This window comes from Trichoplusia ni, chromosome 24 (assembly GCF_003590095.1).
Source record: "Trichoplusia ni isolate ovarian cell line Hi5 chromosome 24, tn1, whole genome shotgun sequence".
Classification (NCBI taxonomy): domain Eukaryota; kingdom Metazoa; phylum Arthropoda; class Insecta; order Lepidoptera; family Noctuidae; genus Trichoplusia; species Trichoplusia ni.
The window spans coordinates 355,534-479,867 of NC_039501.1; the positions used below are offsets into that span (position 1 = coordinate 355,534).

Below are 124,334 nucleotides of genomic sequence, written 5' to 3' on the forward strand. Positions count from 1 at the left end.
CGTGCGAAGGCGCGCCATTTGCATACGGAGTAGCTTTTGTTAGATTTTTGATGAATGAAAGAAATATGACTGTCGTGAAATATGATAGTGTGGGTTGTGGATTAAAAATAAATATTTTGATTTAGTGGACTAGTTGAAAATGTGGAAAGTGAAGACATTTGCCCGTGTCAAACACCAATAAGATACTAAAGTAAGCAAGTATGTGTAATTATTTCTAATAAATCAACTAAACCTAGTCAACTGCTAATCCGAATCGCTACTATGAGGGATAGAAATATGCTGAAACGGCTAAAGGAAAAAAAAAATCAACAAGAATTAGTCAATCTCGACTTAACAGCAACAGATATGCTTCATGTGTCAAAATCATTCATCGTAACTTTAGAAATACTGACCCTTAAAGAATATATGTATATTGAATCGCCGTATCTCAACTGAACTGTTAACAAATTAAAATCCAAAGAAAGAGTGCTTAAAGCGTTATATCTTCACAAAAACAGAGATTTTTTTGTATGAAATGTTGCTATGTATGTTTTAATTTTGTACTAAATACATATATTTAATACAAAATTAGGGGTATATTATAACTTATAACTAAGGCTCCATTGTCTATGTTTGTTATGTTGTTGCTATACCTACTTGTTGCTACCTTAAAATTAAGCAAACAAAGCCAAGTTACATCACCTAAGTACACAGGCCGTACAGATCTATTAGTTCATAGGTATGTACTATGTAGCACCAGTTACCCACTTCTCACAGCATCGCGTGACGAGATAAAGTACATCTTGAGATTTCTTGCCATTCTTTCAAGTTGCAATAAAATTTAAATATTTGCAGTTAAATATTATTACGTGTGGTATATGTGTTTAGGTCATGGTGTTTTATGGCGTGGAATTTAATGACCGTGTAGTGACGACAATCAAATTATGCAATTTTAGGGCAAAATAGATGGATATTTAAATTTTTTGTTGAAGTGACTCCTGCTATAGGAATTTAATCCTTATGTCGTGGGGGTTTCACAATTATTTAAGTCACCAGTGCCTCAAAAGAGTTGCAAAAATCCAACTGGAATGACAAACAAGAAAAAAAAGTGTATAGGGAAAATGCTTGTCCTACTCGGGGATCGAACCCGCAACGCATCACATACATTTGGTTTTTCGTCGTGACCTATAACAGTTAATCGTGCAGTCAAATTATAACTGGTATTTCAAAATTGGGATGTTATATCATAAAATTTAAGTCACAAAATTTTTATTTGCAATCTTTGAAGTATTATATAACTGTGTTTTAAATTGATAGTTTTAAATTTAAGTGCTTTTGCAAGCTTGTATCTAACTTTGAATTTGTTTGTTTAAATTTTGCGAAATGAAATTTGAAAGGCGTATTGTAATTTGATTGAGATTCAATTTTTTATTCTTATGTAAGTAAAGTTTATTGACTATACTGGATTATATAAGATAAAACTTTTCACCGAGTTAATTTTAGAAGTTTCACTCTTACCAAAAATGACTTCAATTTTTTTCTGAAGTACCTAGGTATTTTAAATTGAAACCTAGATACCTAATCCCAAGATAATTAACACAAACTAACAATAACAAACATTACTTAACCGCTAATTTTCACATACTTAACTAACATTGTATTAACTTCTTGCAGTTAGTGAATGGGTTAAATATTACCAATAAAGGTAATTTAAACGTGTGAAGTCAGGTTACGAAACAAGTTTGTTGTTAAACTAACTGCGCTCGGAACTTTTGATCCGTCAAAGTTTAACCGAAAATGTACGGGTTAAAAGGTACTCGCAGACAGCTGTATTATGATACTGCAACATAAAAACGTGAAACGTGGGTTTAATGTGTAGAAGATTTAGGTAGTGAAAAACTGGTTAAGTGCGAGTCGAGCTGGCGATAGTAAGAGGTTCCGAATAACTTAGTTAAGAAAAAAATACTAAATTTCAGAAGCCTCCACCAGTTAAATTTTACACTCTACCTACCAACACTGCCAACCGTTACTTTACGTTTTGATTTTTAACTGACTTCAAAAAAGGAGTTCTCAATTCGTCTGTATTTTGTCTTTTCTTATATTCATAACCTCAGAATTCCAGTTCATCCAAAACCGATTTGTTTCGACTGTTATTTGGTTCCTAAGATTTCATCAAATTTGGTTCAGTAGTTTTATTCGGTATTACAAGTTTGCTACTCCCGTACACTAAAGGATCACGTAAGTCTAAGAGTAATTTAACTAACCTTTTTTTTTCTTTACTTCCAGATAAATTCAGACCAGTTCTCCACCATGTTTGTCCTTCTACTTCTGCTTCTGCCAGAAGTAAGGGCTGATGTACCGACACCGTCCAGTCTTCTGAATCCCAGGAACTTCAATCATCATCCTTTTGAAGCCGTGAAGTTTGTCAAATCAAGACCTAGCAAGTAAGTAAATTATACTAAGTTTTCAAGAACAGCACTACCTGTCACTCAAATACTATGCTTGTAAATGTTTTGTAGAATTACAGGAAACAGGGCCACAATTCATCAGAAATGTCATTTAAATTTTTGACAGCTCATTTAGTGAGGAAGGCGTAGCAAAAATCTTATATCCTCACGCTATAATTAACAGGGACACATCAGCAATGACATATATTACGAAACCATTTCCGATTAAAAAACTCAAGTTACATGTTCATAATAACACGAATAAAGTCGCATGTAACAGCTAGTATTAGTACAAATTCTTAAACCATGTCAAAATAAGATCTCTAAACTACTCCAGTTAATGTATTGATAGGTAACAAAGTTTCATTGTTCTATCGGTGTAATATCGCCGGGAGTTAATCAAGTGAATACACGCAGGAATTGAACTCTGGTAACAGTTAACGGGAATATATGGGTTCTGGTTACTGCCTTGAGGTATAGGCGGTTTGATTGGGCTGTAGTTGGTGACATACAATACCAGATAAAATTTAAAATTAAAAAATAACCGACTGTTGCCACATGACAATCATCTTTAGCAGAATAAGGATGACGATATACCATTTCCCCATTAATTTAGGAGCTACGATGCCACAGACATACAGGCAGGTATGTCAAATTAATAACATCCCTCTTTTTGCGTCGAGGTTTAAAAAGGTAGATTTAGAAAGGTACAAATGTGCTAAATCAAATCTTGTTTATGCTAATACATAATTTAACGACAGAATAGCAGAATTGTCTCGCCAAACCCGCTATGCGCGAAGCGTCGCAGTCAATCCCCATGTATGACAAAACTTTTGAATGATTCACGAATGCTAGTTCTGAGTGTAGGTGACTTTGTGCATGTGACTTAAATCTTTTTAAAATCGCCTCCGTAATAAAAAAAAATCCATGTCACTTATCATTTTTGCTACAAACATAAAATTCCTCAGATCAGCCATCATTTTTGAAATTCATTTACTAACTTGTAATATTATATGGTTAGTTCAAAGCTTGCATGCTAAATCAGAATGACCTCAGGAGAACAAGGCTATTGCGTAACTTGCAAAACAAACGCTACAACAATATCGATGACAAAAACGATTATTTGCTTGTGATATCGCTGTGACGTTGTTATCCGTACAATGTGTTTAGTCACAAAACAATCACACTATACACTTCTTAAAGACTTGACCGATTTTGATGAAATTTGGTCTGTAGGTAGCCGATAACGTGGATTAACATACAATAATTTGTTAAGGGAAGGTAATATTCTAGTAGCCAGAAGAGTCGCATACAAGTGCAAGCGAAGCCGCGAACAATAGCTAGTATTTAGAAAGTAATATTGACTTGCTCTGATAGTGGAATTCAAATTATTTATCAACTGAAAGATATGCTTGAGCCTACGGAACCCAGTGCTGGTCGACCCACACTCGCCACTCACCCACACTTAAAAAAAAACCTCTAGGTATAGAAAAATTTAATAACATACTATTTATTTCTATTCTGGGAACTAAATTCTCTGTAAACTAGATATACCTAACTTTTTTCTCAATACATTACAAAGAGTTCAATAGTAATAATATTTCATATAATAATAATATCCTGGCTACTTTTTGGCCACGTCTACTATCTCAAGGCTGCCTAGGACTTATTTAATATGAGAATAATTAATAATATGGATACCAAACTAACATTTCTTGCAATTTTTGTCTGTCTTTCTGTTTGTTCTGGCTTATCTCTGAAATGGCTGAACTTTTATTGGCAGGTAGCTGATGTAGTAGGGAACAACTGATGCTTCTTTTTATTTTTGAAAAAAATAAAATGTATATTGTGTAACAAGTGCACGAAGTCGCGGTTACAGCTTGTTTATTTCCAAAACACACACCACATTAGAAAAATCATCGCGAGCCTTGGGATCGAACTTGAAACCATTGAGTTGGCAGTCCTACAATCTTACCACTTAACTATTACAACAGATATACATTGTTATGAAACATAGCCGACATTTTTTCTAATCTCCAACCTCTTACTTGAGAATCACGAATGCCAGCAGCTGTTTTAATAATAATGACATCTCCGAACAAAAATATTATTCTTGCCACGTACTAATAATCGCATCCTTTATCATCAATATTATTGTCGAAGCATCCGCAAGTATTGTAATTAATGAATAGATTATATTGTAATATAATTATAGTAGTTTTCTCACAGTTGTAAAAACTAAGGATCTATTGTTTAAAGTAGGCTCATAGGTCCATTCTTTGTATGATGTAGCTAGTAATTGAGTAATTATTTGATTTTGCTGTTTATTTTAAATGTTGACATCCCATTGTGTATAGTTTGAGAAAAAAATATTGTTAAAAGACACTACTGACAAACGGTGAAGCATCGTGGAAGGATCCTTAATATTGGAAGTTGAAATCGCCAACCCACTGTGAGATAGAGTGATCAAGCATTGCCATATCACGACGCTTTTATTAGTTTCGCCTGTACGTTTTGTTTGTTTGTAAGCGACTTCTTTGGACTTGACTTTTACCCATTTCGAACGTTCAGATTTCATTTAGATATTTGTAGGCTGGTATGGTTATTATTGTGTAATTATAATAAATTTCGTGAGGCGGATTCGTAATTGTTTACGGAGGGCTTACTCGCGTGTAATTATCGGGTTCAAATTGCTTGTTTGTCGCCGCGTCAGCTCATGATTAAGGACTCCGGTTTGGTCCGAAACTAGTCGGGCTATCCCGATAAATATACGTGAGTAAACCGTTCCTTGTCATTTCTAGAGCCAGTCAGTTTAAACAAGTGAAGACATTGAAGTGATAAATCGAAGACAGGTGACTTGTGTGAAAGAATGTTATTTCCATTTTCTAACAATTGCAAACATGACTTGTCTATAAGAACAATAAAATTGTATAAACTGTAACCAGTATTTGCAACGTTTTCTGCAAAAACAAAATGAAATCATAAGAAAAAATAGATTCTGAAGAAATTATACATGTATATTATTATGCACAGTGCACGGATAGCCGAGTGGTTGAGGTCACCACGCTTAACCCACTGAGCACGTCGTGTCGCGGGTTCAATCGCCGCGTAGGACAAGCATTTGCGTGATCCACGAATACTTGTTCTGAGTCTGGGTGGCTTTGTGCTGTGGGATTGAATGTTTGTAAAACCTCCCGCGATGCAAAGATGCAGTCCCATAATGCGGGAGCCGTTTCTTAAAAAAAATGCAATTTAGATAGGAATTAAACTCGCTTAGCTAATTACGGAAACAAATGCACAGTTCAGCTAGCTACAATTCAATTCCAAAAAAATAAAAATACTTTCTCGAATACCAAAATAAAGGAATAAACTAAAATTTTAATCTCAAACAACCATTAGCCGGACTTTTCACACCGCCTTTAAGACTTGAACCTCTGTAGCAATACAAGAAAATAATTGCTTACTAATGTAAAATCGATACTGCAGCGCTCTATCTGCACCATAACCGATCGCCGGTAACTGTACGATTTAAACTTGCCAAGTTAACGTTAACGACTGCGATCGTGTTTAAAGACTTATTGCACATTTTATAGGAGTCATTTTTTTCAGAATTGTGGTTCGGAGAAATCTTTGGAAGGAGAATTATGAGGATTGGTAGCTGCGATAATTATGCTTTTTTTTTGGGTTGTTGGTTATCGGTTTTCGATTCGGGTGGTCTTTTTACGAAAGTAAATTTTTAACTAATATGTAGTGACCGAAATATAAGTGTTTCTTGGATTTTTTACCTCAAAATATGTAATGAATTCTGAGTTTTTTTTTTACTGATTTTCGCTTAGCTGTGGACGGGTAGCTGGGTCAATCCCCGCGTAGAAAGTGATCTAGATGATTTTTGTGATCCACAAATGTATTGTATTTATGAAAAACGCTGCCTGTGCCAAACAGATGTATTAGGTATTAGATGATGATTAAAACATGAGCAAGATTTAAGATCATTTTAAGAAACATTTTCGTGAATAAATTCTAAATCACGCAGAAATGTTTTTATTATATTTTAGACATTAAAATAGTGTTCCCGTATCTGGTACTCTAGCATCCGCTAGTCGCTACAAATATGAAATGAATTAATTCCTATTTTTCTTTCAGAAATGGCCCAATTCTCTTCCCGAACGACGCTCCACCACCACCACCAACCCCACTCATTGTCACATCGAGACCTCTGATCGAATCCATCGCACGAAGCGAGCTGAACCCCAACAACACCCAAACCGCCCAGTCCCAGTTGAACCACGTGTCGTACGTACCGCAGTACCTGAGACGGGTCAGCAATTACAAGCCGTATGCTTACTTGTCTTCTACGCCGGTCTATCCGTTTGTGTCCACTCCAGCTCCGTTTCCGGATACCAAGAGATTCCAAGGAGTGAGGGATGATCACTTCTATACGGATTATGAGGTAAGATTTTTGTACCTAAGTATAGGATATGTTTTCTCTTCTTTTCACATATATAATAGATCATTTAATATATGTTTTAATAGTCACAACCAGCAACTTCTTAAAGTATTAGCTAACCAGAAATATCCTTAACATAATTGTTTTAAAACCCACCTTACATAATATAACACAATACATCTACTTTCATGCGTTGACCTCTAAACAGTCATTGTCATTACAATTCTGATAATGTGTCTTGCAATGGTATACTGTCCGCCCACGTAACAAATGATTTTGCGCCAATCCAGTAATTCTGGAAGTAGACTCCATCACATTAAATCTAAGAAAAAACTGCCAAATTATGAATATGAAGTGACTACAGCACTTTAAAAGAAACTTTTTATCATAAAAAGAACATCAAAATGTCGTAGTTGACAAATGAATTTACTATATTCTTTTAGATTAACGATTTAAAAGGCTTTGACTCAAATCTAACTTGTACTTTACCCTAAATATAGACAAAAACCTAGCATCAGTTTCGAATAGACTTCTTTTGTTCATCCCATAAAACCTTTTGAAGAACATTCTAAAAATACAACCTTCTTGACATAGCTTTCATATTTTCAAAGTCAATGAGATCTTTATAAAGTTACCAGTCCAATGATTTCTATCGTCAGAGTCTAAATCTTCAGATATTTTCCATTCAATAATTTCGCGGCACAAACCGGGTATCTAGGCCGAGGTACATTTCGCCGGCTTTTCTTACAGTGACTTGCGATCTTTTCTTAGTTCTAACTGGTGTTTGGGGCCATGGGAACAGCGTGATAATAAAGCGTAATGTGACTATTGATGACGAAATGAAAGTAGGTAACTGGATTACGTGTAGACAGAGAAGATTATGAGATAAGAAAAATGATGAATATTGAGTCAATAAGTTGGCTTTTTGTGTAGGTTTGGCACTAGGCATGGTTAGGACCAAAAATTTGATGTGAGAGATAAAGTGACAGATGTACTAGGTTTAGTATAGTGCGGGTCGGACTTGCGAGCGCGGGAATTTCGTACAATAAGGGTGAAGAAAACCAATTAGGGCAGCCATGGATTTTTTTTTTGTCAAGTATATTGGCAAATGTTATTAAGAGTGTATATTCTCAGCAGAAATTTGTGAAAATTTCGACCGTCGTCTTTCAGGTTTTTGAAAAGAACCTAGTGATAGGCGGACTAACGATAGAGCCTTAATTTCAGTGAGGATTGACCCTTCGTGATAGGGTTCTGTTTTTACTATTTAGGTACTTTTAGAAGCAGTAACTGATAAATGATTAGAGCAACAAAGAGATTAATTTTCCACTAACTATTTAAACATTTTACGATTTTATCAGAGAATTTTATCGAACACGATTCAACGGACAAAGGAAGACCAGAAACAAGAAGAAGTATTAAGAGGACCTTCGTATCGACGAACCATACATCAGGTTACATTTATATATTCACTATTTTCTATAAACAAAGTCCATTTCTTCAAATTCATAAAACCATTTTTTTGGTAAGGCGGAATCCTCATGGACACCCACTCCCTCGGGAGAGGCAATGGGTAGTGTCAGACATTTACTTACTAAATCTGAACCGCCGTGCTACGTCATCCGCGTTTTTGTGTCGGTGTATGGCAATGCCTTGCAATCTTTCATACGAAATTCATAAAACCTACTTTTATTATAAACACGACAGTTTGTATGTATGGATGTTTGTTCCTCTCTCACGCAAAAACCACTGAACGGATTTAGTCGAAATCTGATAGACAGGTAGTTTTTAACCAGAATTAACAAATAGGATAGTTTTTATCACGATGTTATGTTCACGTTATACGATTTTCGATTTGTGGCGACGGGCCCACGGACAATAACTAGTATTTTCATAAACTTCTGATTTGATAAAGCATTTACGAAATAAGCTTTGGCCAACAAAATTTTCAAAAGCTGAGGATTCTCTACTTTCCAATTAAATATTGCAGGATATTTTCCATCGTTTATATGCATTTTCTCCTAAAATAGAAGCCCAACAGTGATCCCGACAAAGGGTCATTGTACGATCTTAAGGAAGACACATTGGAAGTCGGAATAGGCCAAGGTTCTCTCTACAGCGAAGGAAATGATAACATTGATGATTTTGAACCCTTAGTAAGTCATACTTATAATGTCACTTCAATTTGTTTAACTATTAATAGTTTCACGTCGAAATTCAGTGGAATCCTAAATAATGATGATTATATAAATAATTGATTAAACGGTGGGGGAGTAATAAAAAGGAACTTGATAGAGGTTTGAATAAATTTTGATTTGAATTATTATCTATACAAAAAGCGGAGGTCTATGTCCAGCAGTGGACTTTGATATACAGAATAAGGTGATATCAAGTGCATTGTTTCGGAAGGCACGTTAAATTATGGGTCCCGGCTGTTTTTATCGGAGGCTGACCCCAACATAGTTGGAAAAAGGCAAGGATGATGATGATTGAGATGAACGTGGCTATTGCCTTAAAATAATGACATTTTTGGATTTCATGAAAAAGCTTTCCAAATAACTACCTGTTTTCTGTCATCTTAACCGATAATCTCCAATACACTTCATAGAACGAAAAAATAAACGAATTATCTTAAAATACATATACATTTTTAATAAAGAGTGAGGAAATAAAGCAAGATTACAGAAGAGGACTTGACGATACCCCAGAATACAGAGCTTTTGAAGAATATGAAGAAAGAAGAGAACCAGAAGGGAAAGTCGTGCAAGAGAACAAAGCAGAAGTAAGCAGACTCAGTAGTAAAACTAAATCGAAGTATGAAGCCAGTGTTGAGCAAGAAAAGGTTGCTTTTTTATTAAATCGTGGACCATTGCCTAGTAACTATCTCCTGACATTTTTATAGTAACTATCGTGAGAACAATACATATTAAATGCAACGGTTTCGACATTCGTATTTAACGGGATTGTCCGATCAGTTTCGGGCCCAACGCAGCGAGATGCGCGGCCGGTGTCGTCAGTTCGACTTGCGATTCTGCCGCGTCAAGATTAAGGACTCCGGTTAGGTCCGAAACTAGTCGGCCAATCCCAATAAACTGTTGCATCATTTAATATCTCATGATATCTTCTTTAATTTAGTAAGACTTAAGGTTTATTTGCGTCTTTTTTAAATTATTGATATAAGGAAGCTTAAATTGACTTCCTTTTGATTTTTGATTCAATTTTATCATTATTTTTTGTTTCGGCCAGATTGGCTTTTTCTTAACTGTTAATTATAATCATCAGCAAAAGTCATAAAATTTAGAAACAAAATTTTGCCTAAAGCGTCAGAGAATAAAGCAAGATAACACCAGAAGACTTAACGGCAACCTAAAATACAGAGCTATGAAAGAATCTCAGGAAAGAAGAAGACCAGAGAATGACGCAGAAGTAAGCAAACGGCGAAGAAAAACTAAATCGCAGTATGAAGCCAGTGTTGAGCACAAAGAGGTTGTTTTCTTTATTAAATCTTTAATCCATTGTCAAATAACTATCTGCTAATATATTTTTCTTTGATTTCCTAAGAGGTTTACTTTACTTGTATTCTTAAAGTATTTGTATAACTTCCTTTTAAAGCAAGACTGCTCTTTGACTTTGCATTTTGATGATATTTTCTTGTTGTGTCGAAATTCTTATAGGTATTTCATATCTATTCTATTTCTAGTCGTTTTCTTATTTAAGTAAGATCATTTAATACTCAATTTGAGACTGTAAATCAGTTTTCAATGTAGCTACTATTTTTTTCCAAAACAGCCTGTAATCGCAGAAATCCTTTTTTTAGTAAAAATGACAAAAATTTTCGATATCGGTTTCGCCGTTGCTTTCACATACACAATGTATATGTATTGAAGGCAATTAATAAACTATAATAATTTATAACTGACTTCGATATTTTCTCTTGATCAAACACCATTAGCACCTAACCGCTGTTCCTAAATAAGATTTCCTTAGTCCGCCGTACTTAATGGCCCAACCTCGCCGAAATGAATCCGGGATATTATTTTTTCTATTCACCATAAGACCGGTGATTGATTATGGTCTTTATTGTACCGTGGACAGAAACAGGTGTGTTTGCTTATCACCCTGTAGCTAAACGTTACACCGTTGGCGGCCGCTCGTGATTAATTTGTTGCTATTTTCGTTGCTTTGTTTGATATTTTGTGGTATGGTTTAGAAGAATTTGGGAGAGGTCTAGATTGGGAAAATTTTTTAGTTGTATACGAGTATCGTTAATGAGTAAAATTAATTTGTTGAAATCAAATTAATGTTGATCGTACAGAATGTCAGTTTTGAGTTGTCTTTAAGTCTAATGCTATTTTTGACACTAAAGTGCGAAGTATCAAACATTTTAGAAAGCCTAAGATACCGATGTGGGAGTAAGCAAAAATCGCTCAAGCGTAAGTCGGACTCGCAACACTGATGGTTCCGTACACATGAGAGCCACAAATAGTCACAATCAAAGTCACTATTACCCTTAATGAATAAGGTTAATACTGATTTTCTTTGTTTTATTGGACAGCCAGTTGAGAAACCAGCAGATAATATAATGGTGAGAGAAAATTTCCCATTTCTTAATACTCTTTAAACTCTTTTACGAGTATAACAGGGTTTTTATGCAAAAGCGTAACCAACACCCAGAAAAAAACTATATTTTTTAACTCAAAAGGTCGCAAACAAGTAATCAAATTAAAGTTGTACTTAAAGAAATTGCACCCAGAAAAAAAACAGATGATCGTGCTCAACATACAAATATTTGACCTGGGTGGGAATCGAACCCACGATATCCGGCATAGCAGTCAAGTCCACTAACCACTGGACCAACAGGCTATTTGTTTTCCAGGAACAGTCGGTTCCACCGCTGTATAAAGCAGACCCTGTAAATGAAAAGCAACAGGCTTATCGGAAACCAGACCGTCCACTTCAGGTATAAACTCTTCAAGTGATACTGATTTAGAAGGTTAAGTTTCTTCTCTTCTCTTTCTTTTTAAAAAACGACTCCCTCTCTGAGGAATTTAATACTTGTGACGCAGGAGTCTTATAAACATTCAAGTCACAGGCACAAAGACACCCAGACTCAGAACAAGCATTCGTGGATCACACAAATGCTAGTCCTATGCAGCGATAGAGCCCACGTCACGTGCCAGTCGGTGGGTTTGGCGTGGTAATCTCAACCACTCGGCTTTGGCCTTTGCCTTTGAGCTGACTGCTATACCAGAGGTCGAGGGTTCGATTACTAACTAGGACAAATGTTTTTGTAATGAGCACGATCATTTGTTCTGTGTCTGGGTGTAATTTATCAAAAAATATGTATGTATTTAAAAATATATAAGTATGATTGTCAGGTGTCTAGTCTCATAATACAACCTTCGCTTTGTTTGAGACTAGATGGCGTTGTGTGAAAGTTGTGGAATATTATTATTATATCAGGGTTTTTGTTAACTTTCATAGGATTCATTATTATTTGATCACGCGTATTTATTGGTACACGGCGGCAGAGGTTGTGATACACGAATCGCACGCCTACCACCGCGTCAGATGATTAAGTACTCCGGTTGGATTCGCAACTAGTCGGGCAATCCCGATTAATAAGCGCGGGAAATTCTCAAGCTACATTGGACTTGACTTCCAGAGTCTCTGGGATTATCGCATTTCATGTGCGACTGTATTTTAGCACAACTTATTTGAATAGGTAACTTGTAATCCCATTTAAAGACTGATTATCGAAATTGCAATGATCTAAAGACTTACAGAGATCGATATATTGAAGTAGAGACAAACATCACATGTAATACAGAGGTCTCAATATGTTTACCAAATGGTCGATCCAAAGACCATCCGCGCCGAGCATGACAGAACGTTACACGCGTCATATATTTATTTATATAACTATCATTATTTATTTATTATTACAGCAACGTTTCAAGACACAGAGTCGCTATGGTAAACAAGAACAGGTAAATATGGAAAGAAAAATAGGAAAAAATATTCCATGGCTGATTATGTAGTTCAAAATGTAGTTGAGATATAATAGGGATGACGTCTGCATATAAAAGTGATATATTTTTAGTCCGTCAGATAAATAAATGAAATATATTAGCCGTATTTTTGCCTTTACTTGAACAAAAATAAACTGTTTTAAAATTTAAAAGCTTGTGACGTAACAGCTTTTTACACAGAAATGACGTCACGCATAAGGTCCATTCGCTGTAATTTGAGAAATGTATGATTGCACAATAAAAGCAAAAAAATACGAAACTATTAATATTCATTAGTCAGAGATAAAAAAAGTCTTCATCCCTATTAGGTATTGTTAAAAAAATAACTAGAATAAAATTAGCTACAGATTTGAGGAACAGACGAAAAGATAATCCAATTCACATAAGCTTGCAGGCACTCGCAAGAAACCAAATCTCAATTCTCGAACCCAAGTGGATTTCCTATAACAGCATACGATTGCACACGATGTTTTACACCCAATGTGAATTTATTAAATGTATTCCAGACAAATTTTTAAAGGAAATTAGATGAAAATCTTATCATTGTAAAGTAGACCTAAGTTCTAGAAACATTAGTTCTAAAATCCAAGAATAGATTTTTGAATTAAGAGACTTTTTAGTTATTGATCGTAATCATAGCAGAAGTATAGAAATTGGTTTCTTCTTAATGCTTAGACAAAGTTTTGACTATCACATTATACATATAAATACACAGTAAAAGCTACAATCTAGAACTAACAAAAATCTTTACTTTGTAGTTTTATGCTTAAATAATGCAACGGTTTACTTACGCATATTTATCGAGATTATCCGAATAGTTTCAGACCCAACCGGAGTCCTTAATCATGAGCCTCACCTTGGTAGCGTATGCGTAAACCGTTGCATTATTTAAGGCCCCGAAAACTTGGGTATAATTAAACCTTATCATGTTCTTTGTCATCAAATTTCAGACACCAGACTACGCGCATTATGACGTGAAAGATCGTGACTCCAGCAAGGACTACCATCACGTGAGATTTAATATCTTTTGTTTATCCTTAAATTTATGACAGCTCTTACCACTGAACTCGTCAGTTTGAGACCACTGGTAGACACGGGCCTCTCTTCCTTTGCTTTCCTTAACATAATTTGTTGAACCTAATTTTTTGCCACCGTCAATTAGTCTACTCTTCTATCGCAGCCCACTGTTGGGAATGGGCGTCCGTCCTTTGCTTTCCACATCCAATCTGACAATTATGCAAACAGTCGAAATTAGCGTTATTATACGACACTTCGGAAAAAAGTTAATAGAATACATATCTTTGACAACATTTAGTATCTTAATCTGGATAAAGGCTAGACCGACTTGGTAGTTATCTCATAAAGATAAAGATACATTTATTTGTAAGAATATGGTAATTGAGATGCTAGATAATATTCTGCCGTTTCCGGCGCACAATATATACGGAAGTGTTCATGGTATACGAGTGGATCTGCAACATCTTAATGGATCTTACATCTTTAAATGGTTTAAACACATTTTCTTCACAACTTTTTAACTAAAAATAAACTAAGTTTCAGAGGCTAATGTATAAATATACACACAAGAAAATACTTCGTTCGTTCCCTGTACAGAAGTACGTTGCCGGTGTTATATACATTTTGTAACATTTCCTTAGTTTGCCGGAAGTTGGTACGGTTGCAGTCTTATGATTCCTTTATGTGTAGCAAGTATGGCGAGCGCCATAGCACCTTTAGTGCGAGTTTTCGAATGATATTTGTTGAGTACTTTGTAAAAGAACCTTTATGTGAATAGCCAGAAAGGAGTTTTGTCGTTAAATGTTTTAAAGAACATTAAATTGTAAGTCAAAAAGGTGTGGGTAAAGATGCTCAATATTTTCAATTCGTCTCTTTTAGTACTACCTCAGAATTTTGGACATTATGAACACCCCTTTGTTTATGTTATAAAAATTTCATCATGCTTTTCTCAGTAGTTTTTAACTGACGTCAATTTTGTCGTTTTGCTGTTAACAAACAAAATTATTAAACTTTCTTTATTTTAAATATCCCACAATTTCAATGCCCCACAGCTGGGCATGCTTATTCCTATTTCATAGTATATTTAATGCGCAACAGCGGTCACAACGTGAACAGTAATCGGATGCAAAATCATAATAAAATCTACGAGAAAACTTCCGCGAAGACGAGCTACGAATCAATTATGTCCAATTATCGCTTCTAGTTTTCCTGGAACGTTTACAAGTTCCCAATAACGTGATCCTTCCATAATTCCACAATTTCGTTTAATATAAGCCCATGTTATCCCACAGCTGGGAGCAGACCTCAATCTGTTTTTTCTATTTTTCCCTTTTCAAGGAGGAACAATTATCAGCAAGAATTTTAAAATCTGGTTAAGAAATTGTTTTTACCAATTTTTATTAGCTTCACCTTTATTTTCTGAAACTATTCCCGGTTTAAGGATTTAATCCTTATGTCGCGGGGGTTTCTACATGCACAAGACTAAGAACAAGGTATTCCTGGATCGCACAAATGCTTGACCTCAAACTCTCGACTATCCAGCTAAAAATGTTTATATACATTTTAAACTTTCTTCCTTTCTCCACAGGGTGACAACTACGCTTTCTCCTACACGGTGAAAGACCGAAAGACAGGGGACGACTTCTCCCATTCTCAACAGAGTACAGGATCAGCTACCAACGGCGAGTACAGAGTTCGACTCCCCGACGGCCGCATGCAGATCGTCTCGTACACCGCCGACGAAAATGGCTACAAGGCTGATGTCAGATACGATGGACATCACGATAACAGCATAGACGCACCTGAAACTAGCAGGGAACGGTTCCAGAGCAAACATCCAAGCGGCGATACTCGCATACGCTACAATGACGCTGACATACATAGCCACGAATTCCCAACAAATCAAGAATATCCAATCAACGACAGAACTTACACCAATTACGAATTGAAACGACCGACAATCGTCGAGCACAAAGGCCACAACTCCAACCAAGTGTCTGTAAACGATTTCTCTGAAAACAATGACTACATCGACCCCAGTAACGAAGGACCCAATGAAGCGAAATCTGGAGGTCTGACAGAGCATAACAACGAATACCTAGAACATTACATCGAAAGAAATGCTCTAAGCAACGAGAAAATAGACAGGGCACACGATACTGACTATTTCCACTATGCCGAAGAAATACCTTTTTCAAAAGAAATCAAAGATTATTCGTCAGAATCGAATGTGGGCTACCAACCGCACAAGAGCAAGTTTTCTGTATATGACGACGATAAAAGCTCTAAATCTTCAGTTAAGCCATCTTATGAAGAACTTAAACGGCTTTTTGTTACAAATTATAGACGCAGAGTTCCCGATTTAACGTCTTTCGTGTCGACTTTGAAGCCGAATTATGAGACGACGACGGAAAAAGTTGTTGTAATTAGTCCGAAAAAGTCTAATTTGTATACTAATATTAGGGATATAGTGTCCGTCACCCCGGCCCCCTTGCCCTATTCGACTCCTAGTTCATACTTAGTTTCTACTATCGCGAATTTAAAAAGCAAAGTCAATTTAATAAGTAGGCCCACACTGTCGAATCAATTCATCGAAAAAATTAATAAATACTTGACTTATAAATAGATGTATACTTAGTCTAAAATTGTAAATAAATTATTTTTGTAAATTAAATTTAAGTCATTATGATTTTTTTTGTTTGCCTCTTAATTTATATTGTTTTTTTTTCCATCCCATATATATGTAGGTACATGATTCCTAAACAAGACATTGTCAAAAAAAACAGTATGGAGAACAAACCTTTAATTTCAAATCATCCAATGTTTGACCTGAACCAAATCCAAATTACTTAATTTTTGTCATCACACAAATTAACCTTCCCTAATTCCATTTAAATTAATACATTAGCAAACTTAAAACCTCTTTAAGGCGAAGGGAAAACAGAATTAATTAGGCTAATGACCAACATCGGGGAGGAGGCAGTTCAATGGGAGGATGTTTAGCTGTCAGGCCAGTCTAAGTTGTACTGCAATATGCCTAATAACGGAAATATTTCGGCAGATGGTAGTTACAGGCATATAGAATGAGCAACTAAGAGTGAATCTTGCTTTAAAAATCTTGTATTATAATAAGAGATAGATGTGACACATAGAGATGTGTCTTCACATCTTTACTAATATTATAATGCTGAAGAGTTTGTTTGTTTGAACGCGCTCATATCAGAAACTACTTGTCTGATATGAAAAAATATTTTACTGTTAGATATCCTATTTATTGTGGAACACATACCTTCATACTCGTGTATACCAATCAATCATAGCAAAGAAGTAATGAGGTAAATAAAAAATGGGAAATAGTGCCACGAATGTTTGGTCTGAGTCTGGGACGCAAGGATTAAAGTCCTTACTGCGGGAGTCATTTAAAAAAAACAGAAAGCAAGATTTGAAAGATGGCTGCTCTTCAGTACTGTATGTCCATCAACAAAATTACCTCAAGGCTACGTTTCTGGGTTCAACTTAGATAACTGTTGAGTTAACGATGTTACGGTAATTTCGACTTATATTCCAGTGTTCGAGTTACAAAGTTACTTACTGTTTACAGAATAAGGATGAAGTTACGCGATCATAATAATTACGTACTCTCCTTAGTTCAGCTTATTTCGTCCAAAGAGGTTTTAGTTTACTTCGAGAAGTTTTTAGTGTTAAAAGAAATGAGATTGGGAAGTTAGGTTGAGGGTTGAGGCTGCAGTTTGGTTGGGTGAGATTTTTTTTCGGTGTAGCTAATACATCGTTTGGTGGAATACAGCGAATAATATGAGTAGCAAATATGTATGTATGTATGTATGATTTGTCGCCCATGTTGCGCAAAAGGCAGAAATGAGAACAATGTCAAATATTCAATACTTACATTTATTATAATACAAACAAATCAGGGTTATATAATAGCAATCTTTCAAGAGCGAGTCCTACTCAGGGCACTGAAGATTCTATACAAATAGGCTGAAGAAAAACTAATTTTCAAATGGATACGGTCACCTATTAGAGGTATCACTTTGGCAACTGTAGCTTCAAATCAATTTAGATTTTAATGAACCGTTGTCACAGCGGTAGCAGCGATTTACCGAGCCATCTGAAAAACGGAGGAACTCGTTATGACATGGTTACCCATCTACGGACCGACCGTATCAATATATAGCATAGCTTAACCTGTGATCGAGTTGTTCAGTCTTTATTTAGCCACGAGCTTCCTTTATCAAACTACACACACACCCATATTCTCAATCTCATAAACATATGTAGTACAAGAATTACATACAAAACGTGATCTCACATCAGACAATACAACTCAAAGTGGAACTTCCTCATTCCGGCCAACCTCTTGAATTTAAAGCAGGAGTTCTGCTAGCCTAGCAAGGAACAAGCTTCGACGTAAGAGTAACAAGTATATGAGGAGATAAGGCGGTGCTGCGGTCCATACCTAGTCGATTATTGACAACGATTCTTGGAGGGATGTGGTGAGGTTATATCGATAAAAAGGGAATTATCGTATTGTAATTGTGAAAATATGTTATTTTAGGATGAAATAATGAAGCTACCTTTATTGAATGCTCTTTTTCTCTCGATTGCTTTTACGTACTTTGATTTAACTAATTATAGTATTTTCTACTACAATTGGAAATTCGTTTTAATGTGTATTACACCGATCTCCCCAAACGGCTGGAGCAGATTGAATGAATTTTGCTTCATGCGTTTGGATGCCGCCCTGAATACTTTCGATCCACAAATCAGGGTGCCTGAACGAATTTTCAGCATCAACTAGATATGAAATGAGTTAAAAAATTACAAAAAAAATATTTTCTTATAAAATACATGAACCACCTACACTCGACGTTTATTATCGACACAAATAATAACACACAACACTTCCACATAAAAAACACGATCTAACACAATCTTAACCTAAAATCTTACGAAGTCACGTACCGTTATCGATAAAATTATCGATGATTGGCTCATCACTAGGCCAAGTGCATGGCTCGTTCGGCTGAGTCGGGGTTGGCAGTGAGCCAGGGATGCGCTGAGGCTAGCTAGCTACCTTACTTGGTAACATCGAGGAAAAAAAAGAAATAATTATTAAGAGAACGATTCTTGGTAGCCTTTATAGGAAATTCTGTGATGTGATAATTGTGGTTGGATAATTGACTTGTTTGTCTGTGCAGTACCAGTTATGTTGCGACTTTAGGTTCCCTTTGCAGAAAACATAAACTTTACAAAACAATTTGGTTCTTGATGAAAGGCTTAGGAAGCGGTGGTGGCAGGACTATCTACTAAATAAATATAACTTTACTTAATAATAACTGCAACAGAGGGACACATTTATTAGAATATCATATGTAGACTCATTCGTGAACTTTTACTCTTAAGCACAGAAAACGTACGCAATCAATACCACTAGGCCTTGACATCGTACAAATTAATATCCCAGTTTTTTAATTTTACAGCAATATGAAACCCAAGTAACGAATAATATTTGTAATATACAAATGCATATTAGATATATTATGTACACGCCAAATATACAAGCAACAAATAGTCCTCAAGTCACTACAAACCGATCACTTAAAAAACCGTTCAGCACCTTCGTAATCGGCTGAATTGATGATGATTGATTGTGGCAAGCGATTACCCTGACTATGTACCACTATACCTACAACTAAGACAAGTGATCTTGAGGGAAAGAGATGCTACGGCCCGTATCGCGCTGTCTCGCTTTTATAACAACGTTAGTGTTTATTTGTTAGTTGGTGGTAGGCTTGATGTAAATACTTACCGGTGTAGGTTAAGCTGAGGGCGAAGATTAAGACCGATGGTCTGATGCAAAGCGAATGCCACAATGGGAGGCTTAGTAGACCATTTAGTACAGATGAACTTCAATTTTGAATTTGAATTTGTTGGCTGTTTTTATAATGGTACTATTTAGTTGCGATTTAGGAGGTTTTGGGTGATTAGCAGGTATGTCAGAAAGGTAAATAAAATAGCCTGTCAAGTGCGAGGCGCGCTTGCCACGTTTATAGCGCCGTACAAATAGACTGGGTGACAAATAAATTATGACCATAAAAAACTGTTGTTTAAACTCCTATTATTACTATATTTTTTATACTCTTACAATTTTTTGTTACAGCAGCAACAAAAATACTACATCTGTCAAAATTTGAATTATCTAGCTTTCATGAGATTCAGCCTGGTGACAGACACACTGTGTGGTACCTCAGTATTATTGTTTCTATTACACCGTTAGGGAAAGAAACTCTTTTTTAATTTTCAATCTTTTTTGCTTTTATTTTATTTTATTGTAAGTATAAACTTTATGCAGGTATATGTTATTTGTAGTTTCTCAAACTGGCGATTTGAGTAAGATTTTTTTTCTCCTTTCTCAGATCGATCGGGTACTTTCTTCAAAAGGCCAGTCCGAAGAAATACCGTGCATTGGTTTATGCATATCTATTCGCATTGAAATTGTCTGGACTTCAAAAGAGACTGTGACCCCTTGAGTTTGTTTCGACATTTATTCTCAGGACAGTCAGATAGGAAATGTCGACTCCAGCGTTCTCAAAAAAATAAGACATGAAAAAGTGATGATATATCGTACTTACAGAATAAATTATTTCATTTCATTTCATTTCTAATTAAACTCCATAAAACCAAAACACCTGTGCTTCTCTTTTTGAGAACAAAAAACAAAATAGGTAATTTAGGAAACAAAAAACAGAACAATCATTAGCATTCTAACCATCAGAAGCTTGACTGGACTAAAATATAAAACAAACACTTATTGTAACAACGAAACGAAATGCCGCCGATCCAGTTCATTCCTTAAATGGGGAGAACAATAACAATTACATCGTAGCCAATGTAGAGGAAGATCAGAAGGACGAAAGACAAGTTTTGTGAATTTTCGTGTCTAATTCAACACAAGTACCTACAATGGCTACCCAGCTAGGATCGCGCAGAGCATACGCAAGCGCTTGCCAGCGACTCTGGCTTAAGCAGGGGCCGGGGTATCTTACTGTTGTGACATATCACCACGCCGTGCCCTCGACATGGGTTGAAGTCATTAGCGTTTCACATTTTTTCGTTAAACTACTCCTTCAATAAGGAACATAACCCTTGGGGGTAACAAACATACAAATCACTTGCACGACAACACCCAGACTCAGAACAAGTATTCGTGGATCGAATCCGCGACACGACGCGCATAGTGGGTTTTGCGTGGTGACCTCAACCACTCGGCTATCCGTGTAGTCTTAATTTTTTTACGTTAGCTATTTTCGAGACCGTCTTGGCTAAAGGAGTAGACATCAATAAATTAGAGAGCAAAATACTATTGTTCTGAATATGTTTATTGGGAAAGTTATTGCACCTGCCCTATTAAACAGTTGGACAGCTGGTGTCTAAAATTTATTGTTATCTACACGAGACTGTTAGATTCTATATTGAAGAAAAAATATTGTATCGAATCATAACATATTTTGTAAAAGTTACATTCAAAAATTAAACTGCTACTCTCCCTCTCAAAACTTAAGGTTTCGTACAAATCTTATAAGAATGAATAAAAAGAAAACACTGAAATGTTAGAAGATGTCAAGTTGCGCGTTATGAGCGATATTTCTTCTTTAAAACGACTCCCGCTTAACAAACAATCAAGTCGGATGCACAAAGACACCCAGACTTAGGACAAGCATTCGTGGATCACGCAAACGCTTGTCCTACGCGGCCGCGCGGGGATTGAACCAGCGACACGAAGCCCTCAGTTAATTTGAAATGATCTCAACCACTGGACTATCCATGTAATTTAAGTTTTGTTTATTGACCATAAAGGCACCTATTCACTATTATATCATTCCTTATTTTCCGTGTCCCAAACAAAACAAACCTTCTGCAACATAACTTGTACATCGACATGCATTACTGGAATTAGTACTTTTGTTTTATTATATTAAAGCTAATTATTATTACTGGCAAATGTTTGCATACTCTAGGCCACGCCGAATCGTAATGGTGATTAAAGACCTTTTACATTTACCGAAATGGTAGAAAGAAGCACTGAATGCATAACACTTGGGAATAATCAAAAAAGGGTTTCTTTAAAAAATATATAATAACAATTGTTAAAGGATCAGGTATCTTTTGTTTTTATCTTTGGTGTAAAGGTAAAGGATATTGGTTTGGTATGTTAAGTGTGGTGTTAATAAAATAATCAAAGATCGCTGCTATTATATACAAGAAATCTATAAGAAGTAGGTGCTTTATACTATAACTAGCTGTTGCCCGCGACTTTGTCTGCGTGATTCTCAAGATGTGAAAAACTATGAAGTTTAATAATAACAATCATCGCAAAAATGTAATGCATTATTGAAAATGAAACACTTTTTTTTATATTTTAAGCTTGCTTTTTTATTTCTAAATTATAATGAATCTTGAGCGGCCCAAAGACTATCAAATGTTTGAATCAAACACATTTCATCGTTTATGATACTATCCTGGTGTCAAATATTTCACAGCTGTTTTAATGAGTTTTCTTATTTAATCCCAAAAAGAGGGGTTTATAACCTTGACATATCTGCCTGCCTGTCTGTCTGTGACATCATAGCTTCCGAACGAATTGAACTATTTTAGTTTAAACGTGAATTATGTGCGAGTGTTCGTTGAGACATGTTTGACAAATCGAGCCGTTTAAAAATGGGAGAGGGGGGGGGGGTGCAAGTAGGAAAAAATAACAGAAGGTATAACTCAGTCTTAGCACTTCTGCTAAAAATGTTTTACTTTCGAGGGTTTTCCATTTACTAATTGGGTGGGTTATGATTTTCGAGCACGTCTGTTCTTGGGCCGGCCTACACCTGAAATTGCTAGACGGATTATGAGGTACCATAAAATTATTATTGTACTGTAACCAAAGCGGTAAACCAGACCATATTACTGAGGCTGTCCGTTCGTCTGTCTGTCACCTGGCTGTTTCTCAGGAACAGTGATAGCCAGACAGTTGTTATTTTCACACACGATGTTTTCTGACGATATAAAGATGTCAAATTATTTTTGTGGACGGAGCTGGTGAAGTGAGAGTCGGGCTCGGTAACTGTGGATTTTACGTGTGTCATAAGATATAAGATTTTGCAAAATTGTACCCAGATAAACGGTTTCCTGAAACACGTTATGTTAGATTGTCCTCTTAATATTAAAACTGATCTTTCTCACAAACATTTGGAATATTTCCAAAATAAAAAAGATGGTAAAGTGTTATCTTGGCAACCTGGTGTTTTGATCATGATTTGCCTTTAAATTGCTGATAAATAAATAGCGTGATAATAAAAAAAAATATCAGACACCCCTTTTTTTAAAATTGACAATGACAAAAATCTAAAGTATAGGATATGTGTAATTTGTGATGTTACGACAAAGCAAAATATGAACATAAAGGTGACTTCATGTGCATGAGTTCTATTTACTGTACCAATTTACACAGAAAAATAACGTATTTTATTTGTTAACCTACCTGACGATCATTGAAGTGAAATACCGTCATCCCTACTGCATAAATGGAACTTAAATAAAAATAAAAGCCTTATTGGGGAAATTTCCAAAAACATGTTCCTAATCCTCGTCGGCTTAGCTTTGGGACCTCAGAAACTCATTCAGTCTCGTTCCTTCCCCTGTTTTTACCAGGCTACGAAAGAAGAAAATTTTAAATAAGTAGAGATTACAATAAATTGTTAAAGGAATTTTTGGAAGGATCACGTGTGCGGTCTCTATAATGGCGAATGTAGACCGATCAAATCGTTAAAATATTGAAAAATCCTAGGTATCAGTAGACATTATTCTATCAATAGATACATAATGTCTATTCATTGATAGCTTTGGTCTTATAGATCTTTCACATTGCATACCTATTATGCAGTTTTTATGCAAGTTTTCTCTGCTTTTTTATCCGAAATACTTTTGGCCTATGTAATATTGCAAATTTAAGAAAAAAAAATTGTTGCTAGTTGTTACAGATGAACCAAGGTAATAATTAACTGTGTCGTTTAGTAATTATTTGTTATGCATAATTATGCAACCATAGGTAAATACTCCTATCGTAAATAAATACAAAATCATATTACGGCATTCCACATTTGAACTTGAGTCATTTTAGTACATCAATAAAAATAAAAAGAATTTAAGTTTCTTTCTTTCAAGAATACGATTACGGTAACAATTGCTTAAAAAACGTATTAGTTTATGTTTCTTTTATTTTACTTGTGAAATAGTCGCGGTAGGCCTATATCAGACTTGAAACAGAATAAAATGACTAATTTTGTGAAAATGATTTATTTTAGAAAAATCCTATCATTGCTCTGCTAAAAGTCTTAAGATAAATAGCGTGATGTTTTTTGTGTAGATTGATGACCGTGCTGCCTACTACTCAATGGGGTGAAAATAAACCTCATAATTGTATTACACGATGCTACGGGGGAGTCCAACAATTTAAAACTTTACTGCTCATGCCCCCTGCATAGTAGCGTTATGGTTTTTGTCTATATTTTGTTGTATCATGTGTACGATAAGGTTCATGCAAAATTTAAACGAAATATATTCAGTAGTTTATGAGATAATTTGATATTTGTTTATAGATATAAAAGGCTCCTGCTCACCCCCTGTAACGAAAAGCGGGATAATAAGTAAAAAGTATGTTGACCGGACCTCTTGTTGATATTCTCTGAAAATTTGAAACAAATCTATCCAGTACTTTCCGAGATCTTTCCGGACATACATACAGACAAACAGACAAAAATTCTAAAAATCATATTTTCGGCATCGGAATCGTTTGTAGGCCACCCTGCAACTATTCTTTTTTTAAAATATTCAATGTACAGTTTTCACTTTACTACAATTTTATTATATGTATAGATTGTTCATTGACTAGTTTCTTCCCGTGTCTTCGCTTGCGATATAATTAGCGGCAAAAGAGTGTGACCCTTCTTACGATTCACGCTTAGCCGAGTGGTATAGGATACCACGCCAGAGCGCGACGTGGTGCAGCTTCGATCTCTGCATGAGTGGGATCTATTAATACATGCTTTTGGGTTTTATTTGAAAGTCTGTGCAATCGCACGACATAAAAATAAATTCCTTTATCGTGTGGACTTCAGAAAAAAATCAATTTTTATCAAAATTGGATCAGCAATTTACCCGTCAAGATAAAAAAAAACACAATTGCTTTAAATAACATTTGTATTGAAGGGAAGTGTATAAAAATAAACTATTCAGTATCTATTCTAATCTAGACTCCTTAACAACACTACAGGGCCATTGCACCTTTAGCATTCAATTATTCAGCATTTTACAGTACTGAGAGACTGAAAAGTACTGAAAACATTTTACAGTAGCTACTGAAAGACAGAAACTGAAACTGTTTTCAATATTCTTCGGATCGATTTTATTGAGACGATTCCAGATCGCGTATCGTCTAAGCAATTTGGACTACATAAGAGTGAAGTAAAACAATTTAGTTTTATTGTAATACCGTCTTTTATTATACAATCACTACATATATTAGAACGAAGTCCCTTCCCGTTTATCTGTCTTTATAGTTAAAATGATGCAACGGATTTAGATGCGATTTTTTAAATAGAAAGTGTGATGATTAATAGGAAGAGAAATACTATTAATTTTAGAAATGTCTAATATCTAAACTGCTAAATGCTCTACAAAGAGGTATCTGAAATACCTACTAGATACTTAGATTTTATCCTGGTAAAGACGAGTTTACGGGTACCGAGGCAAATGCGTAAAAACAAAAACAGTATTACTGAGGGATCGCTTTCACCGATATGGAACCGATAAGTTATTGTTTATCCTATCTCTACGGAACCCTCAGTATCAATAGTCCGACTCGTCCTTGACCGAAAATTATTCTTAGATGGCGCAGAGGTACAATGTTAATATACTTATGGAGTTTCTTGCCGGTTCTTCTCCATAAGAATGACACTTTGGAACCGTGCAATTAGAGTCAGTAATGTAACGTTTTATAAGTGCCTGAGATACGGCCTATTTGAAATAAAAACTTTTTGATTTTGATACTAACAAATATCCACTCAGATTGTTATATCAATTTATCAGCTGTACTTGCCTGATAACATAGTTTAACACAAACAAATCTCAAATTACATCAACACTTCATAATAATAACTTGCTAAACGATTTCCACGATATCTTGTAAAATCAGGCGCACTTACAACAAATATCTGTTTACACCTTTATTCCAATACACATAAGACCTATTTTCGTAAGTGTTTGGACTGAGAATTATGTGGTTTATGTCTAGGTATTAGCTAGGAACTCTAACATCCATTACCAGTTTCTAAGTATTACTTCAAAGGGAAATTGTAACCAGTGCCGTATTATCCATAAGGCACTTTAGGCCAGTGCCTAGGGGCCCACTATGACCAGGGGCCCACCACTATGACTAGGGCCCAGCACTCCCGATGAAATAAAAAGAAAATGAAACCACGGCAGAAGCAAACATTATTGACACTATGCATCTAAAAAAAGCTCGATAAATTTTTCACTGAAGGAAAATAACTTGAACCAAGGGGGCCCCCACTCCTTGGTTGCCTCGAGGCCTCGGGGCCCCTGGGCTTCTAGATCCGGCCCTGATTACAACAAACTGAGGAAGTTCTAAGAAACATTACGTTCCTACAAACATAACGGTTATTGGAAATGTAATGCTTATAACACTTACTTGAGTACTATTAGTATTAGGTTACTGGACTAGCTGTTGCCCGCGAGTCCGTCCGCTACAAACTGAAAATGATCGGGAACATTAAATCAGGATAAAAACTATCGTACCTGTTAATCGTGGTTGTAAGCTATGTGTGTATCAAGTTTCGTTTTAATCCGTTCAGTGGTTTGTCTTTTTGTTGAAAAACTGTGCTCCAAATTAGAAAAAAAAGGAATTCTCAAATTGACATTAAGCATGCATGTTGGACTTTAATTACCTAAAAATTGATGTATATTGGTACAGCAATTCAGCTGCAGAAACATGTATTCCATGAGTCCGGAGTGAATGGTCAGATTTTATGAAAAATCACGATGAGGCAACCAAATTAAGTAGGTACGGAAGTTCAATATTTTTTCAAAATAAATTGCTTTAAAATACTTTCATCTAATTACATAGGTAGGTACTTCTTGTTTACAAAATGTTTTGTCCCGACTAAGAATTTTAATTCAAAAGCAAGGGATCATTGAATTTGCAAAATATTTTCTTGCTAGTATAGGAATAAGTGCATAAAAAACAACAATTCCGTAGAGTTGAAAAGAAAAGCACTTAAAATTTTCGTCCACAGATTAAATATTTCGTATTCAGAACTGCAGAAGTTTTTAAGTATTTAATAAGCTGTTTTGTAAAACGAAAACAATGTAGTATATAAGGTTGTCGATAAGCCCGATAGTGAAGGCCAAAGCAGACGATTCCGATGCGACGCCTCGCTATAGACGCATCGATGATGAGAGTGCTAGGGATGTGCTAATGTTATCGATAACTTTGAATTTTGAGTATCATTTTTTCATTAAATTTTTTTCGAAATTTATTTATAATAGGAACGTCTTTTGTATGTTATTATAACTGATATTCGTTTGCTGCCTTCCATTATGTAAATTCTTCTATAAGTATCTATAGTTTTATTATTCTTACAAAAAAGCTTTTGTAGCTATCAACTTAATAATTGAAAATAATTAACTACTGTATATATAAATAGATCAAACATAAGTTCAATACCCACAAAATTCAAAATGTAATAAAAACTCTTTTCTTCACATCAAACACCAGCAAAATGAACATGATTATAATTAAAATTACGAACTCAAACAGAGCTCGCTAATTAAACACAAACAGTAAAAAAAAATCATCGACACAGACAACCAATCTAAAATCAATTAGGTCTCAATTAACCACCGATATGTCCCACCCCTATTCTCGGGAAAACACTCTACAAATAAGCGAGCGCAGGCGGGCGCAGTTTGCATAATTGCCGCGTCGGGTGCCACCTCTAGTTAGGGCTGTACCTATGTATGTGGATTTTTTTGTAACGACGTTTTATTAAAAAGATTAAATCGGTTTTCGGTGGTGCTTTCCTTTTTAACCGATTGTGGTATAATTTTATTGGAATAATTTATTGTTTTTGGAAACTAAGGACTTGTGTAATAAGTTTTATAAACGCCTAATTATTAATAATAATATTTATAAAGGGCTGGCGATTAAATATTGAGAGGAATGTGAGGATTTCGGAAAAGCAAGAAAAATAAATAAAGCCGGGCAAGTGGGAGTCGCACTCGCAAAACTTAGGGTTCCATACAAAATTATATCTTACTAAATAATAACAAATTTACAGAAAAGGTGCTCATCAAATTGATGTCCGTTACACTATCGAAATACTTTATCTGTTAAAATTTTAACTGTCTAGCTACAGCTAAGTGATAGAGGTACATGAAAAACCTGGTTTCACACGGACTGACAGCGGGGCCAGTAATACGATTCCATTTTACTCTATGGGTAAGGAACTAAAAAAGACAAAGTTAATAATATTCTAAGTCTTTATGAACAAATACTTGCCATGGGTCAAGCAGACAATAACTTTAGAGCAATTTAATCGTAGGAACCAAACTCTTTTAAAAAGAGACAACCCTTTACAAAAAGGGATAACTAAAACTCTTTTGTTTTTAGAGGAACCTATTAATTTGACTACTCAATACAATTGTAGGCACTTGTAGGACTGGACTATGCTATCTTTTAGTGCCCAGTCTACCTACATAGGCATCTATGATATTGTACCACAGATTATTCAACCAAGACCTAAGTACGCCTTCCTTACTACTATGACATAATACCCCACGGAGTCATTAGCAAAACACCAAATAGAAAGGAAATATAGACTGCAGGTGACTACAGGTATATCCAGTGCCTAAACACTATACATTCAACAGCGATAGTCAGTGAACAAAATCAGGAACAGCACAGTACAGCCGAAATGCTGCCTGCTGGGGAGTCTGTTGCGCCGTTTCTTCTCTCACAGTAAAAGCACTTAGGAAGCGGTGAAGGGTGGGCGAAACTGGGTGATGTCCAATGTAATCTGACCTTCAAAAAGTGTTACATAGTAACCTAATTTGAATAAATGAATTTTGATTTTTTCAAAATCGATCAAACAAAAACAAAAATCGACAAACTTTATCAAAATCGATCCATCCGTTTTCTTAGCTTTAAATTGCACTGTCATCGGGTTTGAAGCTACCCTGAAAGTCGGGAATCGGGAGGTGCCTCAAAATTGAGTTACAAAAATCCAACCGGAACGATAAACAAACATATAAAAAGAAAGTGACTTTAAAAAAATTAACTATATCCAAGTGTATTGAATTTCTGATGATCATCGGCTTTTGCTGTTGACTGTATGTATTATAAGCAGAGCCGTTGTCATTTTCGAAGCAAAATAGTGCACAACGGAACGACATCGATGCTAAACACTTTTAGCATATAACTGCAAGAAATACAAACTTCCCCAAAACATCAACCGAAATAGTCCAGTAGTGTAGTAGAAAATAGTGTTACAATACAATTCTCTTTATTATACAAGAAACGGGAAGATACTTGTACCTACTTTTGTTATTCGAGCTATAATAATAACGATTGCATTGCAATCAGCGATTTCCTGCAGACGATCTTAGAAAGAACAATTCGCTTACTATGAGTTTGATAGAATAGTTGTTGTTGTGCAAGTGAGACAAGGCGATGTAAAGCGTAGCGAGCTGACTCACTCCCACAATGACAACAGTTCCGATAGATTTCGTGGTAAAGGCAATGGACTTAATGAAGAAAAGAGGGTAGATTGTATAATGATTGTTATCTTTGTCTAGCTTAGTTTTTCGTCAGGAGTACCTACAACTATTGTTTAAGCTTTTTTAAAGTTATTTATTTTTTTTATTTTTTTAATCTTTTACGTACAATTTTGGTGCATAAGGCGGACTTAATGCCGCGAGGCATTATCTACCAGTCAACCTTTGGGTACCTATACTACCTATAATAGAAGACAGTTGGAATAGGTACAACAGTAGAATACGAAACAATTAAAACTACTACTTAATACAGCTATCGCTAATTATAAACAATACGAAAATACATAAATACAGTTATCCACAAAATGGTTTCGTTAAGATACATTATGTTTGCAAATAATATAATTCTCAATCAGACTGAAAAACAATATACTTAAAGATGTTCATAAATGTCTATTTTTCGTTGATTTTTACATAAATGTCATACGAATAGCATAATGCTTATAGCAAGCTTAAAAAAAGTCCGGTCAAGCAAGTCAAAACCTCTCACGCTAACTGCATCAAAAACAAATAGGTTTTATTTCAAGAAGGTTTTATCAACGCTCTTTCGAAATGTGAACGTTAAGTTACTCTAAAGTTTAAACAAAAGAAGATCTTATGTTTCAACTTTCGACGCATAAAACTTGAGGGCGTTTTGAAACCAATTCACTTTTCAGTAATCCTGAATTTATACTTACATTTCTTTAGATACTAAAATAGACATTATTTCGGAACTTCCTACCGATAAGGTAACCAAACAATGGACTATGAAGATGACACTCAATATTTTCAACGTTCAAAAGACATCATTAAATTTCGATGTTACTTTAATTCAAAAGATTTTATTCCGAGTCCTTTTATTGGCTGATATTTGTAGCCAATTATTTCGAAAACACTACCATGAGCAAGTAGGGGGTGGTAGAGAGAGGAGGAGGGGTTTAATTGCCGTTGACGTCATCTCCATTTTCCCCCTTTTATTGAGGACAAGATATTGTCTACGGATACGCCTGACAATTGTTTTTTCTGTGAGTTATTGATTGATGAGCGACTAGGTTTTTTTCCGCGGTTTGGTCTGCACGAATGACGGACTAGGATCGGGATGATTGGCTTTAATTCGGGTGAAATAATGTGCCTTATTTAAAAATAGCTAGCTAAACTTTTAGCAAATTATAGACAGATGAATTTTGCGATAATTAACTTATTAATTTATTTTTAGTTTATTTACAATTTTATAGTCTATTGGCTTAGGTAATACATAACATAAAAAGTTTAATATTCTTGGCGTGTCTTTGTATAAAAATCAGTTTAGGATGAAACGCGATTAAAAACCAATGTAAAAAAACAACAAAGATTACCATATCAAATATAACACTGAAAATACTGAAATATACACCTATTAGAAGCGAATTTATTTAGTAGGTATGTATGTGTTCGTATAAAAGGACACACAGGCAAGTAAATAAATCAATGCAGTATTGTGTATATGTAGGTAATATATGTATACACCACATAAACCTACTAATTAAACCGCTTTAAAAAGCGCCAAAGTACAAGAAGCTTGTTCATGTTTTTTATGTTTGATTGCACCTTTTCACAACATTTACAACGTACCTTGGTGCAGTTCGTACCTACGTTTACATTTAAGTATGTACCTACTATTTATAATCATTCATTTTATTCAAGTTAACGACCCGGGATAAATTATTGCCATCTAGCGGTGGCACTTAGAAAGTAAGACGGTTGTATATTTCGTGATTAAACCAACCTACATTAAGTAAAACCCCAAAATCTCTTTCTATTTTTTATTGTTATCGACACAGAAGTTAACAATATGTGTTTTATTGAAGGCAGTACAAATTGTTTGTTATGTTCAATTTTTTTTTTAAATTACCGAACGAAGCGATAAAACTCATAATCGTGATGAATGTGAAATGTCAATCAAACTATCGAAAACAAAAAATGTAAACAACCTGTGAGGTTACGTTAAAGCATTTTAAAGTATCATAGTTTTTGTTATTTATTATGTAGTACTTTATGTGAATAAAACTTACTTACCAGTGCCTCAAGACTATGAATAATTTTCAAGAAAGCCCGGTAAAACTATACATTCAAGATATATTCCGCGCCAAAGTTACCGAAAACAAATACATCTACGAATTGTTTGGAATGACATTCAAGAATGTAATGATACACGGTGTAATTACAGCTGTATACAATACAAATAACAACACCACCAACGTTGAGCTCTCCGACGCTACGGGATCTGTACAAATTTATTATGATAGCACAAAAAGTAATATAAATACATCACCGGCTATTTTGAAAGATTTATATTATGGTTTTTCTGAAGCGACGAGAGCAGGCAATGATAACGTTAATATTATGTCTGCTTTGTTGGACCGTATTGGGAAAAAAGCTATAAATTTTGCTGAAGGAGATTATTTAAGTGTCACAGGAGATATTTTTCTAGATGATAGGAAAACAAGAATGGTGTCTGCATATGAATGTGTTTCTACTTCCGTGGGACGAGACATTATCTGGATGGAAGAACTTCGATATATTTATGAAAAGTTTTATTTGTGGAATAAGTAATTAAGTTTCAATTATGTAAACCAATAAAGTTACTGGCTACTGTTAAATCATTTTAATTTTATAAGTTACCCTCATTTAAGGGACTTTAAATTATTATTAATTATAAGCTGTTATAATAATAAGTATTATTATAACAGCTAGTATCGCAAAACACCAGCCTGCTGTGCGGGACACATTATAGTACACAGATAGGTTCACAAATCCAGGCGCCACTATGTTTTGTCTGTCTTACAAAATCAAGCGTAGGATCCACATTTACTTACACATACAGCTGACACAGCACTTATAAACACAGTAACTCTGATATTTATTTCTTAAACAAATAATATTCAGTCTCATTGTTACAGCACCATGGCACTTAAAAATCGCAAGCGTCGTTTTGTTTAAAATAAAGGTAAATTTACCAAAAAGAAACTTGAGGTTATGGATTTTGAGATATTATAATTTTATTATTAAATAAATTATAAAACCGCATTATTGCTATGACACTGGGAGCTTAAGATATTGAAGTTGGCAACAATTGTCAGTCTGTCACTGTCAGCCAACCTACGATCCACCGATCCCGATTTCTTGATCGCAAGATCATTACAATTTATTTTATATCAAGACTTAGATAGAAAAATGTAAGTATATACATAAGACTTAAAAAAGTGCTAATTTTTCAAAGACTTCTGACTTGAAAGTATGAATAAAAAATGTTAGTATTTTTAGGTTAGATTCCTAAGTTTATATAAAATGTATGTTTTCCTTTATATAGAACGATGTCGAACGAAGGTATCTCGCCGCAGGAGATCGAGGTACTTTGCCAGACCCCTGACCCCTCAACCAGGGTAAGTAAATCATTATAAATGTATTTTTATAGGGAGACTTGATAACATAAACTTTATCTGAAATTAGCTCTCAGATAAATTGAAGTGGCTTTGTTACTCTTACATAAATTGATCTTACGGCTCCCTTTTCCTTATCTAGGTTTCAAATTGGTACATTGTGCATCAGGCCATAACATCCCCCTAAATAAAAATATTGGAGACTATTGACTTACAGACCATCAATGTTCTATTTTAAATTAATATAGTGTGTATGTATGTCTTAAAACAATATAAAGTATTGTCTATGTATTAGATTATTATTTAATTTTGATGAAAGCTAGATCAATGCTTTATTTCTTGTCGCAGTGAATTTCTACATTTGGCCATTTAGCTCATAAGACTTGGTCTTTTAAAGGTTGTCTGTAGTTAAATGAACAATAATTGTAATAATATGTAACATCTCTCTTTGACAATATCTGTTCTTCATAATTTGAAATATGAAATAATGTAGAATGTTATTTCATTTATCATGTGAGCCTGGAGTAATCTAAAATGTTGTTACAAAGCAATTATCTAAACTTCTTATCACTCACTTAATTGTTGTTTTAATCAGTGACCTTTGATTTATCATAACTTGAACATTGGTTGTAATTGTTATTTAGTTGTTTTTCAATGATGTTATCTTTGCATTTTTGTTGCTATGCTAATTATTTTACAAACATTACTTAACAGGATATGTCATTGCTGCCCTGCCATGCTTAAGATAAAGTTTTAATTATTTGAAAATGAGATGAGCATCTGTGTATACACACGGTCATTTGTTCATGATAACTAAAAATGTATTTATTTTCAGTTTGAAATAGTCCTATTGTGCATACTCTTCGGAAACCTATGTGGTCTTTTGATTTTTGGGTACAAATTCATGCTTTGATTGATTGATTAATTTGAGCCTTCAAATTAAAAATAACAATGATCTATCATAACTCTCAAGGAAATGGTTACTTATTTTAGTGTTGTCAATGAAGCTATAGAATATTATTTCTTAAAAAGATATCTTTGTCAAATAACTGACTGTTTTTTGTGCAAACAGTAACATATTAGAGAAAATGCTATACTCATCTTACTATTCAAATACAAAAATATTCACCATTCACCACTTTCTTCTCTCAACCCAAATTATACCTTCATTCCAGGATTTCATGTTTCAACAAACAATGTACCGCATCAAAGACCCTAGAAAATCCATCCCATTCTACACCGGTGTCCTTGGTATGACTCTGTTGAAACAGCTCCACTTCCCCGAGATGAAGTTCTCATTGTTCTTCATGGGGTATGAAAATGCTGGTGAAATACCGTCTGATGAGGCTACGAGGACCGCTTGGGCGATGACAAGAAAGGCTACCTTGGAGTTGACTTAGTAAGTATTATTTTATGACTACCTCCCTGACTGCTGATCAATTTCTTCCGTGTGTCATGAAGTTTAACAAACATTAAAGCCAAATGCAAAAATACATCGCAGACTCAGAACTCTCTAGTCCTGAGCTGGAATCAAAAACGCGAAGTGTGCGACACGGCGCGCACAGTGAATATGGCATGGTGACCTATAAAACTCACCTGACCCAGTAGCCACATGGTCACTGATTAGATTACAATAGAAACCAGCACATCTTATTTAAGTAACACTGATTCAGATATAAAAATGACATGACGCTACACGCGTCAAGCACAAGTTATTTTTTTTAAACACCTTTTGTTTTCATTTGAGCTATAGTGGCAGAACCTTGGATTCTGTTAGACTTATGTTCCACTGAACCAATTATAATTATGATTAAGATTTCTTTCAATACATCCTAAATGTAGTGGGACATCTGCCAGGGTCCATTGGTCACTGCTCTATTCTATAAGATTTAGTACATAATTGTCAAAAGGTCATTAATATGTAGAACAAGTTCAAAAATTCCCGCTTATCATCGCATTGATATGTACTACATATCTTACAATTGTTTTAACTTGGCTTTTTCAGTAACTGGGGAACAGAGAGTGATGACTCGAGCTACCACAACGGTAACTCAGACCCTCGGGGTTTCGGACACATCGGTATATTGGTGCGAAATGTTGACGAGGCTTGTGCAAGGTAACTACCATATTATTTAATAATAATGAGGTTGTAAAATAGGGCTGTTTATATTGGGAACACGAGACGCCACACGTGGGTTTTCTAATTAGACTCGGTTCTCGATTTAGTCCTGTTTCAAATACTGGTAACACTTGTGTTATGAATGTTGTTAGCTGTCGGCCGAACTTCATTCTAACTTAAGTGACGGCTGGATTAGTGAAAGTGGCTAATTCCAGAGTACTCACTCAGTTCTTAATATTCGATTAAATTGAAATTCGATTCAGCCCGTACAGTAAAGTGCATTGTAGTGACTCGCTTCACAAAACTAGCAACGTAAATATTTTTTGGGAATTTACGTTCCCCTGACAAAAATATTCAAGTACAATCTAGATCATCCTATTTTATAATAAAGACAGTATTTTTAAATAAGAACTAGCTATTCATCATTACTAAATCACGTTGACTTGTATAGGTACTTGTGTGTGTTATTAGCTCTTGAAGCAAGATTTGCCGAAGTCGAGGCGAGACGTACCTAGGAATTTGCTGTTCTTCAATCTTTAGTAGACTAAAGTACATTACAATGTTTCAGATTTGAACAGCAAGGAGTGAAGTTCATCAAGCGGCCGAATGACGGTAAAATGAAAGGACTAGCTTTCATCCAAGATCCCGACGGTTATTGGATAGAGATCTTCACAAGTAGTGTTGTTTAACCTGCAAATACACTTTTGGTACAGTGTAGGATTACTTGACGGCGAAGTATGCGATGGGGATTTTTTGACCATAAAGTTGAAAGTGTATTGAGATATATTTGACAGTTGTTTGTTGTCTTAAAACTAGAACAATACTTAAAATTGTGTACTTAATGATGCCTGTACCGTGGAATAATAATGACAAAATCTCTTATTCACTCGCCGAAGCTCGCGTCAACCTAAGTCAATGATTAAAATTGGTTTAGAAAAGATCTATTAACATATTCAGTAATATGTATGTGTTTATATTAATTTATCGATTATCGTCAGTCTCCTAAACTAGAGAATGGCTGGACCGGTTGTGGTAATTACGGTTTCCAAATCTCAAGAACGTTCTGATAAATACGCGAGCGGAATCGCGGCCAATAATTTGTATAATGTATAAGTTGTTTACACTAATGCTACACTGTACCAATATAGAATCATGTACCATTTGTGTATAAGCACTGTTTAATCCAAACCCATGTATAGGCCAAGTTTGAAATATAACTAATGACAGTTTTTAATGGATTATAATTGTGAAAAAAGTGATGTGATTATTAAGAGGAGTTTTATGAATAACGGTGTTACATATCTTGCATAGCCAACCGATGTCTATTAACACAGTAGATGCCTTCTTTTTTATGGAAGAAATTTTAAATTAAATACAAATTATATATTGTATAGGATATTATTTACGTCACAGTCAGGACTTCTACTGCGATTGCTGTCTAAAAGCGCTATTCTCTGCGTCTATTATCGAGGTAATTGATCAAAGGTTTAAAATTTCCTTTTTTACTCAACGGTTTTTATATAATTTTGATGCGCATTGTATTGCATCATATTTGTGAATTTGCAAGATATGTAATAATACTGTTTATCTAAGAGAAGAAAAGTTTAATAAGGTTTGTCAATTGCATCTGCATAGCATATCTTATAATTGGTATACCTAATATAACAAAAAAAGCTGTAAATGCCGATTGGTAAAGTAAAGGTTGCCCAACGCTGGGCAACCATAAGCAATTGTGATTAATAATTATAAGGATAATTTTGTTTTTATTTGTTACTCTTATGTATTGGTTATATTTGTATTTTGTGCAATTATCAATTAAATATATTATAATGTTATTTACTTATATTTATGTCTTTATTTTATTAACCGTACTTTTACCGTGGATTCTTGAAGGAAGACATCTGCTATTGTGGAAGCAAGACGTAGAGGTCTACCGTCTTGCTCTAAGCCTGCATGAATACAAATACATTTCTTTAAAAAAGGGTAAAAAACTGTAAAAGGAAATTTGGCTTGCCTTAAAAATATTACCAGTAGGCTTGAAAATGGTTTGATTCCGTTCTTGATTATGATTCGGTTTAATTGGGAACCGATCCTGAAATAGTGCTATCGAACCAATAAAATAAACCAAGGTCCAATAGCGGTCGAGGTACGAGCGTAGTTACAAATTGAGCCGCTGCAGGTATTGGCGCTAGTGTTGGGTTCCAGAGGACTTGATCTCAATTGAAAAATAAGTCTATTCCGTTTAGATTAAGGGTACTGATCGTGTGACCATTTGCACTAAAGGACATGCTGCTACATTTATAAAACTGAAGATTGAAGCTCTGGTTTAGTGTGGATGAGGCCTTTGCCAAGCACTGGACTGCCAGAAGTTGATGATTCTGATGATTGTGGTCAGCTGTCACCACCTACTCGCCATTTATATCGCAAAATACATGTTTAGGATTCCGTAATCAAATGGTAGGAATGGAATTCGTCTACTAAAGTTGTTGCGTCATCACCAAGCTCATGAACTTTAATAGCTAGACAGTTGAAATTTTTCAGATGAGCTTTATTGCCCCTGTTACAATGGACGACAGTAGAGCCTTAGCGTTAGGGTTCCTGCTGCCTTTGATTATGGAACCCGAGGAACCACGTTTTGTTGACCAAGAACAGAACATAATACACCCTTCCGTTTCTCTCCCAGCCAGCTTCTGCTGTAAATCGAAAATGATCCCACGAGAACATAAAACGGATATCCTGTGTTAATCCAGATTGCAAAGTATAAACTATCTTTGTACCAAATTTCCTCCAAATCCGTCCAGTGGTTTTTGCGTGGAAGAGTAACAAACATCCATCCACAGCATTTCATTTACCATATAGCAAAGGTTTGAGTATTAATCACCAAGCTAGCTCACTGCGGGTTTTCCGACGCATACTTGCTTTTTAATCAGAGCAGCTTGTGCAAGCGATCCCGTGGTTCAGGCTCAGGCAGTTGAAGAGGCTCGGGGTGCTATTAGTCAGCAACCGACATCTCATGATGGACCTTCGAGGGTTGAAGGCAGTAGCGATTCAAACCGGAAAAAAGCAGTCTGCAGGCAACTTCAGAATGCATATCAGCTTTCAATGTATTCTCACGCTATTTTTAGTTTGCCAATGGTATCTTAGATTTCAAAAAGTCGCATTGGTACTTACCCCCGTTTGGATCGAACCTACACCTCGTGCATGAAACAACATAGTCGGAACCGCAAGGCCACCACGACATTCAATTTACCATTAAGTGAATTATAATAAATAATACATTTTATAAGGCTAAATTACGACTAATACTACTAATACTAATATTTATGATACGCCAATTTTATTGTATTGATTTTACGCTGAAATGTAATTTAACTCGCTTTTATGCTTGTTAAACGTGTTTTGGAATATAACTTATTTACCATATTTAGATTTAGGGTTTTTTCTTAATGCAGAGTTTTATGACGTAAGTTTTAAAATTATTATGAAATTGACTTGTGAGTTTTTTACCTGTTGCTAGTTTCTAAGTTTCCGATTTTAATTCACAAAATTTCGCAATCAATCTGCCATTACCTAGTACCGTATCTCTTATAATGAAGCTCATGTACTGAGTATCGCTGACTTAGACTTGTTGACATGTTTATTATTTGCCCGATAACTTCTGGCTCTCTTGGGTCATAGTATAAACCCAGTGAATCCCATGCAACACTATGAGGACCGACCAAGGCCGACCAAGAATAAGATAGCGAGATGAGTTGGATAATACAACAAATGGACAAAAGACAACGAATGGAAGGGAAGCCTTTGCTGTGCTTTGGAACAAGAATATCTAATGAATTTAAAAAGAGAAAAAAGTAGGGTCAAATTAATTAAGTAGTCGCGTATTCTGCAAGTCCGTCAAAACCCAAAAAAACGACCATCTTACACCTCGCAAAAGATTATAACGGCTGTCACGATTATTAAAAGTTCAGACCCCTATTTATCTTCTATGTAATACATTATTGAATTGTTCATGCTTTATTATCCATCAGCCCTTATTTCTGCTTAACTTGTTTATATATTTATAACTTGATTACGCGACTTTAATAACCTATTTATAACATTTAAAGATTGCCGTAAACAGAATTAGGACCATGCAGATCGATGTTCATTTTTTTAATGATTTGACAATTTGACGCATTTATATCGTTAGGGATATATTAAAGTGTCAAAGATCAATAAATGTGGCAGATGTTGCGATGAAAGCTTCTTAAAAGAAATCTATCTCTTCCATACCTCTTAGGGGAGATTATTTTCAGCAGTAGACCGACATAAGCATTGTTGATTGATTGATATTTCTTCCAAAACGTTCTTATACGCTTTACACTTTTTTTTGTCTTGCATAAACTATGGATAATATCAGGAAAGACAGCTCATAATAATTGCATAAGTTTGGATATTACCTACTACAGCTCAATAGGTCACACATACCCCCCTTTTTAAGGCACCACTATAGTAGTTGTGGAAGCATCTCCCTTGCACTACAAGCATAATATCACAACAATAAATGTCTCAGCCTATAAGTAATTTTCATTTATTTTTTATTCAGTTGGAGTCTCTATATCAAGAAAACAGTACAGTACTCGAAAAAAGCTTAGTGCTCACGAGCAGGGAAGTTCAAAGAAAAGTCATTGACAGAAAAAGAAGGAACGTCTAGTACCAAGACGAAAAGGACTGAAGAAATCTCCTATCTGAAGAAGCTGCACCATCTACACTTAGACATTCTTTATTTCTCGACACGCTCCAATTCATTTTCACGCTACATTTTTTTTTTTCAATAAATACCCCTGCTCTGTTAAGAGGCTGCAGTCTAGTAGTAGGTGTTACCCAATCCTTGTGATGACCTAGAAACTATTTCAATATGAATAACAGTTTCAGTTACTTGTGTCTCCACTTGCTGCTAATTATTTTGGTAAGTTTATCGGAATATTTGTATAGGTTTTTATTAGTTTCACCATCATTCCTTTAAGTGCAGTATATAATTTTAGTTTACCATATCCATCAGGTGTACTATTTGATCAGTCTACTGCATCTGGAAACAATAAACAAATGCCTTATTCCTGTGATTTACATCAAAATTGGAAATGAGTTTTCAAAAGTTTTCTACAAACAAACGAAATGAGTCTAGTGATCAATTTAACTAAAAAAAACAATCATTAACTATCCATTTAATTCCTAGGATGCCGACGCCCTAAAATTGATACCAGGTGAACGCAGCGTAGTGAAAAAAGATGGGGCAACACACACTATATCAAGATACTTCGTCGTGCCAAAAGGTTTCGATGCAGGCAAAGCTAATGGAAGTCAAATAATAACAGCTGCAGTCTCAAGTAACAGCAGATATGCTAAGAGTATGGAAGCCAATCAGAACTTTACATCAACAGCTAACCTGACATCTGTAAGCGTGACAGAAGAATCAGCTGACAAGAAACCGTTGAACAGCAAGAGAGTTTACTCCGACAGCTCATACACTTTGCAAGATGTTGACATACGAGGGAAGCCAATAAAAAATAATTTGGTAAGATTTCGTTTTAATTGTATCAAATCAGCAGTTATTTTTAATAGTGTCTGCATTCTTTTTTTAATAGTTTTTTCTTCAAACTGACGGGTCTTACTCAAAGCCGATAAAAAAAGAAAAATCATTTGTCACCAAAACATACTTCAGCATATTTACTTACGAAATATTTTACTTTCACAGGTATCGTTTAGCCACCAATTAGGACTAGGCAAAGAGTCTGGAAACCAGGTCCTAGGTAATATTGAAGTTGCACCTATTAATACTCCTTTATTTAATAACTATCTTAAAAACGACAGTATTGCTATCAAAACTAACGAAGAATTAGACATTGATGCAATTGAAAATTTAGTTAATAGAGATGAGGAAGAGAATAAATTCGTTTCAGCAGACTTACGCGTTCTTTTTGACCAAAGTTCAGAGCTGAATATGGAAAACTTTTGGAGACTGTTTCACATTTACGTAAATAAAGCAAAGAAAATTGAACAGTTGAGGAGAATAGAAAACCTATTTGTTTTAGTAAATATATTTACGAATTTGTATAAAGCGGCGATGTATGATATCCCCGTGGATGATAAGATAGATGATATTGTTCGGATTCTTCAAAACGTTACCAAAGACCCAGACACCTTTAACAATAGAGACGCATTTGGCGTAGACCCAATCGTACAGCAAGGTCAAGGAAATGAATATAAGTTATCCACAGAATCAAACCAAGAGGACGTTAAACCAGACTGTTTATGTAAAAGAAAATGTCAAACTAGAATGATGATAGATGGTTTGGATTCAACAAGTGTTTCTGTTTCAGAAACTGATGGCCGGATGGACAAATTCCTAGATACCAACTTACAAAGAAAAGAAAGTAACGCAGAAGATGTAAATGTGTGGGTAAAAATGCCACCATCTTTCACCGGTAAGACCGCTCAACCGATAAAAATTCAGAATCACCTTGTAGTTAATCCTTTAAGCCGAATACAAAATGGAAAACCTGTATTAGACCCACATGGCTATAAAGTTATGTCACTATCAAAAGGCCAGACTCAAATCGGACGAGGTAACGGAATTTACGACGATATTAATTTAAACCTAAATATTATAGATACAGCAGAAATGAATAAGCATCCATTTGTTGTACAAGATGAAAATAGATTCGGCTTGCCAATAGTTTCTGGAGAAGAGATGATAAATCAAACACCCGCCAGTGTAAATTTAGCAGAAGGGAAGCAATATACTGATAGCAATCTCCATAAAAATAACGATAATTCGATGCAAAACGCCATTCCCCAAATAACAATTGAAGGAAGAGATAATTTTAAAAGTAAAGACCCACATCCACCCATAAATCCAGAAGAAAGAGGAAGCTTTAATCAAGACGATATAGTTGAAGATAGACAGGGTAACGAGGTAAACAGATTCGGTATTGGAGACAGAAACAAAGACTTTGTAATTGAAGATAGACAAAATCTACCTTGGACTATTGAAGATAGACACAAACCTGACCAACCGTGGGTCATCGAAGATAGGCAGAAGGGTGATCTACCCTGGGTAATCGAAGACAGGCAAAAGGAAAATATGCCCTGGATAATTGAAGACAGACAAAAGGGCAATCTACCGTGGATTATTGAAGACAGACAAAAAAGCAACCTGCCGTGGGTCATTGAAGACAGGCAAAAGGGCAATCTACCGTGGGTTATCGAAGACAGGCAAAAGGGCAATCTGCCGTGGGTTATCGAAGACAGGCAAAAGGGTAATATTCCTTGGATTATAGAAGATAGGCAAAAGGGAGAGATGCCCTGGGTGATTGAAGATAGACAAAAAAATAACATCCCCTGGGTTATTAAAAATATGCAAAAAGGGAACCAACCCTGGGTCGATGGGCAAAATATGAACAATTTGCCATTTGCATTCAATGAACAGGTACGTGGTAGTAAAGGTCACGAAATTAGCAGTTTGGTTAAACCTCATGTTTACCACACATACATAATAAACCCAACAAAAATTTTATATAGGGAAGCTGACATACAAAACGATTTTTTGAATATGCTTGGTAAACGAAAACCAAGTGAGTCTAATTTAATGCTTCTCCAAAAACCTCCCGGTACCTATTACGAATCTGAGGTATCGTCAAGTGGCATGAAGCAGCCAAGCTTTTTAGTAAATCAGCCTAGCTTCAAGTCCCACGTAAAAGGACTTGTAGATGTACCAGGCTACGATTATAGTACTGAAGACGCGTATCACCACACTGGTTTGCCGAATAGTTACGGTTCAGGTAAGATGGCGTACGCCACAGGAGGTGATATTAACCCGTCTTACTACTCTAATCAACCTTCTTACGAATCAAGTTCGGTAGCATATGCAACAGGTGGTGATACTCCGACGTATTACTCCAAACAACCTGGTCACGGATCAAGTGCAGTTGCGTACGCGACAGGTGGTGATATGAATCCGTCTTATTACTCTAATCAACCTTCTCATGAAACAAGTTCGGTGGCATACGCAACAAGTGGTGATATTCCGACATATTACCCTAAACAACCTGGACACGGATCGAGTTCAGTGGCATACGCAACTAGTGGTGATATTCCGAAATATTACTCTAAACAACCTGCATATGAATCAAGTGCAGTAGCCTACGCAACGGGTGGTGATACTACTCCGTCTTATTACCCTAATCAGCCCGCTTACGAATCCAATGTTAATTATGGAGTCCAGAAAGATTATAGTCCATCTGCTCCAGGAGTTAGTGGCGAGTCCTCAATCTTGTACCATAATAGTCCCCCAACTATACAGGGAACTAAATTGCATATTAACAAACAAATAAACACTTCACCGATGTTTACTGATACTGAAATTCCACTCCATTATGCGGTCGGCCCACCTACTCAGTCTTTTGAAAAATACCTTCAAGTACCAAATCTAGCAATTGAAGCAAACAATGATTACCAAACATTGCCCATTACGCGACCTACTCCAAGTATCCACGCGTCAAGTTACGCTCACGTACAAAATGCACCTGTGACAAGTTTTCCTAGCCACACAGTTTATTCTGAAGTATATGAAGACCGACCCCAAGGGCCTAATCTACAATATAACACCAACCCAAGCCAAATCTCATATCAAGCTCACTCACAGCAAGGACCGGCATACAGTAATATTGATCGTTTGAGGGCTCAATTATCGCCGACCTATAAACTTTTCTCGATTGACAATTTGCTGAAACTACAAGACGAATTACTGAAAAGAAAACAGGCCAACATACTTAATGTTAATGAAGACAGGGCATTATCAAATTTGAACATGATCAATTCTATATTACTGGGCGCAGCAAAATATGTTGGCAGCAATGATTTAAGCAAAATTTGGTACGAAAATATCTTCCTCAACGGTCGTGACATTCAAAAGCATCCAATGCATTTTTACGTTTATAATCTGATTCGTCAAAAATGGCTGCATGAACTTTTATTGCTACTTCATAACAATAACTTCAACCTAAACGTTCTTAACAATCCCAAACTATTATCATTCTTGGGTAGTTGGAAATTACCTAACGATATCTCGAAATTCTTACAACCTAATTCATTTGGAAATGACCAACAGCAATCACAATACCAATTCGAAGAGACATTTGGAGCACATAATGTTATACACGATGGCAGTGATTATGGACCTCAAGAATTAATAGATTCTCAAATTCTAGACGACTACGCATCAGAAAACGAAGGCTTAATCCTGAGTATAACCGGATTCGATGTAGGATTGGATGCAAATGGGATCATAGATATCTTGAAGAAATACTTGTTGTATAGAAACTATGTGGAAAAGCAAGAGAATGTTATTAATCGTGGCAATAAGATTGAGATGTTCAAACAGATCATGTTATTTTTGAAGGCGAAGGGGTATGATAGTGGAACCATCGCAGATCTGATCCAAAAGTTGTACAAGGCTGTATACAGAGTCGAAGAAAAAGGATGTAATACCTCTCAATTCAATGATTTCGCTCAGACCGCTTATGACGTCATAGTCCCCGTATTGAGACGGTCTGCACAGTAGAATATTCCAGAATATTATAAAAGAATTGTGATTAAAAAAATTGTAACAGGTGTGGGTTTCTTCCGCGGTATGTATTTCGATGACCGATAATGATTATTCATTAAATTTTGTTTATATATGATTTATGAGTTTTTCTTATTTTTGTAAAATACATTTTGTTAGTTGTTACATGGAAATTATAAAGGATTTGCCGGCTTAGATTTCATACCAGCTATAAAGTTTACTTACCTCTTCCAAACGATTGATTGAATCCTATTTTTCAGATATATGATATTATTTTGGGGATATCCACCATATTTTATAACTATTCTTCCTACTGCAGCCACTCAAAAGAAATACTAAGCGAACATTTAAAGACGCTTAAGTAGCAAAAAAATACTATTAAATTTTTATTTCAGTCTTCTGTCGTACATACATAAAGCGATGTATGATTCATGTAACATTTATTAATAGCTAATTATTGAATGATTAAATACATCACTTTACTGGAGACTGTTTTGCGTCATAAAAATCACCTTAAATCGTTAGCGTCATGGGAGGGAAAACACTTGATTTGAATTTTGTTAATTGGTTTCCAACTGATTAGAAATTACGGATCTTGGAGGATTTTAGGTGTCATCAGTGTAGTTGATAAGAGATAATATGTTCGTTTAATAGTAAAGGCTATACATCAATGGAACCGTAATGAGGTAAGCTAGTATGAATTTCTTGTAGCTACTTTAAATAATGGATGAAAACGATGAGTTACGTATAGAGAACTTCGACAACTGACCTACTTTTCTGTCATTGATATCCAGCTTTGGGATGGAGGATCTAATCAGATTTAAAAAGCATCTTTTACACAAAAAAGAATTCGAGTAGATAGGAAGGATATAAGTAAGAACTTAAGTAAGTAGTTGGCCATATTGAAACGTCATCTCTGTAAGCTTTTTTAATATTTTAAAAACTAAATTTAAGCTTTTTTGTACCCTTTCACCTACTTAATATTAACTAATTACCCATTTGTCTTCAGAATATTGTCATCAAACAAATAATGAACTGTGGCGGTTGTCCAGTCACGGAAGTTTCGGATGCATACCAATATTAACATGAGGACTGCCTGATTCCTATAACCTATTTGTCGATTTTTGCATTTAGTAAGTATCCTTTTCATTAAGTCTCTAAATTTGTTTAGGTAACAAATAAAAAACCCTTTCCAAATACCTGAATCCCGTTAACTGAAAACAAAACTTGGGGATACGCCGTCATTTTAGAATAGATGCGTCGCATCCACTTCTATTTTCAGCTTACAATGTTAAACCATTATTGTGTTTGCAGGATATCAACGAAAGATTAATCATCTTCTCTAGGAACTATTGCAGCATTACAAAACTGATCTGACGTGACTCAGAGGGAGATACAGATAGAAGAATGAAATAAGAAGTAAGCCTAAGATTTTAATTTGTGAATAGTAGGACTAGATAAAGAGCAATCGATCCAAAACGATTCGGGTAGCACGATTTAACATTTGGGCAGGCATGTTAAAGCCCTTTGATGACATGGCCTGATACTGACCTGACCTAACCTTCAATAGTTTTAGGTGATCCAATCCAAGAGATCTCCGCGTTGATCATAGTAAGAAATTAGAATAAAATGCCACAGCGATTGTTTCTGTATGTCAGACTTGACAAACGAAAGGAGAAACTATTGGGTGTTTTTACTATAAGACCTGAATTTCATCTGTGTGTGTTTCAAATGTCTTGTAACTTGTGCTTAATTAATTCTCGTAACTCGCTACTGACCGACTAGTAAAGCTGATCGCAAAGCAACCTCAATTCCAAAATAATACATTTTGTGTGAGATGAGTGATCAATGCTCAAATCTTCCTCATGTAGGAAGAGGCCAAAGTGGAACAATGGCTGGTGTTATTACTATGCGGTGTTAAATTAGGATATATTGCACTTCTGAAAGTGAGATGATCCATCATACTCTGTTGCAGCAGCTCCTCATTCTTCAACAGCACAAGTCCTGGGTTAAATGCTCATAATAATGGCAAGGGAAGAGTCGAAAGGGGAAGAGTTTGGAAGAATTATTTATTTTGTAGTGTATTATAGAACGTATTTGTGTTTGCTTTTCGATAAGTACTTCTTTCTACTAAATACTTAGTCTTCCGTAGATTGAAGAGTATTTTTGGGAGAGGCCTATGTCCAGCTGTGGATGTATATGGGCTGATGATGATGATGCTGATGAAGTGATTTATTCAGCGAAGAGGTCACTTATCTATGGGACATGCTTGTATTTAGGTATGGTTACTTATTTTTTCTTTTAATACTTTTGTGTGATGCATATTTTTTGACATATTATTGTCATATTATTAATTACTTTAAAATATTTTAAATAGAATTATGAAAAACTTGTAAAAAATACCATTAATTAATTTGTACCCATTAATTTTATCAGCGTCGATGTTTTATATTATAATTCGTAATAGTCTTTTCTATTCCACGTTTTTTTTTGCTGTTTGCTTTTGCCAGGTATGCATCAAGCTAAGAAGTAAAACCAGGCACCAACACAATCTATGCTTTTAAAAATTGTCTACTTTTCTACGTAAGTGAGCGATGCATTCAATTCAACTTCCTGATTGTCATGTCGTCAGCCAATCATTCGTCTCTCCGATCGTCACTTTCAAATGTCATGTCACTTCAAACTTATTCGCTCTTAACTTTTACACACCCTAGAACGACAACTATCAGTACTTTCTCTTTCCTGTTATCATCTGTTCCACAATCTATTTCATCCATTTCCAATTCTAATAGTATTTAATTTTTTTTGCTCCTTATAAAAACAAAACGTGGATGGCAGATACATTGTCCGTTCAATGGAACATCATTATGATTACGCGATATGGTCTCTATCCCATCCGTTTATTGAAGTAAAGACAACACCTTCCATTTATAGGTTTCAAAATCTATACAATTACCCGAATCCTTAATTGCTTTCTGTAGTAGTAGCTAGTAATTTACTAAATGAGCGTAATTCCATTCTAATTGGCAAGTGAATAAAAGAACCCATATTAGCAACGCTGCAAATTTAAACGATTCTATAACATGGAGAAACACCTTAAAATACTTGGAACTTGTCTAAGCAAGAAAGACTCAGAATAATTGAAAGTGAATGCTCAAAAATTAGAAACAAAAACCTATTTCAATACAAACGAAACAAAAAAAGAACGCATGAACAGTAAATTGTTAAGTACATTACGAGAAGGCAATACTTATTACAGTGCGACGTAGATTGCAGTAATGTTAAGACGTTAATTGATATTGTACGCACACTCCAACAGCGTATTATGAACCTTCAGTCCAAAAAAAACCGCAATAATGCAACCAGCTCTAATAATATCACATTCAGCTCATAAAAAGAAAATAAAATACCAAACATGTCAAACACTACTATTCTTAATTTGCCAAATCATTGAAAACACAACAATATATATTCTAATATAGCATTCAATCGTGTACTATATGCAAAACAGGTCGTTGATATTATACATAATAGAATTGCGTTAATCATTCAATTATTGTTTTCGATTTTACGGTACATAATGTGACATGTCTATCAATTATATACTGTGTATATTTCAATATATTTTGCAGACGCTACTCGAGGTTCCGATACGCCATTATGATTTTGCGCCTAGTGTATAGTTTTTTATTCTTAAGTTTAGTAACGGGAAACCAACGGGTAAGTTTTTGAATCTCAAGTAAGTGTAAAATTAAAACGGGAAACAATCAAGTGTATGAAACCGATCAGTCACATTTCATCTTCCAACAACCCATGTTTGGTAGCTTTCAATGGACCTGATGTTAAAGTTTCAATGGATACTGGAGTGCCACCACTGAATTCGGGATCGAGGAATAAAGAGTTGTTGATGAGGAAGAATACAGATTTCTACATCAAACCCAAAGACAAAATAACTCGCGCGAGGCAGTTCAACGTTACAAAGGACTTTCATTTACAAAGTTTTTCTTCACAACTAACATGTATTCATTTACAGACTCTTAATAACGAGACCTGGCGCATTATCCATTATTCTTACGTATTTACATAGCATCAAAACTTCTGGATACATCTTTAACATTTACATTTTTTAAATATTTTGTGAATTTCATACAAGTTAGTTTTTCAGAAAATTAGTTTTTCAATATTGTATTTTGGAATGAGGATTTACAAAAGTTATTAAGTAAATTAGTATTTTACGGACTTAAATAAATTTTTGAATTCGAATTTCTCAGTGTTCTGAACATCAAACGACATGTTGTAAACTATACAGCTCTTGCAATGGAAATCCTTAATTTCATCTATACTGTTTCATGTACACTTAGTTTTAAGCAGGATACACATTTATTCATTCTTATTTGAAGAGGGAAACCCTGAAGAAGGCAGCAAGAACAAGTTATTGTGAAAAGGAAGTATGTGTGTGTCAAGATGAACTGGAATCTATTTCAAATCGTTTCTCATCATCATCATCACCATCGTCATCATCATACTCAAAACTTCATAATACTGATTATGAAGATTTATTTGGTTTTAATCCATTCTCTGAAGAAGTAAGTATCAAGCTTTTAATTATTGCACGAAGACCTTGGGTTACAATCTTTGTTCTGGTATTAATCACCAAAGGCATTCGATGTACAATGGAAATAAAATCTTTAAGAAATTGACTCCCGGATTAAGGCGTTTATGCTCAATATCGCGGGTGGTTTCATAAAAACTCAAGTGACATTCACAAAGACACTCACATTCAGGACAAGTAGGTATTCACACAAAATGCTTGTCTACGCGGAGATCGCAGCCGTGAGACGTCGTGCTCAGTGGGTTTGGGGCGTCGTCATCTAAGCCACTCAGTGGCACGTGCAGTCAAAAATAATATTACTGCACCTACTGTAAACACTCAGCTTAGACTAGACGGTTTAAATAAATTCTATGGCTAAGATTGCAGTCCTTGAAGCGAACCTTTCTAATAAAATCCCTACCCTTATTAAGACACATGCCTAAAATTGGTGATTGATATCAAAACCTTCTTTCTCCTTGCCCTGGGATTTCACCAAACACGATCACAGTAAATGCAAAAACTATACTAATTTCCAGTTTCTGAATGATCAATTACTTAATCTCTCGTAAAATCTATTGATCTCCAGATGACCAAAAAATTTACTAACAGAAACACCAAAACAGAGTCTGATAAGCCTTTTAAAACGGAGAAAAAAATAAAGAAAAGCTATTGTTGATAATTTTCCTAACATAAAATCTATGTCTTATTTAGATATTCAACAAAATCTATGCAAGGGGTCAAACATTAACGTACTCAAGTCTCGCACTCCAACGCGAGAAAGGATTTTAGACTTTGTTCCTAACTTTGGGTACATGCTGATGTCAAAATCGTGGCTTTTAGGTTTTTTGCTACAATGGGAACATAGATAATTATAATGTCTATATGTTCGACTGATGATTTCTCACTACCAAAAAACTCAGTAAGATAGGGTCTTTAAATAAAGGAATCAGGGTTCTGGAACACGCTTCATGTCTACCAGATACATTTTTCCTTAACTTAGAAGCCAATCGATTTTTCTTTTCAACTACCTTCAACTCGCTAAAACTTTACTGTTACTAGGGCTTACTAAGAAGAACCGTGTTACCCAGGAGGGTTTCAGGGGGTTAGATAGTCCGTCGTCCTTGTGAAACACCATGTATTTAACTGCATCTGGTTAGACTTGAACTATGTAAATCCCGACATGGTTGGAAAAGAGCATGGCAGGTGACGAGCTTATCAACATCTAGTTCATGATCTGGGAGTTTGTTGCGCCGTTTTATGTCCCACTTGAAGAGCACTTAGGAAGCGATGAAAAGGGGCGCGAATCTCATTTTCGTCAACCGATCAATTGTAAAAAAAAATCGTTTTGATTTCTATTTTGATTCACAGACTCCATTCCAAGATGAAACGATACAAAATCAACTGACAAAGTTTTTAGATCAAAATTATTGCCTCCCGTAGCTATTCTTTGATATTGTAAAAAAGTAGAAACATGCCCAATAATACAATATTAGCGTGTTGACCAAAATCTGAAGGTCACAGTTCCAATACTCCTAATGTTGACAAAAAAACTCAATTCGAAACGCTTGAAAATGGACGAAAGTCAGTCATTAGTGTTGGCAGACAACCTTCGGTTGTGCGAAAGTGACAGGACTGCCTTACGTGACTTATCAAGAAAAATGTAATTTCCTTATCAATGGTTTTGAATGTTTTCTATCAACCGATTGATTGTAGGAACGTGACTTGGGTAGGAAGCAACAACACAACAACAGCAACTATATTTGTGGAATAGTCAAAATTAGGGACATCAATGGTGATTAGGTCCGTCTGTCATTCTTAGTCTAGGTCATGAGGCACAGTTCCTAAATTTATCTGTGTCTCTATTCTTGTTCCTATTTTATGAGTTTTTTTATAAGTAACAATATGTGGGTCACCTTTGTTTTTCTTTACGCTCTATTTTGTATAGATGTCCATGATCGTCATGGCATTTCTCTATTGTGTAAGGGATTATTCCGAATATCTTACCTTGCCTAGTCTTAAATTCGATTCACGATGCATAAAGTCTAAGCTTCATATTCAATATACCTGGATTAAGTAGGAAACCGAATTTCTACGGGCTTTCGTAAACCATGCAACCATTTATCATAGCATCCCATTACCATTGAACACCTAGCTGTGAGTTATCCGCATCTAGCGCGGCTTAAACACCATTCTTGGCTAAAGCGAGTGGCATGTTTATTAATTAACTCAATTATGACAAATTATAATTAACTACCATGATTATAACTTGCACATTAAGATTTCTTTCGGTTGCTTATTATATGCTAAAATATTATAATTAGAAACATGTGCCTGCTTCTTTCTTGCTTTGACGGTTCAATGGGTACATTCAACTTACAACAGTTTTCAAAGCTAGTCAGGCTTTTGAAGCTGAAGCCGCGAATGTCATTAGATACTAACAGTTTATTGTATTTTAAGCAAGCAATTCAATTTTTCATCACGTATGGCCAACCCGTGCCAGTATTTCACTTATAAAGCATGGAAATCAAACAACCGTTACAAATTAACCGTGACTATTGTACATTGACTCTACAAATATTTTAATAGTTTCCATTTCTTCCATATAACCATGTAATAATCCTATATTTTATATTTACCTAACTGTCGTATAAAATTTGAGAATAATGTCGCAATTTACACGTTTTGGTTGACTGCTCTGGTCATATTTCGATTATCTGCCTTTTCTCTAGGTATCTTGGATTTTATTTTTAACGTCACTGATTTTATATCTTTAAATGGGGCTAATAATTTAGAAGTTATGAAATCATTATCATTTTCCCTCAAACCTTCTCATTTATTAATGGTCTCTCGTTTTAGGAGACTCATTTTATCGCCTTTAGTTTTTGTTGCAATTTCGATTAGGTCATCACTTACAAGTACATACATATTAACCTTCAGCAAGTGAAATTTCTACCATCCTTCGCCTTTATGGAAATGATGAATCCAATCGTTTCGACACTTTTAGGTATCTATAATTTCGAACATTAAATCAATATCTACCAACGCTAACGATTATCTGAATGGCAAATAGTTTTGACAATCATCAAAATAAGACATTTAAATCTCTAAAAATAAAGATACGATTGCTGAATAAATACAATAAGGTAGTTTTGAATAGTGTAACTAATTAAATTAGGCACACGCAAATAGTTTTAGCGACAATAATACAATATGGAATACTCCGTGAAAAACAAGTGACGACTGATTTGTTAAACTACTTAGGAATTGTAAGGACTTATGCTTTGTCAACGATTCTGGTCTGATGGAAATCAACATATTGATTGAGAAAAAAAAACTCATACGAATCCAGTTTTACTTTTCCTGTGTTTACATAAGTTTCTAACCAAAAATATTCAGATTTGATGAAAAAAAATCCCGTGAGTGTTATTTAAACTACATATATGTTTTCTGTCTTCAGAGTCACTATGGAGGACCTCAGAAAGGGCGCCACTATCCCGGACAACAAATAAGCGGGTCTGTCCCCCCAAAAGTAGAATCTAAAAACTTTGACGTAGAATTCGTATCCGATGACAGTCCGGTGAGTTAATTGTTATATTTGATATAAAGTATCTTTCAAGACTGACCTTCTCCCAGCTGGATTGTCCGAAAGGCTGATCGCGGCCAGTAACACAAAAGACGAAGGAAGGAACATAGGTGGGTTTTAGTCGGTAAAAGTCTAACACTACCTTCGGCACAACCCAAAACGAGAGGATTCATTTCCATCATGAAAAAAAAAGTTTGATCTGCTAAGCTTTACAAAGAATCAATGGAAGAAAATAATATTTTTGAATTACTTATAAAACTAACTAGGAACTTTAAGTACTGAAATATACCCGTTACTTTCAGTACAGTCCATTCAACTTGTAACGTATTGAAACTTATATTCTAGGTACCAAGACCAGTACAAATTGTAAATGAAGAAACTTACACAGAAAAAACTATATGCTTTACGCCAAGCATGGTGCATAGAATGGTAAAGGCAGCACTCGAATACGTAAGCCAAATACCTTCAGATTCAGTGGGGAACATTATAGATAAACTGGACCAAGAACTCAATAGAATGTCAGACTCGGATTCTCCTGAGGAACAATTGGCTAAGAAACCATTATATCCTCTTGATTCCAAAAACATATTCCAAATGTTAGACAAACCGAGAGCTGAATCTCGAACTAATTTAATACTTCAATATGAAATGCCAGGTGCACAGGAACCTCAATGTAGGGAAGCATTAGAAAAACTAATTGAAATCGCATACAATGCTTACTTGGAGTTAGAGCAACAACCACAATGTAGAGAATATTTATACAGATTTGCTAGTCAGCATTCAGAAGATCGACCAAAAGGTCATCTAGAGTATGGGCCTGACTTAAAATCAGTAATAGCTACGATTCTGGAGCAAATAGAACAAAACAAGGCCAAGAATTCTCCAGACTACCCACATGCTGATTATTACTCACAATTGAACGGTTACGAAGTACCGTCGATACCGGAATTACCTATACCAACAATTCATGAGATCGTGAAACCTCAGATACCACAAATACACGATATCAATATACCTCAAATTCATGAAGTAAATATTCCACAATACCATGACATAACCGAAATTCGTGAAATAAAAATCCCACAAATTCATGAAATTAAAGTTCCCCAAATACATGAGATAAATATTCCACAATATCACGACATAACTGAAATTCACGATATTCAACTACCTAAAATTAAAATACCTTACGAAATGAACCATCCACAATATCACGATAGAACCGATATTCTTGACATTAAAATACCAAATAACCATGATATTAAATTCCCTCAGATTCATGAACTTAATGTCCCACAATATCACGACGTAACTGAAATTCATGACATAAAACTGCCAAAAATTAAAATTCCTCAAATTCATGACATCAATATTCCGCAATATCATGATATAACCGAAATTCGTGATATCAAAATACCACAGACTTATGAAATAAATCATCCACAATATCACGATAGAACAGATATTCTTGACATTAAAATACCAAATAACCATGATATTAAATTTCCTCAAATTCATGAAATTCCACAATATCACGATATAACTGAAATACACGATATCAAATTACCAAAACTTAAAATTCCTCAAATCAATCATCCATACCATGACAGAACCAATTTACTCGATATTAAGATACCTCAAATTCATGACTTAAATATTCCACAATATCATGATATAACCAAAATACGCGAATATACCATACCACAAATACAGGAAATTCCGCAAATCCTTGAGTACAATATTCCTCAAATAAACGAATATGTAGATGAAACGGGACCATCGAGACCTTTACAACCTGAAGAAACTGTTAAGGTTATTGTAGAAATGTTACAAAACGAAGATACCAGTGATCTGTTCGATCGACTGATGCGTGTTATTGAAGAAAACAGGCATAACTTCCACCCACAAGTATTTGACATCTTGTTAACTCTTCTGACGATACGCAAGGAAAGACATGTTCCGAGATTCCGCGACTTAGTTATTTTCTTACTCGATTCCGAGCGAAACAAACAATGGCCTTGGAGTGAAACCGTAACAGAACATGTCCTAGAATATTTGTTACCAGATAAAAATGGACATCTAGATTCTAAACTAGTTGACATTATACTGAACTTGTATCATAGCCCCACTAATGATAATCAAATTGAATTCATTTTGTCTTTATTAAGACCAATTAAAGAAGGAAACATAGATTCGAAAACCTATGAAATTATATTAAGGTTAATAAAATCCTATCAAAATGATTTGTTGAAACCAGACCAAATTGAAGTTCTACTGAACATTTTGAGTCCGCACAGTGATAACATCATAGAATTTGAAGTAATTGATCAATTGTTGAAATATAAAGAATTAGGAATCACGCCTGAACATGTGGATATTTTACTTCAAATACTGAAACCAGGTCCAAACAGGCCACAAAACATTAATTTTATTCTTTTCCTGTTGAAAGAAGTTAAGCACACGATGCCTTACCACTTAGGGGAACTTATATCGTTCCTGTTTAATGAGAGTGGAATATTAGATAAGAGACGTATTGGCCTGCTTTACATTATAGTACACGAATACCCGAACAGTCCTGACAAAGCAGAAGCTCTACTTAACCTATTAAAAATACCTTCCGTACTTGACTCAAGATTTGTTGACATTATGCTGCTACTTAACAGCTACAATTTGCTTTCAGTTGAACTATTTGATACCCTCCTCAATTTGTTGAATGATGAGGTTAATGGTCAAATAAACGACCACAGAGTCAAAACATTAATTATGCAGTTGGGACCACTAAAGCAGTCGTTCCCGACACTTTCAGTTGACATATTAAGTCTTCTGAGTCAAGGAGGATACCCAGGTCCAGATTCTGTGGTCGAATGGCTTGAAAATGCATCACCTAACCATGAAGAACCTTATTCCAATATAAAAGCTCTGCTTGATAAAGTTGAGACTTTAAAAGATAGACTAATACACGACAACCTTGGTCCCGATAACGAGTTTCGAACAACGGATGATGGGTTTTCCGTGCCAGGTTCCCCTGACAATGATTTCTTTGTTATTTTCAAATGGTTGGAGAGCCAAGGGTTGCTGAATCCAGATCAAGGTGGAGCTAACAATGATTTGGTAAACAAATTGTTGAAAATATTAGAAATGGGTGAACGCGAACTTGGAGTAGTTGAATTAACTTACATGTTGAAGCATGAGAAACCTCTCGTCTACCAGCCCGTGTACTATGTGAAATACAGACTCCCGATACTGAGTTTCATATCAAACATGAAGAGTTTGTTAGTTGAAAACCCACATTTAACAGCTGATCCATTAAAACTGTTACAAGAACTAATAGTTATTTCAAATGTAACAGAAGTATCTCCAAACTTGCAAGGTTACCCGAAGGATGAAATATTAAAACTAACATTCAACGATGGTGACTTAGTTCAAGCGAAGATTTTGGACGAGCAAAACCTGAATTTGAACGAACAGATAACGTACGTTCATGGTTTGAATGCTGATATATCGCCGGAAGAGATATTGCAACTGAATAAGATTAATGAGGCGAAGTACTACCCGAATGTTCTGCACATCAAGGAGACGTTCCCGGAGAAGGTGACGGTGCACGAGATTAATAAATACGTGGAGTACCCCCCGGTGCACTACCAGAGAACGAAGGAAGTCAGCGAAACTGACCCAGCACTGCCAGCGCCAAAACTGACGCCCTTCGAGAAACCTGTAGACGACAAAGCCTCACAACCCAACAACGTTAAAGCCTGATGACCGAAATAGAAAAATTCTTGATAATTGTTTTTATTAAAAAATAAAAATTAAGACCGACTCTGTAGTTTTAATACTCAATGTACAGGATGTAATGAGAAACGAAAACGGTTACGTTTGAATATTTCCTACGCCCATAGAAATGATAAATGTTCGTCATAGAAGTGATGATTAAAATTGACCTTAATATGTAATCATTTTGCTCAAAATCTATACAAAATTATTTTCGTCTAATAATAATTTTGTATCAACGTTAAAAGAATTTTTCTGCTTCTTCAAAAGAAGTTGTTTATTTTTAGGATATTACAAATGTGCCTACGAATTTCAGTTACGTTTTGTATTTTAATAATGTGTTACAACTTAAGTAGTTAGTTAATTATATTTATAAGGTGCTTTTCTAATGAAAAATATGTATCTTTTTGTAATGTATTAGGTACTAATGTATTTTGATTATATGTAGTATTGATATTTTAATAAATGTATTGTAAGGAAAATGCATCTCGTATCTGGCTTCTTTTTCAGTATTCATAATATCTTTTAACACATAAAAAACCCGTAAGAAATACACACACACAGCCAAACATATAATAATATAATAAATTGAAAAGTAACTGAAAATTTATCGCACACAATAAAAAATAACACATATTGCAATAAATAGTAACAATATCTAATTATGTACAATATAACTGATGTAATTATTTTTTGTCTAGATATATTATCGTTTAAAATTGAACACTGTTATAATTTCTTTATGTGGCACATTTCTTTCCACTTTTTAGGTGACATTGACTCTTGTAAAATGAATAGAGTAGATGCAGGGTCACGCTTCGAGAACAGAAATAAATTTACTTTAAGATACAACGGGAGGCCCTACCCACTTTTTTACTTTAAGTGGACCATCAACCGGAGAAGAGGAAGATTGGAGCTGTAAAACAAAATATACTTTCTTCTATATTTGACATAGTCATAAACATAAAGCACATTAACTTGCAAATCTTCAAATACTACTAAAATATGTGTTTCAAGTTATACATCCGTAAGGCAACATGCTGTATGTGAGAAGCAAAATAAAAAACACACAGATCCCACTTTAGGAGGACTATCTCTGTGACTAATGGCGTAATAATAAGGTGACCTCCAGGAACCCGAATCCGCCATTTACAATTTCCGATGAATGACTGCAAATAGGATTAAAATGACACTACATATTCGCATATTTTGGAACTTCAGTAGATACAGGGCGGAACGCTTACTGTCAATACAATGAATTTCTAAATTTTCATTAATAAAAATGCCATTTCAATGATTACCTTTAATTCATCGGCTATAATGGTAAACACTTGACACTAAGGGTCTCTCACGGGTTTAGGTGCTGCTTGTTAACTTATATTAATTCTTGATCGGTGAGGCACCTAATTCGATTTGCATTTCATGAGAAGAAGGCAGCCAAGGCAAGGCATGTGTGGTTTTAGGCAAAATTTGTAGATAGTATATCATTGTGCATTTTGCGTCACTGATCAGTAGCGAAGGCGCCTTGAGTTCGCCTTGACTGCAGCGATTCAAGACACTCAATAATCAAGAATCGACTCACCTGTACGAAAGATGAAATGTATGGTAGTGAGGCTAGTAACATCACTTGCTAGTAAAAAGCGTAATGGTAAGTGACGTCACAAGAGATTTTAAATCACTGTATGCTCTTCATTTCTTGCTTTGGATAAAAAAGAAAAAATACGGAAGCTTTTTTTTTAATATGTTTGACGGACTAAACATATTTTATTGCACTATTCTTATAGCGCACTTAGAAAGCAGTGAAGAGCAGGTGATACGAGGTGCTATCTAATAAGTTTTTCTGACGTTCAAAATGTCCTATTTAATGGCCAATCAAGAATGAATGAATTTCTTATTTGGTTTGAGAAAAGGGCCCTAGCTTTCTTAAACAAAAAAGAACAAATATAATTCTAGAAACGCACCAAGAACAATTATTGAGGACTAAGATCAATATTGTATCTACCAAGAAAAACCAACAGTAGGTACCGACTTAACGGATAGCCCGATGCGACGTGTCGTGGGTTCGACCCCCAAATAGAACAAGGATTTGTGTGACCCAAAAATGCTTGTTGTACCTACTTACAGGTAAAAATTTAATTTAATTTTAACTTAAAATTAATTTAAATCTGTTTATTTCCATGAAAATAAAATAAAAGTAATTCTAAATAAAACGTAAGAAGCAAAAATCTATTACATCTAGATTGTAGGCCCTTATGGAGTCACAGTCTTATGAAAATATGTTTTTAATATATTTTTTAATTTTATTTTGTTTTGTTATGTGATGTGATTTGAATGTTTGTGGAACGCAGCACAAGGATTTCTTAGCGACTGTAGTTTTTTAAAAAGTACATTATTGTGGGTGTACTAAGTGGTGGGTGAGTAGATGATTTTATAGCTGGTGAAGCAATGTTCAAGTGGGTTTCAAAGATAGGGATATTGCCAATCGATATTATATAATAATTTTTATATACAAGGCACTCAAAGATAAGTGCAGTGTAGTGAGTGTAGCATAAATACTGCTGCTAATCATCAACGTTTTTACTCAATTTTAGATGTAACTTTTTTAATAATGCAGGGGATTGCTATTCTTGATATTTAAGGCGTCAATCGCGCCTTCGAAAAACAAGTACTTGTTGCTAGGTATAGTGCCTAAACCTTTTAAATAAATTTATAGATTCTCTGTCGAATGCTAATATAAATGTTACTTTTTATGTTTTGTAATAAAACATCTGTTTGCATTAATATCTAGTGTCAAACTTATATAATTAACAAACCATCAAAAAATATGTCTTTATTCCTTTTCCAAGCGAAATATATTTTTTGACGAAAACTTGAACGTCAGATTCTCGATCAATAATATTTTGTTGACGCGTTCCAGGTTCCCTGAAACAGGCTTTTTAAACATTTGTAGAAGCTTGTTTCCCACTTTCTTTAGAGAGAAAGAAAAAAGATAGCAACCATTTGTTTGCACTTAGTTACGTCAAAAAGAACTGGAACATTTCATCAATAAAAGTGTGAAAAGTGTCAACTGCTGTTTCCTTGTAAACAATGAAAAATTACGTGAATTTACGATGTTAAATGTGTAATACAAACATTAATAACTCTTTATAAAAGTTGTGTGGCAAAAGTGATCAAGATGTTAGGCCAAAGGCCAAGGTTTATTAAGCCAGGTGCGTACTTACATATTATAGGTTATTACGCCGCTATTTCGTCTATTTTCCTCTGGAAAACTAGATTATTTGGTTTCTTAAATCATTTTTACTTAATTATCAACACGCTTTATTTAACGCACTTATACACTAAACTAAAATATGGCGTCAAAAATGTTTTTCAATGTTTTGTTATAATTTAAATTTTGGAACACTTTCATTTCATTTTAATCGAATTGTGTATTCTGTTTTTCTCTTTTCAATCTCTTCTCCTCTAGTTTTTTTTTAATATGGGTATTTCATTGTTTATATCATTTAACTAAGTGAGGTAGAAAACTAGAATTTATTCTTTTACTTAGCTAAAATTCACTATTTACCTTTTTTACTAATTTAAATTCCTCTTATAGGAGACGAGTCACTATATCCTACGAAAAACAAAGATGGCGCTGTAGAAACATTAGTAAACCCAAACGCAGACACTGCATTATCAATAGACAATGATTCTCGGACTTCATTCGTTTACAACCGATATCACCACTTACCATTGACAACACAACGGCAGAGACTGCCCGTGTTTCAGTATAAGAACCATATACTTTATTTATTGGAAAGATATCAAACACTGGTGTTAATTGGGGAGACGGGATGTGGGAAATCAACGCAGGTGCCGCAGGTGAGTTTAGTTTTATATAATTATACCCTATTTAATAAGCTTTTTTACTGCTATGTGTATTTTATTTATTTATTTATACTTCATATACAAACAAGTACAATGGCGGACTTAATGCCAAAGGTATTCTCTACCAGTCAACCAAGAGGTGGTGCAGAGAAACAGGAATTTATTTTTTATCGGTATTTTATGGTTCAATACTGAGTTTTACCTCACTATTTCATTTTCTGCATAACTTCTACTTTGCCCATATGTGGTAATGTAGTTTTTATTAAAACCCAGTTGCATATGCTCAGTTTTAATCTTCAAAAATAATTTTGCTATTCCAATTTGTTTAAAAAGCTCAAAATAATTGTGAGAAACCCCTGTGTACGCCAAACTTAATCCTGTTATTTTTCTAAATAAGTCCTTAGTGAAATTATATCTAGCTACCTACCAAACCTAAGTAGTACTATAAAAAAATATGAATAACTATATTGATACGGCCTCAACTTAGTTAAGTAATTATGTAACAGGCTGGTTTCTGGCTGGGAAATAATTAATGAGCTGTTCTCGAAATTGTATAAACTGCAAGATAACAAGTTTAAATTTATTCTTATAATGAGTCTTATGATAGTAAAATTGACAATTGAAATAATTTACTAAAGAAAGTTCTAATTGACGATTGTAGTGTGTTCATTAAAAAAAATATTTAAGCTCCAAAACCACTTAACCATATTGGATTTAATGTTTCGAATCTCATCATTGCCCGTATTTTTTTTTAAGCGCCTTAAGATATTAAATAAGATCATATAAAATTTAAAGTCTTTGACAAAATACCTACTTACTTGAAGAAGTTTGAACACAATTTTTGTGTCCAAAACTTTTAACACAAAAATCGTTGAACATCAGAGACTTGCGTCGTATTGTGTGCAAACAGGCGCTTAATATGACAAAGTAGTAACTAATTAGATGCCGGAATATTTTAAACAAATAACATTGTATAACATGCACAATTTGATAGTCTATGCAGTATAAATAAATTCTTAATTTACATGTTAATTAGTGGGAATCATCACACACGTGTCGAACTTTATCTTACATCTACTAGGCATTATGAATCATTGTGTATTAGCTATTGTAGCGACGTATTAAAGTCCACGTGGCTTCGACCAAGCTGTTAGGTGTAGGAACTGTTACGAAAATAGACTTTATTGCTTTGGAATAAGGTGCTTTTAATGTCGCGTGATTAGCCAGTGATGTAAATTGTGAGATATTCGTATTGCGTTTTATTGTTTTATTTTTACTTCAATACAAAGTTGTGAGACCCAAACGTTTTTACTTCTGGACGAATGGAGTTCTATTTCAATCCAATTGTGATTGACTTGGTACAGTTGGTACCCTAGATCTTGATACTAGCGCCATTACGTACAGTGGCACGAGTTGGATGTACGCCTCACTTTGATAACACTGATATCATTTTAATGACTAGAACAGAATCAAAAATGAAACCAAACTGACACGGATTTTGTTTAAGCGGGCTTAGTTGTTTACGATACTGCTGCGGATACCCTGGTGTGGTGCAGTTGTTACAAAAAAAAAGTTTTTATTTGCATGAAGTTGACATGATGATGTTCTTTGCCTAAAAACACTTAATTATTCTCTTAAAAATAATCTTTGTCAGGCAATCAAACTTCTCTGAACAAATATACGTTACCTAGTTCACAGCTTTTAGTGGCTTTTAGATATTAATATTTTGTAATGGACTGATGGTGATGTTCCTCGTTGAAGCGAGACACCGGTATCTGTTATGCAGTCGCCTTCTCACTTCTTTAACGAGTTATGCTTTAAGATAACACTTAACGTACCTAACCAGTCATTTTAAATTGTCTGGATTTTGAAACCCAAACCCCAAGTTTGATTCGACATTTTCTTCTCAGGGTTGTTTGTAAATGTGATAATTCCGCTTCATCGCATTTCATCATTCGTTTATTTACCACTTTTTTAATTGTTTTTTAAAGTATTTATTATTTTTCTTATTAACTATGATATAACTTTCTTACGTGACATACATTTTAATAGTCAAGCACCTTTTAAAACAAATAGCCGTGCTATAATATAATTACAATGGCCGCTAAATTATCGTTGTGCTAGGTACTTAAAGTTTTATAATCGTAATTATTTGAATAAGTAGGTACCTCTGCGTATGTACGTTGGTCTAGCTAGTAGCTAGTTATGAGAGTTCCGTACACAAAGGATGAAAATCGGCCAAGTGCGGGTCGGATCAAATTGAGGGCTTCGTAAAAAAAGGCTATCGAGCTATACTGTGCCAAGCCTTGCTTTAGCTCGATTTTAACTTAAATAATTAATACATCATCGGGGTAAATCAGGTTTGAATGAATCCGACCGATTTCGGCCATGGCGACCGCTTCAGCTCCTATTTGGTATTTTAGCGTTCATGCGCCGTAGATGAAATGTTCGTTTAAATGTTCACTGTTTAGAAGACGTAAATACCTATAGTGGAGCGGAGTTTTTTGAGTATTTGACCGGTTTCTTTCTAAACGAAAACGAAACTTGTTCTGCAAACAACAAGTTAGATGCAAAAGTACCCTTCAACTTTTGTGGATCACACAAATACTTGTGCTAAGCGGAGGTCAAACCCTCGACAAACCTTGGACATGTCGTGCGGATTTTGTGTGGAGACTTTTACCACTGAACTATCCAGATAGGACACATTTATAAGTTACAACAGTACCTAATCAACTTTTGGAAGATAAAGAAAACATATTTTTTTACGTCTTAGCAATTATATACAACGGGATACATTGCATTTGTCTAAAACTAGCTGTTGCCCGCGACTTCGTCCCCGTGGGCTGAAGATATAAGTTATGATTTATACCTGCCCTATTTTTTTCGTAGCGTGATGTTTGTTTTATACCCTAAGCCTTCCTGAATGAATGGTCTATTCAACACAAAAATAATTTTTCAATTTGGACCGGTTGTTCCTGAGATTAGCGCGTTCAAACAAACAAACAAACAAACAAACAAACTCTTCAGCTTTATATATTAGTATAGAGTATAGAAAAGAGAAAAACCGAACAAGAAGGTGGGTACCTACGAATAAAAAATCCCTCTGCCCATTCATTCACCATTCACCATTCATTGCTTTTGTTTACATCGCACACACGCTACCTCAACCTTTTTTTCTGCCCTTTATTGCTGTCTTTGTTTGACACAAAAAAAAACTTTAACAACTAGTTGTCACAATAGACTACAAACTTAAACTGTTAAAAGTTTTCAAAAGCTCTCTTCATCATTTGGTAATTTGACAGAAGTTTTGGCGGGAAAGGGCGCCGCCAATGGCGGTTAGAAACATTGACCGCGTTCGTACCGCAATAGTGTTGCTAGTTTCACATTTTCCTTTATTCTCGGGTAAAAAAATATGGTTTTAGTTTATTTTTTCTGTATATTGCTATATTGTTGCAGGTATACAAGACCGATCGTCTTGTATACCTGCAACTTGAAAGTTTAATATTTTTCGTTAATTTATCAACTTAAGAGAATTAATTACTTACTTATTAATTGTGTGACGTCATGTTATTAATAATGTTAACGCTTTCTGAATAAGTAATTACAATTATTTAAATAGTTACAAAACCTAAATACATTAAATATTCATATTAATTACATTCCTAAATTCCAATGCTAAAAGTCATTAGTAAATTATTATTACTATTGACCACTAAGCCGATACTTATCAAATTACTTTGGGCGCCTTATCTTAGCTTTCGTTTAAATACAATAAGTGAGGAGTTGTGTGCCTAACACCTGGCCACCCCGCTCTCAATCGTCAGTGAGTCGGATGCGGCGTCTCGTTGCGCACGCATTTTTGTAAACCGCTCCGCGACCAGCTGTGTTTTCGAACAATAATAAAAATAAATACGATATGCATTCATGAAACAAACAGTTAAACAAAGCCAGTGTACACGAGAACTGTTATGGTTTCCGATCAACTTGTTACAGCAAAACTGTTTTGATAACATATCCGCCGAGACCGATTGTGCATCGATTTTACTAAGAAAAAAGAAATACTTTGGGATTGAAGTGTAAAAAGGTGATACAGTGAACTCTTGAGGTCGTTTTGTGACTATGTTAACTCTACAAAGTGTTATTAGTACAAAATTGCATTTGCCTTTATATATACAAGATTGTTGTTGCCGTAAAATTGTGAAGTTTGTGTGATTATTTTTAGAATAACGTGCGTGGGTTTACGTAGCCCTCGGAACTAAATATTGCTGTGTTTGATCACGATTCATGTGAAGTCTCGCGGGTGAGAAGCCCGACTCGTGCTAACCATCACAAGATTAACAGAAAAAATGATGTGGCCTTCATCGCAAGCGAGTAAAATACTGACTTTTCTACTTCTAGTCATTGTAGTGTATTGCATATGTATGGACACACTGTTATTTATAAGGATACAAAATTACAAAATAGATATTTTCGATGTAGAAACGAATGTTACTCAAGAAACATCAACGCATAGCGAAGCAAGAACGTTGCCGAACTACGAAGATGTAACGTGGGTGCCTTGTACCATTAATCCTTTATGCCATCCGACGGTAAAAGCGCTAATGGTGGACCATATCAACCATTATATTTATGGGCCTTTGTGTGCGATAGTGGATCTAGGTCTAGGCATTTCCGATAATATGCTTTTAATAACGCCAAACATGATATCCTTTTTCCATGTTTTCATAGCGCTGATTGGCGCGAAACTGTTGACATGCCCGAGTTTGGCGTCGAGACGAGTCGGCGTGGTTCTATTCCAAATTCGAATGTTTTTGGATGATCTCGACGGGCATGTGGCTAGAGAGAGAAAGCATATAAAAGGCGAGAGGTCCGAGGTAGGGACCATGGGTTATTGGGTGGACGGAATTTGTGATTTACTAGGTGTTATTGCTATGATGATAGGAATCATTTTATATTTACGAAACAATCCTCCGAGACGTGGTTATAAAGGCACTCCAGTCAGCACGTTGCCTTATCACCAATTAAAAGAAATTAATTCAACTGAAGACATAGAAAAAGATCACAGTTCTGACAATGGGATATCGTACAAGACAAAAGTGACTTTCAAAAGGATAGTGCAAGTTATTGGTTTATTTTCCGGACAAATGGTGCTATCTTCATTAGCGTGGAACAGATATATCGATATTTATCAGGATTTACTTGAAAATTGTACTGAATACGATGTTTTTAGACGAGAGAGCATGTTTAAATCTGGGAAGTTTTTCTTCGCGAGTGCTATTTGGAGAATTGCGAATCCACACAGTTACTTACATGTGTTGTCGCTCGCAATATTTTGCGATAAAACATGGTGTTTTCTCAAAGCAGTACATTACATTGGTTATTTAGGTTTAGTGGTCGCTGTTGGTACCTCAGAGTATTTAATTGATAATATTAGATCGTATGTTTTGAGTGGGATGGATGGACGATGAGGTAAGATATCTTTACATAATACTTCTGGTATTCATGTTGAAAGTTATAAGGTGCTCTTGTTATAAATGTAATGTTAGATAGGCAGTTGTTTCTTCCAAATTTTAATAGGTTACATGTTGAAGATATGAGGTTTAATGAAAGGAAGGCTCGTGGGAATCGAAGCTTTTTTGTACCTTTGAATGTTGCGATTGGTTTTTTGGAGGTTGAATTCTATACGTAATTATTGTGAGTGGGGACAAGAATAGATGTTTTGGTTCCAAACGAGTTGCGTTATACATTGTTTATGACATGCATTGTTTATATTGTCTATGTTTTTATAGACCAGCCAAAGTGGTATGAAATGTACGTTTTTAAGTGTATAATGTCAGTTTGGATACAAATTTGGGCCATGAAAATTATATTTTAAATTAGATTATTAAGATCTCAATGTACCTTATCCTTGTCAGTCTTAAATGGAAGAAAAAGTCAATATCATTGAGAATTGTCTCAAAACATTGTTAATTATTTATTGTAAAATTCAATTTGTTACTGTATTTAATATAATTATATGCTTCATTCGTTCCTCTGATATTGTTTTAAATATTAATTGGTCTGATGAATCATGCGAAAAAGTTTATATGAAAAAAGCGAAAGTATTAAATTATACTAAAAACTGGACGACATATTTTTATTTACATCAATTATACTAAATATTGTACCTATTACTATACTTTTATCAAATCGGTGACAGCTGTTTGGGGACTGGTGATCTAGTGGTTCAATGACCGGATTAGTATGCTCAAGGTTGTAGCTTCGAATCCGAGGTGGTGCCATTGTGACGTTTTTGTGTATTAGATATATCGAGACACTACTGTGTAAAGGTGATGGAAACGTGAGGAAACTGAAAGTTGGATTTCAAAGTTTAAAATAGCCAACTGAAATAAACAAGCGTGGTAACAATAACATTTTCTTTCTGGATTATATTATACCATTTATCTGGCAATTAGACTTGGTGTGTGTGTGCAACTATGATATACCTATAAATAAGGCGGATTTAAGTCTAGGCTGTCAATACATAAAATATAACTTAAGTGCAATTCAGCTGTGCCCAGCAAATCTCAAACCCTACTCGGTAGAAAATAATTTTAGAAGTTATTTTTTTTACTGTGGGATAGGCAGGTGGGAATAGGCTACTGTCATTTAACTACGGAAAAATGTTTTTTTGAATGGAATTAACAGTTTCGGAATGAGTAGGTAGATGTAAGTTTCTATCATTTCATTACGGAAAATGTGTAGTATTATTATAACAGCTAAAATAACCTGGTGAAACTAATTGAATAAAACCTCCTTAATAATTCTGCAGCATTTAAAATTCAAATAATAGCACTATAATAGTTTGTCTCCAAGCGCCATTTATTTGTTTCGAAGACGATTCGGTAGGTATTACAAAAATAGTAATATTCAGACAAATATTATAATGGTATATACTAAAATTTACATACGTAGTTACTTCCCTATACTAAGAAACCTGTCTTTAATAAAATAATGTATTTATCCAATTCTGGAACCTGCTTTTAACCGAGTTCAGAGAAAAATATAATATAAATGTTTGGCCTTCGAACCAATTCAGAACTTCGATTGCACGTGACATATTATTTTATGTTAGTTTTAGCAACACCTAGCTTAGTTACAATTGAGTATTCCTAACGTAAACGTAACAATTTATTAGGAGATTTAGAATTCAGTACCATGGTCTTTCTTTTTCCGAATGGGAAACTGACAAAAGAAGAGTCTTTTGTCTTTTTTCGGGATATGTAGAATCCCAAAAGTGACAGAATTTTTCTGACTAAAATCCACCCTTGTTCTTATTCTTGCTATTTGTACCGGTTACCCTTTTGGACAATCCCGCTGAGAAGCTTTTTTTGGATGTAAAATTATTGTAGGTAAAACACCGCTCTACTATATAAGAATATGAAGATTCAAATTGAAAGGGTTTGATCCATATTTTTTTGGTTTAACTTATACAATAGCTAGTATTATTTTTGATTGCACTTATGAACATGGCTTTCAATGAACAAGTTGAAATATCTTCTGTACAATGAATACTGAGAGAGAAGCATGAAATGATTTGGTAATTACCTACTTTAAATACTCACAGTCATTTTAATTCACCTTTCCTACGCTTTGTACTCGAACGGAAATAGCTGATATGCCGTTATGGGTTTAAATATGTGTTGCCTGTAGTTGTTTAGCTTTTTAAAGTGAAAGTTCTTTTACGTAATCTATTCCCAGACCAGATTAATAATTGTTTATTTACAAAAATTATCATGTTTGCTCATATGTTTCACATGATCAGATACCGTTTTTTACCTGTTAAGCTAACAATATAATAGATGATATCGGTATCTTTCATAAATATTAGATTTTCCTCAATTTAATCATAATATTGAGTCATACCCATCAATAGGAACACCTGATGTTATCATAATAATGATAATAAGTAGATACTAGTTCACACGCGAGGATTGAATTTAAAAATAAACTATGACTGTTTCTATTTGTCTATGTAAGCAGGTATGAGGTATTGCTTAGTAGAAAGCTCATGACATCTTACATACAATTCATCAGTCTCTTGTGAGTAGGTTCCTTCGCTTTAATCAATATGAATAACATATTATTATGCTTTTGTTTTAAGCGAGAGGAGTAATCCTTGTGTTTCTATATTTAAGTTGCAGTTTTGTTTCTAACATTCAAATCTTTTTTGCGTACCTATTTGTGGCAAAACATTTTGAACAATAAGTTTTTCCATCCTCATTTGTATTTCGATATGACACATATTAGGCAAATAAATGTGTATTCATTTTGAGCAATATTCAGACTTAGGACAAGCGTTTGTGGATTACCTAATTGGGCATCGAAACGGCATGTCGCCTACAATATAGTCATTGCTGTGATAACCTATATCCTAATCCCTTAGCTATCCATGCAGTTAAAAATAATAGCAAGTTTATCGCGTCTACTGTTAATCTTCCCTATGTCAACAGGTTTCGATTGTTTGTCTTAATAACAACAAACACATTGGCCTCATTAATAATTATAATATTTATAATATTGAATTTTAAAATAGTACCGCTGCTAAAAACAACTTCGAATATAAACCCACGAGTTTTAATAGTCACGAGGCAAAACAGTAATTAAAAATGATTTAAAAATTCTTGAATTGATAACAACTAATGAGATGAAGTATAATTAGTTATCGTAAAACACATTAAGAAGTAGCATTTAAACATTTTTTAATGTTGTCTCCTGCACTTTGTCTTAAGGTGATCGTCAAGAGCGGGTTTCGAGCAAAAATGAAACGAAAAAGAGGCATGAATTCGATATAAGGGTAATATATTTGTAGGAACATGGGTAAGACCTCATCTGAACGTTAAACTTTTGTGGAAGAAAGACAGTGCACCAGGTGATGTAGAGAAAAATTTAGACTATTTGAGTCTACGTGCTCTTTAACTATTTACGATGAATGATAAGCGCAAGTAAACTTTTTTGGAAGTGGCGCAACAACTAACAAACGGTGACACGCATCGGTAAATGTAGGTGAGCGAAATTGACGGTCTGGAACTCACAATAGAGCTATTGTTTAGGCTTTTATGAAAAGAACACAAACTAACAGGGTGTCTTACAAAAATACAAGGTACTAGAAGTTCTGACAAGGTGTATTTTGGGTGCTAAAGAGTCTTCGATGGTTGAAGATATTTTACCGATCAGTAGAACTCTAATCTCCACTCAGAGAGTACTGAATCCACGTGCAAGGAACTTTGTTTATTCAAAATCTCTAATATACTATTTAGTCTAACTACCAAGAAAGAAAATTCTGTCTGAATCTGCCGTGGAGAGAAATAAATTATGTTATGTGTCGACATTCTTCATTCTTTTTTGTGGGTGGATTGTATCTCCAGTTGTTACAAAATATAATAAATGTTTATTTACTTCACCCGCAACTTTCCGATATCAATTTCTAGGTTTAATTTAATTATCGCAAGCGGGAAGTTTGATATTCAATTTCCTGTCGGGATAAATACATATGAGATGTGGGATGGGGGATTTTCGAGGTTTTAATTATTATTGAAACTTTATCCTATTATGGGTTTCTTTGTTCCTTTAACTATTTCAAAATCCTTTCCAATGACAAAATTTACCATTTAATATCCACATAAAGCATGGGATAAAGGTTTTTGCCACGCTTATGACATGTTTCTTTTTTTAAAGGAATGATTATTAAACGGTATAGTTTCATAAAGATATGATCCTTTCAATGAAAACCCTAAACCAAGGCAGCAGCTGTTGCGGAAGCATGACAGCATTATGCGCATTGTAATGCGCCGTCTTGTTTTCACCACTTCAACTGTCTTGCTCTGAGTTCCCATTGTACAGGCACAGGAAGCTATAACATTATACTCACATTATCAACTTTATAACATCTGATAAAGTGACATGGTTTTATCATAATAATTCTTTAGTTAGCGAAACTACCGGTCATAGAATACCAGTTCGGAATTCACAATACCTAGTGTTTTTAAAACACTGACTATTGAATGACATTATACGCATACAAAGCACGGTATAAATGTAAATTATTACGTTTATAATACCGGCATGTAATATTCCCACTGCCAGATAAGTGCTTCTTTTCATAGAGAAAAATCCGAGCATTGTTGACCATACTTACCATAGTTCTGTCGAATCCAAAAATTGGCAACCGATTTTCGTCACAATCGATTCTTCAATCGACGTTGATGTTATTTTATGTAACTTGTTTCTGAACCCACTGCTGGTCTCCCTCTTTGTCTTCCAGATCTCTATATTTTGCGTTTTCGGACATCATGCGCTCTTTGTATAGACTAGCTAGACCATCCCACAAACTTCTTCGCGGACGACCTCGGCGACAATATCCTTCCTCTCCTCTTATGTTTTCTTCCTCGTCAAATGGGTGACGACATTTGCTTAATGTTCAATGATATCTTAGAATAATATAATAGAATTTCCTCCAAATGAGGACCAACAGCTGAAAAAAACAAATTTGTTGTGGAATGAGACTCCGTTTTAAGTCATGTGTGACGTACAACTATTACCGTCTTTCTAAGAGGTGATGGCCGTCTGGCTTCGAACCTGAACCAGCATGCACGTGAATCTGTTCCTCATTCTGCAAAGTACCCACGCGTAGAACGTTCTTCCATATAACACGAGGATTGAATATTTAGTTGTGTATTTTAGCTGTTTTAGTTTATTCAATAAATGGTTTTCCTGTTTAACTTAATTTGTATTTGTTCTTCTCATGCTTAATGCTTAGTCATTGCGCTAGAATCAGTAGGTAAACCTACTAGCTTCACTGATTGTTTACGTCAGTATATTTATTAGAAATCCCCGGAACGACGCACTGAATAGATTGCTAGGGACTCATCCCATCCTTGTTCAATTTAAGTGGTAGGAGGCCCTAATTCGTGAAGAGATGTACCTTGTTACAAGAAAAAGAGAAGAAAAAGTTTTTGGTTCAAGTCAACGTGCCACAACATTATATTAATTGCCCGGTCCGATTTGCCTAGCCATCATTCAATCGTTAATTAATTACCAAGAGGATTGATGATTCTGATTCTAATTCTGATTTGGAATTTTCATGTGAGTCTGGTATGAAGAAACGACCTTCGCGTAAAGAAATAGTTATTCCACAAAGTTCTGCTTAATCATTCAACAATATGTACGGATTCCCCTTGACTTACATTAACGTACTACATATATGCTGATACAGCTTACAAAATGTAAAGGATCTCCAAAACACTTCTCTAGCACACGTGATAAATGTGTTTACGTTGGTAGACACTCTAGAACTCATCCCACCGTACCTGGCTTACGTAAATATTTGATAGGTTATGAAAATTTTATGAACACACGAGTTCGGTCTAGACTAATAGATATATTAGTCTGGATAGAAGCTATATTTGCTTAGTTAAGGTTGTACATTTTGAGTATTCACAATCATCTTAATTGTGGGATATGTATAGTCAGTATAATTTTGTAAAGAAAACTAAACAAAGAATCATTCGATTATAACTTTGCAGAGGTATTTTTGTCTGTGCCATTAATCTTTTTAATACACTAGTTCTTTCAAAATCAATTCTTTACTTAATTTTGACGTTGTCTCTAGTAGCTAAGTAGATGTCAAATAGACTTATTTTTTAAACCTAAATACGAAAGTTATCCATGAACTAACACCAAACACATGACTGACAGTAACAGCGCAAACGTTAGCGTTGCAACATACCAGTTTGGTTAAAAAAGCATAAATTAAAGTGCCTTGTTTGGTTAAGGAGGTTTTAGTGTCGGTCAGCCATTTGAGGTCACTAAACACGTGTGTGACACCCAAGGGATTTCGTTAATGTGGGCTGATGCTATTGAATTCTGTTGGCTTTTAGTTTTTTGGCTTTCTCAAAGGAGGTTTTGGGTGAGAATACGCTGTTAAGCCTAAAATTTAAAGCCATTGAAATCTTCGTTAGTATTGCGATGTTGGGATTGCTTGGATTTGGGAATGCCTTAGAGTGATGCCCAGCAAATAAATTGCTTTTCTTTCTGATGTACTCATTATCTCCTTGATAGATTGCTTTCCAAACAATTGTTTATTCAACTAACTTATATTCTTTTTCGGTGATCCAAGGTTTTACCATCAAAACTAAGCCCTTTTCAAGCACCACCGATGGACTATCATTATATTTAACTTTCGCCTGACCGGCCGCAGTTTAAACATAATCAAGTAATTCACACAGCACGTAACACTTTTCATGGTCACGATCAAATCCCTCAAGGCCGTTCAACGACATTTTATATTTATTCAATGCTTTTTTATTTATAATATCACCATCATGTAACTGTTCCACTTTATTTGGGACAAAGGTTACTTCTTATACAAAAACTCAACGAGCATTGATCACTTCGGTAGCTCATGGATAAATTGAATTTATGTTGCTGGCTCTGAGTGCGATTACTTTTTTTATTTCATATGCCATTTAACTGAGTGTATGTTAATTAGGATATTTGTAAGCTTTAGCTGTTGCTACTGTCCGTATTGATGAAATAAGCTGCGGTATTCTGGCATGTTTTTTTCTTTTGATGATTTGCGTTTAAATGTTTAGTGATAATAAGCCAATACAATTGACACTAGACAGTATTGTAATAGAAAAACAGGTATTTAAATGGGATAGTGTAATAATCATGATAACTATGCATTTAGTTGAATCCTGGCCAAATATTGTTTAGGAAAAAGCTTGAAAGTAAAATTATAATCCAAGACCGTAATCCAAGTTTATGCTATCGAGGAAACACTAAATTCTGAAGATTATTACAAGCTATTGTGTACGGTTCCCTAAAATAAAAAAGAGATTCTTAGCTTTAAGACCTTACAAACGCTCTTAAAAAGACAAGGATTCCACGAAGCACAATACTTCGTCGCAGCACACATAAATTCATAGTTTATTCACTGTAAAAAGCGTCCATGAGCACGCCAACGACTCCACGGTCCATTGTCTAAGCGCACTCCAGATAACCTCAACAGCCTCTTATAAGATTATCTGATACAGAACATTTATTGTCACTGCATATCTCCACTTCAGAATGAGTCATTAGGTGTCCGTTATTTGATAACAATTCTTCGATGAGTTTCATGCAGTTTTATATAGTTTTTTCGTGATTACTACTTACAATTACATATCTGACTGGTTGAGTTGGAGGATTGTGTTTTTAATATTTTGACACGAAATTTGATTTTATTTAAAAATTTTTTTCAGCCGTAATTGTGCCACTGTGTGGCAAGAAGTCGTTTCTTTTGTATTGTAAGTGTAATCTTTCCTTGTTGATAACTGAAAAGGCATTCTATAATTATGGGTACTCTTTTGTGGAGTTCTCATGATTTCAAAACAGATCTAAGGCACACGAATGTTTTATCCAACCCATTTTAGTTCCATTTCCATTGGCAAACTTTACGTGAAGTATGTATCTGCGATTTCTTTCGAAGAACAGCATCTATTATTTTAATAGCATTCAGAAAAACCTTTGAATCATCATCATGGTTATAACCTAAATGACTATCGTGAGTTCTTCGACCGTTATAATCAAAAACACTGATTGCCCTAGCTACCGTGGCAGCACTGTCAGCTGATCTACAATTCAATAAGGATACAATCTGATCGGTCACGCATACGACTTGGAAATGTGTCTGACTCCAGTAAATGTATTATGATACTTATTGGATGATATTTTGTGTTATGACGACCTATTTCTTGTTAATACTTTACCACAACCCCGTCTAAAATTACTTGAAAAATTTAACCTCAGCAAGTTTTTTCGCTGTCCCAAGTTTTTTTTTTGTAGCTGGTTAAAAAATAATCATTTGAAACCCCTTATATCTTAAGCTATATTCAGCAAATAAATACGTGCCATATCTTTGATCTTGCACCAAAAATAAGAGGCTACGAAGAGCCTATCGACAAAAGCTCAACGCCAAATAAAAGAACATTGATTTTCATTTGTTTACCTAGAGGTTACGCAATAAATAAATATTAAGGTTACAAAGATATCTGAATCCATTTTAATTAGTTTCATTGAGATTTATCTAAAAACTGTGTTTCACTGGCGATTTTGCCCGCATAGGTATCAATCTTCGCCAAAAAACAATTTTACACCCGTTTTTCAGAACAGTCCACGCTAAATTTTATCCTTATCTGTTGTGTTGTTTAAGAGACAGAAAGATAGATGGACAGACACGGCTACTATTCTAACTATATCTCCGTTATCGAAGGTCGTAAAGATTCTATTTTAATTAGTTACATAAAGATTTATATAAAAACAGTGTACGGGCGTAGTCCTCCTTTAATGAAGCAGGCTCGCCACAGTATCGATCGCATTTCAATCACATGTTCTCATGGTCGTTCTAGATTTTTTGTGGATGCTGTTTGTGACCTGATTATTAGACTGTTTTTATCTCGAATAATACGATCATGTGGTCCTAGGTTAAGATTTACGACGATGTTTTTTGTGAATTGTGACTTTGTCACCAGCTTGTGTCGTTGAATGAAATGATAGGTTTAACTACTCAAATCGTCTTAGGGTGATCTTTTTCTTAACGATTCTCGGCCCAGCTGCCAGTCTTACCAATGTTTAGTAAAATATCATTATTTAACGTTTACGTCCTTCCAAAAGCTTTTCAAAGATTTTCTTTGTTAGGTCGAACAAGAATACACGTTATCAACGTACGTCATAATTCTTTCCAATATAAATGGTGTATTATCTTCTAAATATAGCATGTAATCCATTAGAAATACAATAAAACGGGGTCAAGTATGCGTTTGAATCACGCTAACGTTTCTATGGCGCATAATTCGTGTGAAAAAGTAGACACATTTTGTTAAAAGTTCAACAGACCGGTATTGTTTATTTTGAACAGAAATCAAACATCGTCATGAATATATTACATCAATTAATTATATAGTTTGCATTTATAAAGTAGCACGTAGCACACACTGGTATTATAATTAAAACTTACCAAAATTATAGCGACTCTAATATTAGGACCACCAAAACACCTACTACATCACCCTCGCGTCAATTGAGTATCTTATTTCACAAATTGTGTAACAGTTATATTTTTACTTCTATAAAATCACTCCAGTCAGCTTATTTTGAGGGTCAATTGCAACCCTAAAAATAAATCATCCACCCTATTGTGTAGACCCCATCAAATGAATATTGTGTGAGTTCGTACGGCTTCAACGATGTCTAAGGTTTCGAGATGAGCCCGTATAATGCCACTTGGATATATTTTTATACAAGGCTTAACTGGCAAAGAATGGCTTATAGAATTAAGGTGGGAATCGACAGTAGCGTCTAGTAGCTTTAATTGCTAACTTAATATAAATACAACTTGGTTAACTGATAGAGTGAGATTGAAAGCGATGGTTGGTTCATTAAATTTATGAACATTAATAGTTACTCTGTTTGACTTCCTTTAACTGTTTGGTAATTTAGATGGGTTGGAATTGAAATTATCATTTCATAGTGAGTTTCGTGTTCTTGTTAGTGTAAGTTTCTTGTGCTCTTTGATATGTATATTAGACGTTAAACGTACTACATGGAGATAGGAATAATTTTGGTGTATTTTTTTAATAGTTGAGCTATTTATATTATGGACTACAACATGCAAAATGGAAATGTCCATTACTCGAAAACTAAGATCTATTTCTTGAAATTTGATTCCTCTCTTTTAATACATCATTTTTTAGATCAGATATTCCAACTTTTGACTGCGAAGCAATAACGTATATATTTTTTATAGGGCACTGGTGACCCCTGTCGTATTCAAAGGCTTAAACTGCGTGCTATATTTTATGTACAGATACATACAGATTTATGTAGATACAAACAAAATACGCGATAAAAAGCTGTTAACCGTTACATTACTTTCTAAAGCTGTTTAAACTTAGTAACCCGATATAGGTTACGTCAAGGTCGCGACCGAAATATTGTAGACCTGCATTACCTTCAAATTAAAATGTAACAGAGCCTATAACGGTGAAAGGTGCTGATATGGCAGTAAGGGATACTTACGCTGATTGTGTACCGTTTGTACTTAATGACCAAATTATGGTAACAACCAGCCGTTGCCGTTGCGTTGAAAATGGTCCCACGGGATCATAATATCGGAATAAAAATAATCATATTTATTCATTCTGGTAAAAACTATCTGTGAAGCAAGTTAAAAGTCGAATAAACATCCATACTTAAAAACTTTCGCGTTTATAATAATAGTAGGATAGGTATTGTAAGTTATTAGTTACTTGCTACAGAGATATGGTAGAAAAACTACTCAACACACTAATATTCACATGTCATCGTTTCATGAAGTGAGTTTTTAAGTTGTAAAACTTATCATTGTGATATCCTTGTGAATCTAGTTATGTGCAATATGTAATAACATATAATACGGTTTCAAATGACATGACAAGTATAGCCAGAAAATTATTCCTTCTTTAAAAAAACTGAGGTAACTGAAACTTGTGTTATGGGGCGTTTTGCAAATATTCAAGTCTCATGGACAAGACATCCAGACTCCCAGAAAGGAGATCCCTCAAATTCCTGCTCTACGTGGGGACCGAAACCGCGATACGCCGCGCGCAATTCGTTTGACTAGCAACGTAAACCTCTGGCTATTCATGCTGTTGAAGTTATTGGGTACCGGAGTCTCTCATTGCCCCATGTACGTAGGGCATTGGGTCACCTTGATAAAAATACTCATGTATCGTTATTTCCACTCATTTGTCTATCAAGTATTTCGTCGTTTATATCGCCGAAGATAAGGAATGTGTAGTTTATGGCGCTATTAAAGCGAGGCTATAAAATAATTTCACGTTTGTTAGTGTTTCGAATATATCGTTGTGTGGAATTGTGAATGTTTTTATGTAAGGAAAGAGTTTTCGTTTATGTATGGACTGTTAGTGCTTACATAAATCGAACCCTTTTTCTGGATTAGATATTATATAATATGGAGGCTATTCTAAGTAATGTACGCTCAACTCCTACTGTCACTTCAACGATTTGATTGAATTAGAAAAAAAACGCTTTATAAATTATATTTTTGTGTCGATTTAAGTCATTTGCAAAAAGAAACCCAGACTTAGAACGATCATTCGTAGATCACAAAAACGCTTGTCCACCGCGGGGATAGAACCCGCGACACATCGTGTATTTGTTCTATCACTTGGCTGTCAATGTGCTATCAATTCGGTCGATTAGTAAGTTTAGAAAAATAAATTGCCTATTACCAAACAGGTTTCACCATATAAAAATTTTCTTTCCAAAAAGCACTGTTCCGGAACACTTAAATTTAATAGCTTTCTTTTAATTAGTACTTTGTACAATCTAATCAAGATTGAGATTCCTCAAGCAAAATGTTTCAGTTCGATTAGTTGGTTGATTAGCGTGATGATTAATTAGTTGGTAACACCCATGCATGACTCTGTAGAGGTCAAAGAGTTATAATTAATTCGACTTGGTCACGGAAACATTAAATTATTCAGTTTTTTTAGGACGTTAGGGAAGGTCTTAATGAAAGATTATTATTTTTGTTTTATCTAAAATCATACCCGCAGTTCGTATTTTGCTATTTTAGGAAATATTGTTGGTTTTAGTACTAATAAAAGTTAAGACCAAAAATCCTAAAACACTTGCAACTTATCAATAAGTATGCGAGATTTTTCACAATCTCGCAATCTACTTTTTCCTAACCAAATGCACTTGAGATACAGTTCTCCATTTACTCAATAAAGCGTGTTAACCAAAACTCAATTCAGAACTTTCAGAACAGTCTAGACAAAAACTAATAACCCAATTTTTAAAGCACCGAACCGGGCATGTAAACAAAAAACAAAATTCAAGTCCAACTAGGGTGACACGACTTGGCTACTACCAGTAACTGCCCCGTTAAAATCGACCCGCAGTAATTTGATACTAGCTCCCAAATGCCTAGAGCTCCATTGCCAGAAGCGGTTGGCAATTCGCCAGGTGACGTCATCAATTGTCCTGGCGTCCTTGACTTGACCAGAAATTGTGGAACGTGGAAACTGTGACGGAAAAAATGAAGCAAGTTCCCCGATACTTGATTTTGTACACAGATATGGGCTATAACTTGTTATATCTCAGAGATAAATGTGTTTCCATCCGTAAGAAATTCTGATGCTCAGGTAAGAGATATTCTAAAATGTCTGGTGGACTATTATAAAGGCAGGATGACCAATAAGGGCGTCATTTTTCTATTTTCTTTTCGGAAGCTATTTTGGTATCTGGTAGTTCTTCTATATTATTTTCGGTATTCGTATTTTTAGTAATACAGAAACACAGTAATGTGAGAAAGAAATTCTTCCTGCAGTTTTTAAAAGTTTGGATCAGCTAACTCGATGTGCTGCGGTCTGATTTCATTTTTGTTTCCGACCCTCGGCTCGACATTATGACTTAAATATGTCTGTGGTCACAGTCCCCCATGGCAGTTAAAGCTTGAGTAAGCTCTGTGAAGCTGCTTAAAATTAGGTTTTAATTTAAATATTTAGGTATCGCTTGTTCTTGAATGTATCTGCTTCTGCGTTCTGGCTTACTGCATATATCGTCGGGAATAGTGCATATCCGTGATTCTGGCATACGTACCTAAGCTTAAAACTAGCTGTATTGCAGATCGGGGTATCTAGTTTTAACGCGGAAGCTTAAAACGTAATTAACATCCTCTTTTAAGTATATCAGCTGCGAAAACTTTAATTGGCTACATTTGACTGGGAATGTACTCGGATTTCTAATATCCCCAGAAATATCAGTTAATCTATCAAGCTTTACCTTTCTTTACTGAGATACAAAATGTTGCCCTAAAACTACAACAAAAAGCTTTCGTATGTTTCTCCATTTAAAATAAATGAAATAATGAGATGAAAATTTCTCTTCGTAACATCATCCCACGTAGTTCTTTCCCGCCCACTCACTTATGCATTTAGAGATTATTTATCAATCTTGCGTTTAGTCATCGTTAGCTTATAATTGGTGTAATTGTCTGGATTGTGACCTCAGACCATTTTAGAGACATATGTCATCGATTTAATAAATGAGAACATTTTTAGACCTCTGGAATTCGGGGCGAACGCCTCTTCGTTTCAAATGACTAATGTTTAAGTGGTTTAATGGATATATTATAAAGATCAACTACATTTTTTCTATCGACCTACTAATATTATAAGTGCGAAAATTTATATGTTTGGACGTTCGTTCCTTTTCACGCAAAAACCGCTGAACCGTTTTGGATGAAACTTGGCACACAGATAGTTTATAACCAGTATTAACACAAAGGATAGTATTTATACACAATTTATGTTCCCGAGGGATCATTTTCGATTTGTAGAGTGCGGGCCCGCGCTCAGTAGTAAGGGTTACAATAAATATACGTAAATAAATTCGTTTCAATTGCAAAAGATTTTCCAATAGAATCGTTACAGAATTGTATGTTTTAAGTTCGATTGCTCCCACAAAATATTTCCGCAATTTTGACTTTAGTAAATATCATTGCGAACAAAAGACAATTAAATTAGCATGCAGTTACATTAACATTATAATCATTGTAATATAAACTGGTTATTATTTTAGACTGTTTTACTTTCAACTTCTGCAAGGCCACACAAATGTCACCAAGTCGGGTCGTATTTATCCTATTTTTAAAGCTGCTAAATGTTCCTGCTGAATCAATATTAGTTTTTGCCATTGGCATATAATTAACTGTTATAGCTGCAATAATATTACCTTCTATTTTCATCAATTGAGGTTTTTGTATACATGGCTCGAACATCTTTGAGGAGTAACGGCAAACGTGATTTTTGGCCGTGTCTGTATAATGTCTGCTAGTCGCTTTGAGACTTGTTTATTGGAGACTATTTTTTTTTCCGGGGTGAAACGCTAATGTCTTCAACCCACGTCGAGGGCACGGCGTGGGGATATGTCGGACTTCCACCGACTAAAAACACCCCGGGCCCCTGCTACTGCGACTCTGGCTGGCTCTAGTCCTTTGGACTCCTTCTCAAGGGATAGATGTAAAAAGCCCACCCCTCAGTCCTCATAATTTATTGGAGACTTGCGTTGCTCCATGTACGAAGGGCAACTTTTTAGTTGAGTTAAATTCTGTTGGTTTGGTTCTTAATATCCCCATTAACTTAATTTACATAAAATCTAAAGCCTTCGACGAAACCAACCAACAGATAAATAAGAAAATTAAAGGAAGTTTAAACGAAAGTGTACGAATCATGAAACACTATTTTAAAATATTTATACTTTCAAACTTTTTTCATCTTCGCAACAGAAGTAAGTACATATTCGAAGTAATTATACGATCTTCCTATTACTGTTTATAAAATAAGTCTGTTAGCACACATACGGAAAGGCGGAAAGTAGGTGAAGCTTAAGATATTTAGTTCCGTTTTCACCCTTTGGCTACGGAACCTTAAATAAAAGGCTCATTTTGCACCAGAAAAAAGGGCATGTTTTTTTAAGTGTCTCATTAGCTGCCAGCGGTCAGCCTTTTTCTCTAATTCACTCCTCCCCCTACTAACCACTCATTCCTTTATTTCTCTTATCATTGTTCACGAAGTCCATCTAACAATTTTGTCCACCACCTACTAATCTACCTTATTCCCTTTGAAGCATGTACGAATCGATACAACCCTCATTATTAGAATTGATCCAATAATTTACACGCTATGCCGTAGGGTTAGTATGGTGTTCCGTGGCGAATTAACGACATGACAACCCTTGTTTATTAAATAGGGAGTGTGTTCAGTGTTTTCCATCCATTGTGGAATGAGTATCATGGGGTTCCATCATTAATGTGATTAATTTGATAATATGTAGGTACCGGCATAACGAGGTGAATGAGCCTTTTGTGTTATAAACACCTCATGTAATTGATAATTATTTTCAAAATTAGCTGTAGAATATTTGTGAATTACGATCTCGATCTTTTTCTTATAATGTAACAAAAGTGATTGCTTGATATTTTTATCACGACCTTGTGTGTATCCGGTATGCTTATATATTTTTCATGTTTAAACTGTAATAAAATATTGAATACTTAATTGAAATTAGCAATATGATTCTGATACGCTTCTACGTCTGCTTCAACTATTTTAATTTGACTACCATGTCCATTCTATTTCGAATGTCACTCGGTGATCATATCATCGTCATCTTTCACTGAATCGTTTTTTACCTCTTATATGACACAATATAAATATACAGGTAGGGTTACGGAACCCTACTTGAATATTTATATTGTGGTTGTTTTCTTAAAAAATCTTGTCCACACACTTTGTACAACCCTATCAAGGTCAAGAAACCACAGTCTCTTTGCCACCAGGCTGTATCTCATGAACCGCGATAACTCGACAGTTGAAATTTTCACGAAGGCTAAACAACGCTTAACTCCGATATTTATGTTGATAGGCAACCAATTTGTTTTTCTTGAGCTTATTTGTACAGATCCCTCAGTCTCACGATTCCGATTCGCACTTGTCTAATATCTATAACATTATTGTCGTGGAAGTGTCAATTATCCAGAATCACACAAAGTTCCTCCTCTCTTGGCCCGTCTCCCAAACTTGTGAGACTTCTCCAAGTCGAAACTTTTCAACAGCTATTGACTATGACTATAGATACTGAAGTTTAAGAACCGGTTTCGCTAACAAGATCAAGTTTGACCTTCGATGTGTCACGAGTGAGTCTGATTTACTTAGCGTTACACTGAGACGAAAAACTTTGACGATTTGAGGTCACAATGTTTGACAAAGGGTCTTGGAAGTTTATTTGAGAAAGATGATATTGGGGTTGTTTTGAGGGTAATTTATTTAGGTATTAAGATAGATATAGAAGCAAAATGTGTTGTAATACCAGCCTATTTTCGACCCGCTGATGGCCACAGACCTTTTCCCGTAGATTTGAGCCTTGATCACCACGCTAGCTCTCTGCGGTATGGCGATTACAATTTTTTTAATCCATGCCATCCTTCCTCAAGATGTCTTTTTATTATTAAGAAACTATATAACATTGAAAATATCACACTGGCGTGCGTTGAAATTGAACCTGCTCATCGTAGATGCAAACCCATGCATAGAACCGCAAGGTGATTAGGACATTCTGCCAAAACTATTTCTCTAAAACTGTAGACCAGCTCCATATGTTTTTTGTACGTTTTTAACGGTATTCTAGTAAAGCATACTAAAGTAAGTTATTGACATATAGATGTTAATTAACTATGTATTTGGCCGACAAAGCTGAAGTAAATTATTTGTTTAAAGTGTGTGAATTGTGTTAGATGAGAAGTGACAGGTTTCTTCTCATTTGGATCATGGAAACTTGAGTGTTGTGCAACCTGAACGTTTATTTTAGTTGTATACTTGGGATTGTTCTTTGTCTATTGCAAGTGTAGTGTAATATAATACTGAACGGATAGCCGAGTGGTAAATTTGACGTTATGACGTCAAATTTGTAGCGCGACGTGTCGCAGATTCAATTCCGGCCCTTGTGTGGTCTTCGAATGTTTTTTCTGAGTTAAGGTGTCTTAGTACTTGTATGGGTGACTTGAATGATTCAAAATAGAATACCGAAGTTTCAGTACCAGAATTTCAAGTACCAATAATAAATAACAATATATGAAGTAGTTTAACGGTTTTACGTGAGGTCATACAATATATGACCTCAATAACAAACAACACGCGGGCACGTGTTGATAAGAGAAAAAATGGTTAACAAGAGTTTCAAAGACCGGAGCTCAAGGCCGGTTGATCAAAAGTTAACCTATTTACATATATTTAAGTTATACCGGTAAAATAATACATTGAGCGTTAATAGAGGAATGAAAAAATAAAAATATTTTCTACTAAATAAGCGTGTATCTCAGCAAGTTCTTTAGATGCAAATACTTCTGATTGACTTATAATGATTAAACTTTGGATCGCAGTGTATAATTTAAATCTCTTCTAATGTTATAAATTTGAATGTAAGTTTGTTTGTTATGCTTTCACGGGCATTGAAACACACATACTTGGTGATATTAAAAATTAGTGCAAAGTCCCATGATTGTCGGTGACGGTCAGTGAGTTTGAAAAAGTCTGCTCTGTGAGATGATCATTTAAATTTAATTATAATGTCATAATATTTGTATTTTTTCAGCTACTATGAGCTTTTCGAAAAACTGAACCTGCGCGGACAAAATCGCGGGCATAAGCTATACGTAATTTATATTTCAGCTTTTCCTGTGATACTTCTATGTTTGCCAGGTGGTCGGTTATCGCAACTAATAGGTAATTGCCTATATATTTCTCGGAGCTTAATCTATCCTTATATCATTTATCAAACGGTCTTGTATTAACGCAAATTGGCCTTGATAATATTAATTAGGACTTAGATCATATACTTATCATAATTAAATAAAGAGAAAATGTATCGCTTTAGTTGAATTGATTCGTATTGTTTGGCTACGTGACAAGTGAAATGCAAGCTTGTAAAAAGTGACTTCACTTATTAATAAATTGGCCTATCAATTTTGGTTTGATTGATAACTTGTCAATGCAGTGATTTTGGATAGTCACCGTGATGGTGTCTAACAATGTATCATGTCCGCCTTTGTAAATATATTTTTATGAATAAGAAGTATGAATTAATATATAACTTAAGTTCGACGTTCTGTCTACCTGTGTGTGACATCTTAGCTCCTGAATGGATTGAGCAATTTTAATTTAGTTGATTATGTACGAAACATAATCCTTAATGAGAGTGTCGTATTTTCAAAGTAACATGCGTTTAATTTTCCTGTTCCCAATTATGTATTTCTTATGGGCGTAATATGTATTTATCATTAATTTTCGTTTGTAATTATGTTCAAACATTCACCCCTTTCTTAAGCTTAATCATGATAAACACGCCCCGTCTTTTTTGGCCTGCAGAACGGATTTCAGTCCTTGTTTCGCGAGTGTGCCAAACATACATATGTATTATAAGTTCAATTTGGAGACCCAGATTAAGAAAAAAACAGATGGGGTGCCCGACTAGTTTCGGACCCAACCGGAGTCCTTAATCATGAGCTGACGCGGCGGGATCGCGAGTCTGACTCGCGCTCTCGCCGCGTCATATCGGGCACCCCCGATAAATACGCGTGAGTAAACCGGTACATCATTTAATAATTAATCAGTCTCACGATAGTTATTATAAAACATTTAAAAGACTATCCGAATATCGAATCCGCATCATATCACAACACTTATGTTGTGGTAACATGTACACACATATACGCAGACATATATTAGTTATCTTCACGGATGCTTATAATATATATCATCCATACATAACCTAAAAGTATCGTTATCAACAACTCGCAGTTGAATATCGGCTGTGTTGTCGCCAACGCCAACACAAAACTCGTAACACATTAACGTAATAACATTAAAAATAAAAAGCCATAAAATAAACGCATAGCCGTTGATAGCCGTACGGCATCCCTCAATGATGTCACGTTTCGGATATATTGCATGTTCAGTATACCACACGTCAACAATGGAATTTAAACTTTATTTCGCACTGTTGAAGTTTATTTTAGGTTGTGTGATGTAAAGTATCTGTGTTTGAGATTATTTAATACGTACCCACACAGCACGTGTCAGATCGGATGTTTTCTTTTTGGGATGAGATTTTTAATCGATTTGAAACGTTTTTTAGACCACACAGGGTTTTCAGATGAGGACTGTTATGTTTCTTCAAAATCAGCTCAGTTATTTACGAGAAATAGCGAATGAAAGCAGGTTATATATGTCGGGTGTTTAATTTTCCAAATAAGGAATTGTATTAATCTTACTGAAACAAAAGAAATGCCTTGACAACAGCAGCCATCAGCTAACATAACACTCTCATATGAATAAACAAATATAATTTAATCCATACCAATGAATATAAAATATATCATACATTTTGAGCTGAACCGTGAACATGTTCTGATTGCTGATAGCGGCCCACGTCTCCTAGCCGGAACAGTGTATACCCAAGGGCACTGCTTTGACGCCATACGATTGGAGATTTTATTATATGATTTGTCATTTTATTTAATAGTACTGGTATCAGAGTGTATTTGTCCTAATGCTGTATGAACGGCAAAGAATATCGATGAACGAAATGATGATGATTTATGAATGCTTAAAAATGTTTCAAAATATCTATAATATGATATTGGTGATCAGCAATTTTCCACGATTTTATAAACTCATTTTCTTGTTTGTTTGTCGTTCCGGTTGGACTTTTGCAACTCAATTTTGAAGTACTTCCCGATAACCAAGCAGGCTGAAATTTTCAGGGTAGCTTCAAACCCGATGACAATGCAATTTACAACCACAAAAAATTACATAATTTTATAAAATTTGACATTTAAAAACGTGGGTATTTAGATTTTTTAAAATCTATTAATTTTTATGATAACATTTTATATCCCAGTACTAATACCAAGAAATTAGGTTTCATTATATTTAAAGCCTTATCATATTCATTGACTTTCATTGGTGTCTGTAAAAGATCTCTCTCTCGTAATTTTGTTTTTGTGGTTTTTGTATTTAAAATATCAATTTTTAGATTCTACGTTTTTGTCTTCTTGTATTGCCAAGTAGTGGAAAATCACTAGGCACATTGACTATAAAAAAGGTTGTCCTACATACTATCCTTATTTCATTTTTCACATCAACAGTTAGAGGATATTTCATACGCAGTAAAAGCAGACCTTTTTAGTGTATGTCGAATGTGTCATCGTCTGTATTGTTATCTATGTTTTGATGTTTTTTCCTGATTTATTGTATTATTGCTTTATCTATTTCTTTATCCGTCGTGATTGTATCATGATCGTTCTTAGGGGGTTGGATTCTAATCTATTTATCGGTAAAATCATAATTATTGTATGAATCATCAATGAGTCATACTAATTTAAGTCTATCGGATTGTTTATTGATAAGTTAAACAGTTTTCTTTGACGACTAGTTCATTATAAAGACTACAATACAGCAACCCATTATATTCTACTATACCTAAACACGTTTATACATATCGTCTATAATATCATTTCCAAAAAGTTTCTTATTGTCATAAGAGAACGTTATTCTTTAATTAATTACAAAATTCTCTCCTAATCCAATTTCATCATCTAATACATAATCAACATTATCTCAAAATTACTCGCCTCCAAAGATAAAACATTGTCCCAAAATTCCTATTTCGGAACCCCATGAGGAAATGTTAATAATAAACCGTGACATATGTTTTGCTCACACTCAGCTCCATACGCTAGGGAAGGAACAAATTACCGAGTATATTTGGAGATAAAGTGCTCAAAATGTCTTCTCTTTGGCATTTAATTAAGAATACCTTACAGGAATTATAAATGGACATGATTTCAAAGGTAAGGTAAATATTTGATGCATCAGAGGATATAGAATGTGATATCGTAAGGTGCCTACCTATAAAGACAAAAACAAAAGACAGGGGTGGATTGTATGGAAGAGAAAATGAGAAAGAAAATAATCGAGCGAAGGCTAAAATAGAGACATGGTTCAAGAACTGTTAAAGTATATTTGCCGTTTTATGGAAGCGAGATGCCGCTACGCGTGATTTAGTGCTGACTTCCTCCCACAATGGAAACAGTCTTGCTATATGTATACGTGCCTGGCATCATTATGATGTAAAACCTTCAAGTTTTTTCACCTTGTAAGTTATAACTAAGTAATAATACATTAATATACGTCTCATAGCTGGGCACTGACCTCTTCCCGTGTAGTGAAGGTTTGGGCATTGATCACCACGCTAGCGTACTGCGGGTTGGTGATTTCAGATTCCATTATTTGGTATCCAGGTTTCTTCAATATAATTTCCTTCACCGTTTTTCAGTGGTCTTAGAATAATTCTAAGCACACACTTCTCGTTAAAAATGTTAATGTTAATTGTCCAGTGTCCACGCCATATTATTACTCCTTTAGATAGATTTAGGAACATTCCCCAAGTAATATAACGTCCGTTAATGTTCAGCTGTGTTATACGAAACTATAATGTTTATGTCACTGGCGAGTTACCAACACGTGTTGCAGTAATATTTACTCATGTTTCAGAAATATAGGAAGTTAGTAACAATTGCACTATGGAAAGATTTTGTATGTAATCCATTGATAATTGGGTATGAGATCGTTTATTTGAAAGTCCTAGATCCCCGGTAGACTATAGACTGTTTTTCGGGCGAAATTTTCTTGAGCTGTTTGCTAGTATATGTGTGGAAGGACTTATTAGATATACTATTGGATTAGTAGTCTACCGGCAAACCATCAATTGATAATAGTTTTTTATTCAGAGAAGCTCTGAAAAGCATGCAATGATACAAATGAGATCAGAGTTAAGATCTTATATTTAGAAACGTAACTCAATTTTAAGACGCTGCTAATTCCCATGCCGTTTGTATTGTACTTTAATTGAAGGTGTTAAGTGGAAAAAGAGATTTAATAAAAATATGACGGAAGGATTTTTTTAATTTTTTGTTATGTTGTTAGTCCTAAGATACACTGTTTGTAGTTAAGTTAACCAAAAAAATAATCTCTCGTAATCGACCGCAAGTCTATTTTAATCATTTCGAAAATCAACCTTATCTTATAGACGTTAAGGTGTGAAGTATAACAATTACAATCAACAGATGTACAAGTTGGTTACTCAATTGATAAAACGATTAACTAGGCAGTTTTATTGACCTTCTGTTTTGGTAGATTGTCGATTGTCGTACGATGTTACGTGGATGTCATACGATACTTTCTTATCGCTGAGCCGTGAGACCGTGATTTTGTTCGTATGTTTGGGTCTTTAAAACCTGTTCTGAACTGGCGATATCGTATGATTTCTATGATCACGCCACCGGAGTTTAGGTAGGAGTCTACACAAATATGTGACGTATTAAGTACCGTAGGTTGCGGGTTATTGAGAAAGACTTCGCGATGAATGATCTACATTGTATTTGGGAAAACTTCCGATAGGTATAAAGAATTTTATACTTTTTTTATTTTTGATTGTTCATTTGTTTCTTTTTAATAGCAAAAGTTTAAGTGTAAAGTCACTTTCGATTGGTTTGGGTCTTGACTTGATTTTTTTATTTTTATTGTCCCGTCCATAATTGTAATTTTCTTATTTTTAGATTATACTCATTTGATCGAAGTTGTCACAGTTTATGTTTTTCTCCGAGTTCCATTGCCAAAAGAAATACATTTATTGCAATTAAAAACGGTTATCAACAAAAAAAACTTATTCCTCAACTGAAGGGCTAAAGCTAAAAAACATGATAGAATGAAGGACGTGTGCGACCCGTCACAGCGCAGTTTTTGCCACTCCTTAGTCAGGTGTGAGGCGGGACTAGAAGAATATTTTGGATTCTCTAGCTCCATGTCATACTGGTGCCACTTACTGACCTAATAAACTAAAAATATCATAAATAAAAACCTCACAATAATGTAAAAAAGAACTCTCGACATATATCGTAAAGAAATAAAATTGAATAATGTTATACATTGGCACCACTGCCTTGCAATTGAGTGGACTGAAATAACAGTTCTGGCTAGCAATCACGTTGACACACAATCCCCTAATCAAGCTATGATTGATACAAAAATACAAGAAATAATGTTAATAATGTTATGTTATTTATTACTAATAAATAGTATTAAACAAATGCCTTATAATAGTAGAACTTGTGCCAAGTATCCTGACAGTAGATATCAAATGTAAGCGCTAGACTTTTGACTGATTTCATCGTAAAATATCGGGTTTTTAAGCGAAGATTTAATATAAGTTGTTATAGTTCAAGTAACTACATTTTGTATACTAGGTGTAACGTGCGTAGTTGTATTTGAATAACTGCTTTTGCGTAAATGATCAACTTTTATGAGCATTTTTATACTGTTTCTGTCCACTTCCTGATATGGTGTCTCCCAAGGTACACCAACTTTGTCCATGTTAAATATAGTCTGTTGGCTTGGAAGAAAATTATGGTCAGCTGTGCAAAATTAATACGAGATATCCTGAATATTTTTTTTGGAATATATTTCTTTCTAGTAATTTTTATTTATATGTGTAGTAGCAGAATTCCAAATACACCTAAGCATATTGTTACACCTATGTATTGAATTGATAAATAATGATGTATTTTTGTATGTAAGCGTAATATATATCTATCAAATGTGGCAATAATATTCGAGTATTAATGTTGTTAGTTTTATTATAGGCGTAATTAGCAACAACCTTTTCGAAATCGTTTGAAAATGAAATCTTAGAGAAATTATATTTCATCCCAAAGTTTCAGTGGAGTTTAGGATCCAATTCCATTCAGACTATAAATCGAAAATCTTCCATAACTTCGAACGTGACCCGAAAGTTACTTGGTAAAGATTTAGAAGAATATGCCATACGCTATCACAAATATGGTTCTAAATCCATTGTTGAATATTGTCTTTATTTTGTTATTCTTTGTATGTTTGTTACTAAAGCGTTCAGTAGATAGATATTTTTCTCGTGAAGAGATTAAGTGTCGTTGTTTTACTTTTGCTATTGGTTATAGGTGACCAGCGATTCCCACGCACGTGACGTATGCCAGGCGGTCTCTGGACTCTTTATTTTTTTGTGTGTAGATGTGTGTGTTGTGGATGTTTGTTAATCCTTCACGCAAAAACCTTTGAACGGATTTATACGAAACTTGTTACACAGACAGTTTATAACCAGGGACATAGGATAGTTTTTATTCCAATTTATTGATTTGTAGTGGGCAGGTCCGCGGACAACATCTAGTTTCAAATAAAACTAAACAATAGAAATAAGAGCCGCATGTGGAATAGATCAGGTACCATTTCCTCAGATACCATTGAAACGGGGACTCAATGTGGAATCCCTCACTCATCGTACGCAACGTGTTATTGTGTTGCATCATCAAATCAGTGTCCAGACATTATCGTAACGCTTAGTGTGCGTGGTATCCGTTTATCTATAACTAGCTGTAGCCCGCTGGCCCGCCTGCTACAAACCAAAAATGATTCCACGGGAATATTTAATCAGGATAAAAGTTATCCTATGTGTAAATCCTGGTTATAAACTATCATTGCACCAAGTTTCGTCTAAATCCGTTCTGTGGTTTTCGCGTGAAAGACCAACAAACATCTATAGAACCATAAAAACAAACTTTCGCGTTGATAATACTAGTAGGATTTATTATACTATTTTTGTTGGTAGTAGGAATTTTTAAATACGATTATCCCATAATCTCCTCTGACAAATTCTTCAGAATTTCGCATTATAGAGGAACTGATATGGTTGTTGCTAATTAGATTTATTAATTTGATTAAGAGTGCCATCATATCTTGGTCAGCCATATTGTATTTAATTTGTACTGTGATTAATAGTTGCGGGTTGTTACTTTTATCAAATATCTTAAAGATGAAATTGTTTGATTATTTATTGTATGAGAGATATTTTAAGAAGCATCCGGTGTTCTACATTAAGTTTTAATTATAGATTCATTGTACTTTTTCCTCAACGATTCGTAGGATAAAATAAAGCTGTTAAGATGGTTTCCGTCTTTTATTTTACCAACCGTCGCCAATTTTCAAGTCGTATTAATTATTAGTGGAGTATCCATATTAAATAATGTTAATCCCTTCCAATAAAGTGTATTCTTTAAGTAGAAACTAGATTCATTAGATCCTTGTATCTTTAAACGTTATGAATTAAAAGAACAGAAATATCGTATGTCTTCCAGAAAATCCAGTCTAGTACGTAGGCTACTCTATGACTCAAGTTGACGAAAATATGAGAGAGCTACTATAATAGCTCGAAGTGAATAGTCATGTTTATTTAGGATCTACACTACAGTCGTACAAAGCCATTAACAATATAAACTCTGCTATATTATGTCTTTTCCCAGTCTTTTAGTTTTGGATAGGTAAGTTCTAAAAAATACCCTGCCATTACCAAAACAAGGAAATTTTGTTTTTTTTTTTCCATAGTTATCAATAGATTGACACGTCATAAATGTTTGTCGAACCCCCTTCGACATCATGAATAAATTCCTTGCTGCATAGAAACAAACAAAATACAGATTGAAATGGAACTTGACTTTGCGCACGTCGACTTGTGTGGGTTACCAGATTAATTACAGAACAACGTTCTATTCGGACACAGCTTTTGTTTGTGTGTAGTCATCACACATTGAAGTTTTCACAATAAGCAATCGCTTTCAATCGCACACACATATAGGACCACGTGCAAAAATGAGTCAAACAATCGCCTGTTGCCAAACAGATAAAAAAAATTAAAAGATTATCGAAATCTTACTCATCAAACGTTTTGCCGTAAACATAAAACCTGTCTAGAGTTAAGAAATTATCTTATCTTGAAAAAATGTTGGTAATTGAAGCCGTTATCAACACCTGTGTTTTGAGTGCTTAAGGACAACCGTCGATAACCGTACTACGGAGTGTTTGGTGTATCTTATCTGTGTGAATCATATGACGATGCTCATCGGCTAAAAGCACCAGGTGATTATGGGATTTCCCGAAATATCCCTATTGCATTTTTTTTCTCATTCATGTATGTGAGTGTCTTAACTGCTGTTACCAATGTTGATGTATAAGGATTTGTTAGAATCTTTGCGAGTGCAACTGGCTTTATCTACTCGCGATATACAAGTGTGTACCTTGCTGCGGTCCAAACTTTAGAGCGAGTCTGAAATCGCGACCGTAAGAAAAATGACTGTTCCATCTTTGTATGGAAAATATACTTGTCCGAAACGGGTTTGAAAAAGCACCTTCACAGCTATGCACTTAGAAAGCAGTGAAGGGTGGGGGATACGGGGAGCTGACTTTGTAAAATTGATGTTCAAAAAGTGCTGTTTTGTAGCCTATCTTCAATAAATGGAGTTTGATTCTTGAATGTTTCCCTACTTAATAGAAAAACGTTGATGATGTGTAGGTAAACATATCAGATATCATATCGACGAACTAACAAATGGTTTTACAAGCCATTATCATGTTTACAACATTTGAAAACTATTACTGACAAAAATTGTATATGGTCACTAGCAAAAATATACGATGAAGTATTTAATTGTTTTTTTTTGGGTTCTTTAAGAAGTTTGAAGTAAACAAACGAATTTTATCAAGAAAACACAAGTTATCTACTAGGTTCTAATCATGTACATAAAAAAAACATGCTTGAAACTATTTGATTTGATCCAACCGGAGTCCACAACCATGTGCTGAACTCACTTCGTTCGAGGACGATAAATACGCGTTAATATTTCGATAGATCGTTGTATCATTTAAATATTAATCATAAAACAAAACATCACTTTTTTGTACACTTTCACTTTGATTGTTTCCAAATATCGATAGTCAATGAATCCTTAAGTAAAGCATTACACTACTATGTAAATGGCTTAGAGCCAGAACTGCTATAATATTGCTCGTAAGGTGGTCCTTCAAAACGTTGCTCACTCGCTTTACAAAGATCTTTCTTTCATCTTTGCCGAGGTCTCATAGCTCTCCAAGTTAATCTTGCGCTATCGAAAAGAATTTATAAAGTCATCCACTTTAGATCAAGCACCTGTATAGATGACCAATCATTCTATAAGAAAGAAATTCTTCCATATTTATGAATGATATAAAATTACATCCTACTACTATTATAAAAGCGAAAGTTGGTAAGTATGGATGTATGGATGTTTGATACTCTTTCACGTAAAAACTACATAATGGATTTGAATGAAACTTTACCACAATATTAGCTTATACATCAGAATAACACATAGGCTACAATTTTTGAGGTTTCTAATGTGAGGTCGTAAAAAAACTCATTTTTTGCGCTTACATTGCAAACGCTGACTGAATCCTACAAGATAGATAGATAGATAGAAGGCAGGTATAAATTATAACTTATATCTTCTAACCATGCGGACGAAGTCGCGGGCAACAGCTAGTCAATAATAAAATGATTTTGAATTTTCGTTGTTCTCTGTTTAAGAAAGATTTTTTTGTATGCAGGAGCCGTATGGATGGATTATTATGGAAATACAATATAATAACACCAACAGAGACCCTATAACAAACTTCCATAAAACTTAGTTATCATAAACACTATCCAATAATCACTGACGCAGAAACAAGATTAAAGTTGGGAAAGCCGCTATTAGGGCCTGTAGTACTGAAAAATGTGCCCTTCGGGGCTTCAATAAAGATTCGGTGACATGGAGTAATTACCGCGGCAGTCTAGATAGCAGTATCTGCCGACAGATAGTGGGTACCCCGGGAATGAATGTGGGGCGCATGTCGACTTAAAAACATTGTGCTTTGAGCTGATAGGATGCTTTCGTCGATTAGCTTTAATGTTACCCATAATAGGTTAAAATGTACTGTTCTTTAATTTCCTTTAGACTGGTGTATTGATCTAGTGGTAAGTAAAACTGACTGCTATACCGGGAGTTGTAGGTACCGACTCCCACCCATGAAAATTGTTTGTGAGATGTGCCCGATCCCGAATATGAACCTTGTTGCTATATAAAGTTTAATAAATTTTATGGTCTTGCTGGAATTCTTACATCCTTATATTATTGTACAGATCGATCACAATGTACAACCAAAGTTACAGATAACGCTCGTTTGCGTCGCAAAATCCAGTAAAAGGATCTAAGTGTTTTTAGCGCGATGGCTTTTATCTAATAATACATTTTTTTCCTTATTTGAGTTATCTGAACTAAATTTGATGCGCAATAAACAGGGAACTGTACTTTCCTCAATTTGAACACCTGCACAGTTGACTCACACTTAAATAAATAAACTTATCTATATCTTTGTCGAAGTTAAGCAACATCGATTAAGTAATATATAGGTAGTTCAAATCTTCTTTGCACGCATTGCTTACTATGAAATCTTTCATTTTTACTTTAGTGAACACAGCTTTAATTTTGACGGCTCGGATAGTTCCTTTCTATAACCTTAAATATCCAGGTGGTTTAGTCCGTAAGCTATTTTTGATCTGTTTTTATTTCCAACGTTTCTGAAATGGTTATACCGAACCAAACCAAGATCGAGTTGAGATCAAGTTCTATCTGCTCCAGTAGTCGATCAAAGGCAGATCCAACACTGCGGGATTTAGCACTAGTGTCCAATTCGAAATCTCTATCTGGAATAAAACTCGGTCTCGTCACTTTCTTCGGGTCTACAGGAGACCTTAACGAAAAACCTGAATTCTTAAAGAGAGCAGAAACTTGAAAAACTGACATTTAATTTACCTTCATAGAAACATTGTTAGATCTGATTGTTTTATTAATAGTATCTATATGTATAATAGCGTGGTCATAGTTAAGCTGATAGATAATTGACAGATTTAAAAAATCTTCGTTTTGTGTTTAATTTTATCGAAATCGGTCCCGCCGTATAGTTCTATTTTTCATTGTCATCGGTCCTAAAAATTTCAGCTTGCTAGCTTATCGAGAAATGCCTCAAAATTGAGTTGCAAAAATCCAACCCGAACGTCAACACAAGAAAAGTGAGTGTATAATAACGTGGGCAAATAATAAAAACTTAAGCCAAAGATCTGGATTCTTCTAACAAATGTGAAATGACCTACGTCAAACGAAAGAAGTACTACACACAATACACGTGTCATATTACGACTATCTGTGACAATGTGCTGTTATCAGTACGAGTGTTACCATATGCAATAACAGCGTAACAAACAGACATTAGTAAAGCAGAGCGTGAGTTAAAAGCTAATGTTTTAAAAATATATGACCGTTACTTATAATCGTGATCCGTCTGTTGATTAAGATTTTTATAGCAAAGGATACTGTTACTGTGGAAATGTGACAGCGCATTATATGGCGTAGGACGACGCGACGTCTCTCTTCCACGATTCTAGGTAATGGTTGGCTCTCTGATCTTTCATGGACTTACTTATTAATAAATGTAAATCATGTTAATGAAAATCGTTTAAGTGTTAATATTTCATAAATAGGTACTTCAAACATCATTCTTCACTTCAAACATCAACTTCAGTTCATCATCATCGGCCTAGCCTTTTCCTAACTATGTTGGGGTCGGCTTCCAGTCTAACCGGTTTCAGCTGAGTACCAGTGTTTTACAAGGGGCGACTGCCTATCTGACCTCCTCAACCCAGTTACGTAGGCGACACGATACCCCTTGGTTTGACTGGTTGTCAGATTTTTCAAGCTTCTTACTATCTGCAACGACCGTCATAGGCCCCATCTACGGACCAACCGCGTGAAGCGTAGCCTAACCTGTGATCGATTCACTTATGCGATTATAACTTAGCCACGAGCTCCTCCACCTCACGCCTGTGTCATGTCAGTTTTAGTTACAAAAAAGAAACTGTCAGACTAGCGAGTATTTCTATAGAATACCATGTAGGTAACATATTCCAAAAAAAATAATGGCTAAAATTTTCATCAAAATATATCTAATCGTTTGAGCTTGAATAATTAACAAACAGGCACATACACAGTTGCAAATTTTTGCGGATATACATATATTAATTAATTGATAATGTTAATTAGTTTTGTATTTTCCTCTTACTAAACAGGGGATTTTACACAATCATCAAATAACGTTTATCTCTTTGACAAAACGGATAAAGATAACGAAACTTAGTTATTAATTATGTACTTTGTTTTTAAAGTATCCTTAGTAAGGATGATTCATACATAAAAGGTTTAGTCACAGGTATTTATCGGGATTACCACCCGACTAGTTTTGGACCAAACGGGAGTCCTTAATCATGAGCTGACGCGGCGATGGGCGAGCTTGTCGAAGCAATTAAGGATTCCGGTAAACCGTTGCATCTTTTAATGATTAACCTATGTATTTAATTTCAAGTTTCCGCACATTTCAAGTTTTCATTTTAATCTCTATTCCAATGCGATAGAACATTGACAAGGGCTTTAGATTTTTATCTACTAATCGCCATACGACAACGGTTGCGTTAAAAGTATGTTTTTAATCAATGTTTTTATTGCTGTTCGTTTATTCAGATTATATTCTTAGGATACAATATAGGCATAAGTAATATAAATTCGTAACTATGAGACTTTTTCAGAGTTACTTACTTTCTGCATTACGCTAAGGCCATATTGACAATTGCTGTAGAAAAATATCCCAAGGAAATATAGAAAACAAATATTTAAATCTGTTCTCATCCACCTGCAGTGAGCTAAGGTTGATTAAAACTTAAACCTATATAAGAAGGAGTTTTGTCCAGCTACGAGACATTTATAAGCCAGTATTATATTAAAAACTCGGAATAACCGGGATAAGCTCAAATTTTCAACTAATCGCGTTCAAATCCGTTTCATCTGGCTTTTAATATTTGTTTTCATTACAACGTCTCGTTGCTAGGCAACCATATCTCTAACGGCCGCTTTCTATATTCGATCCCGAATCTAAGATTCCGATCAATCCAGATTTTACTCAATCCTTCGATTGAGCTTGAATCTGCATTTCATTAATCGATCTCGTCTCGAAATCCATCGAAAAAAAACGGATAGATAACCCTGCTAAACGTTTTGTTTTACGCATGTGCAGAAAAAGTACTTCAGCGATTATTTATGAGTAAAATGGTGGCTTTTTTCTTAAAGCTTATCTATTTTATGTATAAACACGAGAAATTGCAAAAAATACAAAAATAAAAGATTGGGAAGTCGTAGCGGACAAATACTGTAATTCTACCTCAAGATTAGAAAAAGCATAAACGACAATAAACGTTTATTGATGAGCAACGGAACGTCAGTAAATCAAAAAGTTGTCAGTCAGTTTGACATTAACATAATATATTTTAAAATCGCAAGTTTATTTGTTGTTTGTGTTTTCGATGTCTCAGTTGTAGAATAGAATACAGCGGCAATATTCGAGCGCGTTCAGAATAAGTTCACGCGCCATCTGTCCAAGAAACTGTATGGGGTGTATCCGTTCTACCTACTCATGGATCCCACTCTGTTTGTTCTGAGCATGGTTGGTAATGATCAACTGTATATGAGACGGGAGTTTGCACTGGTCGTCTCCTTGGTGAAGGTGATTCGTGGAGTGGAGAATCACCCGGAAGTATTGCAGCGCTTGAGTGTGTGTACCGGACCGCTTCGTGCGGCGGCGGCGAAGCCCGCACCTACAGCGAGAACAAATTTGCTCGCCAAAGCACCTCTTACAAGAGCTCTCCACACCACCAACTTCTTCAAAATCAGACTGACGTGTTTATGTGTTTTTAATAATGTAATGTGTTGCAATTTTTGTTTAGTTTAATTTCTAAGTTGTCGCATTAGGGTAAACCCTGTAATGATACTTCATGGTTTTAAATAAATAAATGAAAACGAGAATATTATAATCGTTATTTATTGATTCCAGTATTACAGATATTGGTAAAAGTGTACTTAGTACACAAAAACTATAATACCGAAAGCAAAAAAGTTTAAGCATCAGCTTATGCTTAGCAATCCAAAAGAATTACTGAGCGCTGGTCTTCAGCTTAAATCCTTGACCCCCGTTTACAAGTAAAGTACAGAAAAAAAAAACAGCCACTCGATACATCACAATCACAATTACAAATTTTGAGGACAGATTTTGTTCGTCGTCGCCGTCACTACTATCCCAGTCCGATAGCTGAGCTAATACTTCAAGATCGCTATCACTATCACTTGAAAATATTTCCATTTTCACAGATTTCTCAGTACAATCCGTGAAAAATTGGGGATCGCAATTATAGATCAAAAACGTCAAAAATCGATTTGTCAAAACCAGAGATCGGTTATAGAAAACGCATAACTGTCACTTTCGTACAAATACCAATCTAAAATCTCGATCCTCCCTCCCAAAGATAGATTGAAGAAAAAGATCGAGAAAACGATCCATGGATCGGTTATAGAAACACTAAAAGTTGGAAATGGATTCAAATGTCAATCTCGATCCGTAAATTAGGGATTGAGATCGAATATAGAAAGCGGCCGTAAGTGCCTACACTGTTAGAACTGTTATTAATGGTTTAGTTATGCGTTTCATGTTGCGTTGTATAAGTGGTAAGTACCATGTGTTACACTTTATAGTAATAATCTTTTTAAATCTTACATAATAAAGTTGAGTGGTTTTTGTTTGGACGTGCTTATGGTAATTAGTAAAAAACGGTAAAGTGCGAGTCGGAATTGTGGCGCTAAGGGTTTCTTACAAGTAAGCGAAAGAAAAATATATCGGTGGTCGACATAAGTTTAACGTAACCTCAAAATTTCCTTGTTAATTAAAAACAAATTTTATTTATTGTAATATTGAACTCTATTTCTAGTAGGTATTTGTTGTTATTAGTGGAAATTTCAACTGTCTACCTAACACGGTTCATGAGATACAACCTGGTTGAGGATGGACGAATAGACAGCCTATCCTCAACAATAGGGTTTCATTTTACCCTTGGGTACGGAATCCTATAAACATGAAAGCTGTGACGCCATTCTCCACTGTATGTAATGATGATTCACTTTTTATTTGTTAGTAAAGTATATTCATTGCTAAATCTGTTTTAAATACATAAGTATTTCTTATATCATCCTCCACGGTTTTTACTATAGACTTACGAGATTTATCGCCAAGAGAACGGGCAATAAATTACGAATTTGTTCTGTTATTTGTTTAATTTAAAAGATAATTGCCCATCGTCACGGTACTTTTCTTTTTACAAACGAAATCTTCAAATCAACAGAAGAGCTTTATTATAATTTGTTCGCCGCATCAGCTCATGATTAAAGAGTCCAATGGGGTCCGAAACTAGTCGGGCTATCCCAATAACGCGTAAGTAAAGATTATTAGATAAATGAGAAGTCATTTTATTTTTGTCGGAAATTACACCGGTCTGTGCCAAACCCTGGTCAAATGCAAAATACTGGATCCTTTACAATGATAAAAAAATATAAAAAAGAGATTTTAAAAAATGTATTTTACATACAAAATTATTGTGATTACATGATTAAGCTGTGATTGAGATTTGTCTACAGCCTATAGCCTTTATTTTTTAATATTTCCATTGATAGAAGAGGTATTTTAAATATGAATAGAGTCGGATAAAACAGATTTTATAACCTCCTAGCCTTTTTATTCAGATTTCAAATAAGGCATTCTGCGTGCCGTCATGAATGAATGATTCCAATGCTTTAGAAAAAAATACGCTCAACAAGAAAATAATGTCAAACTTTGACCTCAACTTTGATAAAACCTTGAACAACATAAAGGCCACAAGTATATGACCAGGTAATTAAAAGGCAAATGTTTTCTCACTTTTGGTAACGCAATATAGACTTCAATGTTATTAAAATAGAGTTCAATTTTGGCTTTTTACTGTAGGGTCTAATTTGGCGCCTCAAGAGATTAGTTTTGAATTATATGTTAAGTTCTATAATAGAGGTCACTAGTTATTTCAATTAGTTTTAAATAGAATTTATTATAATAACATTTAATTATTATTTAACTGACTTAATTGTAATATTCGACAACTTTCTCATAACGCCATCAAGGGTCTAATTAAAGTATATTATGAGTGCTAGATAACTGATAAACATACAAACATTTATTTGTACGAACATGTCATAGATACATTTTAAACTACCACAAAAAAGATCTCGTTCATCAAACCAAAATTTGTCCTAAATGGGAACCAAACCTACGACCTCCGGTATAGGCAGTCAGGTCCACTAACCAGTAGACCACTAGAGGGTTTTGTGGAAGAGAGATGGCACTCTACGTCATATTATGCACTGTCATGATTAATGTGGTAATCTCTATGAATGTTACGTGTTTACCTGACTGTTATTAATCTAGTATCTAAGTCTCTAGAGGCCGATTTTTCAATCGCCAGATAACTTTTATCTGAGGAATAAATATGGCCGTTTGATATATTTTCTATACAAAAGCTGTCAAAACGTCAAACATATTCGTCGAATAAAAGTTACCTGGTGATTGAAAAATCGGCCCTAAGTATGATAATATAGATAGTAGCTAAATAAACAACATAATGAACTGCCTAAAATGTTTATAAACACCTAAAATTTTAGTATGCCTAAGTTGTTGGAGATGAATCTGATTTTCTCTAGTCATTTTCTTTTCGTATGGCCGCCCGCCTGATGATAGAACCTGGTGATAGAGTTTAAACGGACCATAGGTGTCTAACCTATCTCTTGTAAAATTGACAGGTGTGCTGGTATCACGATATTTCACGTTTATCGTTTTTATAGCAAGGTATGATTATGAGGTAATTATATTTTATTATCAATCTGATAGTGCCTATTAATGCCTTTTTTTTAATCAAATCTCTATCTTTTTTTGCTAAAAATGTGGTAAAAGAGTTGAAGTCTCACACATCTTTCTTGACTGTTGCAATATATTATTACCGTTTTTTTTGGTGTTGGTTTAAATTGCCTATCATCACCTATAACTCAGTAACTACTGGACAGACTCACTTATACATGTTGAATTTTTCTTCAGTTCAAACATCACAAAAATCAGAATATGTAAAAAATGTTTAAACTGTAATAAAAGCGCCTGAAAAAAGACTAAGTACTTGCGATAAAATGAGTAGAAAGATTTTTACAATAGATATAAAAATATAAGTATACTATAAACAGAAAACCTTATGGAGAATAAAACGGGGATTACAGTAAAAACCGCAAGGCTAAGTAAAATCAAACTTATTTCACATATAATCACATTTAATGAAGGGTCGTGAAGCAGAACTACCACCAGCAGACAGGTCAATGAACCCCGAGCTACCTTCGACCAATCAGAACGTATTTCACCTCCGCGCATGCGCCCTGGCCGCCTTCGATTTACCCCGAATCATATCCGCCATTACTGAAGAGCGCTGAACATTTTCCGGAACCTCTGTCGTTTAAATATCATTTTAAAGTGATTTATTGATATTTATGATTGTTTTTAGTATCAGTATTCGAGTTGATCAGTTTTTTATATGATTTGGGCTGTGAAATAGGGCTTTTCTACGGTTTAGTTCATGTAGTGACTGTAATAAAGAATTGTTGTAATGGCGGTGTCCGGAGCCCCAGGTAAGAGTTATTTATAGCTTTTATAAGGAAGATACTTTTAAGCTGCTTCCTGAAATTGTAGGGGGTTTTTGTTTTAGGTTCCGTATTGAATAAGACCATAATTGTTTTTCTCTTCTTCTTCCCAGTTGGTGATAGCAAGTTCTATATAGATATAAATAGAGACATACAGTTAAAAATATGTAGAGATTCCAGACAATATTATTTTATAATGTAAAACAAATAATTATAAATGACTTGCTAAATACACGGTCTTGCAAACCACCATGCGGTGTCTGATTCGCACATGGTAAGCTTAATTCTCTTTATTGCTTGGTAACCATATTGCGTCGTAGAATTTAAAGATCCAAGGGGGAGGCTTTGTTATTAAATAATATTCATATTAGAAATCGATTCTATAGGTACATGTATGAGGGTTCCCTATAAATAGTAATTAATAATCCCCCATTTTATAATTGCAGCGTGTATTTCAATTTTACTCTTTAGGTACGGAACCCTAAAAACGACCAGTTTCTTATGAGCTGAAGTCGAATTTATAGGCATTGGCTAACTAACCACCACATTTTCGTGTAGTATCGTGGTTACAGAAGAGAGGTACCTATGCCTCGATATGCGCTCTCTTTCTTCCACCGCTGCAATAAAATTAAGTACCTACTGGCTCTTGCGCGCGACTTTGTTCTTTGACATCATATTTATAAAAAAAAGCCTAAATAAAAACAATAGAAATAACTTTTACGCAACTTCAACCGTTGACAAAGGAAGCGCAAATAATTGTTATTCTATCCCCTTTTTGGAAACATTTCTCTTTTCAGCTCTGCTCGCAATATTAGCGTGATGATATATCCTACAGCCTTCCTCAATAATATACCATCCAACTATGGTTTTTTTTTTCAAATTGGACCAGTATTTACAGATAGATAATATTAGAATATTTAGAACTATAAGAGGCCTGATAAGGCTCTTGTGTCTAGACATCAGGCTACGGGAGTTGCATTTGCAAACGCGTGCCTTGTTAGTTAGGAAATATAGTTATAAAATAACCGATAAGAAACAATCGAATCGATATTTTATATATTCTCGATAATAGTAAGTGCTCGTCGTAAAATCTTTACAACATGCAGGGCAATTCTCCTTATATCTATAAACTACTATGTAGCTACAACAAAGTCTTATATATCACTTATGATAGCCCGCGGCTACGCCCTAATGAGAAATCGCTGTAAAATATAATCCTAATCATAATTAATAATTATATATTGAACTAGCTGTTGCTCGCGACTTCGTCCCCGTGGGTAGAAGATATAAGTTATGATTTATACCTGCCCTGTCTTTTTCACATTTTCCATTGTATCTTCGCTCCTATTAGTCGCAGCGTGATGGTTTATAGCCTAAAGCCTTCGTCAATGAATGGTCTATTCAACACAAAAAGAATTTTTCAATTTGGACCAGTAGTTCCCGAGATTAGCGCGTTCAAACAAACAAACTCTTCAGCTTTATATATTAGTATAGAAGTATAGATAGGAAACCGTTTACTTACGTTTATTTCTCGGGATAGACCGACCAGATTCGCTGCGTCAGCTCATGATTAATGACTCCGATTCTTATTACATTAAGTACCTACCTAAATATTGCTAAAGTCTAAATAATCTATGCACACATATATACATAAACACATTATACACATTTGTGAAAATACTTTTTGAAGTATAAAAAAATAATAAAAATATTTTACTATTTTAGAAAAATCGTTTTTGTTTGATAGCCACGATTCAGGCTCTGCCTAGTGTGGTTTCCAATTATTTTCGTAAACTGTAACTTGAGTTTCTGATAAAGATAAAACTTAAACTTAGGTATCATTCAAAATAAAATGAAAACTAAAAATTGTCGATAGTTTTTCCCCGCTCTAAGAGAGAAGATATTAAATATTTACAGACCCCTGTAACTAAGTCGCAATTTTATTTATTTAAGTTTATCATTATCTGATTAGTGATATTTGAAACACGCAATATAGACAATACAATCATTATTTTATCAATACTCAATGCCTTGCTATCAGTTTAATAATCGATAATATATGTATTAGTATGTTATATTAATAAATCGTATTTAAAGGCGTGACGGTATATGTTTTTCTTAGATGATATCAAGCAATATACAATATATTGACGAACGCCATGGTCGAGAGGCGTACGCACCGGTTTCAAGATGTCGCTAGTTCTGGGCTCCCGGGTTCGTTCCCCGGTCGGGTCAATATAAAAATTCACATTTCTATATTGTCTCGGGTCTGTGTGTTGAATTCCATAATACAATTGCTTTCGCATCTTACTTTGGGTTCAGAACAATGTATGTGATGTTGTCCGCATTTATTTATTATATACATACATGATTTTTGGATAATCCGTTCAAACAATTAGAAAATAATTTTCTTTCGCTTAGAACCAAAAAAAAACAAATTGCGTAGTTTTGATTTATACTTTGAATGCAGTAGCTCTGTCATCATTATTTAAAGAAAGGTTTTCGCTCTGTATAATGTAATCTTTTTGTCGCGAGGGACTTCACAAACAATCAAGTCACATGCACAAAGACAACTAGACTCAGAGCAAGCATTCGCCGATGAAATTAACGTCCTACATTGGGATCGAACCCGTGACTCATCGTTCACAGTGGATTTGGCGTAGCGTCCTACCTATACCACTCGGATATCCGTGCGTGCCGTAAAAAAATAATTGAACAGAGGTAGATTTGGGATGGAAGGGTTTGATCATTATTAAATTTTGTGTTAAGTGTGATAAATATAGGATGACTAGCTGTTGCCCGCGACTTCGTCCCCGTGGGTAGAAGATATAAGTTACCATACCTGTCCTGTTTTTTTTTTACATTTTCCATTGTATCTTCGCTCCTATTAGTCGCAGCGTGATGATTTATAGTCTAAAGCCTTCCTCGACGAATGGTCTATTCAACACAAAAAGATTTTTTCAATTTGGACCAAGTTTTCAAGTAGTTCCTGAGATTAGCGCGTTCAAACAAACAAACAAACTCTTCAGCTTTATATATTAGTATAGAGTACATATAATATTTTATAGATACCCAACATCTCATTGTCAGTTAAACGAGTTACACGGATGGTTTAAAAATTAGAACCATAGTTATAAAAATAGAACTTCATCGAAGGTCGCCTAACCCTACAAGGTGAACGAACTCTGTAACAAGTTAAACTGCCTATAACTTAACTTGTTTCTATTTATGGTGGATGAAGTAGAGTGGTCTTGATTTATATTTAGTGTCTAGGCATTACCTGTCCTTCCACATAGCTGGCCTGTTGGTCTAGTGGTTAGTGGCCCTGACTGCTATATCGGACGGCGTGGGTTCGATTCCCACCCAGGACAAATGTTTGTGTGATGAGCACGTTCATTTGTTCTGTGTTGAAATTTATATATAATATATATCTATATTTAAGAAAAATATGAGTATGTTTATCAGTTGTCTAGTACTCATAATACAAGCTTTGCTTAGTTTGAGACTAGATGGCGTTGTGTGAAAGTTGTGGAATATTATTATTATAGGTATGCATAATAGAATGGGGTAGCGAAGTTTTGTAGCAAAATTGATTTTCTTAGGCTGCTTTTTTGTAAAGAGTCGCGAGTACGACTCGCACTTGACCGGTGTATTCTTTGCTTTAATCAAAATTCAACGTTTTGGTTGTTCAAACGAACGTCATCTTATAACAATCATAAGCTGCGTTCTTAATAATAGGACTTTTATAACGTGAACCACAAAATGTTGGTTCCCCAAATATAGTTGCCCTAATTTCAAAACGCCCCACGCATTAAAACCCGTATTTAGGCCGGCCATGTGGTGCTAATGTCTCATTTTAATTAACTTTTAATGGTGTTTCATAATTTGAATGAATTAATAGACTTAGATGTTTATTAACTGTGGATTGTAAAGGTCTATTTGATTATGTTGTCGTCTTTCGTGTTTTGGTACCCGCAAGGGAGTTACCGATAGAGGAAATTTAAAGACTATGGTACTAAAATGGCATTGTATTTTCGATAGACATAGTAAAACTTGGCTTCTCCATCTGTGATCAGAAAGACTGCAAGCCACATAAATAGAACTTCTTTGTATAAAATAAAGTCGTTGCATTAATTTAATACTTAAATATTTAGTAATGTGAACCTATCTGACATACTTACAAATAATTTAGCCAGCGTGAACATTTGTTTTTAATGACTACCACATTAAAGAATTTAATCCTTGTGTCGCAGATGGTTTCACAAAAATTCAAGTCATAAGCACAAAAACACACAGACTCTGAACAAGCATTCGTGGATCATACAAATGCTTGTCCTACGCGGGGCTCGAACCCGCGATTCGTAACGCTCTGAGAGTTTGGCGTGGTAGCCTCAACCACTCGGCTCTGTGCAGTCAAACAATAAATATTTTATTTTATTTGTCTATGCTAGTTGGTCGCTGAAACTAATTATCTTTTCAATTAACATAGTTATAACTAAACGATTAAAACTGGCAAGTAATTTCCAATTCGTTTTAAATTATTACCCATTATTTAAACTACTTTGATAATACGAATGATTTCATGTATTAACGTTAACATTTAGAACTATGTCATAGTTAAGATAGTAAAAAAAAAACATATTTAGACGCAAAATGAGTCAGCAAAAAATAAACCTCGAATCACTCCTCCAATATTCACTGAAGATATAGAAATGCTTACAAAAGCAACGCTTAGTACCGTCAAATCAACAACGCGGTTGGCTGTTAGCCAAATGTGAAGAATCTAATAGATAGGATACGATTCACAAAGAAGAAAAAAAGTATAAAGCGAAACTCGGTCAAGATTAGCTAGATGACTGAGGATGAGTTAAAACGATTTCGCTTTGTTTTCCTGCCAAGATTATTGATCAAAGTCTTAAGAAAAATGCTGATGTTATATCGATTAAAATGCTGTGTTTTGTTTGTCCCTATCAAAAGCCAAAATGTTTTAATATTTTACTAGTTTTGAAAATTAACGCTGTTTTTGGATACTTGAGTAATAGTGAATATAAAGGTTCTACATACATATCTTTGTCTCAAAATCTTTGTCTCTGTCGGTTCTTTTCATTGTGGACATTTTGGAACCTTGTAGCCGGTAGCTATAAAAACGGCTGACGTGGAAAAAAATAACGATTTTGATTTTGAAAATGCAATCTGTGATCAGAACTCTTGAAATCATATTAAGCTAAACAAAAACTCTCAATATTTTCATTTAGAAGCTTTTTACAAGCACACTCTAGTTTAAATAATCTCTCGTTTACAGAGAAAGTAAAAGTTAAAACTACTCCAGTAATACTCGATGCTTAAATCGCGAGCGCAATAGTTCACAGATATTCAAAACACAAACACAAAGAACTGCCACATTATTGAGTGTAAGCTATTAGCCCCATCTTCTGATGAACTTTATTCCCAGTATCTTATTGCAAGGATCGAATCTGCCGCCCGACGCATACAGTGATCATTGGCGTCTACACCTACATTAAAGAGTTACTCCTTCATTCACCACAGTCCCTAATTTTCTGTAACATTCAAATTAATCCAACGCCCAATTCCTTTCTCCAGTACCTCCACGACATCGGTCACCGAGTATGCGTGACGCAGCCTCGCGTGGCCGCTGCAGTGTCTCTCGCGAGCCGCGTGGCCGACGAGCGCGACACCACGCTCGGAGACCAGGTTGGATATGCTGCCGCCGGCACCAGCTGCAGGACAGCAACTACTGGGATTATGGTAAGTAATAGGGTGTCAGAAAGAGGGATGTGAACTTCAAGAGCTCAACCAATGCTAAGGATTCACGAATTGAAAGTAGGTGTTATGTCATATGTTCCAGGAAAATGAATCCTGCTCGAACCTAACCGGTTTATTTTTGTGGTTATCTACAGCTAGTATGAGAAACCCTGTCCAATCTTTGAAGAACATTATAAGCGATTTGACAGACAAAAATGGTAAAAATTATTAAACAAATGTAGGTAGTTCACTCCATTCTATAAATACATATTACACCGAAACATATTTGTTTACCATAATATTAACGACAAATATTATCCTGAATTTTGGGAAATTTCCCTAAACTAACAAAACAAAATGTTAGGTTTATTTTAGTTATCTAGTTGTTATGATTTATTAGTTTTCGGTGCTGCCAATCTGTACAAAATCATTTAAATTTATCGGGGAAATCGTTTATGTTTTTCAATAAATAATTACAAATATTTATTCACTAGCTGTTGCCCGCGACTTCGTCCCCGTGGGTAGAAGATATAAGTTATGATTTATACCTGCCCTGTTTTTTCACATTTTCCATTGTCCCATGATATTATGATGATATTATCTTCACTCCTATTAGTCGCAGCGTGATGGTTTATAGCCTAAAGCCTTCCTCGATGAATGGTCTATTCAACACAAAAATAATTTTTCCATTTGGACCAGTAGTTTCTGAGATTAGCGCGTTCAAACAAACAAACAAACTCTTCAGCTTTATATATTAGTATAGAGTATAGATTTTACACTACACTACAACCTTTTAATTGATTGGACAAGTATTTTTTTTTATACATTCTGTATAAAATAACTAATTAATTAAGTTAGAATTATGTGGTAGACTGAACGTTGCTTTCGGTTGTCTCACCAGATTATCCAACATCCCTTTTTTCTCTATAAAGTATGGGAATTACTTTTGACCTAGTATTTTCCTCCTCACTTTGTAACTACGGGACTGTAATTAATATTATTTCCCAATACGTAAGCGACTATTATTTAATATTTTCTACTGCAATTTTACGATTATGATTAATTTGCATGAGTATTATTTTCCTTGTTTTATGAAAATGATACCTGACGTGTTACAGCCTATGTCCTAGTGATCTAGGATCTCTGCTTCTCTCTCAAACTACCTATTGTTTGAAGTCCAAATGGCAAAAAACATACAGACATAAAAAAACTAATATATGAAATTCTCGTGTCACAGTTTACGAAATTGAATACCGCCGAAACGGCTGGATGGATTCTTGTGATTTTGTGCATTTATTCGGTAGGTCTGAGAATAGGAAAACATCTATTTTTCATAGCCCTATTCTCCCTAGAACTAATTTGTATGGAAAAATTACTTTTGTTGGGATGGCTAGTCTCTTTATAAAAATGCTTAAAGGTTTATTATTTTCCTTAAAGCTTGTATAATGATTATTTATGTTTATCGCAAAACCGAATTGATAGTCGAATTATTTTTTTAATTACTTGATACTGATTTTTGATGCAAGAGCATTTCCTGTTTATCGAATTTAATATGATTATGTCGTGGTTGGCTTTGAGGTTTTTTGTAGAAATTAATTTTCACGAGGTTGTAGGTTCAATACCAACGTAGCAGTGAGATTTTTTAAAGTCATATTGAAGTTTTTTGGTCAATTTAAGAGACCACTGATAAACGGCGAAGAAAAATATTGTGAGGAAACTTAGATTCCAAATAGGCAATACCAGTCGTGTACTAGCATGTTAGAAATTTTCAATTTTGTTCCATATGAGAAGAGACTTGCTATGTACCCATATTCCATTATTATAATATCTGTTATCTTCTAATATACAAAATTCCCGTGTCACGATGATAGTTACCGTACTCCTCCGAAACGGCTTAACCGATTTTTACCAAATTTTATATGCGTATTATCGTGCATTTTTTATACCCCTAAGTGATCACAGAAAAACAAATTATTTAATTTTTCGGACAAATCTGTTTTTTTTTTTTATAATGTGGCATTAAAAATACATACAACTAAAGATAATTTATTAGGCAAAGCAACGTTTACTGGGTCAGCTAGTGTTAAATAAAAATAACGTAATTTCGTTTTTAACTTTTTCAGTTCATGACAGAAGGTGTGCTTCTAAGAGAAATGTTCGCGTCGCCTCTATTGATGCAGTATTCCTGTATAGTTTTAGATGAGGTTAGTGAATACCGCCTAATATTATGTTATTATTTGTGCATGTTAAATTGTCGGTCACGGCTGTTGTTCCTACATCTTTGACAGTCGTTACAGGTAGTCAGAAGCTTGAAAACTCTGACAACCAGTCTAACCACGGGGTGTCGTGTTGCCCAGGTAACTGGGTTTAGGAGGTCAGATATGCAGGCAGTCGCTCCTTGTAAAACACTGGTAGCCGACCTCAACATATTTGGGAAAAGGCTAGGCTGATGATGATTATTTTGTGCACGTCACTCAATTTTTGGAAAGATCTCGCAACTCAAGTAGGTATTAAATGCCTCAGTGCGCAAGGTTTTTTTTAAATAAAATGATGATGTTTTGAAGTGGCAATTTATTGTCTAAAGAAAATATCGTAACAGTAATAAATGGTTATTGCAGGTACACGAAAGAACACAAATGACTGACGTTTTAATGGGACTTCTCAAGAAAATTATAAAGGTAATACAATTATTTCAATTTATAGAAATTACTGTAATTAAACTTTTAGAATGTGTAGCGCCATCTATGCAAACGAACGAAAAACGATTTCGACAAAGCTGTTCCAGGCCGATAGATGGCGGTAGAAATTCAAGCTCCAATGGTTGTATAGTGTATTCAATATAATAGTTTAATGTTAGATTAAGGGCCGATTTTTCAATCGTCAGATAACTTTTATTTGAGGAATCAATATGGCCGTTTGACATATTTTCTATACAAAAGCTGTCAAAACGTCAAACATATTTCGTCGAATAAAAGTTATCTTGCTATTGAAAAATCTGCCCTAAATGAAGTACAGTTAGATTAGAAATCTTCCTATATATACCTTAGCAAATAGGCTACTCAAATTTCACATTTGTATAGTTTTCTCATACTGACTACTTATTATTATTTTTCAAGTAAGAAACGTCCGCTCTTTACAGTTCATCCCTACTAATATTATAAATGCCAAAGTAAACGCTATATAACCGACCGTGACGTGGGCGAAGCCGCGGGCGAAAAGCTAGTAGATAATATATATCTTTCTATGAGCTGCATTCTCCTTTTCTTAGCTAAGAAAGAATTATAGTTACTATTGTATGTATATTAAATATTAATAAACATATTGATTCCAGAAACGCAAAACCCTGAAGCTGGTAATATCCTCAGCTACTATGGACGCGGAGTTCCTCAGAGACTTCTTCAACTTGAATGTTAACAAGAAGGACAAAGCCAGTACATCCGTCATCATGTCTATGGAAGGCAGGACTCATCCCATAGATGTGTTTTACACTGAAGGTAATGCTTCTAAAATTAGTAGAATTAAAAAGTCTGAAAACCCACGTTTTTACTTTTTACAAAATCGGCCCAGCCCTTTTTATAGTTCTAAATTGCATTGTCATCGGGTTTGAAGCTACCCTGAAAATTTCAGTCTGCTAGCTTATCGGGAAGCACCTCAAAACTGAGTTGCAAAAATCCAACCGGAAAGACAAACAAACAAGAAAGTGCGTGAATAAAAACCTGGGTTTGATGCTCCTGTGGGATCAGTATCGATATGTAGCGGGCAGGCCCGCGGGCAACAGCTAGTCAATTTTATTTTAAACTGCTTAGTAAATTTTAAGTATGTTAATAAATGACAATACTTAATTATTTCCAGAGCCCGTACCTGACTACGTCAAAGCAACAGTTGAGACAGTTATCAAAATACACGAAAACGAACCGTTTGGTGATATCCTTGCGTTTCTTACATCACAGGTTAGTTCAGCTATAATTTTACTAGTGGTTAAATACTTCTGAGTGGTTTTGGAAAGTCCCAAATTAAGAATTACTTTTTGTGACTTACAGCGCCATCTAGTTTAGTGATTGGAAACTAACAAATTATTTGCCCTTTTTATCAATATTTATGTTTGGTAAAGTTTCACAATGTTTCTATATCAATTTAAATTTATAATTAGGGACTTGAAAAAAACTAATGCTATGCACTATTCTCTCCACAGGAAGAAATCCTCACCGCATTAGAAACTCTCCAAATATACTCAGAACAGAACAACGACGCAAACAAACATCGAACCCACTTCCCGAGCGGTATAAAAGCCGCCAACCTACTCGCCGTGCCCATGTACGGCAGTTTGCCGCATTACAAACAGATCAGAGTGTTTCAGAGAACGGAGAGTAATGTCAGGAAGATTGTGCTAGCTACGAATGTGGCTGAAACTAGTATCACTATACCTGGGATTGTATATGGTTAGTATATTAACAATATGAAAATACTAAGTAATACAAATAATATGTATCGAGTTCATCGCTCGTTGGCAGTTTAAGTTACGTTTGGTACGGTCGGTTTATTGATGGGTGGATATTTATTTCGTATCGGGTTCCTCGGTGTTTCGGAAGGCCCGTTAAATCGTGTTATTTATACGTCTTTCCGTATCCGTGCCTCGTCTGTCCTGTGAAGTAAGATGTGTAAAAAGTAAAGCGAAATCAAAGGTTAATACAAGAAAAATATAAACGGCTGTGTATCTATTTGACTTGGAAAATATGGTTTTAAAATTTTGATGATTGTTACTAAATGATTGTCACTTTTCTTATATCCCCAGTGATAGACTGCGGCTTCCACAAGCTGCCGTACTTTTCCCCAGCAGTGGGCGTGGAGAGCCTCGCCGCCTGCCCCGTCGCGCGGGACAACGCGGCGCAGCGCGCGGGACGCTGCGGCAGGACGCAGCGGGGGAAGTGCTACAGGTATCATCATCATTCCTCATGGACGCCCACTCTCTCGGGGAAAGAAATGGGAGGTGTCAGACTCTTACTGATTAAACCTGAACGTGTGCTACGTCATCGGCGGTTTTGTGTCGGTGTATGGCAATGCGTTGCAATCCTTCATACACCGACCGCGGGCTTCCACCGGCATCAACATTCTCCTGCCCTTATCCCAATTACTTTATTAACGGTCGACGCATCATGTCTTCTTCTTTATTAAATGATGTAACGGTTTACTCACGCGTATTTATCGGGGTAGCCCGACTAGTTTCAGACGCGGCGGGATCGCGAGTCGAACTGACGACTGACGTTCGACTCGCGATCCCGCCGCATCTGCTCATGATTAAGGACTCCGGTTGGGTCTGAAACTAGTCGGGCTACCCCGATAAAAACGCGTGAGTAAACCGTTACATCATTTAATAATGAATCATTCTCACGGCAGTTACTATCAAAATATGTCTTCTTCTTCCATACCTTCCTATCTGACGTCATCTCACAAGGAACACTCTTTGCAGCCATTTTGTCTTTCACACAATCCATCTATCGTTTCCTTGGTCGTCCTCTTCCCCTATATCCAGTTATTTTAGTTTTATGTTAATACATAGTTGGGAAAAAGGCTGTGGATGATGATGATGATGATGATTAACCATTATTACCTTATATTCGCAGATTATATACAGAAGCTGAGTTTGACAAGCTGTCGCCATCAGTCCCGCCCGAGATGTGTCGCAGCGACCTGTCCTCAGTACTGCTGCAGCTGAAGGCTCTAGGGATAGATAACTTGCTCAGGTATGTATTAGAAATAATAATAATATTATTAACGTGAAAGTTTTTATGTGTGAATGTTACTCCTTCACGCAAAAAATCCTGAAAGGATAAAAAAAAACGACTCCCACATTAAAGAATTTAATCCTTGTGTCGCGAGAGGTGTCACAAACATACAATCCACATGCACAATGACAGCCAGACTCAGGATAAGCATTTGTGGATCACACAAATGCTTGTCCAAGCGGAGATCGAACCCGCGACACGTCGCGCATAGTGGGTTTGGCGTGATGACCTTTAACACATAGGATAGCTTTTATTCCGATTTTCTGTTCCCGTGGGATCGTTGGCTTTATGTAGTAGCGAATTACTATATTAAGTCTAATTAATTAGGCTATTCGCTAAGTTATTTATGTTCTGAAGTATGATATTTGTAGGTTGGTATTACATTACATTGTTGAAGTATTTAGTAATAGTAGATATGATAGTCATTATTTTTGACTGAAAGGAGTGGAATATCATGTTAAATCATAGTGGGCAAAGTCTTGTGGTTTTGACTACGCGTATAATAAGTGTTTGTTTGATAAATTGTTTTATTTTTTAGTGCTTCATTTTTCAGTTATTAATTGAAGCTAACGGAATGAAAGAGCCTAGATCACACGACACAGGGAATCCTAGTGTGTGATCTTGAGCGTAAACTCAATTACGTTATATGTTGTGACAATAAATTTAATTTGATAAACGAATGCTTGTCTAGAGTCTGGGTGTCTTAATGCATGTTTCCTGTACGTTTGCGAAATCGCCCGCGACACAAAGATTGCCTTATTGCTGAAGTCGCTTTTTGGTCGCCAATCTCTTGCATGAAAACCCTTTCATAACAGTATGTTTACCAATATCCAAGTACCTCCCCCACAGGTTCACATTCCCCACGCCCCCTCCGGCCAAGAGCATCCTGTCGGGGCTGGAGTTACTGTACGCCCTGCAGTGCGTGGACAGCGGCGGCGGCCTGAGCGCAGCAGGAGAGCGCGCGGCCGAGCTGCCGCTGCGGGCCGCGCCTGCCGTCATGCTGCTGCGGAGCGGTCAGTACTAACCAATTAATTATATAGTAAACTACAAGTCCAACTCGAAATACTGAGGGTTTCGAAGGAAGACTTAAAAAAAACTACTAAATTGAGTATAAAAAATAAATTTATGACTCTAACAACCGTGCGTCCATCGAAGTTTTTAGAGGGAGATTATCACAGTTGCCTGGATACTGAATGGTAACAATCGCACAAATAACAAAATTCAATGGAATAAAATATTTTTGTCTCATTAGATTATTTTTTCTGTATCTAGGTGTAATTTGTCCATATTCTGTATGTATTTAGAATTATATAAGTATATTTATCACTTATCTCATAATATAAGCTTTACTTAGTCTGAGACTAAAATTTCGTTGTGTGTAAGTTTTGGTATTTAATTTATTAATTATTATGTGGAGAAAATTAATTGTTAGTAAATGACTGACTTTTAGTCAGTCCTACGACACTGAGAGTTTTAAATTAATACGCTGAAAAATATATCGTTTGGGTATAACAAACTAATTTATAACCTTAAAAACCGTTCATGTAAGTTATTGGATGTAGAACATCACAGACACCAAGATGCTGCCTGGTGACAAAGGAATAGAAAACAGTGCCTCAGTAATAAAGTAAATAGAATAAATGATTGTGTCATGAGTATGATTATTTGTTCTGAGTCTGGGTGTAATTTATCCAGATTACCTATAAACATACGTATAAAAACACAACCATGTATAATATCAGTAACTGTACTGTGTTATATTTGCATGCTGTGAATATGGTAAAATGTAGATGAGGATTAAACTGTAAAATGTGACTTTGATTTACCTCATTTTTGCAAATCAATAAGTTGTCTAGTTTCATAATACAATCTCTGCTTAGTTTCAAACTAGATGGCGTTGTGTGAAAGTTCATCATCTCGTTAAAATAACTAATAATCTCCAAAACTCTAGGTGAATGGGGCTGTATAGACGAGGCGCTATCCATCGCGGCCATGTTGCAAGTGGACAGCGTGTTCCTCAAGCCCAGCGGTGGGAAGGAAGCTGTGGCTGCTAGAGTGTGCCGGAGAAATAACTTTGAGGTAATGTGGGGTATTAGAATGATATTTATCAAAGACATTTTAGATTGTCTTTTAGAGTGTCTCACGGTCAAAAAGAAGCTTGGTAATGTAATTTAATTAAAACCTACTTAAACTTTACAAACTTACTTCCACATTGAATATTGTTGACTTATTATATTTAAAAAAATATATTTACATTGTTGCATCAAAACCCAAGATCCCAAATTGCAAAAATGGATATAAAGTTCAATTTAGCAAAATGTTCATCACATGTCTTAATAACTATCGAAGTTAAATTGTAGACAAATTTGACAGAAACTTTTATTCGGTGTTCGTCAGTCGTTATTAGAAACACATTACAAGGTAATTCTACCCCATGAAACGCCAAATAATCTAGAAGCTTGTTTTCATTTACATAGTATATTTACTTACTGAGCTTAGGTTCCTATTGAATCCCTATGATCCCTTAGTAAAGCTATTATCATTACATATTATTAACTATTTTGTAGGTAGCAGAGGGAGACATAATAATGTACCTGAATATCTTAGAAGCTTATTTGAAACTGAAGTCTTCTCAAGATGAGAAGAGAGTGAAGAAGGCGTGTAAGCAGTGGTGCCAGAAGTATTACATCAACCATAGGGTTATCGAGAAGGTATGGGGATTCACCACTTTTACTCAAATTTAGAAAGATATATTTAATTTGAGCTTGTAACTTGAATAATAGTTACTAAGTACCTCTTGTAAGGTTCAAACTACAATGGTAAGCATACGTGCAATTATGATATTATACTAGCTGAGATGAGCTGTTCCCTACACGCTCTGCCAGCTCCTATTGGCTGTAGCGTGATACTGTCGACCCTATAGACTACATCGATGAAAAGACACTAACAATTGTTTTTTCAAATCGAATCAATAGTTTCTAAGATGAATATAGAGAGAATAGTTTCTGAGCGCGTTCAACCAAAAAACGTTCGTAACCATATAAATGTATTAATTAGACATGATTAAGGATTATTTCTGAAAATTAAACTATTAAGTTGCAATAAACTTTACTATTTACTATTTTATATTAATAAATCTACACCATTTTCAGGCTTGCGAAGTGAGAGATAGCTTAGAAAAATTAATCAAAGGAAAGTTTCAACTGAAGAACAAAGAATTTGAAGAGATTGACTTGAGAGCAGGTAAAGTATTCCAGCTGTTTCTATACTATAAAGTTAGATATGTTATACAGTCGTGTTACAATATTTTATTTCAATTACCTACAGCTGATGTGATTCCAATCTGTCATTTCAAGATGATTAATTTGTTAGCATAAATGAAAATCTAATTTACCTAACACGAAGAATTCCGAAGATTACCGAATATAGCCGACGATTGCCAAAGATGTCCGAAGATTTCCGAAGTCTTCCGAAGATCGCCGAACTAACGCCGCAAGGAATTTGGCTGTAACATGATTAATCTATGAGTGTGATAAGTCTATAGAAAATCATGTTCCAGCCCCATTACTTGTTGGTCTAGCTACTGAAAACTACGAGGAAACCACTGAAATACTAAAATATTAATTATTTTCTGTGAACTTGTAATATTCTGCAAATGTATTATGAAATATGTTAATGGTTAGTGTCATGCGTTTTGGCAATGTGTGTAACATTTGAGATACAGTCTTCGCTTTGGCCTAAAATTTTGCTAATCTAGAAACTTCTTTAAATAAATATTTACTGGCCTAGTAGTCTAGTTTTTATTGGCCCTGAGTTTAGGAGGTCGTAGGGTCTATTGTATCCAGGAAAAAAGATAGTGTTATGAATATGAACTTTTCATAAATATTATCATAATAAAATATGTTTATCAGTTTTCTATTAACTATGGTCAAGCTTTGCTTAGTTTGAGCCCATTGACTTTGTGTTAAAGATGAAACATTTAATGTCTTAAAAACATATTTGTCAGTTGTTAAAATGTTAGTGAATAAATATAATAGATAACTATCATCTTAAACGCATTGAGTAGACACTTAGAAAATTTCGTAATTTTGGTGTCTACGTAATGGGTTTATAACACTACCTATTTATATGGATTTATCCTAAAGTTGTTCCAATTGATGAAGTTGTTTTTATCGGAGTAGCCAAACAAGGCATATTATGATTTCAGGGTTTTGTATGGATGTAAGTTATGTTGAATATTTAAACTAATTTTGATGTATCCGATACTGTAAGCAGCTTTTATTATTTTGTGTAAGTTTTGTGTAGTCAGAAGCTAGAAAGTCTGACAACTAGTCTTACTAAGGGGTATCGTGTTGCCCAGGTGAGGGTTGAGGAGGTCAGATAGACAGTCGCCCCTTGTAAAATACTGGTACTTAGCTGTATCTAGTTATGCTGGAAGAACGACCCCAACATTGTTACACATATCCCGATTCTGCTTTTTCATTTATAAAAGAGTAAATTATGGACTTTCTTGCCGGTTCTCCTCTATAAGAATGACACTTTGGAACCGTGCAACTAGAGTCAAAATTGTTACGTTTTAAAAGTGCCTGGAAAACGGCCTATTTGAATTTTTATTTTTTGATTTTGTTCCATTAATTTACCAGTTCATTCCACGTGTTTATCTGTTGCCCAGGTAAAACCCAGCGCGTCATGAAGTGCGTGTTATCGGGCTACTTCCCGCAGGCCGCGTACCTGAGCCCCGCCGGGAGCTACCGCGGCCTGCGCGGCGCCACACTACACGTCAGTCCCGATAGCTGTCTGTTTAGAGTGCAGCAACCTAAATGGTAAGGGGAGGTTGATCTGTTAGGAATAATATTAAAGTATGTATTTTATTTTTAAAAACAAAAAAAATCTAATTTTCAAGGGATGGACCAATTTTGGTATGTAGGTAGCTTACACTTTGGGTTAATACATAGGCTTTTTTCTGACTTCGGTAAAGAAGGGTATTGTTTTTGCAACTGGAACAGATACTAATTTTGGCGGGGCCGCGGTAGCTACCTGAGTTATGAAAAGAAAAGTGAAATATATACCTCAGAACGATCGCTTAAAAAAAGCCTTGGTATATTCAGCACTCCATCCGGAAACACCTCCGGTGTAAATTCAACTGTCTGTAAATGGTGCCTGGTGACAGACACTCAGAGGAATTGGTCATGTTTTAAGTTTGGAACTATCCATCTGTTACTTTAGTGGACACATAAATAAAAGATAGTAAAGGTGTATCGTATTTACCCTTTGGGTACGAAACTTGAATGGGAATCGAATCCACGACTTTCGGTATAGAAGTCAGTCAATAAAATGACAGCTGAAATTTGCACAGCTAATGTATTCTCTTACCTCTATAACAACAAAAATATTAATATAAATATCAATGTTGCTTGTCCGAATCCTTTAGTGTAGCAATCCCGCATGACACTTCAACGGGAATTATAAGTTCCTTTTCCAAGAGACTCTACTTCAATAAAAGCCGCTAATAATATCTTGTCTAATATTATATCGTATCTTCTCCAATAATAATACATTAATTTTGGGCTAAGAGACCAAAATCCTCCTGTATGTATGTGCCTACCTACCTTTGTACCTACCCAACCTTATCGGCATTACATTTAATTTTCAAAATTCTTGGAAATGATTATTTGCGTATGAATTGCGTCAACAACCTTGAACGGGAGGCAGTATCACTTACTGATAAGGACAGTCGCGAGGCAAACTAACGAAATACAACGAAATTCGTTAAACGTTTCGTTAGCAATAAGATAACGGCCGTTACTTATCAGTAACGAATTTTTTCGTTGTCGTTATACGAAGGTTTTGAGATAAAGCCTTCTGTGGAAAGTTTATGCTGGTCGTCGTAACGTTCTAGAATGACGCCGTTATTTTCGGGGGTTTTACTGATTTGTAGATTTCTTGTAAAATTTTCTGGTGTTCTGTATCCAAAGGACATAAATGGAACACTATTATTAAGGCTCTGCTGCTATGCTTCCTTCTGAATAACTAGACAAATTTATTTTGCTGCCCCTAAACCTAAAAACAATAAAAATAAAAATCGATTTGTCATATCAATATTAGGCTGAAATTTTTTAGAAAATTATTAATTATTGAGCCTATTATTTTAGGGAATCCTCACTTATACGAGTTCGTTTTACACTTTATTTCTCTATTTCGTTTCTACATATTTAATGGGGTTTCACAAAAATTCAAGTTACATGCTTAAAAACACCCAGACTCAGAACAAGCATTTGTGGATCACACATAAACTTATCCTACACGGGGATCGAGCCCACGATACATCACAACACAATGGGTTTGGCGTAACCTCAACCAATCATCTACCCTATTCTCTCTGTACACATAACCAATATTAATAAATATTTTTATTCTGTTTCAGGGTAATGTTTGCAAGCGTGCAAAGCTCAGGCGACAAAACTTACATGCGAGAGATGATGACTATAGAACAACGGTGGTTGTTAGATATAGCCCCACATTACTATAAGCTGACGTGACGGTGTATTGACAATGTGTATATTAAATTAATTGATATTATGGACTTGTTTTATTTGGATATTCCAATTTAGTACGGATGTCACCGAGTTTATAAAACAGAATGTAATAAATTGTCTATGTAAAGTAGGGGCTGTGAAACATACTGCAACTTATATTTGTCATAATTGGAATAATAAGAAAATCCGACCCGGTTTCTCGTATATTTTTTAATGAAATTGTAGAAAATGGTTTGAAAAATAGATTGAAAAATAGATTGAAAATTTGCCCTACTTATTTCCTTGCTAAATTTTTTACCCTTTCCATATATGTACATAGGTATAGTTGTGAAAATTTCTCAACATCCCTGATTTTCCTTCAAGATCTCCTTTATTTTAACTCTCCTACTGTTGTACCTAAGAGGCTTATTCATGAACTAATATACCTACTATAATAATAGCTAGTTTAGTAGGTTCCTGACCGTCTAACAATGTAAACGGCTGTTTATCGGTCAGCTTTGAATACGTAACGAGTTCAAGGCGCCTTGGGATGTCTACACGTAAGTAATCTCTCCTTAATGTTTTATAACTGTTAGACCTTACATTACAGAGATATCGTTGTCAAAAATGATATTTATTTATAGTAACTACCATGTAACTATTCATTTGTATAAAATCCTGTACTTATTCTATCTATCTATCTATGTATGATTTCCAGTAAGAGTTAAAAAAGCCGACCGAGCAGATGAATTGTAGGGATCCTTACCCGGGAGGGTAAAAACAGAACCCAATTATTAGTTCGTCCATCTATCAACAGGCTGTATATCCTGAAACGTGGTAGATAGACACATTTGCAAATTGCACAGATTATGTATTTCTATTCCCCCTTATTAAACGGTCACCTATAGTAAAAATAAGATTGAGGATATACAACGGTGGTTACAGACATAAGTTTGTTGGGTGCCAAAATTTTGTTAACTTAACCGGTTGTTTGCAATAGATGATTTCTTTAATGACATCTTTTAATTTCCATGCGTATTGCCAAGTGGCGTGTCCAAAAATATTTCAGTATTAAAGCGTGACAGCGTGCTACAGTACATTTCGTCTCTCTTTCACAACTTTTAGAGCGATAAACCTTACTGATTTTTATAAAACAGTAATCGATTACCTATCGCCAGCATCCTATCTACGCACCTACGTCTTTAGCGAAAGTCACAACACTTACTGCCTAGAAACACAAAATATACATTATTATACAATTATCTTCACGCCGGACTACCGTGCCAACTTATCTCCGGTTATTATTAACTTAATTAAAACATTTGTTTGTGTTTATTTAAAGACTTGAGACAGTTTAATCATGGCTATTTTTGGAATAAGTTTCGTATTTCGTCTTCCAAAATTGGATCGTAGGTTGAAGTTATTGTGTTTTTGTCTGTAGGTATCTTACCAACTGTACCTTAATTATGAAAAAAATACTGTTTTATAAAAAAAGCCTTCAAATGTCTTCTAATAAAAAAAATGAGGTATTTAACTTTAAATGGAAAAAATAATCAAAAAAATCAAAAGTACTGCCTTAACAAAAGTAAAAACAAGACGATTTGAGAACCTCATCCTTTCTTAAGTCGGTCAAAAATGAAAACAAGCTATTTCTCTTGCAACAAATTTTAAATCTCACATTTATCCTGAAACAATCATAAAACATTGCATTTCGTATTCCAAAACAAATCTATCGTCCAAGACAACAAAGCTCCGCTTATCAACAGTTTATAATAACCGTAGTTTATTTATTAATAACAAACAATAAACAATGTCAAAGACTTAAGGGTCAAGCACACCTGTTTTATGAGTTCGCGTTTATTTCCACACGACATGTGACTTATTATTACCTTATATACTCTCGTCTATTCAATTTAGCCAGCTTGCTGTAACTAGAGGCTTGGGACATGTTAGATTTCGTCGAGGGCTAGCTGATTTAATTCCTATACATATTTTGTTATTTATTTGGGACATACAAACAGTTACACATTATATCTGCGTAAATAACTTAAGATCCAATACTAATGTGAGTTATCCACAACATATACAATTCATGTAGGTAATTTGAGTAATTAACAATCTTTGCTAGTAAGATCAAACTGTTCAAGTAAGCAATAAATTAGAATCCTTAATTTCATAAAATGGTGACCATGTTGCTAGATTTAGAGAAAGAGATTCAATTGTGACATCATGAGAAAATTGTAGAAGCAAAGAAAAGTAGAAGTCTTCACCTGGTGGTCTTATACAGAGAGATCTCAAGAAAGTCCGTTTGAGTGAAAAGTCAAACCCGGACAGATTAGCGTGCTGCAGAAAAATATGGAGACCCAATCACAAATAATGGGAACAGGGTCGGACGAAGTAAGAAAAAGATTTAATTCCCATATTAATCCCCATATATTTAAATTCTTCTACAAAGACATCGCTTGGCCCCTCATCACCACGATTGCACAAGTACCTAGACATTCCCCTTATCGAAACTTTTTTTATTTATCCTATGTTAATATACAGGATATAGCAAAAAAATACCTTTCCAACTGTCGAAAAATTCTGACAGTCTAAAATAAATTTTATAAGTGAGCAGCTTACTAAAACATTGAGTAGGTATCTAGATCCAGAAATAACCCACCCATGTCATAATGAGTTCTGTGACTATTTCTGTAGTTATTGTTTACATACTGCAGCTCCATCGCTAGACGCCAGACGGATAGATAATATCGTGTGCCAACAACGACCTTCAAATGTACTATGTATAGTATGTGTACATATTTATGTGGGGCTCGGAACTTAGTTTTAATCTATACTTCTATACTAATATATAAAGCTGAAGAGTTTGTTTGTCTGAACGCGCTAATCTCAGGAACTACTGGTCCAAATTGAAAAAATCTTTTTGTGTTGAATAGACCATTCAACGAGGAAGGCTTTAGGCTATATAACATCACGCTGCGACTAATAGGAGCGAAGATACAATGGGAAATGTGAACGGGGACCGCCACGCCACTTCGGGGACGAAGTCGCGGGCAACAACTAGTTAATATAATAACGTTTTACGGTTTCGCGCGTTTATTTATTGGGATCGCCCGACCGACCAACCCGGCGCGGCGTGGCGGCTCGTGAATAAGGACTGGTTGGGTTTAAAACTAGTCGGCAGATAAATACGTAGGGAAATCCTTATTACACAAATAATTTATGAAATTCGTCTAAATCTATCGGAAAATTATTAAATTGCCCCATATAGCTACTGTATTAATAACTAATTTGGTTATGAAATAATTTTAATAACGGAGCCCCAATTTCGCTATTTACAATTGCCGATGTATCAATGGAAATTGGATTCGTTTGAAATTGGGACCGGGGCCCAGGTCTTTGATCCACAGAGACAATTTTGTAAACGTAAAAATCTACTTGTAAAACGAAGCCAAAACTCCGATAGTAACAAATTCTGACACATGACATTATTTATTTATTTATCCTCTAAAAACATACACATCTTATCTTTACAGGTTGACATGACATAATATTAATCTGTTGATTTTGTTATGACAACTAAACTATGACCCGTGTTGTTTCCGTGTTTCTTCACCGGTGTTTATAATTTTAGGTAGAAATATCAGAAGTTTCTGCAATAAATAGGAGAACGAATCCTACTGGGTAAGATTGAAATTGTGATATAAATTTTCTATAAGAAAATATAGGTAAAGGTTAAGCTACGGTGGTAACGGTCATTAATTTGATCAATCCTTAAATTAAAATCTCTACTTATTGATACATAGGTACCGAAAGGTAGGAACAAAATAAGAATGTATTAAAAACATCACACGGGAAACGCAGCACTAAGTTAGTGTAGGTCTCGTAGTAATAAAATGCATGACTGCACGGATAGCCGAGTGGTCACACGCCAAACCCAATGTGCGCGACGTGTCGCGGGTTCGATCGAACTCGTTTAAGTGATCTACGAATGCTTGTCGTGAGTCTGAGTGTCTTCGTGACAACCTGACTTGAATGCATGTCAATCCCTGCAACATAGGAATTAAATTCCTTAATGAAGAAGTTATGCAGAAAAAAAACGCCACTTAACGACTGTCGAAATCGTAAAATCCCTCCAATCTCATCCAAGAGTTCCCTTTCTTTGTACTCAAGAAAATTAGTGTAATAGATTAATATCTATCTTCAGAGATCTATCTTCCTGTGTGACTCAGTATCTGGGGTTAAGAATGTGCACCCGGACTTCGTCGAACTTCGCTCT

At 35.0% G+C, this 124,334-nt stretch overlaps 6 protein-coding genes across 8 annotated transcripts; all 6 read left to right on the forward strand.

Moving 5' to 3' along the window:
- The first annotated feature begins 2,262 nt into the window (after window positions 1-2,262).
- LOC113505168 lies at window positions 2,263-16,608 on the forward strand. 3 transcript variants are annotated; one of them, XM_026887747.1, is made up of 6 exons: window positions 2,263-2,423; window positions 6,570-6,876; window positions 11,747-11,830; window positions 12,819-12,860; window positions 13,853-13,912; window positions 15,508-16,608. In XM_026887747.1, exons 1-6 carry the CDS (start codon window positions 2,290-2,292, stop codon window positions 16,543-16,545), a joined length of 1,665 nt encoding a protein of 554 aa, XP_026743548.1. In that variant the 5' UTR covers window positions 2,263-2,289; the 3' UTR covers window positions 16,546-16,608. The 3 variants fall into 3 exon arrangements, with proteins under 3 accessions (XP_026743548.1, XP_026743549.1, XP_026743550.1); XM_026887748.1 differs by lacking the exon at window positions 11,747-11,830; XM_026887749.1 differs by lacking the exons at window positions 11,747-11,830; window positions 12,819-12,860.
- Window positions 16,609-31,785: 15,177 nt separating this feature from the next.
- LOC113505121 lies at window positions 31,786-32,458 on the forward strand. The gene has a single exon (XM_026887653.1). The coding sequence runs from the start codon at window positions 31,890-31,892 to the stop codon at window positions 32,409-32,411; it is 522 nt and encodes a 173-aa protein (XP_026743454.1). The 5' UTR covers window positions 31,786-31,889; the 3' UTR covers window positions 32,412-32,458.
- A 461-nt stretch (window positions 32,459-32,919) lies between these two features.
- LOC113505124 (lactoylglutathione lyase) lies at window positions 32,920-37,057 on the forward strand. Its single transcript, XM_026887655.1, has 5 exons — window positions 32,920-33,034; window positions 33,169-33,241; window positions 34,414-34,637; window positions 35,244-35,354; window positions 35,926-37,057. Exons 2-5 carry the CDS (start codon window positions 33,173-33,175, stop codon window positions 36,044-36,046), a joined length of 525 nt encoding a protein of 174 aa, XP_026743456.1. The 5' UTR covers window positions 32,920-33,034; window positions 33,169-33,172; the 3' UTR covers window positions 36,047-37,057.
- A 10,829-nt stretch (window positions 37,058-47,886) lies between these two features.
- Window positions 47,887-57,229, forward strand: LOC113505185. Its single transcript, XM_026887773.1, has 3 exons — window positions 47,887-48,681; window positions 53,010-53,129; window positions 53,481-57,229. Exons 1-3 carry the CDS (start codon window positions 48,622-48,624, stop codon window positions 56,889-56,891), a joined length of 3,591 nt encoding a protein of 1,196 aa, XP_026743574.1. The 5' UTR covers window positions 47,887-48,621; the 3' UTR covers window positions 56,892-57,229.
- A 2,704-nt stretch (window positions 57,230-59,933) lies between these two features.
- Window positions 59,934-120,116, forward strand: LOC113505071 (probable ATP-dependent RNA helicase DHX35). Its single transcript, XM_026887578.1, has 16 exons — window positions 59,934-60,112; window positions 60,499-60,764; window positions 107,593-107,757; window positions 109,878-109,958; window positions 110,373-110,432; window positions 111,086-111,248; window positions 111,607-111,704; window positions 111,947-112,193; window positions 112,547-112,688; window positions 113,376-113,495; window positions 114,387-114,550; window positions 115,489-115,616; window positions 116,105-116,248; window positions 116,690-116,780; window positions 118,210-118,360; window positions 119,962-120,116. Exons 1-16 carry the CDS (start codon window positions 60,079-60,081, stop codon window positions 120,074-120,076), a joined length of 2,169 nt encoding a protein of 722 aa, XP_026743379.1. The 5' UTR covers window positions 59,934-60,078; the 3' UTR covers window positions 120,077-120,116.
- On the forward strand, window positions 64,558-66,896 carry LOC113505072 (ceramide phosphoethanolamine synthase). The gene has a single exon (XM_026887579.1). It carries the CDS (start codon window positions 65,117-65,119, stop codon window positions 66,236-66,238), a length of 1,122 nt encoding a protein of 373 aa, XP_026743380.1. The 5' UTR covers window positions 64,558-65,116; the 3' UTR covers window positions 66,239-66,896.
- Window positions 120,117-124,334: the final 4,218 nt, after the last annotated feature.

Coding starts and splice junctions, on each gene's coding strand:
- LOC113505072 (XM_026887579.1), top strand. CDS start 65,117: ATGATGTGGCCTTCATCGCAAGCGAGTAAAATACTGACTTTTCTACTT.
- LOC113505168 (XM_026887747.1), top strand. CDS start 2,290: ATGTTTGTCCTTCTACTTCTGCTTCTGCCAGAAGTAAGGGCTGATGTA. Junction 11,831..12,818: donor AACCAGACCGTCCACTTCAG/GTATAAACTCTT, acceptor TTATTATTACAG/CAACGTTTCAAGACACAGAG. Junction 13,913..15,507: donor CCAGCAAGGACTACCATCAC/GTGAGATTTAAT, acceptor CTTTCTCCACAG/GGTGACAACTACGCTTTCTC.
- LOC113505071 (XM_026887578.1), top strand. CDS start 60,079: ATGTTAGGCCAAAGGCCAAGGTTTATTAAGCCAG. Junction 114,551..115,488: donor CGTCATGCTGCTGCGGAGCG/GTCAGTACTAAC, acceptor CCAAAACTCTAG/GTGAATGGGGCTGTATAGAC. Junction 116,781..118,209: donor AGAGATTGACTTGAGAGCAG/GTAAAGTATTCC, acceptor TCTGTTGCCCAG/GTAAAACCCAGCGCGTCATG.
- LOC113505124 (XM_026887655.1), top strand. CDS start 33,173: ATGTCGAACGAAGGTATCTCGCCGCAGGAGATCGAGGTACTTTGCCAG. Junction 34,638..35,243: donor GCTACCTTGGAGTTGACTTA/GTAAGTATTATT, acceptor TGGCTTTTTCAG/TAACTGGGGAACAGAGAGTG. Junction 35,355..35,925: donor GTTGACGAGGCTTGTGCAAG/GTAACTACCATA, acceptor ACAATGTTTCAG/ATTTGAACAGCAAGGAGTGA.
- LOC113505185 (XM_026887773.1), top strand. CDS start 48,622: ATGATTTTGCGCCTAGTGTATAGTTTTTTATTCTTAAGTTTAGTAACG. Junction 48,682..53,009: donor TAGTAACGGGAAACCAACGG/GTAAGTTTTTGA, acceptor TTCTGTCTTCAG/AGTCACTATGGAGGACCTCA. Junction 53,130..53,480: donor TCGTATCCGATGACAGTCCG/GTGAGTTAATTG, acceptor CTTATATTCTAG/GTACCAAGACCAGTACAAAT.
- LOC113505121 (XM_026887653.1), top strand. CDS start 31,890: ATGAATAATTTTCAAGAAAGCCCGGTAAAACTATACATTCAAGATATA.